The 133,214-nt window shown below is 49.0% G+C and overlaps 3 protein-coding genes and 2 long non-coding RNA genes across 6 annotated transcripts; 3 read left to right on the forward strand and 2 right to left on the reverse strand.

Moving 5' to 3' along the window:
- The first annotated feature begins 7,576 nt into the window (after positions 1–7,576).
- On the forward strand, positions 7,577–41,344 carry LOC135176836 (uncharacterized). Its single transcript, XR_010302853.1, has 3 exons — positions 7,577–7,678; positions 17,614–17,744; positions 40,043–41,344. It is a non-coding gene; the product is annotated as an uncharacterized LOC135176836 (long non-coding RNA).
- Positions 19,941–56,106, reverse strand: ACTR2 (actin related protein 2). The gene is made up of 9 exons (XM_064146218.1): positions 55,941–56,106; positions 45,200–45,310; positions 37,499–37,714; positions 32,886–32,958; positions 30,446–30,582; positions 28,716–28,865; positions 27,421–27,566; positions 26,217–26,349; positions 19,941–23,266 (listed from the first exon to the last, which is right to left on the reverse strand). Exons 1-9 carry the CDS (start codon positions 55,986–55,988, stop codon positions 23,096–23,098), a joined length of 1,185 nt encoding a protein of 394 aa, XP_064002288.1. The 5' UTR covers positions 55,989–56,106; the 3' UTR covers positions 19,941–23,095.
- A 203-nt stretch (positions 56,107–56,309) lies between these two features.
- LOC135176835 (uncharacterized) lies at positions 56,310–85,525 on the forward strand. 2 transcript variants are annotated; one of them, XR_010302851.1, is made up of 5 exons: positions 56,310–56,915; positions 57,376–57,513; positions 63,890–63,987; positions 77,919–77,979; positions 85,426–85,525. It is a non-coding gene; the product is annotated as an uncharacterized LOC135176835 (long non-coding RNA). The 2 variants fall into 2 exon arrangements; XR_010302852.1 differs by lacking the exon at positions 63,890–63,987.
- A 15,518-nt stretch (positions 85,526–101,043) lies between these two features.
- Positions 101,044–116,280, forward strand: RAB1A (RAB1A, member RAS oncogene family). Its single transcript, XM_064146219.1, has 6 exons — positions 101,044–101,279; positions 107,850–107,922; positions 109,958–110,053; positions 112,580–112,675; positions 113,611–113,742; positions 113,974–116,280. Exons 1-6 carry the CDS (start codon positions 101,257–101,259, stop codon positions 114,169–114,171), a joined length of 618 nt encoding a protein of 205 aa, XP_064002289.1. The 5' UTR covers positions 101,044–101,256; the 3' UTR covers positions 114,172–116,280.
- A 444-nt stretch (positions 116,281–116,724) lies between these two features.
- CEP68 (centrosomal protein 68) lies at positions 116,725–129,502 on the reverse strand. The gene is made up of 7 exons (XM_064146221.1): positions 129,474–129,502; positions 124,949–125,353; positions 122,049–123,500; positions 121,067–121,189; positions 120,444–120,540; positions 119,506–119,649; positions 116,725–117,925 (listed from the first exon to the last, which is right to left on the reverse strand). Exons 2-7 carry the CDS (start codon positions 125,306–125,308, stop codon positions 117,894–117,896), a joined length of 2,208 nt encoding a protein of 735 aa, XP_064002291.1. The 5' UTR covers positions 125,309–125,353; positions 129,474–129,502; the 3' UTR covers positions 116,725–117,893.
- Positions 129,503–133,214: the final 3,712 nt, after the last annotated feature.

Here is a 133,214-nt window from a genome sequence, read left to right on the forward strand (position 1 = left end):
GGTAGTAGACCTGCTCAGGCAAAGAAAAGTGGGAGCTCATCCCAAAATAGACAGCAGGAAAACAGTGCCATGAGTGAATGCCCTTTCTTGGATGACCTCTCAGCTGGCAGTCATGCCTTGCTGGCCCCTGAACACCCACCCCACAAGAGCAGCTTTGCCTTCACGCCATAGCTCTGTCGTAAGCGGTGAGCGGTGCTCAGACACATCCTTCGGCAACCAAGCGCCTTTGTTTTCATGGCTTGTGGAATCTTTGCTTTAGCATACACCAGCAATATTCAGGAGGAAAGCAACAGGCTTTTCCAGTCAGGGCAAAGAAATATGTCAGGTAATGCCCTGGTTTATTTCACTCTGGCTCTAGCTGCTAGAGGGTCTGCTCCACAATGTGTTCATTCAGATGAGGATGTTGGCTACATCTTTGAAAGGCTGTAGGTGGTTGTGGTTTGGGTTGTTGTTGTTGTTGTTGTTGCCAGATTGAAGTCTGCTTTCACTCCTTTTTTTTCTCACTTGCTTGTGCAGCCATGAAAATATCTTTCATAGAATCATAGAATAGAATCCATTTATGGAATTAAGTTATGGTAGCTTGAAAGACAATCACAGAAAATCAGAATCTCTTTGATTGGAGGAAACCTTCAAGGTCATCTAGTCCAACCTTCCACTCAAGGTTGCAAAGTCACTACTAAACCATGTCCCTAAGCACCAGGTCATTTAAACACCTTCAGGGATGGTGATAACACCACCACCTTGAGAAGGCTATTTACAAGCTGGAACACAGGAGGCTGCATTTCAACATGAGGAGAAGAACTTTATGAGGGGTTCACAGGTACCATTGAGAAAGAGGCACAGGTTTGAAGCAGCTTTGGCATCTGAAACTCTGTAGTTCTCAACTTGTTCTGTAAGCTGAGGCTGTTCAGCCTGGAGAAAAGAAGGCTGACAGGGCCTCTGATCAGTCTATCAATATCTGAGGGGTGGGTGTCAAGATGAAGGTGTCAGGCTCTGTTGGGTGGTGCCCAGTGATAGGACAAGGCACAACAGGTACAAGCTGGAACACAGGAGGTTCCATCTCAACATGAGGTGACACATCCGTATGGTGAGGGTGCTGGAGCTCTGGGGCAGGCTGCCCAGAGAGGTTATGGAGTCTCCTTCTTTAGAGACTTTCCAAACCTGTATGTGTTCCTGTGTGGCCTGCCCTAGCTGATCCTGCTTTGGCAGGGGGTAGGATTGGATGATCTCTGGAGGTCCCTTCCAATTCCTAACATTCTGTGATTCTGTGATTCCAATGTTTGAGAACCCTTCCAGAGAAGGAATATTTCCTCATCTCCAGCCTAAACCTCCCCTGGCACAGAGGTTTCCTTGGACTTCCACTTGCATGACGGGAGAGATTCCTGGGTTCCAAAAGGCTTAAAATGTCTTGCTAATAATAACAACTCGAAGGGAGCAGTCCAGCTGACTGTATGTAGGCCAGACTTAATCAATTAACACACTGAAATAATGACATACCAGCTTATGGAACCTCCTAAATACAATCATGTGTGAAGACAGCCACCGGCTACGGGAGGTCTGATGGCTTCACAAATAAAAGTGCACAGAACTGCCAGCATTTCGATCTGGGGTTTGTAGAAAGCCACTGAGACAGAGGTGCAGCAGCAGTTTGTGAAGTAACGTGCCTCTTTCCGTGCTAATAGCTAAGCTGAACCATGGCTCAGGGGAGCACTAATCACAGCATCATGGAACAACAGAGGCTGGAAGGGATCTTCCAACCCTCCTGCCAGAGCAGGATCCTCTAGGGAAGTCTGCACAGAAGTGCATCCGGGTAGGTTTTGGAAGTCTTTGGAGAAGGAGACAACCTCTCTGGGCAGAAACAAATGTCTTGCCTCTGTGGTCCTTTACGGCTGGTGGCTGCAAACTGATACCTGTTGGAGTTGCTCAGCCAAAGTCCATGGGAGCACTCCTGCAGGACAGGGTGCAGCGCACAGAAGCACCGCTTGCTTTGGGAGTTTTGGTCGTATGCTCCTCTATATTGTTAGAGCTCCTGTGAGTGGAAATTTGCATAACAGCTCTTTAAAAAGTGGGCCTCAAAATGTCAAAGGGAGCCCCCTTTCATGTAAAAGATGAAAGCCACGTTGTCTTGGCTGAATTCCAGCATCTATCCTTGTGTGCTCAAGCGGATGATGGAGGTTTTCTTGTGATGGCTCCTGAACTGGGTGCCCTTTTACAGCCAATAAAGTTAAGTTGATTTGCCTTGACTTTGCTGTGGGCTAAACCTCATACAAAGGGGTTACAGTAAACTCTTAACTGGTGGCTGCTGGAGTATCTGAGCACTTAGTTCACCCATCTGCATGATGGGGGCAAAAAAGGGGGTCCTTCTTTTTAAGACCTTTTGTCTGATCTAGTTTGCTTGGAGGATATTGCAGGCAGAGAATGTTACCACACCATGATGGGGGCCAAAGAGAGGTCCCTTGCTTTTAGACCCTTTTGTCTAAACTGGTTTGACTAAAAGATCTTGCAGGCAGAGATTGTTACCATGCTGTGATGGGGGCCAAGGAGGGATCCCTTGCTTTTAGACCCTTTTGTCTAATCTGGTTTGATTGGAAGATCTTGCAGGCAGAGATTGTTACCACATGGTTGTATGTTGTCTAGTGGGATGGGGATCCTGGTCCTGGTGGTAAATAACAGCCTTCAACACTTGCTCTCACGTGAATAAAATACAACCAGCAAAGTGATCCAAGTCATCTATCAAATAACCCACATCTCCATACGCGTGCAGCTCCTCCATATGAATCCTGAGCTTAATTAAAAGAACCTAAAGAATGATGGGGTTAGGGTGAATTTGGTTAGGCACTGCAGACTGATGTATCTCACAAGATTCCCATGTGGTTCCTCTGGGCTAGGGGCTTTTCACAGAATTATAGAATGGCTTAGATTAGAAGGGACCTCAGAGATCATTTACTCCAACCTTCCTGTCATGCACAGGGATGCCTTTCAATTAGACGCCAACCTGGCCTCAAACATCTACAAGGAGGAGGCATCCACAACCTCCCTGGGCAGCCTATTCCAGAGTCTCACCACCCTCATACTGAAGAACTTCTTCCTCAGCTCTAGTCTAACCCTGCTCTGCCTCAGCTTCAAACCATTCCCCCCTGGCCTGTCTCTAGACACCCTCAGGAAAAGTCCCTCTGCAGTCTTCCTGTAGGATCCTTTCAGGTATTGGAAGGCAGCTCTAAAGTTCCCCTGAAGTCTTCTATTCTCTAGGCTGACCAACCCCAGCTCCTTCAGCCTATCCTTGTAGCAGAGGTGCTCCAGCTCTTGGATTATCCTTGTGGCCCTCCCCTGGACTCACTTCAACAGCTGTGTCCTTTTTCTGCTGGGGACTTGTTTTTACAAGGTTGCTGGTCAGTCCTCAAAATGCCAGCTAGGTTTCTAGCTGCTCTGTGCAGGCTATGCCAAGCTGCAGGTTTAAATATTCATTGCATTCTTCACATGCCAAATCATCTAAGTTGGAAAGCAGGAGCCCAAGATTTTGCAAAGCTGCTTTTGCACATAAAGACCATTAAAAATTCATTGTGGCAGGGAAAAAAACAACAACATTGCCAGTAGTAGGGAACTTTATGTTGACTTGGCTAATGCTGCATGAGGCTAAGTTAGAGCTAACCCACATTAATCCACTTAAATGGAAGGGTGAGCCTGATCCAGCAAAAGCAATAAATCCTCTTTATAGCTGACCAGACTCCAGTTGCACTAAAGGAGAATGGGGCTGAATGGCAAACAGTTGGCAGGAGGTGACTGGATGGGGCCTGAATTTCCAATGTGCCAGGTAATTTAACCCACAGCATCCCCTTTCCCCCATATGTACAAGCAGGTTCTGGGTAGGACCACATCACAAAGCTCTTGGTGGGGAGGGGGGGGAAACTCCCTGCCAGTCCAGAGCTGGAAAGGTTGAGGGAGCTCTCCATCATTACAGGCAGTGGATACCCAAGATGCCTGTGTTGGCAGCATTATTATCCCAGACGGCTGGAGCAAAAGGGCTGAGATGCAGGGAGCAGAGGTGGGCAGATGAAGACCTGGCCTGGAGCTGGCAAGACTCTGCCTCAACTTGGAGGCAGCCTGCAGGCGTCAGGAGAGAAGGGCCAGCTGCTACCACTTTGCTATGGGTGAGGGACTGCCTGGGTTGCTCTCAGCCTCCTCAGGAAGACATCTGAAGCTGAGCTGGCTGAGGAGCAGCAGACCTGCCTGCCCACAAAGTGGCCCTTACTATCAGAGAGAGATTTTCTCAAGGCTGACCCAAGGCACAAACCTAAATCCAGGCCGGGTGAATATCTCTGTTTCTTTATTCCTCTGAGAAACCCAGCCCGAATTTAAAAGGCTGTTTAACACTGAAGCCACCCACAGTTCTGTCTTTGCCTCCCACACAAGCTCCAAGGAACTGAGTCATTCCCACCGTATTTTCGGCTGCGCGTGGCTCCCGCTCGCAGCGCAGGAGGATCCCTGCTCAGCCAAGCGAGTCGAGTGCACATTGTGACTTGAGCTAGCTGGGCTTGAAAAGGTTTTGCCACACCAACTCACAGCCCACTGTATCTGCAGACATCTGGCCTGCCTTTTAAAGTAGAGCAGCAACCATATTCTTTAGTGAGCTGGGTAATTTATGCCTCGTCTGCTGTTCTCTATTCACGATGCTTCCTTGCGTTGACTGTTAAATAGCTGTCTGTGAAAATAAGTGACATTGTCATCTGCTTTTAAATGAAAAGAGGCCTGCTCTATGAGCAGGCATTCACCTCTCCTCTCCCCTTCTCCGTGGAAAACTCATGTTGCTTCTCTTCCCATGGGGGATGCTGCTTGGAGTTTTGCGGTGCTTTGAAGGGTGTGAGTGATGTGTACAGCTCTTGATGGTTCCTAGCTCAGGAAAATCAATAAGACTTTCTGCAAGGGGAGACTCAGGGGTGTCCCTCGGTCCTCTGCCAATCTGATGAGCTCAAAACCTCTTTCCAGTCTGGGCTACAGCCCTGACATCCCTGGATTTCCAGCTTGCTAATTCTTCCACTGCTGAGGAAAACAACTCACTTCTTGCTGACATCATGCTGTCCTCCCGCTATGCCATATCCACTGAGTCTTTAAAGCTTCATGCTATGTCTGAACAATTACACCCACGTTTTGGCTGGGAAGCAGAGACAAATGAAAGCACTTAGAAAGAGGACATGGGAGCCTTGCCTTTCATTTTCCTGATCACACTGGGCTCATCACTGCCATCTTTCCCCCTGCCCAGCAGCAAATCTCCAGAAGAGACCTGTTGGGTCACCACTCTGTGCCTTGCTCTTCTTCTCTGTGGGAGATATCCCTGGTCTCTTTGGGCTCTGGACCACTTCTGCGTGCCGTGACACCATGGCACATTCTTTACAGATAAACATTTGGTGGGTTTTGAGCTGACTGTATGGTTAGGGAAGAGAGGGGGAGTAAACATCCTTTTCAGTACAAAGGAATTGTCAACAAACTCAGAGACGAAGGGGAGAAATGTCCAAAGGCTTGCTCCAGTTTTGGCTTGTTGCATTTGGTTTCCTTCATGCAATTCACTGAATGTTTGCCTCTCTCTGCAAAAATCTGGGGCAAAGGCTTGGCTCTTGTCTGCACTATTAGCTAACGAAGACAGGAATTTACCTCTGTCACCACCTGGGAATTGAATAATGTAAACCCCATCCTGCTGGCACTGGGCTGAGTTCCATTAGCTCCCGAGGAGCTTTTTGGAGTGCAGAGTCCTGACCTGCTCACAGTGGCTAGTATTAGCTGAGACATGAATAAACAATAAAGGAGATAAAGGAGAGGCTGGGTTGAAAGCAACAGCTGTTTCCTATGGACTCCTGAATAAATTCAGGCTCTGCTTGCTGAGGGGTTGGGCTTTTGTCCTTGTGCAAAGGAACGAGCTGCTCTGGGAGCTGCATTCTGATACAGGAGCAGAATGGGATTTGTTTATCAAATGCAAAGGATCAAATCAAACAGTTTTAAGAAGAGAAAAAAAACAACAACTGTGTGTTTTAAAATGTGTTTATTTCAGGTAGTTACAAAACTTCTGGCTGTGTTATCTTGCTTCAGCTGTGTGGCTCTTGGGAGAAGGGTTACGCCCCAGACATGCACGTGTAGATCCTATATGGCAAAGAGCAAAGTCCTTGGCCCGAGATAGCCTTTTGCTGACTCCAGATGTGCTCTTCTGCCATAAACTCCTTTGGAGGCCCAGTGCTACATTACATAAGCCACTTGGTGTTTTTAACATTGATTTCAACAGAAGGAGCTATCCCTTCTCTGTGTAACTAAGCAAAAGGTTTGGCTTGAGCCTGTTGCTGTAATGAATTTCTGAAGCTAGGCTTGTGGGAGTGACTCCATCAGCAAAGCATGAGCTTCTGCTCTGCTCTGCCCCTAGGAGTGCACAGAAAGTCTCAGAGCTTTAGGCATTTCTTCTCAGTTCCATCAGTGGAGTAGGGAGAAGAGCTTGGGCAGGAGAGGTGGATATGAGTCCAGAGAAAGGGCATCAAAACTGGTAGAGGGTCTGGACAACAGGGTCTGGACTGAGGGAGCTGCAGTTGTGTAGTCTGGAGAAGAGGAGGCTGAGAGAAGACCCTCTTACTTTCTACGACTAACTAAATGGAGGCTGGAGAGAGGTGGGGGTCAGCCTCTTCTCCCTAGTAACAAGTAGTAGAGCAAATGGAAATTATCTCAAGTTGCACCAGGAGATGCCTAGGTTGGAGTATGAGCAGAAGCTTCATCTACCAGCAGTGTTCTCAACCAGTGGAGCAGGCTCCCCCAGGTGAGGTTTAGGTTGGGAATTTCTTCTAATTTCATGACCAAAAGGGTCATTCCCAAACCCTGGAACAGCCTGTCTGGGGAGGTGGTTGAATCCCCATGCCTGGAGGTGTTTCAAAGAGGCACAGATATGGTGCTGAGGGCCATGGTTTAGGCCCAGTCTTGGCAGAGTTAGAGAATGGTTGGACTCTGTGATCATGGTTGTTTCCATCCAAAACAATTCCATGGTTCTATGATTTCCCTGACGCTTCACTTGTGTAAGCCCATTCCATTTGTGTGGAAATCAAGTCTTTTTCTTTTACAATGACACTGAGCCTTCAGTTAGCCCAGCAGTACAGAAAGAGGAAATTCTAACATCACGATCTGCAAAGCCAATGAACGCAGTCAGTCTTAATGCAACAATGTCCTTCTCAGTTACTACTACTAAGTTACTATATCTGAAAATCTATTCGCTCAGGTAATCTCTTCATCTGCTAAGGGCTGCTTTTGTTTACACGTATAAAACCTGTAATCAATTTGGATTCCAGAATAGCCAGTCCCTAGCCTCCCCCTCTGCAAAAGGGTGGCTGCAAACTGCAGCAGTCTGCTTTCAGAAGTGTTGGTGCTGCCACCACGGAGACCTGCAGCTTTTGTAGGTTCCAAAGTGGGTCTCCAGGGTGTATGTACCTTTCCAATACAAAGCAATTGGTTGCAGCTGCAGTGGGAAATCAGGGCAGCTGGGGCTAGTGGGCTGTGCTGGAGGCCAGGGCAGCCACAGATGCAACGAGTTTGTGGTCCTCTAGAGTGGCTTCTGGCAAAGTGTCTGCCTAGTGAGAACAAATCACACCAGCCCCATCTCCCAGTGAATCTGGCAGTGAACGGTGAAGCGGAGCTGTGACTGCATCTGTAACAACTGGTTTGTCTGCATCTTCTTTTCTTTGTTGTTTTGATTACTTTTAGAGGGGAGGGAGGGTAAAATCCGTGGGAAAGTAAAATCTGAGGGGAACTAAGCCTTAAAAACCATTCTGCTGTTTGTATGTTTGAAATGAGTAATACTTTGCCTTAAGACAAGCCTAAATGTATAGCAATACAAGCCTGCTAAATTTCTAATGCTGCTTCAGAAGAGAGCATCTTTGTTTTAAAGTTTAATATTAGCTAGAACTCAGACCCCTTCGGCATTTCCTTTTCTTTCTCTTTCCTATTTTTCACCAAGTCTTGCCCATCTCAACCACTTTCCTGAAGCTCTCTTTTTTGTTGTTTATCCTACACAATTTCCTTCCTTCCTTCAAGTCCAGACCCCCTTGTTCCCCTGGGGCTTCCTATGATAGCTAGGCACTAATCATATACTACTGCCCCAGAAGCACAGATAGAGGTTTCCTCCCCCTGCTTCCAGTCAAAGGAGGATGTAAGGCATAATGGTAATCTTAAACAACACTGCTATTCATTGTTTGGGAGATCTGGGAAATATCCTTTAATTCAGCTTGCTAAATTAGCTGCTTCTTGAGTAACCCACAGCTGCTGCCTATCTGTCCCATTCCCTGCTACAAAAATGCAGCAGTTCTCATTACATGGGATACTCTCTCAGCATACGGACCTTCCATTAGTTCATGTCTCTCTCTAGCTCTCTTACCATGAATGTATACAAAGAAAAAAGTTTCTTTTGTACTTAAAAAAAAACAAAACAAAACAACAAAAAACCAAGCCCAAACAACCCCCAGAACAACAACCCAAACCCAACAATTCTTGAAACGAGATTAAAGAGAGGCAACTGCTGTTGTTCAGATGGAGAGAAGATGTTGGAGTGTCTCAGAAGACAGCCTCTGTCAGAGCAAATACTTAGAGAAAACATTGCTCCTGGCAGCAGAAGTGTAGCTAGCAGTGGTTTTAAGGTTCATCCTGCCCCTTGTGCACAGGAGTATCTACCTGCTTTGAAGTTGGCAGATGTTGCCTTCTGTGTGCAGATACTGAAAGGAGATCTTGGAGTGGCCTTCCAGTATCTAAAGGGGCCTACAGGAAGGCTGGGGAGGGGAGTGACTATTGACAAGGTCCTGTAATGATGGGACAAGGAGGAATGGGTTTAAACTGGCAGAGGGATTTAAACTGCATGTCAGGAAGAAGTTCTTTCCAGTGAGGGTGGTGAGACACTAGCATAGGTTGCCCAGGGAGGTTGTGGCTGCTCCCTCCCTGGAGGTGTTCAAGGCCAGTCTGGATGAGGCCTTGAGAGTCCTGTTTTAGTGAGAGGTGTCCCTGCCTGTGGTGGGGGGGTTGGAACTGGATGAGCTTTGAGATCCCTTCCAACCTAAACCATTCTATGGTTAGAAGCTTCCCCTGGAAAGTAGGAAAGGAGTGTCTGGGGCAATTGGGACAAATTCTTTATGCCTCTGGCCTGTTGGGCACTATGGAGCTCTCCCAACTTGCTGTTACAAAAAGGACCAGAAATCCACTACCTCTATAAGAGGGTCTATAAGAAAGCTGGGGAGGGACTTTTTACAAGGGCCTGTAGTCAAAGGATGAGAGGGAATGGATTGAATCTTGAGGAGGGCAGATTGAGATTGGAGATGAGGAAGAAATTCCTTAGAAAGAGGGTGGTGAGACAATGGCACAGGTTGCCCAGGGACACTGTGGGTGCTCCCTCCTTGGAGGTGTTCAAGGGCAGGTTGGATGATGCCTTGAGCAACCTGTTCTAGTGGGAGGTGTCCCTGCCTGTGGGAGGGGGGTTGGAACTAGATGATTTTGGAGGTCACTTTAACTTAAACCATTCTATGAGTCTAAGTCAGCAGGACCATCAGTGTAAGGTGACATTTAGTCACCCTCTGAGGCTTCTAAGGAGCCAGCAATGTGGTTTTGGGATTTGGTCTTGTGTGTTTACTCCTTTGCTGTGGTTCACAGGGAAATTTGGTTTGAAGGAAGATGGGTTCCTAGTGTTAGTGGAATTACACTCTCTATCCTTTCAATAACTTCTTTGCATGAGCAGGGAACTTGAGCAAACTTTGGGGAGAAAGGTTGCTCTCTCTCTTTCCCCCATCTTGAATGAGCTTCTAGACTTTGCCTCTCACAGTGAAACTGTTTCCTTGAGGAAACCCTGAATTTCCATCCTTGCTGTGCTCCCTCTGAAGTAGCTCATGCCAGCAAGGTGGAATCCTTGATGCATCAGCACTTTAAATAAAACTGCAATGCTAGAATGAGTGAAAATCTTCTTTGGGCCCCCTTGTGCCTTCCTTGAGCTCAACACCTCTCTTATGCCACCCAGGCCTTATTTCATTGACTTTAGTTGGAGTGTGGCCAGGTGTGAGCATTGGGAAAAATGCCACATGTTTGAACATTGACCTTCCCCAAAATGAGGAGAGATAGACCATGGTCCTCTGAAGGGCATCTCAGGTTATGCTTGATTGTATGGGCACCAACAAGGTCAGCAAATCATAGAATCATGGAGTCGTCAGGGTTGGAAGGAACCTCAAGGATTATGAAGTTCCAACCCCCCTGCCATGGGCAGGGACTTTCCACTTAGATCAGGTTGCTCAGAGCTGCATCCAGCCTAGCCTTAAGAACTTCCATGGGTGGGGCTTCCACCACCTCCCTGGGTAACCTGTTCCAGTGTCTCATCACTCTTATGGTGAAGAATTTCTTCTTAAATCTCCCCTCCTCTAGCTTGGATCCATTCCATCTAGTCCTATCACTACCCAATATCCTAAAAAGTCCCTCCCCAGCTGTCTTTTAGCCAACTTCAGACCCTGGAAGGCCACAATAAGGTCTCCTGGGAGCTTTCTCCTCTCCAGTCTGAACAGCCTCAACTCAGCCTGTCCTCATGAGAGAGGAGCTCCAGCCCACTGACCACCCTCACGGCCATTCCCTGGACACATTCCAGCAGACATATGACAGTGGTCTTGACTGTGTAACTGTGGTTAATAATCCAGTGGTATCCATTTCCTTGCCTGCTTGCTTTCCTCCTACCCTCATCTCCTCTATTGTCCCTCTCCCTGCCTCTTTTGTTCTCTTTGGTTTTCTTGAGTTGCATTTCCCTTGTTCCATTTCTGTCTTGCCATGAGCTGATGATTTGCCTCACTTCTGCAACCTAACTAGAAATGAAGGCTGCATTACTCCTGCATCTGAGCCTTCTGCAACCTGCCTATGTCTGGTACCTGCTTAGTGCTCCTGTGCTGCAGGAGGGGCAGAGGATATCCTTTTTCTTCCAAAGATGCTGCAGAGCAGCTGGAGACCTGTATCTTGATGGGGATGTGGCTCTCCTGCAGCCTGGGGCAGCTGCTAGCGTCTCTTTCTGGTGCATGTGGGAGGGCATGCAGTGATCCCCAGGAGTTGATCAGCTGTGTGCAATGGGCTGCCAAAAGCTGCCAAGCAGGAAAGGCTGAGGACACTGCTGTGGCCTCTCAAAGCCATTCAGGTGCCTAACTGTGTGTTATGAGGAGATGTGTCCTCCTTGTCAGGATGTATGGGCAGGAGCTCTTTGCAAGAGAGGCCCCTTCTGTGAAAGAGAGGAAGCAGCTTTGGCTTTCCTTTCAGTGGCCTCTAAATCATTTGTCCAGAGCAGAGAGCTGTCTCTTCCTGGAGGTATTTAGGCCCCTGCCTTTAGAAGTCATCTCTGGTTGTGTTAGTATTTGTGCATAAATGAATATTAATGGCGAATGTGGTCTGACTACTGGGCCCATTTCCTCCCACAGCTGCTTTTGTGTGAGACCTGATCCAAAACCATCTTGCACACACATCTTCCAACCCGGCTCTGCAGGCAGGCTTGATGGGGAAGGCTTTGCTAGTAAAGCTTGTTGTGGTTTAGGCAGGGACACAGTGCATAGCTGCTCGGTGCTGTCAGGGTCTCTGCCTTCGCCTCACAGCAGACATTTAGGTACCCAGGGAACTTGTGTTTTAACTGGAAAAAAGGCTTCTGTGCCAGAGGCCTCCTGTTGTAAGGGAAGTTGCAGCTGAGCAGGGCTTTGGAGGGGCTGGATGCCAGAGTTCCCTGCTCCAGGTGGCAAGGAGGGCCACCCACAGCTTAGGTGGCATTTAGGGCTCCAGATTTCAACCTGAGCAACCAGCAGCTGAAATACCTGCATTATATCACTTCTATTTGGCTACAGTTCTCTGTGTTTCTACATTTAGCTTTCTTTCAGATTTACCCCAAAGAGGTTGCTGGGATTGAGCTTTGGGACTCCTGCAGGAAAAGATGGTCCCAGAGACAGTAGGTTTCGAGAGCAAATACTCCCAGCACTCCATTTTTTAATCATTAAATGAGCATAGCCCTCCAGATTGAGATTTATTTAAGTAGGGAAAGGGATTGTTGTATGACTCACATGTATGAACTAATTGCTACTCTTTTTTTTTTGGATGCAAACCCCCTCACAACCACTTGTGAACAATCTGCAATGGATGTGTGCGCTTGGAAACTCTTGAGCAAGTCATTTTGGACCTGAGAAGGCTGTTTGCAGATGATGTCCACGCCAACCACTTCTGTTGAGAAAGGGCCTAATGTAGAGTGTACAGCAGGCAGCAAAAAGGTTCCCCTTGCCCAAACTTAGTCACATTTCATTTGCCTGGCTCCTGGATTTTAATCACGTGGTCCACTGACAACAATCCCATCAATATGAAATAAATGTTCCCACCTTGGAGTATTTTCTCAGTGTGGAAAGCTGCTCACAACCTCATGCTTTGGCCATTTGTGTGTTGGGTTCCCATGGCAAAAGGTGAAAGGAGACAGAAGAAGGATGGTTGGTGAAACATCTGGCTTGAAACTCCTTCTTCTGGCCCAAAGTGGGAGCAGGGCAGCCCACAGAGATACTGTCACAGATCCAAGCCTGCTGGGGTTAAACGGTTCCCTCAGCTTCTCTCCCTAAATCAATTTGAACAATCTTGGCAAGCTCTGTTACTGTGCATGGTGGGCAGCTGTGATTCAAGCAGGGATTTTATTTTCTCCACCCCCCACCCCCCTTCTACTGTCCCAGTCTTCCTGTCTTGTGCAGATGTGATCCTTTCCCTCTGTCTGCCTAACAGCTAATTATTTTACCAGACGAGCCAATAGTCTGAAGAAAACAGGCCATGCATATTCTTGAAAGCAACAACTGTGTTACAATGTGGAGGGGAGGATGGGAAATGAGGGGGAAAAAAAAGGAGTCACTTCCTTCTGACCCACTCTGCTCCTTAAGAAAACCTCCAAAAATAGCATGGGTTCTGATTTATAAAGGACCAAACTACCTCCCAAGTTGGTTCTCAAACACCACCCCCCCCCCAACCCCACCCTTAACAGCAGAAACTTGCACCATGTAATTGGGGAAAGAGGGGAAAAAGTCAGCTTGCATATAAAAGCAATCCAGCTAACAGCTCTGTAATCAACAGCAACCCAGAAGTATACACACCCTTGTTACTGCAAGAATGTGGACAGGAGCACATCAGCTGCTCCCCAGAAACCACTGCTGCTGTGCTCACAGAGATTTCACTCCCAGTCACAACTGCATCTTTCTGATTCGAGCCTTTGGTCCCTTGGCTGGGAAGGGCACAGACTCCTCTTTCTGCTTTCAGTGGCTATATCTAAGGGGGCTTTTCTGCTGGAGATAGGTTCTTTGCAGTAAAGGTGAGGAGATGCTGGAACAGGTTGCTCAGGGAGCTGGTGGATACTCTCTCCTTGGAGGTCTTCAAGGCCCGGTTGGATGAGGCCTTGAACAATCTGGTTTCATGAAAAATGTCCTTGTCCATGGCAGGGAGAGTGGAACTAGATGATATTTGAGGTCGCTTCCAAGACAAACTGGGCACCAGTGTACTCAGGTGCCATAGAAAGCCAATGGCATCCTGGCTGGGATTAGAAAAGCTGTGTTCAGCAGGAGCAGGGAGGTGATTGTCCCCTTGGACTCTGCTCTGGTGAGGCCACACCTCAAGTGTTGTGTCCAGTTCTGGGCGCCTCATTACAAGAGGGATGTGGAGGTGCTGGAGCCAGTGCAGAGGAGGGCAACAGAGCTGGGGAAGGGCCTGGAGAATAAATCTGACGAAGAGTGACTGAGGCAGGTGGGGATGGTTAGTGTGAAAAAGAGGAGGCTGAAGGCAGACCTCATGGCTGTCTACAGCTACCTGAAAGGAGGTTGTGGAGAGGTTGCTGCTGGGCTCTTCTCACAGGTAAACAGTGACAGAATGAGAGAAAATGTACTCAAGTTATGACTGGGGAGGTTTAGACTGGACATTAGGAGGATTTTTTTCCCATCAAGAGTGGTCAGGTCTTGGAATGAGCTGCCCAGGGGCAATTCCCCTCCAGGGAAGGGTAATGAGGCTGGAGAAGGGCCTGGAGCACCTAGGCTATGAGGAGGGGCTGAGGGACCTGGGGGTGTTCAGTCTGGTGAAGAAGAGGAGGCTGAAGGCAGAGCTCATTGCTCTCCACAGCTCCCTGAAGGGATGTTGGAGCAAGGAGGGGGCTCCTGGATGGCAAGGAACAGGAGCAGAGGAAATGGTTCCAAGCTGCCCCAGGGGAGGTTCAGGCTGGGTGTCAGGAAACACTTCTGTGCTGTAAGGGTTCTCAAACCTTAGAATGTTCTGCTCGGGGCAGTGCTGGAGTCAGCATCCCTAGAGGTGTTCAAACAGTGTGTGGACCTGGTGCCTAAGTACATGGTTTAGTGTTGAGCCTTCAGTGCTGAGTCAAGAGTTGAATTGGATAAGCTTTGAGGTCTCATCCAGTGAGATGTGTTCTGTGGTTCTGGGATCATTGGCAGGTTTGATATTCAGGATAAGAGTTTTGCAGATGTCTACTGCTGCCAGTGCTAAAGCTGCAGGGTCTCTAATCACACAGAGAAATGCCACTGCTGCTGCCTGACAGGCAGCACTTTTCCTAGGTGGCAACAGCATAGAATCACTTAGGATGGAAAAGACTTTCAAGATCATTGTCTCACCATTCTCTAGCTCTACCAAGACTGGTGCTAAACCATGTCACTAAGCACCATGTCTCTGCCTCTTTTAGACATCTCCAGGGATGGGTATTTAACCACCTCACTGGGGAGCCTCTTTCAGTGGTTGAGAACTTTCTGCCAAAAAGTTTCTTCCAATATCCGACCTAAACCTTCCCTGGGCCAACTTGAGACTATTTCCTCCCATCCTACTAGGGAGGAGAGCCTACCTCTTTTCAGGTTGTTGTAGACACCCAGAAGATTTCCTCTCAGTCTCTTTTTCTCCAGACTAAATGACCCCAGATCTCTCAGCTGCTCCTCACCAGATCTGTTCTCCAGACCTGACATGACCCAACATGGGGTAAAAGCAAGGCCTGTCCCCAGCACACTGCATCTGTGCCAAGGGACCACATGTGGCAGATATTACCATTCTGCACAAGCAAATCCTGGAATGTAAAAGGTGAGCCATACCACCCCGGAGGCCAGCATCAGCTGCCTTCCTGGGTAACCTAGGTCAGGGGACCCTCCTTAATTTGGAGATGAAGCTCAAAAGTTGAGTTGCTTTTCAGTAAGCAGATTACTCTCCTAAATGCAAGTTTCATGTCTCAATAACCTCCTACAGCACTGAGGGCATCAGGATAGAGAGAGCTCTGTCCATTCTGGACTGCCTCATGCACCTTTGGAGGCACAGGTGACTTTGCTGACATTACTGGAGCAAGAGCCAAAGGAATGAATATTCCTCATTTCTCTGTTGCCATTCTGACAGTGGGTAACCACCAAAGCAGTTGTTCACCCTCTGGGGCTGTAAGTTCTTACATAACCAGATAATGAGCAATTACCATCCCAGCGTTTTGCTTTCACACCTGCTTCTGTGGCTTCCAGCAGGGACCACGTTTCAAAGGCTCCTGGGGCAGGTTATTAGCCAATAAGACTCAAAGAAGCACTAGGACCTGCTGTGCAAGGCTTTCTTAGAGGGGACAATCCACCACTACTACAGGTGCCCACCTGCTCTTATTCCCCTTGCCCCGTGGTAGTTGAAAGTGGTGTCAATACCCATCACAATGTGAAACTTCTACAAAGGTTCCCAGGAGATGATGTGGTTTGGTGCTTCCCAAAACACTGCCTTTCATGTCCTTAATGCTACCCTTGTCTTTCCTGCTTTGGCAGGGAGAGCCTGCATCAGGGTCACACACAGTGGTTCAGAACAGAAACTCACTGCAGAATATAAAAGTTTAGGTTTGAAGTGGCCCCCAGGAAGAGCTGCTAAGAAAAGCTCCTAATGCAAGTCAAGACTTAGAGAGTGTACTTGTGTTGAGGTCAGCAACTGGCAATTAATTACTTCATTAAAATACCTGGAGAGATTTAAAATGGGCACATGGAGAGAACATGCGTGCGAGGAGGAGGATCTGGAAACCACTTCAGCTTTAGGGCAAACAAAAACCAGATGGGAGATGGGTGTGGTGATGAAAAGGTGTAGGCAAGGGGCCCATATCTGTCATTATTCCTGCAGCTACAATTTAATTACCAATCCCAGGCTTGGGGGAACAGAGAGGGTGTTTTATAAGGTATGGGAAGGAACACAAGTTCTGTGGTTGGAAGATGCCCCTTAGCATCATCTCAAGTCTCTGTGGGAGAGTCTTTCTGTACTTTACTCATCATCCAGAATAGAAACTGTTTCATAGATTCATAGATCAATCTAGATTGGAAGGCACCTCAAAAATAATCCAGTTCCAACCCTCCACCATAGGCAGGGACACCTCCCACTAGAACAGGGCACTCAAGGCCTCATCCAGACTGGCCTTGAACACCTCCAGGGAGGGAGCAGCCATAACCTCCCTGGGCAGCCTGTGCCAGTGTCTCACCACCCTCACTGGAAAGAACCCTTTCCTAAAATCCAGTTGGAATCTCCTCTCTGCCAGTTTAAACTCATTACCCCTTGTCCTGTCATTACAAGACCTTGTCAGTAGTCCCTCCTCAGCCTTTCTGTGGGCCTCCTTCAGATACTGGAAGGCCACTTCAAGATCTCCTTGATGCCTTCTCTTCTCCAGGCTGCAGAGCCCCAACTCTCTGTCTATCCTCATAGCAGAGCTGCTGCAGCCCTCTGAGCATCTTCGTGGTCTCCTCTGGACTCAGTCCAACAGTTCCATGTCCTTCTTGTGCTGGGGGCTCCAGAACTGCACACAGGACTCCAGGTGGGGTTTGAGGAGAGCAGAGCAAAGGGGCAGGATCCCCTCCCCTGCCCTGCTGGCCACACTGCTCTAGCTGCAGCCCAGCACACAGTTGCTGTCTGGGCTGCACTCACACTGATGCCTCATGTTGAGCTTTTCATCACCCCAGGCCCCCAGGTCCTTTTCCTCAGGGCTGCTCTTAGCCACTCCCCATCCAGCCTGGAGCTGTGCTTGGGATTATGCTGACCCAAGGACTTGGCCGTGTTGAATTCCATGAGGTTGGCCTGAGCCAACCTCTCAGCCTGCCCAGGTCCCTCTGGATGGCATCCCTGCCCTCATTGAGTTCCAAGCTCCCTGTCATACACAGGTATACCTCCCACCAGCCCAGGTTGCTTTTCATCCAAGCTAGCCTTGGACACTTCCAGGGAGGGGGCATCCCACAACCTCCCCAGGCAACCTGTGCCAGTGTCTCACCACCCTGTCAAGAATTTCTTCCTAATCCCCAGTCTCAATCTACCTCCTCAAGCTTCGATCCATTGCCCTTTATCCTATTACTACAAGCCCTTGTAAGAAGTCCCTCTCCAGCTTTCTTGTACTCCACGTTAGGTACTAAAGCACTAAGGTCTCCCCAGAGCCTTCTCTTCTCCAGGCTGAAGAGCCCTAGCCCTTGCAGACTATCTCCATAGGGGAGATGCTCCAGCCCCAATCTTCATTGTTAAGGAATTGCTTTCAAAGGGGAACAACAACAAATGAAACTGGGAAGCAAAGCCCCCTGGTTTCCTTCAACCCTGAACTTCTCCTCTTTGTTCCAGCAGCAGCAACAGAGCAGAACTGGGCACAAGGAAGACACTCCAAGCTGTCTGGGTGATCAGCAGCTATGCTCTGCAACCCTTCACTCAGTCCTTAGTTGGGACAATGGCTGCAAGACCAAGTTTCCAGCAAGGTAAGTGACTTACCTGCAGGACATTGCTTAAAGCTCTTCTTACTGTAATGCAGTGAAGGGAAGAAGACAAAATGAGCAGCCTGCTCTGGATGGCAGATTGTTTTTTTAACTTGAGGCCTATAATATGTGCCAGCAGTGGTCACTGGCAGCCCAGAAGTCAATGGTGTCCTGGGCTGCCTCAAGAGAATTGTGACCAGCAGGACAAGCAGGGACTTTTTACAAGGGCTTGTAGTGACAGGACAATTAAGTAGGGCAGGTTAAGAAGATCAGGATGAAATTCTTGAGAGTGAGGGTGGTGAGACACTGGAATAGGTTACCCAGAGAACTTGTGGGTGCCCCCTCTCTAGAGATGGAACAGTATGGAGATATTCAAGGCCAGGCTCAACAGGGTCTTGAAGCAACCTGGTCTAGTGGGAGGTGTCTCTGCCCACAGCAAGCCAGTTGGAACTAGATGATCTTTAAGGTCCCTTCCAACCTAAACCATTCTATGAAGAGCAAACTGGCTTCCACCACCAGGACAACAACCCAACCCCTGGGAGAGGAAGGAGTGTCACATGGCAGAGCTCAAACAAAGCAAAATTTTAGTTGAGGTTTTAATAGGCCAAACCATCATCTTCCTGGTTGCTAAGAATGCAGGAGATATATCTGGATTTTAAAACAACAAAACAACACCCCCTAACCGCTCCCAAACTTGATTTTTCACAGAATTAAGAGAGCTATTTGTGGCAGAGCTGATGTGCCTGCAGGGAGGAATTCACTATTGAAAAGGCTGAGTAGCAAATGGCAACTGAGCCATCTTTAGTCCTTTCCACACAAAAAGCCATGGCAGGCAAAGCAAGCCAAAGGGGAGAGGAGGGGATCATGAAATATTGCTCAGCAGAGGTAAAGCCAGATTTAGATTCAGCCAAAAAAATGCAGTGATGGAATCAAGGATTGGGTTGGGGGCTTATTTTACTATCAAAATCCTCTCTACTTGTACCTGAGCTACTTAGCTGCAGCCAGAGGCAAACTACATATACTGGGTGACTCGAAGAAAACCAAACTATTACACTGATGGGGACAGAGTGTTTGGGGAATGAGCAGGCAGAGCAGCACCTGCAAGGAGCTGGACTGAAAAGGCTGTGTGAGCTTGTTTCAAAAGCCAGATCAATGCATGGAGAGGTGTGGGCCAGCCACCAGTCACAGAATCACAGAATGGTGGGGGTTGGAAGGGACCTCCAGAAATCATCCAGCCCAACTCTGCCTGCCAAAGCAGGAGCACCCAGGGCAGGACGGGCAGGACACACAGGAACACATACAGACGGGCCTGGAAAGTCTCTAAAGCAGGAGACTCCATAATCTCTCTGGGCAGCCAGCTCCAGAGCTCCAGCACTCTCACCATACAAGAAGTGTCTTGTACCTGCAGCTTGTACATGCTGTGCCTTGTCCTATCACTGTGTACCACCCAACAGAGTCTGGCACGCCTCAGATACTGATAGACCTTGATCAGATGTCCTTTCAGCCTTCTCTTCTCCAGGCTGAACAGCCTCAGCTCACAGAACAAGTTGAGAACTACAGAGTTTTGGGTGCCACAACTGCTTCAAACCAGTGCCTCTTTCTCAAGGGTACCTGTGAACCCCTCATACAGTGCTTCTGTCAGTGCAAATGAGAGGTGCAGATGAAGCAGAACACAAAGTTGCAATGCAAAGGAGTATTCCTCAATAGCATCATTCAGCAACTTCTGAGCTTAGCCAGGGATGCTGAAGTCAAAACCAGCTGAGGGCTCCTCCCACTTTCCAGCACTGAATGTAGTGCAGGAACTAGGAATGATTTCTCCAGCCCTGGAGATATTCATGGTGAGGCTTTGGGAGACCTGCCCTAGTTGAGGATATCTCTGCTCAGTGCACGGGGGTTGGACCTTTGGAGGTCCCTTCCAACCTCTGTGATTCTATGGTTTCTGTCCAAGAAGAATATAGAGCTTGTGCTAACAAAGATTTCTGTCCAAGAAAAGGTTTTTAAAGAAACTAGGGTGGAATCAAGTCTTGGCTAGAGAATGGAGCAGAAGTACTTTTCTCATTCTAAGACAGCGATGAGGAGGGAGGGTGTTGTTTTGTCATATTTCCTCAGCATAAGCAACTCAGGCTAGTTTCATGGTGGAAGTTAAGAGAAAAACTGCCAGAGCTGTGATACCCCCAAAAGGACACAAAGCAAACAATCTACTTTGAAAACCAACTCTTGCTTTTATTTTTTTGCATTGAAGAGAGCTGTCCATTTAAAGAGCTGTTTATTTCCATTCCTGGTGACCTCCACCAGTGTGGTGTGGCAACATTATTCAGAACTGTATAAAAAAGTGGTACACTGGTTAACATCCTATGACATTGGAGGGTGGGGAGGCTTAGAAGCAGCTTAACATTAAAAAAAATAGGATGTTCCCCAACAACAAAAAAAACCCAAACACCCTTACAACTGATGTGGCATCTTCTATGCTGATCTGATAGGAGCTGAAGCGTACTGCAAATACAACTCAAGTTATTTGGTCTTCAGGAAAAAATAATCATAATCATCAAAAGGACCAAAAAAGCCCCAAACCTCCAAAACACCCAACACCACTTTAAAACCAGACTGCTTTCACAGCAACATTGAAGAGAACACACACACATATACTCTTCTGTGTGCAGAAAACACAGGTGGAGAACCACAACTGGAACAGCCCATTTGGTGCTTGGATGATGTATGTGGTGCTTCTGGATGCTTGCTAACTGTCATTTCAAATACTCGTTGCCTTTTCCCCCCCACCCCCTAATATATACATGGTTCCCATGGATACCCAAGGTTCTGCACAATCAACTGATGTTTATTACTCGTGGTGCTGTGGAGTTCTTGAGTGTGAAAGGGCCAAACTCCAGCAGCTTTACTCAGATGTGCCCGTACCTACCCGAAGCCGATAAGCAGGAGAGAAGGTGGTTTAGAAAAGGGGGTTGCAAGGTCATGGTGTAGACTTGGAAACCAAGAAGATTGAAAAAAAAAAAAAACCACAAGACAGATTGTCATTAAAAAAAAAGCTTTAAAGTTACTCTTTGGTTTATTTCCATGATTCTCAGCACTGCCTGAAGAGCCCAGAGACAGCCACATGAGGAACCACAGCTCTAAAGCGAGCCCCTCCCAAGCATTTTTAAGTCTTGTCTATTAAATGTTCAAAAGACTACAGGAATTCAGAGCACCCCTTACATTCATGTCCCCAAAAATCTAGTAATTGCTGAAGTGCATGCACTGAGGCATGACCAGCATGCCTGTAAATTTAATATTGTCCAAGTTAAGAGTAAATATAGCTGCAAAAAAACCCCACCAAACCCACCCACCTATAATTAAATGCTCATCACTAGCAGTACTACAGCAAGTGTCTTGTTATTAAAGAAATGCAGACATGGCTTCTGCTCAGCCCAAAGGAAGCTGTCTGCCTGATTTAGAAAGAAAGCACATTTGGAGAGTCCAAAAGGAGTTTAATATTTCCACGCTCCTGGGGTCAATTGTTGATGTAAAAATGCAGACAAATGGCAAGTAGATGAAAAGCATCTCTCATACATTCCAAGGTTTGGAAGTCAAAAGCAGATCTTAACTTCCTTACACTTCAGTCTTAGGGTAGGCTTGGAAAACCAGTAAGAGGTGACAGACTATATTGCCATGAAAAGCAAAGTAAGAGCTAATGCCTAAGTGGCATTTGGATGCAAGCAGCTTTTGCTCTAAGGCAGATTTTATTGCAGAGACAGTCTGCTAGCAGGAAGAAAACACAGGCAACTCCACTCGGAAGAAGATGGCTGAGAATTACTAGTGACAACTTCTCTTTTTCAGAACAACTCTTCTTTAATGTACTTTCTGGAAACAGCATTTTCATCACTGGTTTTCACTTCCTTCCCCATCCCATGTTAAAGTATCCAAAAAAAGAAAAAAAAAACCAAAAACCAACCACACCAAAACCCCAAACAAACCCAAGAGTGGACAAAATGAATTGTGAATATTTACCAACCAACAACATCTCATACCCCCAAGGTTATTTTAAACTGGAACAAATATAGGTCATTCTTTCTAACCTAACTGCCAGGGGTTGTTTATAAATAGCTGCTTGCTGGAATAAACACTGCTCATTGAAATATTCATTTGCAGGAACTACTTGGCACTAGGTTAACATACTTCTAAAAGTTTAATGGAAGTGCTTCTGATGGACATACAAGCACTTAAATCATGGAACTTCTTAAAACTTAAGGTGGTTGTTTTTTTCCTGGAGGGGGTGGGGTGATATCTACAGTTAGAGTTTTCACAAACATTTCTTCAAAGTATTAAATCTCTTCAGGAGTTTAGAGGCTCCTGTCTTAGCCACTGTGGTTCTTTTTTTCCCCCCCCAACAATTAACAGAAGGATTTATTTAACATTCTTGCTTCTCTAAGCTGAAACAACACAGTACCAAAATTTAGCTATGAAAAAAGAGGCATTTTTGATCAGACTGACACACCCCAACCCCCACCAGCCTGTCCCTTCACAGAAAAGCAACATAGCTCAAACCTGTCTCCTCTAGAAGACAACACACCTAAGGCAAAAAATTGCCACTAGCCAGCAATGGCATTTCACCCTCTGTGGCAATTGTGAATATGCCCACTTCAGAGAAAGACAGTATGAAAGCCCCACCACCACCTTGCAGATCTTCCACCCCAGAGGCCAGTTTAGGCAGCAGTGCATTTGGAACCACATTACATCAAAACAGTGTGTCAAAGCCATTCCAGCTAGTTAAAACTAAGTTCTAACAATGTTTAATCAAAGTGTCTGATTTCAAGAAAGAAAACAAACAAAATCTTAACTGTTGAGAGGCAGTTAAAAAAACCCCAACCAAACAACCCAAAAGATGCAAAGATAACCACTGCAGTGATCCAATAGCAAACCCTCCCTGTTTCAAGGTTTTCTTATGCTAAAAAAGGCACACAACCCCTTGTGAACTAGAGACAAAAAGCTAGCAGCACTACAGCAATAAACCTAGAAGGGAAAAAAAAAAGCCTCCCAGAATTACCCAGTTGCCTACTGGGCAGGAACAATGAAGTAGACAGGCTGCTCTTGCTCGGTTTTGTTTGCAGGGAAGTGGTCAAATTTAATAGTCAAATTGAGCCACATTAAGAAACGTTTAACAAAAGCTACCCCGAGAAACCAGAACAAAACCTGCCCTTCGGGTCAGAAGGCCACAGCCAGGCCCTTTCCATAGCATGTAGCTGAGTGAGTTCAGAGATTGGCAATGAAAGGAAAACAAAACAAAACAAAACAAACCCCAAACCAAACCAACCCAACCAACCAGAAAGCTTTAGCCACGTGATGGGAACGAGCTGTGGGCTTTATCGAACAGTCACACCCAGCTTCTCCAGCACACGCACTCCCTTCTCTTGGTATTCTTGTCGGGTCATCCAGAAGTTGTCTTTGTCTTTCATGATGTCTGCCAGGACTGCACCCCCCAAAAACACCATGTGCTTTCGGCGGGGGGGATCTTCGATCCGGATCTTAAATTTCTAAGGAAAGGCAAGAAATGGTCAGCAGGGATCTCAAAACAAAGCCTGGCAAAAGAAAACTCTTTTAGTCTCTTGAGCTTGGGGAGGACCTCATGAATGTTTATACATATGTAAAGGACGAGTGCTAGGAGGCCAGAACCAGGCCCAGGGGCAGTGGGGGGAAGCTGAGGCATAGGAAGTTTCACAGAAACACGAGGATCAATTTTTTCCCCTGTGAGGGTGACAGAGCACTGGAACAAGGTTGTGGAGTCTCCCTCTCTGGAGATATTAAAAATCCACCTGATGGCATTTCGGTGTGATCTGCTGTAGGTGATCCTGCTCTGGCAGGGCGGGGTCAGACTGGATGAGCTTTGGAGGTCTCTTCCAACCCCTAACATTCTGTAAAATCTCAGCTTGCCACCAGAAATAATGAAATGGAAACAATTTAGTGAGAGAAAATACAACCGAAAAAATGAAATGTCAAGCAGAGGGCAACTCTGTGTGAGCTCCCAACTTGTGCAACTGAAGAACTACTTTGCACTGGACATTAGAGACAGCTGTTGATGCTTTCCCCAAAATTATACTTCCAGTGTACTTGAAAATAACTCAAGAGTCAGAATAGGAAATTAAAAGAGGGCAGTTCTGCATTTCATGAACATGGTAAAGAGTGAAATACGTCCTAAGCGTCCATGGCTAAAATTGTCAGCAGTTACCAGATCACCAAACCATAGAATGTTTATCATAAGGGTGCCTAGGACAAAGAGGCTTGACACTGAGGGAGGTTTTGGCTGGATTTTAGGAAGAAGTTCTTCAGTATAAGGGTGCTGAGGCTCTGGAATGGGGTGCCCAGAAAGGGGTTGTGGATACCCCCTCCTGGATGTGTTTAAAGCTAGATTGGATGAGGCCTTGGGCAACCAAATCTAGTTCAGTCACCCCTGCCTGTGGCAAGTGGGTTGGAATAGCTGATCTCTGAGGTCTCTTCCAGCCTAAGCCATTCTAGGACACGATTATATCAAGTTTTATAAGGCCAAGTGGAACAGATTTATATTACACAACCTAGACCATCCTAATTAAAATTGCCTTGGACTGGAGTTTAGAAAGAAAATCTTGACAGTGAGGGTGGGGAAACACTGGCACAGGTTGCCCAGGGAGGCTGTGGCTGTCTCCTGCCTAGTGTGTTCAAGGGCAGGTTGGATGAAGCCTTGAGCAACCTGTTCCAGTGGGAGATGCCCCTGCCCGTGGCAGGGAGGCTGGAACTGGATCATCTTTAAGGTCCCTTCCAGCCCAAAGCATTCTATGATTCTAAATTCTTTTATGTTAAAGCTCTGAGTTCAAGAGCAATGATGAGTGCAGCTAAAGCTGTGTGTGAAATACTTCAACTTAAAATGTTCTGTACAGTTGAGTCATTCTAGAGACTGAAAAAGATCTTCAGAGAACACTGCATCAAGAAGCAGGGAAGTTCAGTTCAGTTCAGCATTAGAAACTCCACTGAAAGGAACTTTCTCTATAAATACCTCCTCTGTGAAAAGCAGACAGCTCTACAATGCAGTCTTACCTCTGCAGCCTGTGTGTATTTCTTGGTTGCTTATCACAGCAACCAGTGAAGATGGCAAATTGATTCCACTTGAAAGTATGTAAGAAGTCCACCCTCTTATCCTGGAGTGTTTCATAGAATCATAGAATTGTTTTGATTGGAAAAGTCCTTTAAGATCATTCCCTAACTCCATCAAGGCTGGTGCTAAGCCATGGCCCTCAACACCACATCTCTGCCTCTTTAAAACACCTCCAGGGATGGGGATTCAACCACCCACCCTGGGCAGTCTATTCCACTGTAGAAGCCTTTACACTGAAAAAGTTTCATTTAACATTTAACCTAAATCTCCCCTGGTCCAACTTGAAGCCATTTCCTCTCACTTCCAGCACAAACCAAAACTTTCACAGCTCAGAACAAATAATTTTGTTCAATGATGACTTTAAGGCTAAGACCTGAAGTAGTGTCCTAGCATTTATCAGCCCATTTTCCATTCAAACTAGCCCAGGACTTCAGCAAAACCTTGGTACTGGCACAAACCAGAAGGCTGCTTTACTGCCAGTATATACACACAAGCCATGCCCAGCCAAGGCAGGGCTGTGGGGAAGCAGCAGCACATCATGGCCACAACAACCTCATACAGTGCTACCCCATGCTGGGGACAGAGTGGCTGGAGAGCAGCCAGGCAGAAAGAGACCTGGCGGTATTGGTTCACATTCAACTGAACATGAGCCAGCAGTGTGCCTGGGTGGCCAAGAAGGCCAGTGGCATCCTGGCCTGTATCAGGAATAGTGTGGCCAGCAAGACTAGGGCAGTCCTTCTGCCTCTGGTACTCAGCACTGGTTAGGCCACACCCTGAGTGCTGTGTCCAGTTCTGGGCCTCTCAGCTTAAGAAAGATGTTGAGATGCTGGAAGGTGTCCAGAGAAGGGCAGCAAGGCTGGTGAGGGGGCTGGAGTACAGCCCTGTGAGGAGAGGCTGAGTGAGCTGGGGAAAGAGGAGGCTCAGGGGAGACCTTATTACTCTCTACAACTACCTGAACGAAGTCTGTAGCCAGGTGGGGTTGGTCTCTTCTCCCGGGCAACCAGTGACAGAACAAGAGGACACAGCCTCAAACCATGCCAGGGCAGGTTTAGGCTGGATGTTAGGAAGAAGTTCTTCTCAGCAAGAATGATTGGCATTGGAAGGGACAGCTTGGGGAGGTGGTGGAGTCCACATCCCTGAAGATGTTTAAAAGGAGACTGGATGAGGCACTTGGTGCTACGGTTAAGTTAATGAGAAGGTGCTGGGTGATACGCTGGATTCGATGATCTCTTTTCCGACCGGGTTAATCGTGTGATTGTGGCCAGCCGCAGATCCTCTCATTTCTGACTGCTTGGCTCCCTCTAGTGGAGATCCAGAATAGGCACAGACCTAGAGAAGGCAGCGATTCTGAGACCTACCGAGAGCTTTTCAACATCTCCTTTCAGGACCCGTTCCAGGTAAAGCTGTTTCAGTTCTCGCTCCAGTCGAGAAGGCAGCCCTGGGTACATGGTGGACCCTCCAGACAGCACAATGTGCTTGTAGAATTCAGACCTGACCAAAACGGAAAAAAAAAAGTCTTTCTAGTGTTCTCTGCAGTGCAAGGAGGTGCCAGTACATGCCTGGGAGGCCAACAGCAATCCAAAGTAGCAGGTAAATTTTAAAATAAAGATAATCTTGTGCTTGCAAGATTTTACACCTGCTCATTCACACCAAAACAAACAGCATTCCAGGCAGGCTAAGCTCCAAGAGCCATTGGAGAGCAGCTCTGGGGAAAGGACCTGGGAGTGCTGGTAGACAACAGGGTGACCGCAGAGCCAGGGATGTGCCCTTGTGGCCAAGAAGGCCAAGTGTGTCTTGGGGTGCATCAGGAGGAGCAGATCAAAAAGGTTCTCCTGCCCTGGTGAGGCCACATCTGGAGGACTGGGTCAAGTTCTGGACTCCCCAGTTCAAGAGGGACAGGGACTTGCTGCAGAGGGTACAGCAAAGGGCTACTAAGATGATGAGGTGACCAACATCTCTCATATGAGGAAAGCCTGAGAGAATTGGGGCTGTTTAGCCTGCAAAAGAGAGGACTAGGGCAGGGCAGGGATATCATCAATGCATGTCAATACTTAAAGGGCAGGTGTCAGGAGGATGGGACCAGGATTTTTTCAGTGGCAGGCAGACAGGAGGTAACAGGCACAAATTTGAAGGATGAGACTTACAAGTCTCTGGAGGCTGTCTAGATGTGTTCCTCTGACCTGAGCTAGACTGTATGGTCCTGCTTTGGCAGGGAGGTTGGGCTCAATGATCTCTTTGGGTCCTTTCCAATCTCTTTCCATCCTTTAAAGGTGTTGGAGACTTTCAAAACCTGCCTGAACATGTTTCTGTGTGACCTTCTCTAGACAAACCTGACATGGCAGGAGGGCTGGACCTGATAATCTCCAGAGGTCCCTTCCAATCCTCTTCAATTCTTACCAAACTGCACAACATTCATGTCAGCCTAATCTCTTCTCCCATCACACCCACTCCACAGCAGCACACATGTTAGTGTCTAGAGCACAAGATGCTCTTTTGTTTGAATGTGGTTCTCTGCACCCAAACCTGCACCCTGACAGAGACTTTGAAGTGCTCCACTCTTACCTGGTATCAATGTCAGCAGCCTGGATGGTGTTAAACAGCAACTCAGCCACACCAACCCCCTCTACATTGATTAAGTGAGGCTGGAAGAGGGCCTCAGGTGCCTCGAACCGTTCTCCACCAACTTTGATAATCCTGCCATCTGGGAGCTGGTTAAGAAAAAAAAAACATCCAGGCTTCAGAAGAATACTTTGAGCCACTGAGCAAATCAAGAGGAAATGATCCTGCATTGTTCCCTAATGTTCTCAAACAGGAAATTGTTGATAATTCTCACCACAACAAGAAGTCATTCAGTATTACTGACAGGAGAGACAAATTCTTCCCCCCATTATGTACTTCAGTGAAGAAACATCAGGGGCCAGATGAATTGATCACAGAATCATAAACTCCTCTAGGTTAGGAAAAACCTTTAGGATCAAGTCCAACTATTAGAGAGAGTTGATACTGACGTGCCAAACATTTCCAGCTCTCAGCTGCTGGAAGTTCCTTCTGTGTGTGATCACAGGAACTTTCCACCAGAAGCAAGTTCACCACTCTTGTCACCAGGATCAGTCTCAGCTGTGTCACTGCTGGATGGAGGAAGCTGAAACAATCTGACAGGCTACAGTAAGGCCTCTTTCTCTACAGCTTCCTCTGCTGTAAATTCTAATGTCAAGGATCTACAATGACAAAAATGAATACAAGGGATGCTGAAGGGAATGGAGCATCTCTCTATTATGAGGAAAGGCTGAGAAACGTGGGGCTGTTTAGTATGGCAAAGAGAAGGCTGAGAGGGGACCTTATCAATTTCTAGAAATATCTTCAGGATGGCTGTCAGGAGGATGGAGTCAGAGTCTTTCCAGTGATAGGACAAGGAGCAACGGACATAAATTCAGCCATAGGAAAATCCATCTCAACAGGAGAAGAAACTTCTTTACTGTAAGGGTGCTGGAGCCACCTGCCCAGAGAGGTTGTGGAATCTCTTTCTCTGGAGATCTTCACAAAGCCATCTTGACATGTTCCTGTGTGACCTGCCCTAAGTGGTCCTGGTTTGGCAGGGGAGTTGTACTCAGTCTTTGGAGGTCCCTTCCAACCCCTAGCATTCTATCACTCTAAGATCAGAAAAGAAATAAACCCAGCTTTTAACCATGTTCCTAGAACCAAGAAATCTGATTCTACAGGCTCTCTCATCTGGGAAGTGAGGTACTGCCAAGGAAAACCAAGAAAAGAATCCAAGCTAAATCCTGCCTGAATTTAAACCTACAAAGTTCAGGCCAGAAAAAAAACTTAGACTAAAACTGCTGCCTCCAAAGACTTACCGTGTAGGATTCAACTAGTACTGTGGTCTCTAATGCCAGCTTCTGCTCCTGCTCAATGTTGTACCCCACGTAACACAGCTTCTCCTTGATCATGCGAACAGTCTCGAAGTCAGCAGAGTGGTTGAAAGCGTAGCCTCGGAGTAAGAGCAGCTAGAGGGGACACACCAAGATTGCAGTGAACTAGAGGCTGAAAGCAAGGAAACTGGTAATTACCTGTACTGGATGCTGAAGGGCCTGGAGCACTGCCTGATGAGGAAAGGCTGAGAGCCCTGGGGCTGCTTAGCCTGGAAAGGAGAGGGGATCTGAGCAATGTCTATCAATAGCTGAGAGCTGGAGATCAGGAAGGAAGGGACAGGGACAGCCTCTGCTCACCTGTACCCTAGGATAGGACAAGGGGTAATGGATGGAAACTATAGCACAGGAAGTTCCACCTCAACATGAGGAAGAACTTCATGACTGTAAGGGTTGCAGAGCCCTGGCACAGGCTGCCCAGGGAGGTTGTGGAGTCTCCTTTTCTGGAGTCTTTCCAGCCCTGTCTGGTTGTGTGTCTGTGTGACCTGTGCTAGATTCTCTGGTCCTGCTCTGGCAGGGGAGTTGGCCTGGAAGCTCTCCAGAGGTCACTTCCAACCCCTAACATCCTGTGAGCCTGTGATTTTGTCATCTTGCATCTTTTGATTTGAGCTGGTGCAGTCAGGATTTACTTGCATGAACGACACAGAGGAGCTTGTGCCTACAAAATGCATTTCTCTTGTTACTGCCAGAGAGGCAATTCCAGGTTGGTTGAGAATCACCAATGTTTCTTAAATATTTTTAGCCTGCTTTATCAGAATGAACTGCTCATGTTTCAGTATCAGCAGCAAGCAGAGCATTCACAGCATTCAGCAACATTGATATTTCGAAGTATAGACAAAGATATGGACAACTAACTCTCAAGAAGAGAGGCATTTGTAGATGCCTCATTTCTGGAAGTGTTTAAAACCAAGCTGGATGAGATCTTCAGCAACCTGGTCTAGTGAAAGGTATTCCTGCTCATGGCAGAGGGTTGGAACTTTAAGGTCCAACTTGATGATGATCTTTAAGGTCTCTTCCAAACCAATCTATAGGTCTATGATGCCCTCATAGTAACAGCAGCTGGAGGGAACATCGCAGGTTAGCAGTGCATTAGAGAAACAGTCCAGTTCTCTTTGTCAGTAGGTAGGTACAGTCAGACACCAAGCTGTGTGGTGCAGCTGACACGCTGAGTGAAACCTAACCAAAATAATCCTTATATGTAGGAGCTCACATCAGAACAAGCCAACAGTCCAGTTTAACCATAATATTTGCCAATGCAACCAAAGAAATAATCTATAAAACATCCTGTCTTATTGAATAACCAAGGAAGGACCACTACATTGCCCTCTCCTCCACACCCTAAGACAAAGTCTTTCAGAAAATAGATGAGAATTGAGAGAAACCAATTTTATTTTCACTTTCTGTAGCAAGACAGACAGACAGTTTCATGAGTTGAACAAAATCCTTTGCTACAAGACTGCCACTAAGAAAATGTGAAGTCTCTGAAGAGCATCAATAGTGTGACTTAGGTGAAGAGACATAGTAAGGATAGACAGGGAATATAGGAGCTCTTTATCTAATTAATATACAAATAAAGGGGAATCATTCTTGCTGTCAGGGGATTTGAACTTGAACAAAATGTACTACAGCTTCAGCCTTAGAACTCCTCCAGGGCTTACCTTGATGAGATACCTTGTGATATCCCTCCCGGCAATATCTAACCGTCTGGTGAGGTGAGGGAGAGAGAAACCCTCATAAACCGGGCAGATGTGAGTTACACCATCTCCAGAGTCCACAACAACACCAGTCAACAAACCTAAGAGAATGGGAGAGGGACAAAAAACAACACAAGGAAATATGTCACACTTACTAGCACCTCCACAAACCAAACAGAACAGCAGCAACTTGAAGATCGTTTTCTTTTTCCATTGTAATCTTAACACAACCTCTGCTCCTCCTGTCATCATTGTGGGAAAAGCTGTCACAACTTAAAATTTCCTTACTGCCATCCAGCTGGTTTTTAAGCTTAGTTTTCAGAGCAATAAATGCTTTTATAGATGTTTTTATAAGCATCTGGATAGCGCTTTACAACTCCACCATTCACAACTCTGACATCTTCAACTGCGCTCTAATTAAAGAGAAGAGCTCAGATCATTACATGCTTTTGGGGGGCAAAAGTTCCTCCTCAGATTCAACTGGATATTAACAGCCTTATAGCAATTTCTCAAACATGAAGAAACCTAGAGGTGTTCAGGTCACAATTATCCTCTGCTTGCAATTCTTAGGACTTGATTCTGACTGGTATTCAGAAAACAGAATAATGCTTTTCATAAGGCAGAGAATATTTGGGCTACACAGCACACATCTCGAGTTCAGAGGAGGCCACAAAGATGATCTAAGGGCTGGAGTACCTCTGCTATGAGGATAGGCTGAGAACTTGGGGTGTTCAGCCTGGAGAAGACTCCAGGAGGACCTTAGAGCTGCTTTCCAGTACCTGAAGGGATCCTACAGGAAGGCCGCAGAGGGAATTTTCCTGAGGATGTCTAGAGACAGGCTGAGGGGGAATGGTTTGAAGCTGAGGGAGAATAGGGTTAGACTGCATCTTAAGAAGAAGTTCTTCAGTATGAGGGCGTGGGACTCTGGAACAGGCTGCCCAGGGAGGTTGTGGATGCCTGATCCCTCAGGTTGTTCAAGGTTATAGCTGGATGAGTTCATGAGCAATCTGCCCATGATGGGGGAGTTTAAGTAGCTGATCTCTGAGGTCTCTTCCAACATAAGCCATTCTATGATTAATTAGATACCTACACCCTTTGGCCTTTAAAAGGCACCCAGAATGCCAGGGAATAGCAGCAGTTCCTCTTACAGTTTGAACAGCAGCACTGAAGTGCTGTGTGCTGAAAAGAGTCTATGCAGTTTGAGCTACCACTTTCATCTTTAATGTGGTACCAATAAGCAGGGTGTTTTAAAGGGCTTATTTCATTTACAGGAGCAAATGTTCTATTTATGTGCCACCTGGGTTTTTTTTAATACTTTGGAAGATCTTCCAATTTCGTGTTATAGAAACACTATGGACTGTTCTAATGGTTTTACATTTTGTTATTTACAAATCAACTCAGCACTAGAGCAGAAAATACAGGGACAACTCCAGCAGAGTTTAAGACTGTATATACTTATAGGGAAGCAAATCAAAGAAATTAAAAAAGAAACCAAAACCCAAGTCAAAATGAAACAGAAAAAAAGAAAGTAATATCACAGCAAATGAAATTCATATCCACCTCTGCTCCTGGACACAGCAAATACTGTGGTATCATTACATGGTAGTGGACAAGTATATTTGTGATGGCCATATACAGCTAGACCCTGCTACACTGATGTGAAGAGCCATGTTATCAGAACTGATGTGCTTCAAGGACTTGAATGTGCTGGTGGGTGAGAAGCTGGGCTTGAGGCAGCAATGGGCACTGGCAGCCCAGAAGGCAAATGGCAGCCTGAGCAGCATCCAAAGCAGTGTGGTCAGAGATGGAGAGAGGGGATCCTGCCCCTCTGCTCTGCTGAGACCTCACCTGCAGGGCTGTGTCCAGCTAAGGGGCTCTCAACACAAGAGAGACATGGAGCTGCTGGAGAGGGTCCAGAGGAGGGCCAGAAAGATGATCAGAGGGCTGGAGAACCTCTGCTGTGGGGACAGGCTAAAAGAATTTTGTCTGTTCAGCCTGGAGGAGGCAAACCCAACAAAACCAAACAACCAAAAATACTTTACCTTCTTAAATCTGAAAGTAGCATCAAAGCTCCTGGCCCTCTTCCTGCCTTTTACTCCTGGTCACACTTTTTGTCCTTTACCAGAAAACCCAGAGCACATCCTTAAGACTTGCTGCCAAAGGCTAAATGCCCACACCCTGAAGTTTTGCTGGAGCAGGTTATTGCATTTTCAAGCACATTTTCCACAGTTGCTTCATGAAAATAACAGCAAGAGTGGTACCTAGCAAGAGCTCCAACCAAAAGCAAGCTCTTAAATCAGAGCTGAGCTTATGGCAGCGTTGGCTCGCCCATTCACATCACCTTAGTCCTTTGGCTCAGCAACACACTCACAAATGAAAGAGATTTTAAGTTATCTTTGCCTACCTTGAGCATACAAAGTAAGAACAGCCTGGATGGCAACATACACCCCAGAAAACTGGTATGTCTCAAACATAACCTGCAAGGTGAAGGCAAAAGGATTAATGTCCAAAACAGGCCAAATACTTAGGAAACTTTAAATACATAGGAATTGTGATTATTTCTCTTTGCTAATCAAAAAACACCTTCCAAGATATGCCATCACCCATATTCTACATGCACATCAGCAACCTACTTTACTGCAGCAGGACGTTCAATTCTAGACCTTCCCTGATGATATGAGCAGCCATACAAAATATTCCACATCCCTTCAGCACCCGCAGTGAAGGCTCACAACAAACTCACACAGCAGCTCCTGCAGCTTTGTGAAGGGCAGGCAGTACTTCAGATCAGCCAAATACTCCCCTGCTCAAGTGTGATATAGGAATGAAGTATCTTCTAAAGGTGTATACTCTGCTGGAGTGGGTGCAGGGGAGGGCCACAAAGATGATCAGAGGGCTGGAGAACCCCTGCTATAGGCACAGGCTGTTCAGCCTGGAAAAGAGGAGGCTCCAAGGAGATCCTAGAGCTACATTTCAATATCTGAAGGGGGTCTACAGGAAGGCTGGGGAGGAACTGCTATAAGAGAGCTTGGAGTTATAGGGTGAGGGGTGATGGTCTGAAAGTGGAGTAGGGCAGTTAGGTTGAACATCAGGAGGAAGTTGTGCACAAGCAGAGTGGTGAGACACTGGCACAGGCTGCTCAGGACTGTAGTTGAGGGCACATCCCTGGAGACATTCAAGGCCTGACTTGATGTGTCCCTGGGCAACCTGATCTAGTCAGAGATGTCCCTGCTGAGTGCAGGGAGGTTGGCCAAGATGCCCTTTGAGGGTCCTTTCCAACCAAGTGAACTCTGTGAGTTTATGAACTTCAAACCTAATGAAGTTCAGGTGATTTTTGTTCTTATTCTTTCTATGAGGCCCTTACAGACTGTAAAACTGAAGTCTGTGTTGCAGGGAAGACTGCAGACATTCAAGATCAAACTTAACATGGCTCTGGGTAGCCTGATATAGCTAGAGATGTCCACCCCTCCTGCCTTCAGCAGGGACAAGATGACCTTTGAGGGTCCCTTCCAACATGATGCATTCTGTGATTCTGTGTTCTAAAGACCAAAGATTCCTCACACATATGGGTCTAGAGTAAGTTCAGTGTCACAGATTGTTCTCTGCATCTGGACTACCATCCTTAAAGCACAAGTGGCAAGTAAAAAAATCCACTACAAGTGACACTACAGAGAGGATAAGTTCTGTCACTACCTATCAGAACCCACAGGTTTGCAAAACTCTTACTGAAACATGCAAAGTAGCTGCCTGTGGTGTAGACAAGGTTCCCACAACCACTAACTAGTTTCAGTGAAGAAACAGCCTAAAATTGAAGGCTGAGGAGTTTATAGGGTCACAGAATGTTAGGGGTTGGAAGGGGCCTCAGAAGATCATACAGTCCAACCCTCCTGCCAGAAGGCAGGTCACACAGGAACACATCCAGATGGGTTTTGAAAGTCTCCAGAGGAGGAGACTCCACAACCTCTGTGGGCAGCCTGCTCCAGGGCTCTGTCACAATGAGGAAGTGAAAAACCTTTCCCTTCTGTTCCTGTGCCACCTCCTCTACTCCAACTTACCCCTTGCCCTGCCCGGGGCTAGCCCTGAGCAGAGCACACTGCCCTGCACATCTTTAGCACAGCACTGAGGGCAGCCCTCGGGCTCCTCTGCTCCAGGCTCCCAGCCCCAGCTCCCTCAGCCTGGCCTCACAGGAGATGCTCACTGCCTGCAGCAGCTTGGTGCTCTGGGCTGGACTCTCTCAAGCAGTTCCCTGAGGTCCTTCTTGAACTGAGGCCCCCAGAACTGGACACAATCTTCTAGATGTGGCCTCACCAGGGCAGAGTAGAGGGTGAAGAGAACTCTCTTGACCTACCTGTCACCTTCATAAGCACAAAAAAGTCCAAGTCAAACAAGTTATACCGTAGAGCAGTTTCCCTCCCCCAGATAAATGACCTCTGACTATTCCAGCACACAGAGAAGTTTTGCTGTTTGCTACTGTGCAGCCTTCTGAGCACTTCTGCAATTTCCAGGACTAAACTCATTAAACTCTGAGTACTCCCACAGCTCAAGTAAAAGAGAACTAAATATTTGCAAGGAGAAAAGAGCTGAGGCCTGACAATTCTAGCATTCTGAACTAGAAGACCTCCTCTCATAGGACAACCTCATTTTAAAAGGCTGCCCTGAATCAACCCTCTGATCCTTCAAGTCAAGCTCATTATTTCACAGCTGTATCGAGCACACCACAAAACCCTTGGGAAGTCTGATGCTACCTTTCTTGGGAAGCTCAGTGACAAGTGGAGCTCCTCTGGGGTCTGCACTGGGTCTAGTGCTGTTTAACAGCTTTGTCAGCAACACAGTGACACCGAGGGCAGCCTCGGCAAGTTTGTTGATGACACCACTGGACTCATTTAAGGGAAGGGATCCATACAGAAGGATCTTGACAGTCTTGAGAAATCAGCCACTGACAACTACTTTAAGCTTCATCAAGTCAAAGTGCAAGAATTAACCAGGTTGGAAAAGAACTCTAGGATCATCAAGTCCAATCTATCACCTCATCCTTCTAATTAACTAACCCATGGCACTAAGTGCCTTATTCAGTCTCCTTTTAAACACCTCCAGGGATGGGGACTCCACCACCTCCCCAAGCAGCCCATTCCAATGCCAATCACTCTTTCTGTGAAGAATTACTTCCTAATGTCCAGCTTCAAACTGCCCTGGCACAGTTTGAGACTGTGTCCTCTTGGGTCAGGCCAACTCAAAGCACAAATCCAGGATGGGTGCAGAACAGGTTGAGAACAGCCCTAGAAAAACACACCTGGGGGTGTTAGTTGCTGAGCAGCTCCCCAGGATGCAGCAGTGCCCTCACACTGCTGCAGCCAGGAGTGTGGGCAGCAGGGCAAGAGAGGGGATTCTGCCCCTTGGCTCTGCTGAGACCCTACCTCCAATGACTGTGTCCAGTGCTGGTGTCCCTAGCAGGACACAGAGCTGGAGTGAGTCCAGAGGAGAGACACAAGGATGACTGCACGGCTGGAGTGCCTCTGCTACAAGAACAGGCTGAGGGAGCTGAGGGTGTTCAGCCTGGAGAAGAAAAAGCTCTGAGAAGACCTAACAGCAGCCTGCCAGTACTTGAAGGAGGCTACAAGAAGGCTGCAGTGGGAGCGTTTCCAACAGCCTGCAGTGGCAGGATGAGACAATGGTTTGAAATGAGAAAAAAGCACACTTAGATCCTGTGTTAGGAACAAGTTCTGCACCGTGAGGGTGGTGGAATACTGGCACAGGTTGCTCAGGGAGGTGGTTGAGGCCCCACCCCTGCAGATATTTAAGGTCAGGTTCAACAAGGCTCTGAGCAACCTGATCTAGTGGAGGACATCCCTGCTGACTGCAGGGGGGGTGGACTGGATGCTCTCTGGAGGTCCCTTCCAACTCCTAACATTCTGTGATTCTAATTACACTTTGTTAGACTGAATATGACATTAACTGATTGAGAAAAGAAGCAGGGAAACTAAAACATTTTATTCTGGTGAAACATTATTGCACTTCAAAATCAGGTCTTTGTCAGATGGTGCTGGAGCTGAACACTGTACATCTGATGATCTACATTGATGAAAGGTTCAGACAGAGTTTAGGTCACCCAGGGCAGCACTGTGAGACCCAGGATCTGAGAACCAGGCTTTCCTTCTTAGAGAGCTTTCACTGATAATCCCTAGCCTTAATCAAACATTAATGACTTGGCTGACATCACACCTTTGTCTCTGCTACCTCTAGCAATGCTGCTCCCTCTGGTAAGCATCATCTTGTTCAAGCCTCAATCTCCTGTGAAGCATTACTGGCTTAGAGGAGTCCAAATCATTTACAGTAAGTAACAATGATCTCACACTTAGTAATCAACAGATCTTAAATACACAGAGATAAGCAGGGACTTTCAGTGCTGGATCTTACTGCTGCCAGGGCTTCAGACAGGAAGCCTGCTTACAGCTTTTGAATGAAGTTGGCTTAGAATCATAGAATTGTTCTGGTTGGAGAAGCCCTTTTAAGATCACCCAACCCAACCATTCTCCAACTCTGACAAGGCTGCTGCTAAACCATGGCCCTCAGCACATCTCTGCCTCTTTGAAACACCTCCAGGGATGGGCATTCGACCACCTCCCTGGGCAGCTTGTTCCAATGTCTGAGAACTCTTCTAGTCAAGAGGCTTCTTATCTCCAACCTAACCTTCCCAGCATAACCTGAGGCCATTGCCTCTCCTCCTATCACTTGTTTCTAGGGAGAAGAGATCAACTCCCACCTCACTACAGCCTCCATTCAGAGAGATGTAGAGTGAGGCAGTCTACCCTCAGCCTTCTTTTCTCCAGACTAATTCCCCCAGCTCCTTCAGCTGCTTGGTTGAATTTAACCACAGCAGTCTTCATGACTATGACTGAGGACAAGTTTTGGTCCCAAACCAGAACTGCTTTGCTTCAGTTCCCAAGCGTTCCAAGAAGTTAAGAAGCCCGAGCAGTGCTTCCACGACAGTACAGACCAGTTTCGACAGGGCAGACATACCTCCACAATCTTCTCCCTGTTTTTAGTTGGATTCATGGGAGGTTCTGTGAGCAGAATTTTACAATTTTTTGTGTCAATGTTAAGTTTCTCTGGTCCAAAGGTGTAATCCCAGAGGTGCTTCATATCGTCCCAGTTCCGGACGATGCCGTTCTCCATGGGATAATTCACTTCCAGCATCGAGCGCAGTTCACTTGCTTCATCACCAACCATCAGATCCTGGAAAATTTTCAACACAGAAACCTGTCAGTGCTTGCAAACTCTGCCAAACACCCCAGGCCTCAGGAGGGAGAGCGAGCTGCTCCAGCCTGTGTCCAGCTGTGCACTTAAAGCCCACACTTTGGACTCGTTCTCAGAACAAAAGAGTAACATCACTTCGTTTAGTAGTGCAGTGTAGTGGGAACCCATCCTACAGTATCACAGTATCATCAGGGTTGGAAGAGACCTCCCTTCCAAAACCAAGTCTGTTAATTCCATTCTCCAATTAACCTTAGAGCCTGGTACACTTGCACACCACAAAGACCTTTTAAAGTGCAGGTGTTTCTCCACTGACAACTCCCAATTTCTTCTAGCAAATGCTGATTTTGAAAGGCTGAGATGCAAACAAGGACAGTAAGTGGGATTGGCAGAGAGTTTTTCCATGCATGTTGCAAACACCAAAAGAAGAGTAATGAGTGGTGAATAAGCACACTCAACAGGAGCAAGAGCAAATCAGAGGCTGTAAGCTCCACTTTAGACATTAACAGAAACAATGGTTTATGTATTGTCTCTATTTACAGAGTGTGCAGAGATATACAACTATAAAATACACCCTCGGCAGTTCCATGCCCCAAATCCCAAGCCAAAAAGCCCAGCACCACATTCTTACACACATCCTACCACCCAATGCATAGTTTGCACAGCCATTTCACACTGATTAGGCAATTGGTTTATTGAAGTTAGTTATGCAAACATTGCACATTCAAATTAGCAGCATCAGATCTTCTTCTTTCCCACGTATTTCCCAGAGCAGATGTGCACAGCAGCACCTAGTTCTGGTGCCTCCAGCATGGAACTCCTGCTGGAGTTCAGAGGAGGCCATGAAGATGATCAGAGGGCTGGAGCACCTTCTCTATAGGCCACAGGCTGAGAGAGTTGGGGTTGTTCAGCCTGGAAATAAGAAGGCTCCAGGAAGATCTTAGAGCAGCCTTCCAGTATCCAAAGGGGACCTACCAGAAAGACAGGAAGGGACTTGTCCCTTCAGCCTGACCCTTGTGAAACTTTCCAAAACATCAGGTTGCCCAAGGTCTCATCCAAGCTGGCTTTAAACACTTCCAGTAGGGGGCATTCATAATCTCCCTAGGCAAACTGTGCCAATGTCTCCCCACCCTCACTGGCAAGAATTTCTTCATAATCTCCAGTCTAAATCTGCCCTTGCCAAAATTCAACCCATTGCCCTATGACCCCTTGTGAAATGTTTCTTCCTGCCTTTCATTTAGACCTACTTCAGGTACTGGAAGGCTGCTCTAAGGTCTCCCCAGAGCTTTCTCCAGGCTGAACAACTCTTGCCAGCCTGTCCCCACAGCAGAGGTCTAACAGCCCTTGGATCATCTCTGTGGCCTCCTCTAGTCCCAATCCAGTAGCTCCATGTCCCTCTTATGCTGGGGGCACTAGAATTGGATGCAGTGCACCAGACTCACTGTAGAGAAGACAGAAGTGTCTCCAACAGATTAAAATCAAACATACTGCAGCGAAACCATGCTGTGTAAACTCCACCACACAGCCATGTTACTCCTGAGAATGCAAGACTGCAGAAACTCCACCAGCTAGAAGAATCAAAAGCTTTGTGGATGGCATTCTTTGAAGCTGTGTGCTGCTGAACAGGACCCAGCCCAGGAAAAACCACTATTCAAACGTGCTGTGAGATATTCAAGGCCAGGTTGGACAAGGCTTTGAGCAACCTGGTCTAGTGGAAGGCTGGGGGGGGTTGGAACTGGATGAGCTTTAATGCTTCTTGCAACTCAAACCATTCTATGATGACTCTGTGAAGCTTGCACCAACCTTTTCACTTCCATTTGAAATGAAGTCAAAGGGCAGAACAGTTTCTCTCAAGATTAAGTAGCAGGCATGTACTGTTAGGTGGTGAAGAGGAAGAAGCATAGTTGAATTTGCAGAGAGGAACCCACTATCATGACACTCTGTTTCCAGCACCTGGATACTTGGCAATTTGTGTCCAACTCAAGTTTCTGCAAGTTGTTTCAAGCTTTTGGTTCATAAAATGTTAAACAGAGCAATCTCTAGTATCAAAGATGCTGAGCTCATGCTGATCTTCAACATTTATTCTGACATCTTGCAAAAATACAGCTTAGGTAGCATTTAGAAGCAAGAGATAAGTCTCATGAATTAGCTGCTAGTAAACCAAAGCCATGAACAACATCCAAAATAAGTAAGGATTAAAAAGACAAAACAATGAACAGCATCAAAACAGCTTCTGGACCAAGCATAAAGGGGAAAGGAACAGCACGGGGGCACCTCACTTACCATCTTTTTGTTATTCTACTTCAACAGGTCAAGAAAGGTGAAGAAAGAAGGTAGAAGCAAGAAAGTCAGAAAAGGCCTAAATGAAATTCTCAAATTACTGTAAGCAGACAGTAGAAATAGGCTGAAAAGAAATGCAAGTACAAGAGGAAACCACCTGAGTTAGTGTAGTTAGGGCCGAACTAACATTTTTCATCTGAGAGCCTGAGAAAGTCTCTTAAAAGAAGCTGTTGCTACAAGGTTGGACCTCATTGTTTCAAGGACCTTTTCCTACCTGAATGATTCTGTGTCAGTGGCATGCAAAGTTACAAGCAAAAATCAGTGTATCCACCTGTGTCTCATACAGAAATATTCTTTAACACTAGGTTTTCACTCTGGGGAAGACATTTATCTGGAACAGACAAGACCCTACCCAAAGCAGTTGACCACAACTAGTTCGGACAAAAGGTCCATTCAAATCTGGGGTTAAAAATCCTGCTTTAAATAGCCAGGATCAGAAAACTGTAACAAAAGCATTCACCTCTAGGCAGGGTAATCTGTCCATGGATCATGGCAAATAGCTCCAAAACAAAGCAAATCAGAGAGACAGTTACTTACAGCATGGCATCTGTCTCAGAAAAGAAAGCAGCAATCATGAAATGCAGTAACAAGAGCAGTGCCTCAAAAGTATTTCCCTACAGCAAGCTATGGAGGGAGCAAGATGAGGTAATTAAAGCAGCCAGGAAGTACTAAGAGATATTTGAAGCATGTGAGGCACAACCATTGTCCAAAATTATACTAAAGCCATTTCCATGATTACTGAGACTTTTCCTCCTTCAATTAAATTCACTTGGAATCACCTGAACCGTCAAAAGCCATAGGATAACTATCAGCAGCACTATCAGGGCAAAGTGTGCCCAAGGAAATCTCTGACGGGGGCCCCAGGCAGGTTGGGGAGGGACTGTTCAGAAGGGCTTGGAGTGACAGGACAAGGGTGATGGTTTGAAAGTGGAGCAGGGCAGATTTAGGTTGGACCTCAGGAGGAAGTTGTGCACAAGGAGAGTGGTGAGACACTGGCACAGGCTGCCCAGGGCTGTGCTTGAGGCCCTGTCCCTGCAGACATTGAAGCTCAGGCTTGCTGTGTCCCTGTGCAGCCTGCTCTAGCTGGAAGTGTCCCTGCTGAGTGCAGGGGGCTTGGAGAGATGCCCTTGGAGGGTCCCTTCCAACCCAATGCAATCTGTCAACTGTAGAAGCTTTCCTTTAGGCCAGCGAAGGTCAGTTAGAACCACACAAGGACAGGCTTTCAATTCAAGGTTAGGTAGAAGCACACAGGTACAGGCTTTCAATTCTGTTTTCCCTGTTGATTCTGAGCAGCAGTTTAGTAAAACCAAAGCAAAACCAAAAAAGTCTGCCCAGTCTTGTTCTTCATTCTCAGAACCTGTGGGCTACAAGGAGAACTTCAGCTACCTGATTTCCAAGCACCCCAATGAGATCTGTGAAAAGGAGGTCATCTCTGGCAGCTGCCTTTACACAGGCAGTACCCAAAGAGGCTGGTCAGAGGGTGGCCTTCCTTCTCCTCACTTCAGATCCAGAAAATTATCTTCTCCAGCTTACCTTTGGTAGTAACTGAGCAGAACTGTAGAACTACAGCTCAGCAAGTCTGAACTGCCCAAACCTGCTGCAAAGCATAGGAAGCCTGTAAAAGCTCAGAACAGCATCTCTGCTGTTAAAGGTTGCACCTTTAAGCAAAATAATCCCAGTAATAACTGAACTTTTGTGTTTATGTCCTGAGCTGGTGATCATGAGTAAGGCAAAAAAGCTACATCTCTGCTGCTGGCTAAAACAGGAAATCTGGCAGAAAAACACAGCCAAAGCAACTTGAAAGTGGTAACTGCAGAGATGATAACCACTGTTTGATCAGCTTCCAGACTCTGCCCTGAGAGCTTCTGTGGCTCCCATTTGACAGGAAGGACAGCTTTTCTGAAGAGTTTTGGAAAGCCTTCTTGCCAGCTTCCGTTACTCAGTTTTTAGCTTATCCCACAAGAACTCAGGGTGAATGGCTGGAATGGAGCTTTGGCACAAACCTCATCTGCTAAAATACTTCTCTTTTTTGAGGGAAGCTGCGAGAATGTCACAAAGAAAGCAGCACTCACACTTCATGAGTCTTCCTACTGCTTTATCCTACTGGGACACCCAAAGTATCTGCGGCAGGGATTTCTTCTCTGGATGCACTGTTTCCTTAAGGAAAAAATGACAAGCAGTTGTAGGCAGACAACCTGTACTCAACACTGGTCAGGCCACACCTTGAGTACTGTGTCCAGTTCTGGGGCCCTCAAGTCAAGAGAGATGTTGAGGTGCTGGAATGTGTCCAGAGGAGGGCAACAAAGCTGGCGAGGGGCCTGGAGCACAGCCCTGTGAGGAGAGGCTGAGGGAGCTGGGGGTGTGCAGAGGAGGCTCAGGGCAGACCTCATTGCTCTCTACAACTATCTAAAGGGAGGCTGTAGCCAGGTGGGGTTGGTCTCTTCTCCCAGGCAACCAGCAGCAGAACAAGGGGACACAGTCTCAAGTTGTGCTGGGAGAGATATAGCCTGGATGTTAGGAGGAAGTTCTTTGCAGAGAAAGTGATTGGCATTGGAATGGGCTGCCCAGGGAGGTGGTGGAGTCCCCATCCCTGGAGGTGTTCAAGAAAAGCCTGCATGAGTCACTTAGTGCCATGGTCTAGTTGATTGCGCAGGGCTGGGTGCTAGGTTGGACTGGATGATCTTGGAGGTCTCTTCTAACCTGGTTGATTCTATGATTCTATACGTGGAAGAGACTGGAGCATCTCTCTTGTAAGTAAAGACTGAAAGCCCTGGGGCTGTTTAGTCTGGAGGAGAGAAGGCTGAGAGGGGATCTGACCAAAGGCTACAAATACTTGCAGAGGATGTCTGCCAGGAAGATGGAGCCAGGATCTGCTCAGTGATACCCAGTGACAGGATGAGGGGCAGTGGAAGATAATCACAGAAATTTCCACCTCAATATGAGGAGAAACTTTTTATTTTGAGGGTGTGGAGCCCTGGAGCAGGCTGCCCAGAGGTGTCATAGATTCTCCTTCTCTAGAGATCTTCAAAACCCACCTGGATGTGTTCCTGTGTGATTTGCCCTAAGTGGTTGTGCTCTGCAGGGGAGCTGGACTCTATGACCTCTGGAGGTCCCTTCCATCCCCTAGCATTCCATGATTCTACTTCTACCAAGAATCCAGACACAGCTCAGTCTCTAAAACACTCTACTTCAGCAGAAGATGAGGAATGCATACACAATTATAGCTGGCTGATTCATTCATCCTGATCTCACAGCAACTACCCACTTTGACCTCTTCTCCACTTTATCAGGACCTCCTCAAATAATCCATCATGTCAAGTTCAAGAAGCAACATCTATCCCCAAGTCTTACAAAAAAAAAAAAGGAGGATATTTTCCCTCTCATTACAAAATCTCCTACCTACCATGAAAAAAAAAGGAAATATCTCCATCCTTTCAAGCAAACTGCTGCAGCTGACACACAGTAAGAGGCACTGGAATATTGAAAAAGAGAAGCAAAAAAAGAACAGGAAAAGCCCATTTTGGAAAGGTCTGATGGCTTTCATTCTCTTGAGTTCTTACTATGGCCTTCTGACAACACCACTAACTTTTGAGAGGCCACAGCACAAATCAGGTAGCTGAAGTTCCCCTTGCTGCCCACAGGCTCTGAAAATAAAGAACAAGACTGGGTAGACTTTTCTTTTATTTCTTCCTTTTTACTAAACTGCTGCTCAGAATCAACAGGGAAAACAGAACTGAAAGCCTGTACCTGTGTGCTTCTACCTAACCTTTGCTGACCTACACAAAAGCTTCTACAGTTGACAGATTGCACTGGGTTGGAAGAGACCCTCCAAGGGCATCTTCTCCAAGCCCCCCACGCTCAGCTAGAGCAGGCTGCACAGGGACACAGCAAGGCTGAGCTTGAATGTCTGCAGGGACAGGGCTTCACGCACAGCCCTGGGCAGCCTGTGCCAGTGTCTCACCACTCCCCTTGTGCACAACTTCCTCCTGAGGTCCAACCTAAATCTGCCCTGCTCTGCTTTCAAACCATTCTCCCTTGTCCTGTTACTCCAAGCCCTTCTGAACAGTGCCTCCCCAGCCTGCCTGTAGGTTCTCCTTCAGATACTGGAATGTAGCTCTAAGATCTCCCTGAAGCCTTCTCATGTCCAGGCTGAGCAGCCCAAATTCTTTCAGCCCATCCCCACAGGAAAGGTTCACCTACTTCTCCCTCAAGTTTCTCCTTCTGCCTTGTTCTCAGACTGGAGCTGACACAACTGTCCAGTGAGGCAGTCAGAACTTCACCAGACCAAAAAAAAAATGACTCCTCCTTAGCTGGAGCAGCTCACTGAAGTGGCTCACTCCACGACTTCCACAAGCAGCAGAACCAGCACAAGGTCAGGATGTGTGGCTACAGGCAAGAAGGCAGGACGTGACCACAGTAGGGCTAAGACATCTCCTGAAGCCTGCACTGCAGAAGCAACTACTGACATTTGAAGTGCTATTCTATAATTACAAAATCAAGTGGGAAATTCTGGCTCCCTAGACTTCAGAAGAACAATTCTCAAACAGCTGTTCACTCCCCATTCCAAGCTTGGAATAATGTCCCAAGATGAAGTAGCCTGAATACAGCTCTCCATCTCTAGCTGGTGTGGAGTACCTTCATCTGACAACACCAAAAACAAAAGAAAAAACAATAGGGACACCGAAAAGCAAACACAATCAAAGTTAAACTCTAAGTAGAAAGCAAGAAGTATAGAAAGACCTGGAAGCCACAGCAGCTCAGAACCACCTCAGAACCCAACAGTACACTTTGGTGACAGACATCAACTGCTTCTGCTTGATTTCTGCCCTTCTAATCTTGACATCATTCACATAGTGGCATCTGAAGCCCCTTTTCGCCCACAACCACTCAAGCCCTACTTGCTCAAGTTGCCATCTCAGCTGCACTATCTGAAGACCTCCAGTGCTTTAGATCACTCTCTTAATAATGTAAGTTGTTAGCAGGCTAAAACCCAACACAGAAATGAACCAAGAGACACTGAAACAGCATAAAGGGGAACTAAGGGGGGAAAATATCAGACATTGTAAGTCAAAAGCTGCCCTAAACACTTTTATCTGTCAGAAAGGAATAATAACAAGAAAAATTTACCTTGATTTCAATGTTTCCCACTTTAGCAGTTGATCTTATGATGGGTCTGCCAACCAAGGCTGGAAAAATGTGCTCTGGGAAGTTTGAGCCTGCATAGCCACATTTGACAAACTGGAAAGGAAGAAAGAATTGTATTAGAACAGTCATGACTTCAGCTTACCAACAGAGACCTGCTCTGGGCTGAAATAAGAAGAAAACATCAACATTTAAAAGCCTGCAACCTGCTGGATATTGATTGGATTTACACTTCCAAGTCAATTTCACACATTTCAGATGAGGCATGGATCTCCAGATGGGAAATGTAGTATTCTCCTGAATGCCTAAATGGCTAAGTAAGTGGAGAAGTGTGAAAAGAGTCCATTGTTTGAATCTGGAATTCCTGCCACTCTATTAAAAAACACAGTGGTGGGTGGGAGGGTGCCCATTGCTGGGACAGGAGCCAGCAATGGGCACTGGCAGCCCAGAAGGCAAATGGCAGCCTGGGCTGCATCCAAAGCAGCATGGCAAGAGATAGAAGATCCTGGCCCTCTGCTCTGCTGAGACCTCACCTACGGGGCTGGGGCCAACTCTGGGGCCCCTAACACAAGAGAGAGCTGGAGCTGCTGGAGAGGGTCCAGAGGAGGGCCAGAAAGATGCTCAGGGGGCTGGAGAACCTCTTCTATGAGGACAGGCTGGGAGAGTTGGGGCAGTTCAGTCTGGAGATGAGAAGGCTCTGGGGAGACCTCAGAGCTGCATTTCAGTATCTGAAGGAGACCTACAGGCAGGCTGGGGAGGGACTGTTTAGAAGGGCTTGGAGTGATAGGATGAGAGCAATAGTTTGAAAGTGGAGCAGGACAGAGTTAGGCTAAACATCAGGAGGAAGTTCTTCATAATGAGGATAGTGAAATCCTGTAAGACATTGCCCAGGGCTGTGGTTGAGGCCCTGTCCCTGCAGACATCCAAGATCAGATTTGACGTGCCCCTGAGCAATGTGATCTAGTTAGAGCTGTCCCGGTTGAGTGCAGGGGGGTTGGACTCAATAACCTTTGGAGGCCCCTTCCAACCAAAACCTTTCTATGATTCCATGTCACCAGTGACTGTAGGTGACCTTTGAGGGTCCCTTCCAACACAGTACATGCTATGATTCTATGCAAAGTTCTGTAGCAACCTGAAGCCCAGCATTTTTCCACCTTATGATGAGCACCCAGAGGGTCCAAAGTAAATTGTCTCTCCAATTAGAGCACAGAGGAACATAAATCACACACCAGAAAAAAACAACAAACCAAACCTCCTGAAGCCAGGTGTTGTGCTGTTCCAGAATGGCTTTCACAGTCACCTAGCAGACAGTTTGTGCAACTCACATGGGTTTTTCTGAGCTTCAGCAGTTTCAGCCTTTAAGATTAAAGATAGATGCTTGTAGCAAGCACTTCTGAAGCCAACAGCACAACCAAAACCTCAACTGATGACAATTCACACCAAACAGGATACTCTGAAAAGTGTTTGCCACCCAAATATGGGCCCCAGGAATAGTCCATACCCTAAAGAGGATTAACAAATTAACCCTAAGAGGCATAACAAATATATTTATATAGCCACTAGAGGAAGGTCAGCTGTAAAACAAGAACCTCAAACCTGCCAGTTAGAAGTTACAGTTATTGCTAATGGGTAGAAGCAGAGGATTGTTTTGGTTGGGAAAGATCTCCAGGATCAAGTCCAACCATCACCCCAACACCATCACAGACATTAAACCACATCCCCAGGTGTCACATCCACAGGTTTCTTGAACACCTCCAGGGACGGTGACTCCACCACCTCCCTAGGCAGCCTGTTCCAATCCCTGACCACTCTTGCAGGAAAGGAATTTTTCCTAATCTCCAACCTAAGCCTCCCTCATCAGTTTCAGCCCATCTCCTCTCATTCTATCACCTGATACTAGTGATACTAGTAAGAGAAGAGCCCAACCTCCACCTGGCTGCAACATCCTTTCAGGCAGTTGCAGAGAGCAAGGAGATTTCTCCTCAGCCTCTTCTCCAGACTATGTAACCCCAGTTCCCTCAGATGCTCTTCACCAGCCCTGTTCTGCAGGCCTTTCATCAGCTCAATGTCCTTCTTGGAGTGAGGGGCCCAAAACTGACCTTGGTATTTGAGATGCAGCCTCGGGGATGGGGAACCGATGGCTCTTCAGCTCTCATTTTGTTCATCTATTACACTCTGACGATCTGCCTGCAGTTCATTCATAGCAGGTTTCTCCTCTACTGATGCACACTTTGTGTACTGCATGGCAGGAGCACCGCAGGACAAAATCCTGCAGTCCCAAACTCCACACCACACGTTTTCATTTGCATTGACTCTGTTGTTCAGGTACCACAGCAGTAACACAGCATCACTGCACTGTTCAGGTAGAAGGGAACCCCAGGAAATGCCCTGTCCAACCTTGGGCTCAAAGTGGTCAGCAGTAAATTCAGACCAGGTCGGTTATTAGGACGTCTACAGCATGGAGATGTGGCACTTCAGGGTATGGTTTAGTGCAGGGGTCCTCAATCTGTCCCGTCGCTATTTACAGAACCCCCCCGGCCCCCTCCGCCCCCAGGGCTGGGGGAAGCCAAGCAGCTGCTCCCTGCCACTTCAGCTGCTCGCCGGCTGGGGCTGGGCTGGAACCAAACCACAGTCCCACCCCTGGCAGTGCCTGAGGGACAGCGACCGGCCCCCTGCTTAAAAAGTTTGAGGACCCCTGGTTCAGTGGTTCTGGTAGTTGGGTTATGGGTGGCCTTGATGATCTTAAAGTCTTTTCCAGCCCTAGGGATTCTGTGACTTCGATCTGTTAGAATCACAGAATCAACCAGGTTGGAAGAGACCTCCAAGATCATCCAGTCCAACCTAGCACCCAGCCCTACCCAGTCAACTAGACCATGGCACTAAGTGCCTCATCCAGGCTTTGCTTCAACACCTCCAGGGATGGTGCCTCCACCACCTCCCTGGGCAGCCCATTCCAATGCCAATCACTCTCTCTGCCAACAACTTCCTCCTAACATCCAGCCTAGACCTACCCCAGCACAACTTGAGACTGTGTCCCCTTGTTCTATTGCTGGTTGCCTGGGAGAAGAGACCAACTCCACCTGGCTACAATGTCCCTTCAGGTAGTTGTAGGCAGCAATGAGGTCTGCCCTGAGCCTCCTCTTCTCCAGGCTAAACAACCCCAGCTCCCTCAGCCTCTCCTCATAGGGTTTGTGTTCCAGACCCCTCACCAGCTTTGTTGCCCTTCTCTGGACACCTTCCAGCACCTCAACATCTCTCTTGAATTGAGGGGCCCAGAACTGGACACAGTACTCAAGGAAGACTCGAAGATGTTGGTGGTGGAAGACTCTAAGAAAAGGTAATTCAGAGTCTCCCTGTCCCAGAGCTGCATTATCTGCTGCAGATTGTGTTAAAAGCCATCTGGAAGGCTTTCTTAAAATGTCTGTTGAGTTCTCTACAGTGAGCTCTGGAGATTGCCACTGCAGCAACTGTCCCAGCAAAGAGGACAGCCAATTGCAACGGAGGGGAACTCTGGTACCATCCAATGTCACTTTCTGTTGCTCTTCATCATTGGCCTTACTGCAGTAAAAAATTATTCTGATTTGGAAGGAATGTATGAAAGCCAAGTGTGGAAGGAGCCATGAGATTCTTTAATTGAAGTTAAGCTAAGAGAGAGGAAAGGAATATATATTTTTTTCTTTTTTTTTTTTGCTTTGTGCAACCCTATTTTCTCTCACACCACTCAGTGCTTGCTGCCTCCAAAGGCAGAGATGTTTGGAAATCCAAAGAATTTCACTGTGTAAACAACTCCTTTCACTCATTCTACACCACAGAATATTAAGGGTTGGAAGGGACCTCCAGAGATCACCCAGTCCAACCCCCTGTCAGAGCAGGGTCACCCAGGGCAGGGCACACAGGAACACATTCAGGTGGGTTTGGAATGTCTCCAGAGGAGACTCCACCACCTCTCTGAGCAGCCTGCTCCAGGCCTCCAGAACCCTCACAGGAAAAAAGTTTCCCCTCCTGTTCCCATGGCACCTCTTTTGCTCCATCTTGCCCTCAGTGCCCCTTGTGCTGCCCTTGGCCATCCCTGAGCAGAGCCTGGCTGTGTCCTCCTGACACTGCCCTGCACATCTTTACTGGCAGCAATGAGGGCAGCCCTCAGGCTCCTCTGGTCCAAGCTCCTGGCCCCAGCTCCCTCAGCCTGGCCTCACAGGGAGATGCTCCCCTGCAGCAGCTTGGTGGCTCTGTGCTGGACTCTTACAAGCAGCTACCTGAGGTCCTTCTTGAGCTGGACACAATATTACAGATGTGGCCTCACCAGGGCAAAGGGCTAGGAGACCTTTATGGACCTACTAACCACTCCCTTCTAATCCACCCTGGGCTGCCATTGGCCTTTTTGGCCTCAAGAGCATATTGCTGGCTCATGGTCATCCTGCTGTCCACTAGGCCCCTACACTGCTCTCCAACAGGTCAGCCCCCAGCCTGTACTGGCCCATGGGGTGGTTCCTTCCCAAGTGCAAGACTCTACTCTTGCCCTTGCTGTATTTCAACCCAAGCTCTCCAACAAGGCACATACTTACTAACTCCTGTGCCTCTATAAAGGCCAGCAGTGACCTAGAGTCAGAGAGATCTTCTCGGTGTATCCAAAAATGCAGCACTGCTAGGAGAAAGCCAAGGGGAGCCACAAGCATTTCCTGACCACGCTACCTAACTACAGCAGAAGACTTTCCCAGAAGGTTTATATCACAGGAAACACAAGGAGACAATCTGAAGGAATGAGCCAAGTCCAGATAACAGTGCTCGAATCATGCTTCTTCTGTAAAATAAGCTCCCCTGTAGGACTTTGCAAGTTCCTGCATTCAAGGCACTCACAATTTCTGCTGCTATCAACTTCAATGGGCAGTATCTGTGCAAGCTGGAAGGAAGTTTCATGACAGCCCATAATATCCCATCCTCCCGTTTAGGATGTCCTGAATTGTCCTCAGTACAACCACGAGCACTCCAGGTGGCCCCTGCCCCTTTACACCCATAGACTTGCCTGCAGCTTCTGCTCCTCTCCCTTCTCCCAGCACGAAGCACTTCCCTAGCAGTCATCACAGATCTGGGGCTAATCTGTTGGAGAGTACCTGTGGGGAAACGGACCTGGGAGTGCTGGTGGACAACAGGGTGACCATGAACCATCCATGTGTCCCTGTGGCCAAGAAGGCCAATGGCATCCTCAGATGCATCAACAAAAACGTGGTCAGCAGGTTGAGGGAGGTTCTCCTCCCTCTCTACTCTGCCCTGGTGAGGCCACATCTGGAGTATTGTGTCCAGCTGTGGGGTCCCCAGTTCAGGAAGGACAGGGATTTGCTTGAGAGGGTACAACAAAGGGCTACAAAGATGAGAGGATCAGAACATCTCCCTTATGAGGAAAGAGTGAGAGGGCAGAGTCTTTTTAGACTGGAGAAAACTGAGGGGAGGTTTCATTCATGTTGATAAAGATGTGCAGGGCAGTGTTGGGAGGACACAGCCAGGCTCTGCTCAGGGATGGCCAAGGCCAAGACAAGGGGCAGTGGGGGCAAGCTGGAGCAGAAGCAGTGCCACAGGAACATAAGGAAAAACTTTTTGACAGTGAGGGTTCACTCCAGAGCCCTGGAGCAGGTTGCCCAGAGAGGCTGTGAGACATTCTGGAGACATTCCAAACCCACCTGGATGCATTCCTGTGTGACCTGCCCTAGTGATCCTGCTCTGGCAGGAGGTTTAGACCAGATATCTTTTGAGGTTCCTTCCAAACCCTAACATTCATTGATGAGGAAGTTTGTTCCAATCACAGATAGCCTCCTCACCATAGTATTCCCCATGACATGGCATAGGATATTCTGCAGGTTCAGTAGGTTCATGATGAGCAAAACACTGGAAATTACAGCTGAAGAATTAGACTTGGTACAACTACCAACAGGTAAATGCATCTAAGAAACACCAATGAGTCCACAGAACAGATCCTAACAACTTTAGACTGCCAAAGGAATACAAGAAACCTAAGGGACTTCTCTCTTCACAGAAGATCCTCCGCAACGTTCAATTCAGCATCATGAACTGCAGCAATTTGGAAGATAATCAGCTCCTCGTTTGCAGTGCCAGACAAGTAATACACACTGTTCTTTCCACTCTCAGCTTGAAAGCTTCTAATACAATTTAAATATAGCACCCTTTTATCTCCACCTCTTCACGGGCACACTCCTTGGAACACTGCTCCAGTAATTTCAGTACAACGCTCGGTACACGCATCCTGAATCACTGCAGATGGAAAAGGGCTTTAAGATCATTAAGTCCAACCATGCTTGTAAGGACAAATATTCAGCCCCCTGACAGGTCATCCACAGACTCTGAAAGCACTTTATTCAATTTGGCATCCAAATCAGTTTGAAATAAGGCTACCAATATATAGGTGAAGTGTCACAGAAAAACTTTGGTTGCAAAGGGCCAAAAGGGAAGGATCATTAAGCCCAATCATTCTCTGACTCTGCCAAGGCTGGGGCTCAACCATGTGTATCTTAAATGCACAGAGATAAGCAGGTACTTCCAGTGCTGGGTCTTACTGCTACCAGGGCTTCAGACAGGAAGTCTCCTTGCAGCTTTTGCATGAGGTTGGCTTAGAATCATAGAATTATTTTGGTTGGAAAAGCACTTTAGGATCATGGAGTCCAACCATCCTTTGACTTTACCAAGGCTGAGGCTGAACCATGGCCCTCAGCACCACATCTCTGACTCTTTGGAATAGCTTCAGGGATGGACACAGCCATGTCCCTGGGGAGCCTGTTCCAGAGCTTGAGAACCCTTTCAGTGAAGAATTTTCTTCTAATACCCAACCTAAAGCCCTCCTGGTACAATATGAGGCCACTTCCTCTCCTGTCACTTGTTACTGGGGAGACCAACGCCCACCTCACTACAGCCTCCTTTCAGGTTAACAGAAACACTCAGTGAATTTATGCATCTTCGTAAGCAAGTCAAGAGTTCATTCACAGATTCACAGATTGCAATGAGGTAGAAAGAACCCTCAAAGGCCATCTTGTCCAACCCCCTGCAGTCAGCAGGGACACCTCCAATAGAGCAGGCTGCACATGGACACAGCAAGGCTGAGCTTGAATGTCACCAGGAACAGGGCCTCAAACACATCCCTGAGTGACCTCTCCCACTATTTTACCACTACCATCATCCTTCACTTTTGCAAGCAGTTGATAGACATTGAGAATGCTTTGACAGCAACTACCCAGCTTGCCTCTGGGCACGGCCACCTATGTAAGAAGCTTTACCAAATATAGCTGCTTTTCTGTTCTGCTGCGGTTCACACCAACTCTTTCACTTCCTATTGAGTCACCAAACAGAAAGAACTTGCATGTGTAAGTCTCCTCTCAAACAATGAGGAAGCTCTAACACAGCTCCCGTGACAAGGTTTAAAATGAAGACTGATATTCTGGTCAGGTCCCTCTGCTTGCTTCTTTCCATTGATGCAACTCTGAAACAACAAAACCCTAAACACAGTCAGAACAATTTCACAGGCAAACTACACCACCAAGAACATCCACCACTAAGACTCTGGGGTGCCACCGTCTGCTTCTCCTCTCAGCACATGTTGCAAGAGCTTCCTTCAAGTCACCTCTTCCTCAAAGATTCATTGCAACCAGACATATCAGAAGTCCCTGTTGCAGTGCAAAGAGAACAGCAGACTTCAAAAACAAGCCTACAGCTAAAATCACGTCTCATTTTTCTAGTATTTTGTGTAATGTTTCTGGCACCTTGCAAGAGATTTAAATTCAGTCATGGCTTTCAGTATGACACACCACAGTGTATCAGAAATCACTCTGACAAGGCACCTCTCCTTGGTCAGACAGGAAAAAGCTTTGTATTAAAAAGCTTGACAATGTAGGACAACTTGAGAATCTCAATATGCAGCCAAGGCTCCCAAGATTTACTGAACTGAATTTTCTCCCAGTTTAATCACCCCAATTCTGATTTAATTATTCCAATTCATAGAATGGCTCAATTTGGAAGGGACTCAGGGATCATCTACTCCGACCCCCCTGCCATGGACAGAGACAACTCTCAACTACACTTGGCTGCCCAAGGCCTCATCCAACCCAGCCTTAAACACCTCCAGAGAAGAGGCATCCACAACCCCTCCGGGCAACCTGTTCCAGAGTTCCACCAACCTCATATCGAAAAGCTTCTTCCTAAGATCCAGTCTTAACCCTACCCTCCCTCAGCTCCAAACCATTCCCTCTTTTCCTGTCTCTAGACACCCTTAGGAAAAGACACTCTCCAGCATTCCTGTAGGATCTAAATGCCTCAAGAAAAGACTGGATGAGGCATTTATTACCATGGTCTAGATGACTGCATATGGCTGGGTGCTAGGTTGGACTGGATGAGCTTGGAGTTCTCTTCAACCTAGTTGATTCTATGATCCCTTTAGGTATTGGGATGCATCTCTGAGGTTCCCCCAGAGTCTTCTCCAGGAGGAAAAAACACAGTTCCCTCAGTTTATCCTCATAGCAGAGGTGCTCCAGCCCTTTAGTCTTCCTTGTAGCATCCTGTTTTGCACTCTCTCCATCAGCTCTGTGTCGTCCTTCTGCTGGAGACAGCAGAGCTAGAGACAGGATTGAAGCTGAGGTCTGAGCAGAGCCAAGGGGCAGAATCCCTCTCTTGCTCTGCTGCCCACGCTCCCGGCTGCAGCCCAGCACACAGCTGCCTTCTGGGCTGTATGAATACAACCTAAGCTTCAGTTTACTGAATTAACAATTGTTTCTTGATGTTCTGCTCTCCCACAGCAAGCTCTGTAATTCCACATAGAGGCTACTTCTGCCTGAAGGCCAAACCCAAGCTGAAGTGGCAGAGAGCTCCTTTCAGCGCTGCAATAGCACAATAAAGGCACCTTCCACTGTTCCAGTTATTTATATCCTACTGGTACAGCTCACAGAGGAACGGGGAAAAAAGGTATAATTGCAGGATGTCTTCTGATTTAAACGCAGGCACAGAACTGTTACCCTGCACACAATCCCTGCTGCAAACCCAGCTTGGCCAATTGAGCAGAAAGAGCAGCTGCTGCTCCAGGCCTCACACCTTATTGGGACCAGCCAAAGCACAGCACTGCTGGCCAATTAAACATCTGATAATTCAATGATGTGTTGCTATATGAAGGACCACACTGCAGGAGCAAGTTCTGCTTTTTGCTTTCGTAATACGGCCAGGTTTGATGAGGCCTCGAGTAACCTCAGCTAGTGGGAAGTGTTCCTGCCCATAGCAGCAGGGGGTTGGAACTGGATGATCTTTAAGGTCCCTCCCAATCTAAACCATTCTGTGATTCTCTGAGTAATAAACAAAGCAAAAAAAAAATAGCCCTAACCCAACACAAAAGCTTCCACATCCCTTTTGTAAGGAGAAAATGGAAAATGCTGCCTTCTTTCGCTACATCACTGTGTCAAAAGTACCCACAGGGTCCAGACCCAGCCCTCTTAAAGACCGCTTTTGCTACAGGAGGGAAAAGCAGAAGGTATCACAACTGTCAAACCCCAGAACTACCAAATACAACACACATCCTTCTGACCACTTTCAGCTGCTAACTGGAAAACCCTCTAATTCAGGACGCTGAATCTCTCACAGTGCCATCCTTTGTCCCAACTACTCCATGAGCCTGGAAAAATAAATTTCTTCTTTATATTAACTATAAAAGAAATTAGGAAAAAGAAAAAAAAAAATCATTTCCTTCTCTTTTTTTTGCCACTCAAGAGATCAGTTGTGTTAACTCTCCAGACGTTCCCTTGCTGAAGGATCGCCAAACAAAACCACCTCAAGGAAATTTATCTCTTCTGCTTTAAAATGGTATCTTTGCAACTTCCTCCCGAGCTGACTCTAAGCCTGCACACCGCTGACAAAAGGATGAGTTTCAAGCGGGTGCCACCACGCTGAATGAAGGCAGTGTAAGGTCTTTTCCAACCGAAGCGATTCTGTGATAGCGTGGAGGAAGAAAACCTTTGGGAAATCTTTTAATTAAGAAAAAAAAAAAAAGCCAATTTGGAGTATGTTACAGATCAGGAAAAGACTAACAAAAAGACGCTGCTCCATTTTAACCTGTGGCTGAAAAAAAAAACCCAACCAAACACACCCAAAACTCAAACAAAACCCCATTCCCCTAAAACTAATAGGCCTGCATAGAGAGGCCACGTCCCTGATTGCTCAACGGAACGTGCTCATTCAGAACGTCGCTGGAAATCGGTGTTTTCGGTTGCACGCTGCTTGCTGCGGAGAAGGCAGACATTGACGGCAAGCAGCAAAATGCCGGGGGGAAGGGGAAGGACGTGGGGGCGTAACGCCATCTCCCTGCCCCAGACACAGCACCTCTCGACGGTAAAATGGGCTCAGGCAGTTTCGAAAGAAGCGAACAGCCAGCACACCGCCCAGATCGGAGCTCCTTCCGTGCTGGGCTCCCCCGCCCATTCATTCCGCAAGGCCCTCGCCGCTGCGCTGCGGGTCGCTGCCGGTGGAAAGCGACGAGGCCCTCACTGGCCCCGGGTAGCGCCTTGCAGCAGTGTGAAACGCGGCTGGGCGCAGTGGCGGCGACGGCGGCAGCACCAACAGGCCGGGCGCGGCCCGCGGGCGTGCCGGCAGGAAGCCGGGCCGGGTCCGGAGGGGGGAGTCGCCCTGCTTCCCCCTTCCCCCCGCCTTCTTCTCCAGCGGCAGGGCGGTTCCCGGTGCCGAAGCGACTCACCCCGGTGCCATTGTCGCACACCACCACCTTCCTGCCCAGCGTGTCCATCCCGGCGCGCCGCCGCCCTGCACCGACACAGACCCGAGCTCGGCTGCTGCTGCCACCTGCGCCGCCGCCGCCCCAGCTTCAGCCTCCGCCACCGGCCCCCCCGGCCCGCGCGCTCTGCCTCCCGCCGCGCGCGCACGCCGGAAGCCGTCAGCGCCCGCCGCCGCCCAATCAGCGCCGCGACAGCGCCGCCGCCGCCGCCCAATCAGCGCCGCGACAGCGCCGCCGCCGACCAATCAGCGCCGCGACAGCGCCGCCACCGCCCAATCAGCGCCGCGACAGCGCCGCCGCCGCCGCCTCTTCCCCTCCGGCGCCGTTGCCATGGCGGCGGCTCCGCGCCCCGCGCGCTTCCCTGTCACCGCAGGCCGCGGAGCAGCCTGCAAAGGGAGCGAAGTGAAGGGGTTCGTGGTTTGCTCTCGCTTTGCACCGAGCCCGAGATGCGGGACGTGGTGCTTCGATGTGGGGCTCGGGGGGGAAGGTGGAGGGTGGCCAGCGAGCTCCCCTCGGCTGCGCTGTCGTGACAGACAGACAGACAGACAGACAGACAGACACACTTACGTCCTCTGTCGCCACGGGAGCGCGTACTCGAGGTGCCCGGGACAGCCGGGGCCGGCAGCGGGGCTGGGGCAGCGCCCTCCGCCTCCCGAGGAGTGCAGGCCGCACGCCCTGGGGTTGCGTGCCAGTCAGTCCCCGGGCTGAGGAGCCTGCCCGCCTGCCCGCCTGCCCTCCTGCCTGCCTGCCCGCCCGCCTACTTGCTCCCCTCGCACCTCCGCCTCCCCAGCAACCTGCGCAGCAGCGGCTTTGTCTGCCAGCTCGCCTTGCACCGAGCGAAATTAGGGAGCTGTTAATGAACTCTCGTTAACACTGTGGTATTTGACGGCTCAACGTCCCAGAAGAACTCGGACTCTCCCCCAAGAGATTTTTGCCCAGGTCTGTTTAGCAATAACTTTGCATTTGTCTGTGGGAGTGTCAATGAAGGAAAGAATAAGGATGATCTGGCTTGCCTCTGACAGCTCGGGCTTTTGTTCTTGGCAAAACAACACTGACTTCCACGAGTCTAGGAAGTGCAGGAACAATCCACTCCCCTCCTCGCCTCTGTGTCATGAGCTGTGTCAATCCACTGGGAACAACCTCTTACAATCTGGCAGAGCAGAAACAACATAAAGACGAGGAGGGTTGTACAGCTACGTTTATACGAGTTATTATTATTATAAATATATAAATATTAGATGTAAAATACATACATATATATTATTACCAATAGTGGGGGTTGGTTGTAAATTTTTTTCTGCCTTCAATTTCACAGACCAGTGGGAACAATCAGAAATATAAAAAAATACTGGAATATAGGCTCTAACATCTGAATTTTTACCTTTTTTTCCATTTTAAGCACATACAGATACTGAGAATGAGGAGAAGGCAGTTTATTACCTGCTGAGATGAAGGGGCTCTGCAAACACAGACTAATCCAGTGCTATACAGCTGTAATGGAAGGATACCCTGGTCACTCTGTAGCAGCTTTACCTGGGTATGAGTTGCTTTCTCATATTGATATGTTTAACATTCATATTTTAATCTGTTTTTCATGACATGAGTGAAGCCAGGTGTGTAAAGCAGTTGCCTTAAAGGCCTGCTCTTTGTCCAGAGAAAAACTGTTAGAGAGCAAACTGCCTTCACTAACCTGTCTGAGATATTTTCTACAGCCTTTTAAACATTTTACATTTTACTCCATTAATATACAGCCCATGTAATTTTTGTCACATGAGCATTTTTCCTGCAAGGGATTTAGAGTATTAGTTAAAACACTGCAAGACTGTCTACATTTAGCCTGTAACCAGAGCTAAACTACAGCAGTTGCTCTGCCACCTGATGAACCCTCCACAGCAGAGAAGGGGGATTGGGCAAAGGTGAGGAGAACCGTGGGCTGAAATGGAAACAGAACTAACAAACCAGCATAATTGACCCCAATGCCAGTGTAAAGTATATGAATTTATCCTCAGCCCAGCAAAGGTACTGAGGCCAAACTAAACAGGAAAGGCATGTTACTGAACATTTCTTTCTCCAGAGGGGTTTGGAGAACAGGTCTTGTGAAGACTGACCAAGAGAACAGGGGTTGTTTAGCCTGGAGAATAAGAGGGTCAGGTGAGACCTTTTTGCCCTCTGCAGCTCCCTGAAAGGAGGTTGTAGTGAGATGAGTGGTGTTCTCTTTTCCCTAGTAACCAGATGAGAGCCAATGGGCTCAGGTTGTACCAGGGGAGGTTTAGGTTGGATCTGAGAAGAAACTTCTTCCTGGAAGGATTTTCAACCACTGGAACAGTCTCCCAAGGGAGATGGCTGAATCTCTACCCCTGGAGGTGTTTCAAAGAGGCAGAGATGTGGTGCTAAAGGACATGCTTTAGCCCCAGCCTTGCACAGCGAGAGAATGCTTGGAATCAATGATCTTAAAAGACTTGAGAGCGGTCTGGAGGAGAAGGCCTTGGAGATGTCAGTTGGTCCAGTCTAAACCTGCCCAGTGGCAACTTGAAGCCATTCCCTCTTTTTCTTTCACTAATTACCTGTGAGAAGAGGCCAGCAGCAGCCTCTCCACAACATCATTTGAGATAGCTGTAGACAGCCATGAGGTCTCCTCTCAGCCTCTGTTTCACACTAACCATCCCCAGCTTCTTCAGTTGCTCCTCATCAGGAGCCCTTTCCAGGCCCTTCCCCAGCTCTGTTGCCCTCCTCTGCACTGGTTCCAGCACCTCCACATCCCTCTTGTAATGAGTTGCCCAAAACTGAACACAATACTCGAGGTGTGAGCTGAGTCCAAGGGGACAGTCACCTCCCTGCTCCTGCTGGACACAGCATTTCTAATCCCAACCAGGATGCCATTGGCTTTCTGTGGCACCTGGGCACACTGCTGGCTCGTACTGAGTTGCTTGTCCATTACAATCCCCAGGGCTCTTTCTTCTAGGTAGCTTTCCAGCCACACTGCCCTAAGCCTGTACCACTGCTTGGGGTTGCTGTGACCCAAGTGCAACTTTCTGTGTTCCAGTTTGCGTCCATTGCTGTTTGTCTTGTCACTGAGATGAGTCTCTTCCAAGAAGTTATTGTTCACTCACAGCCTCTCATAAAGTCTTGGAGAGAGCTGCCTGCAGTTTCCTAGTAGAAGAGGGTGTGGTGACTTGCTGTGGCTTTTGGGAGAGAGCAAGCCTTCCTGATAGAAGATAATAAAAGTACAATGACTGAGCAGAGGGCTGAAGCTTATCAAAGTACCACAATTATCATGTACTGAATTTAATGGATCTTTACAAACTTGCCAGGGAAGTGCTTCATGCTTCATGTGCCAGAGGCAGGAAATACCCAGAATAGAAAGAGAAAATGAACTCCTGGGACAGCTGTCATAGATTCATAGAATGGTTTAGGTTGGAAAAGACCTTAAAGACTATGTAGTTCCAGCCTTTCTGCCATGGGCAGGGCCACCTTCCGCTAGCCCAGGTTGCTCAAGGCCTCATCCAACCTGACTTTGAACACCTCCAGGCAGGGGCATCCACAGCTCTGCTAAGTATAGCAGAAAAAGGAGAGTCTAGGAGGAAGAGATGGCACCTCACACACAGCACAGCTGAAAGGGTGTTTCTTAGTCCCACTTTCACTGTGCAGCCCTCTCTGCTAGTGCAGGCACACAAGATTTCGCACATGCCACCTTTGTGCTGACCGGGGAAACTGAGGCCAGCTCCTGTGTTGATGAAGCTAGTTCCAATGTTGTTTTGGCAGAGCAGGGAAAAGGCATTCTACCTTTTATCTACCTCTTTTATCTTCATTGGTCTGTTTGGGTTCTTGTTGAGGCACTGTCACCTTTGTCTCAGAATCATTGCATTACTTTGTCAAAGCCAGAAGATTAGAAATATTCCCAGAAAGTATCCCTTAGACTTGGTTAAACACTGGATATGGCTCGCTGCATTTCTTAAACAGTGGGTGCTGTAAGTTCAAACCAGAGAGTCTGAGTTCTTCTGAACAGCTCATGGTTTAAAGGGCAAGGTTAGCCCTTAAATAACACGCCTCCAACACTGTGTGGCTACCTCACTAGCATTAAGGGACTCTGACCTTTCCCAAGTCTGGAATATCTAACTTTTCCTGGTTATCCAAACCAGCCTCACTCAGGTGCCAGAGCAGTGTGCAGGGCAGTCTGTGCAGGGTCGTTTCTCTGCTCAGAAATGACAACTCTGGTGTCTTGGACCCCTGAGCAGGCCTGGATTTCTGTGAAGGACAAAAGAATCTGGATTCTCCTCCCTCTAAGCACCACCCGTTCTGAGTCATCTGAGCAGGAAGTACAGGCGTAATTGCAAAACGTCTTGTCACAGATGGTATGATCCAGTGCAGGTTACATGAGGCTCCCTGAGTGAGCTATGATTTGGCTGTTTAATTACAGTATGATGAGGACAGGGTTTTACTGCTGGGGAACTGGCTGGAGGGCCGAGCCCAAAGAGTGGTGGTGAATGGTGCCACATCCAGCTGGCGGCTGTCACTAGTGGTGTCCCTCAGGGACCAGTGCTGGGCCCCATCCTCTTTAACATCTTCATAGATGATCTGGATGAGGGCATGGAGTCAGTCATCAGCAAGTTTGCAGATGACACCAAGCTGGGGGCAGATGTGACTGGGTTGGAGGACAGAAGGGCTCTGCAGCGGGACCTGGACCACCTGGGCAGATGGGCAGAGTCCAATGGGATGGCATTCAATAGCTCCAAGTGCAGGGTGCTGCACTTTGGCCACAACAGCCCCATGCAGAGATACAGGCTGGGGTCGGAGTGGCTGGAGAGCAGCCAGACAGAGAGGGATCTGGGGGTGCTGATTGATACCCACATGAACATGAGCCAGCAGTGTGCCCAGGTGGCCAAGACAGCCAATGGCATCCTGGCCTGCATCAGGAATGGTGTGGTCAGCAGGAGCAGGGAGGTCATTCTGCCCTTGTACTCTGCACTGGTTAGACCTCACCTTGAGTACTGTGTTCAGTTCTGGGCCCTCAGTTTAGGAAGGACATTGAGATGCTTGAGTGTGTCCAGAGAAGGGCGACGAGGCTGGTGAGAGGCCTTGAGCACAGCCCTACGAGGAGAGGCTGAGGGAGCTGGGATTGTTTAGCCTGGAGAAGAGGAGGCTCAGGGGAGACCTTATTGCTGTCTACAACTACCTGAGGGGTGGTTGTGGCCAGGAGGAGGTTGCTCTCTTCTCTCAGGTGGCCAGTGCCAGAACAAGAGGACACAGCCTCAGGCTGTGCCAGGGGAGATTTAGGCTGGAGGTGAGGAGAAAGTTCTTCACTGAGAGAGTCATTGGACACTGGAATGGGCTGCCCAGGGAGGTGGTGGAGTCGCCATCCCTGGGGCTGTTCAAGGCAGGATTGGACGTGGCACTTGGTGCCATGGTCTAGCCTTGAGCTCTGTGGTAAAGGGTTGGACTTGATGATCTGTGAGGTCTCTTCCAACCCTGATGATACTGTGATACTGTGAATTTTCAATAGCTTCTTCACCAGGTGGAGAAAAATATCTGTCCCCTTCTGTGTCACAGGGTTACAGAGTATCTGCTTTTATTTCTGTTCACTCATTACCAGTTAAACGTGAGAATGCGCTGTAAAGGTCACGATTGGTTTGGAATTCAAATCAAATTCGGTTCCTTCTAGCATCTACAGAGGGAGCTGCACAGGCTGCATCCATGGGCTGAGGCCAGTTGTATGAGATTCAACAAGGCCAAGGGCTGGGTCCTGCACCTGGGGCACAACAACCTCATGAACGCTCCAGGCTTGGGGCAGAGTGGCTGGAAAGTGCCCAGCAGGGGAAGATCTGGGAGTGCTGGTTGACAGCTGGGTGAACATGAGCCAGGGTGTGCCCAGGTGACCACAAGAATACTGGCCTGGATCAGCAATAACCAGCAGGACCGGGACAGGGATTGTCTCCCCGGATTCAGCACTGGAGAGGCCACACCTTCAGATCTGGAGTCAGTTTTGAGGCACTCACTCCAAGAAGGACGTTATGGGGCTGGAACAGATCCAGAGAAGGGCAACAAAGCTGGTGAAGGGTCTGGAGAACAGGGCTGGTGAGGAGTGGCTGAGGGCCAGGGAGGACACTTCCTTGCTCTCTCCAGCTCCCCAAAAGAAGGTTGTAACAAGACAGGGATTGGCCTCTACTCACTGTGAACAAGAGATAGGACAAGAGGAAATGGCTTCAAGTTGCACCAGGAGAGGGTTAGGTTAGATAGAAGAAGAAACTTCTCCCCTGAAAAGGAAAGCCCAGGTTGATACCCATCCCTGGACACGTTTCAGAGAGGCTGAGGGACATGGCTTAGCCCCAGCCTCGGCAAAATTAGAGAATGGTTGGACTCCATGATCCTAAAGGGCTTTCCAGCAAAAAACATTCTATTATTCTGTGATTCCTTCAATGGATATTCATAGTTTGTCTTGAGCACCTCAGGGAACTGCCTGAAAGAGTCCAGCACACAGCCACCAAACTGCTGCAGGCAGTGAACATCTCCTGTGAGGCCAGGCTGAGGGAGCTGGGGCTTGGGGCTTGAGGCTTGGAGTGGAGGAGCCTGAGGGCTGCCCTCATTGCTATGCTAAAGATGTGCAGGGTAGTGTTTGGAGAACGCAGCCAGGCTCTGCTCAGGGATGGCCAAGGGCAGCACAAGGGGCACTGGGGGCAAGCTGGAGCAAAGGAGGTGTCAAGTGAACAGGAGGGAGAACTTTTTCCCTGTGAAGGGTGCTGGAGGCCTGGAGGAGGCTGCCCAGAGAGATTGTGGAGTCTCCTTCTCTAGAGACTTTCCAATCTCACCTGGATGTGTTCCTGTGTGACCTGCCCTGGATGACCCTGTTCTGGCAGGGGGTTGGACTGGATGATCTCTGGAGGTCCCTTCCAAGCCCTAACATTCCGTGATTCTGTGAGCATCATATGCACCCCAACGAGGTTACTCTCAGCCAGCAAGGCACCAGGGATTTAAGACAGGAGGTGGCAGCCTTGAGTAGCAACTCACTGCTGTGTCTGCTGAGTTAAGCCTGCACAGCTGGGAAGGAGTCAACTCAGCATCTGAGCTCTTCTCCTTGAATATCGCCCCGACAAGCAGCTCAGAGATTGAAGATGGCAACAACCAACTTTGTCTTTTATGCCTGATAAATGAAAACGTCCCTAAGTTATTTCATCATTTTAACATGGACTTGTATGAGATTTTTACAAATATTTGGCTCAGGAGCTGTAGAGGGAAAGGTTGCAGCACAGTGGAGTTTGAGCTGTCTCGTTCTCATCTGGGTTTGTTTCTTCTAACGAAGAAAAATCATGTTGCCAGTGAAAATAAACTCCCAATAAAATACCGTGGTTTCTATTAAGATAAGAATTGTGTCTAATCCTGGTCCTCCTTTGAAGTATCCTGGAAAGCTGGGTGAGCCTTCATCCTCTGGCTGTGGTCTGCAAGCAGATCACGAGTGACTTCTGTCTTCCTCGTGAGCTAATGGCAAGAGAACCTCATTTTCTTTTAGTAATATCAACGATTGGCATTTGCTGGTCAACAAAGCAGCACAAAGCCTTGCAATTTCCCAGTTGCAGCAGAGAGCCAAACTTGGTGACATCATTCTTTTTTTTCCCCTGTGAAAATGCTGAGCTGGGAAAAGACAGAAAAAAAAGATGAGATGAATCACAGCAACATCCCACTTCTGCTCTGCCTGAAGAACATGCACAGCAACAACCAAATGTAGCCAAGGGGGTTCTGCAATGTTTCCTGCTTCCTGATGGGTGTTCAGAGTAAAAACTGGGCTGGGAAATGTGATTGGAAATTTTGTGCATCTAGTGATTGGTTTCCCCTACAGCCCCACATTTTAAAAATACCCATTTGGGACCCAATCTCAATTCACCTGTTTTTGTTTGGTTGTTGTTTTTTTTTCTCTCATTCAGATGTACATGGACTGAGTGCAAGGTTGAGATGACACCAAGCTGTGTGGCCTGATTGTCACACTGGAGAGAAAGGATGCCATGCAAAGGGACCTGGACAGGTTGGAGAGGTGTGCCCAAGCTAACATCATAAAGTTCAACAAGGCCAAGTGCAAGGTCCTGCAGCTGGGTCAGGGCAATGCCAAGCACAAATCCAGGCTGGGTGAGCAGTGGCTGCAGAGCAGCCTGGAGGAGAAGGCCTTGAGAGTGTCACTTGGTGCCAAAGTGTCCAGGAGCCAGCACTGGTTGCTGGCAGCCCAGAGCCAGCTGTGTGCTGGCCGCAGCCAGAGCAGGGAAAACAGCAGCACAGGGAGGGGATTCTGCCCCTCTGCTCTGCTGAGACCACACCTGCAGCACTGCTTCCAGTTCTGGGGCCCCCAGTGTAAGAGGGACATGGATCTGCTGGAGTGGGTCCAGAGGAGACCACAAAGATGCTCAGAGGCTGGAGAACCTCTCTTATGGGGACAGGCTGCAAGAATTGGGGCTGTTCATCCTGGAGAGAAGAAGGCTTCCAGAACATGAAGGGGGCTACAGGAGAGCTGGGGAGGGACTTCTCATGAGGGCTTGTAGTGATAGGATGAGAGGGAATGGATTGAAGCTCGAGGAGGGCAGATTTAGACTGGAGATTAGGAAGAAATTCTTTAGAGTGAGGGTGGGGAGACACTGGAACAGGTTGCTCAGGGATGTTGTGGCTGCCCCTTCCCTGAAGGTGTCCAAGGCCAGGATGGAGGAGGCCTTGAGCAACCTGGGCTAGTATGGGAGGTGTCCCTGCCCATGGCAGGGACTTGGACCTGGGTGATCTTTAAGGTCCCTTCTAACCTAAACCATTCTGTGAATCTTTGAAAACTCTTCCTTTAAAAGATGGCAAAGCAACAAATCCTTCAAACAGACTAAGCTGCAACCCTGCTCTGCCTAGAAGGTAAACATGCACATAAGCTTTGGTCCACAGCAGAACACCATTTCTAAGCTTCTTTTTCTACATCCTGTAGACAAAAAGTGCAAGATGCTATTTTTTCCCTATGGCTTGATTCCTTCACTTAACCTCTGCAGAGAAGGGCAAGGAAGCTGCTGAAGGGTCTGGAGAACAGGGCTAGTGAGGAGCAGTTGAGGGAACTGAGTTTGCTTAGCCTGGAGAAAGGGAGGCTGAAGAGAGAGCTGGCTCTCTATAGGTCCCTGAAAGAAGGTTGGAGCCAAGTGGGGACTGATTTCTTCTGCTTAGTAACAAGTGATAGGATGACAGGAAATGGTCTCAAGTTACATCAGGGGAGGTTAGAAGAAACTTCTTCACTGGAAGTGCTCTCAAAGGCTGCCCATCGAGGTGGCTGAATCCCCCTCCCTGGAGGAGTTTCAAAGCTGCAGAGATGTAGTGCTGAGGGACATGATTTAGCCCCAGCCTTGGCAGAGTTAGAGAACAGTTGGACTGGAGTATTTTAGAGGTTGGACTCAATGATCTTAAAGGCCTTTCCCAGCTGAAAAGATTCCACAATCCTAAGCACAAATCTGCCTGCACAAATGCACAGGGACACAACAGGTTAGGAGGAAGGACCTGCGTGCAAGATCAGGTTTGCTGTAGGAGTGCAGTCCTGTTAAGACACAGCAGACATTGCCACGAAGGCTTTTGTTTAATCTATTTATTAAACAAACATTCCCCTGCCTTTGCATAAGCAGGCGGCCAGCTGCGGCTTCCACTTTAATAACCAACAGGGTGTGGTGAGTCCACTTCCTCAGGAGCCTTTCTGCCCTCCTACTGCTTTAGAGTCATTTATTCCTCAGTTAACATCCTTGCTTGCTGGCCTTGTTCTTCCCCTCTGTCTGTCAGAGAGAGATGAGTGAGCTGCACTCTCTTTTTAGTGCAAAAAGGGGGTGGGGGTGGTTCTTTGAGCCTGGTTCCCTAAAGAAGTAGGGTTTCTGTAATCACACTGTTCACACATTCAGCACCAATGGCATGCAGCCCTCTTGGCTGTTTCATGGGGAAGACAGACAGACTTCCAGTCTTCCAGCTTCCTAGCAATGGTATGGAAATGGCTGTCTGGAAGGAGGGCAGAGATCCTGCTGCTACCTTCCACGAAGTGAAAGCTTGCAGTGTGAAATAATCTCTTATTTGATGTGAGTTAGGAACTTGCCCCCCCCTACTATTTGACATTTACCAGACCAGCTCAGACACCTTGGCAGTAGGATGAAACTCTGTTTTCAGCATGGCAAAATGTACAAGCACATATAGACAATATTTACAAGCATTTTACAACTATATACAGATTAGACCTAATACAGAGACCCAAACTCCCTCCCAGAGAAACTACCCAGAAGGGCTCACAGATGCCCTCTGTTGTTCCCTTTCTGTCTCATACAGGCAAACCATTACAACAGCAAACAAAGCTTAAAAGCCAGCAAAGCTTAAGTGTTAGGTTGTTAGTCAAGATCAGAGAAGAGATATTAGAGCAGATCCAAGGAGAAGTGAAAGGGATCAGTGTCACAGACCAGACTGCCCAGAAAGGTGGTGGAGTTGCTGTCCCTGGAGGTGTTCAAGCAAAGCCTTGATGAGGCATTTGGTGCCATGGTCTATTTGACTGGTTAGGGCTGAGTGCTAGGTTAGTCTGGATGAGCTTGGAGGTTTCTTCCAACCTGCTTGATTCTATGATCCAGCAACACAGCCAGACAAAGTGAGCTAGACTGTTTCTGCTTTGACTTTATCAGCAAACTAATGAATGATGCACACATCATCATTATTTTCTTTTCACAATTAATGATCTGATTTCTCTCATTAAAACATTCAAATTAGCCTCAAACCAGTACATTATTAGACAACTCAAAATTCATTCCAGCTCTCCTTTGAAGCACTGATGTCAGAGAAGCTGATCTTCACCAGCTGCATTGCTGAGAATGTATTCACGTGGGGGTAGCTCTCACTTGGATGGCCACCAGTGAAACCAGGCACAGGCAGTATTTGCACTTTAGGTTTATGGAAGCTCTACAGTGAGACAGGACAAGGAGCAATGGTTTGAAACTGGAGCAGAGTAGATTTAAGCTGGACATCAGGAGGAAGTTCTTCACAAGGAGAGTAATAAGATACTGGAACAGGTTACTCAGGGCTGTGCTTGAGGCCCTGTCCCTGCAGACATTCAAGCTCAGCCTTGCTGTGTCCCTGTGCAGCCTGCTCTAGCTGGAGGTGTCTCTGCTGGGTGCAGAGGGATGAACAAGATGTCCTTGGAGGGTCCCTTCCAACCCAGTGCAATCTGTGTGAAGCTGTGAAGCTGTGGAATGACAGCTGCCACAATGTGCCTCCCCTCTGAAGTGCATGTGAGGCTGCACCTCTTACATGTAGATGGCATACCTGGGTGTAGTTGTCGTGGTGCTCTTTCAGATAATGCTGCCTTAAAACATTCCTCTATCCTTCTGAAGGTAGAATGTTCTCCCCTGAGTGCTGAAGAGATGTGAAACATGTTTGGTGAGTGGCTGCCACAGACCAAGTTATTAGAAGATACACACTGAGGTTCAAATATAAAAACCACAATTAAGATTCATTTAGGGTCAGGGTGAGCACTTCTCTTTCTCTGTGTCTTTTTTTTAATAAGGCTACTGAAACTGTGAAATAATCATAGAATCAACCAGGTTGGAAGAGACCTCCAAGCTCATCCAGTCCAACCTAGCACCCAGCCCTAGCCAGTCAACTAGACCATGGCACCAAATGCCTCATCCAGTCTTTGCTTGAACACCTCCAGGGATGATGACTCCACCACCTCCCTGGGCAGCCCATTCCAGTGCCAATCACTCTCTCAAGAAAGAACTTTCTCCTAACATTCAGCCTCTATCTCCCCTGGCACAACTTGAGACTGTGTATGTGCAAAGTGTGCTTCACACAACTGATCAGCACTGAACAGGGCCTTTGGGCCTTAACAGTTATTCAGAGCTCACCTGGAGTACTGTGTCCAGCTCTGGGGCCCTCAAGACAGGAAGGACATGGACCTCATGGAGGAGGTCCAGAGGAAAGGTGTGAAGATGATCAGGGGGCTGGAGAACCTCTGCTACAAGGACTGGCTGAGGGAGCTGGGAGTGTTCAGCCTGGAGAAGACAAAGGAGACTAAACAGCAACCTTCCAGTACCTGAAGATAGCCTACAAGAAGGCTGCAGAGGGACTGTTTGCAAAGGCCTGCAGTGGAAGGAGGGGCAGTGGTTTGAAATGAGAGATTTAGATTGGATGTTAGGAACAAGTTCTGCACCATGAAGTGCTAGAACACTGCAACAGGTTGCACAGGGAGGTAGTTGAGGCCTCAGCCCTGGAGATATTCAAAGTCAGGATCAACAAGGCTCTGAGAAACCTGATCTAATGGAGGATGTCCCTGCTGACTGCAGGGGAATTGGACTGAATGACCTTTGGAGGTCCATTCCAACCCGAACCATTCTGTGATTCTATGTATTAGTTTAAGCTTCTCTCCTTCACAGTCATGTGTATGAGATTGCAGAATGTGCCAAAAGATATTTTTTGCTCTATGGAAAAGTGCAGAAACCACCTGGGCCTTCACATGTCCGTGGTGCTGCAGAAAGGTGGTTTCCTTTTCTAAGAAGGGGAGTTTGGAGTCTTAAAGAAATTATTTCTGTTTCTTGGTTTTCCTAAGATGGCAGTAGCTGCAGCCTTGGCTGGTTTAGAACATGGCCAGATGTTTTGTTCTAGATTCAGATGTGCATAGACTCACAGAGTAGACTCTTTCACGTTGGAAAAGATCATCAAGTCCAACTAGTATCTAACTCTAGCAAGTCTGTGCTAAACTAAGTCCTCCAGCACCAGATTTCTGCATCTTTAAAAACACCTCCAGGTTGGGCATTCAACCACTCAGGGAGCCTATTCTCTTCAGGGGAGAAGTTTCTTCTGATCTCCAACCTAAACCTCCCCTGCGGCAACTTGAGGCCACATCCTCTCATCCTGTCACTTGTTATTAGAGGGAAGAGACCTATTCCAAACTTGCTCCAATCTCTTTTCCCCACCTGGCTCCAGCCTCCTTTCCAGGAGTTGCAGAGAGTGAGGTCTCCCTCTAGCCTCCTTTTCTCCAGAAAGAGGAACGTGGATAGAGATCTGCCATCCATGGCCACATGGGTCCTTCTAGCTGCCACACACTGAGCTGTCACAGAGCAGCTTTTGTGACTTCTTCCTAATTCATATTCAGCACAATTAGGTAGATTAGTTTAGGCAGTTAAAAATTCTGGTCTGAGATATGGCACCTGCCTTTGCCTCACCTATGTCAGCAGTACTCCTACAAACTCTTTCTGTTAGCACATCTGAAGAGTGGTGAGGAACTTCTACCACTGTTAATCCTCTCCATTGGCATTGCAGGGTGAATAAGAAATCATCTGTGTAGAACCTGCAAGCCTTGCTCACAATGCACAAGTATATGGCACAGACAGTGGCACAGGTTGCCCAGGGAGGTCGTGGATGCCCCCTCCCTGGAGCTGTTCAAGGCCAGGCTGGATAAGGCCTTCAGCAACCTGGTCCAGTGGGAGATATCCCTACCCATGGCAGCAGGGTTGGAAGTGGATGATCTGTGGTGTCCCTTCCAACCCAACCCATTCTGTGCTTCTGTCATGGGCAAGACTTCTGCTTGCACAAAAGATAAATGAATACCACTTAAGGAGTTGAATAGCTAAGCTCAGCAAACAGAAAGTAAGCTCAAACACTTATGCCAGCAAACAGAATCACATTTTAAATAAGGCCACACATGAAAACGTTCTCTTACACTGAGAGGAATTGTAGCTAGGTGCAAGTATGGTATTTGAAGAACTCTGAGGCACTGAGGAGATCTATTCTGAAGGAGGGAAAAAAGTCCTCATGAAATATCCATCAGAGGTTTTTTAAGGAGAAGATGCAGTCGAAGTATAATTTGGACTGCAAAGGGCATGAGCAGATGTTTAGGGAACCCTGTCCCTCTGATAGGAAAGTCTAAGAGATGTGAGCAAGTGGGTCCATGAGCAATGGAAGCAATGAAGCCTGCTTTCCAGTGAATTTGTGTCTCATGCAAGTTTTCCCTTTGGCCTTAATGGCCTTTTGCATCTGGCCTGGATAGATTTGGGCTCTTGCAATGTCCTTTCCTGTGGCTGGAGGCAGTGTCTGGATCTCCATCCTAGCTGGCTGCTTGCTTCAATTAAAATGGTGACAACTTTGTATCTTGAAAGCTGGGATTCACTTTCAAGTGCAGTTGGAAAACAGACACTGGTCTCAGAAGTTCCTGAAAGAGGAAGTGAAGACAGCGCAAGAGGCACTTAGACACTAAGTATGATGACAAAGGCCTTTTTTCCCTAAGAAACTGGAACAGTTGGAGGAGGCACTTCCTCCAGACCTGGTGATTTCCAGCACTCGCAGTCTGAAACTGGGGCACAGAAAGGGCAAATGGAAGCAGCACTCAAACCTGCTTTCAAGTTTGCATCTCTTAACACTGTTTTGTAGAGAGCTGGGGTCCAGGTTTACAATATTGTACCTCTTGTGCTGCGTTTGTTGGCTTATATTTGGAGCTTGCTTATTTAGTAGGTGAAAATATCTATGGTCAGAATGCCAGGAGGTGCTCTAAATCTATACCTAGCTTGCTTTTCTTTGTTTTACTCTCTGTTAGGCAAATGTTACTGATGTGGTTAATTTTGCTTCCCAAATTAATTCATCTTTTCCTTTTCCTTTTTTCTCTTTTCCCTTTTCTTTTCCCTTTTCTTTTTCTTTTTCTTATTTTTCTTTTCCTTTTTCTTCTTTTCCTTTTCCTTTTCTTTTTTTCTCCTTTTCTTTTTCTTTTCCTTTTCCTTTTCCTTTTCATTTTCCTTTTTCTTATTTTTATCTCTCCTTTCCTTTTTCTTCTTTTTCTTTTCCTTTTTATTTTCCTTTTTCTTTTCCTTTTCCTTTTCCTTTTCCTTTTTCTCTTTTTATTTTTCTTTTTCTTTACCTTTTTTTCTTTTCTTTACCTTTTTTTCTTTTCTTTTACCTTTTTCTTCCTTTCTTTTTCTTTTGTTTTCCCTAGGTGGGAGTTGCTGTGGGCATGAACAAGAAAACAAAATCCAGTGACAGATGTGTAAAACAATCTACCCAAACAGATCAATTTTAAGAGGCACATCTTGCGAAGCAGAACAATTTTCTGCAGTTCTTATCAACATTTTTATCACATCTTCTCCCCAGCAGGCCAGAACTCCCATTGTTTTCCTAATGCTTTGTTTGCCTTGAGAAATAGCCCTCCTTTGAGTACCTGAGAACCTGTAGCTGAAATCTGTGGCAGGGGCAGGCCTATACCTTTCTCCTAGGGAAAAAAAAAAAAAGAAATCTTAACTGGAAAATGAAAGAGGAAATTATCTGAGGAACTATTGTGAATACACAGCTCTGTGTTTTTCCCCTCTGGCTCTGAAAACTTCATTTAGCTGCAGGCATGGGCTGGAATAAGCTGCTTCGTGTTTGCTAAAACCAGTTCAGACATTTACTGTGCTCAGAGTAAAGTACTGCCTTGTGTCAGACTAAGAGAACAGTAGGTTTCATGTAGATTCATACAATCACAGAATGCTTTTGCTTGGAAGGAACCATAAAGATCATCCAGTTCCACCTTTGCTGCCATGGGCAGGGACACCTCCCACCAGCCCAGGTTGTTCAAGGTTTCACCCAGCCTGGCCATGAACAGCTCCAGGCAGAGAGCATCCACAACCTCCCTGAGCAACCTATGCCAGTGTCTCACCACCCTCACTGGAAAGAATTTCTTCCTAATTTCCAGTCTAAATCTCCCCTCCTCAAGCTTCTTCAAGGTTATGTCATTGCATACAAACATCACATATCTTGACTGCACAATCCAAAATGCTTTATCTAGCTGCTTGCCCAAGTGCAAAAGCACCAAAAGCAGGTATTTTGACCAAATACCTTCTGAGGTAACTAGGATGGGAAATCTGTGTACAGAAGTGTCATAAAAAGACTTACTTGCCTCAAGGATATTCTCAGTAAGAATGCACTGACCACTACAGCTTGTAACAGAGCAATATTTCAGCTAAGCAAACTGCAACTTCTGCTTCTGCACATCAACATAAGGGAAAATATTTTTACTGTGAGAATGCTGGAGGCCTGGAGCAGGCTGTCCAGAGAGGTTATGGAGTCTCCTTCTCTGCAGACTTTCCAACCCCACCTGGATGTGTTCCTGTGTGCCCTGCCCTGGGTGACCCTGCTCTGGCAGGGGTTTGGACTGGATGATCTCTGGAGGTCCCTTCCAAGCCCTAACATTCTGTGATTCTGTAAGCAGGCTGAATTATTGACGCAATAAATGTGGAGCCCCACGATGGTATTGTACACAGCTTTGCTTTTCCTACTGAAGAGAGCTCAGGAGTAATTGAAAACGTTCAATGAATTGCATCCTGAATGCCAGGCAGCTTCTCTCAGCAAATGGTCAGTGGTCAATAGATTGGCAGTGCAGAAAATTATTTCTTTCCTTGTTCTTTGAAGCCCATTTCAAAACTTGTCCCTCAGAAAGAGGAAGGGAAACTGTCTGAGAGAAGAGGAGGCTGAGGGGAGACTTCATTGCTTTCTACAACTCTCTGAATGGAGGCTGGAGCCAGGTGGGTGTCAGTCTCTTCAGGTGATAGAATGAGAGGAAATGGTCTGAAATTGTGCCAGAGGAGGTTTAGGTTGGAGATGATGAAAAACAGTCAAGGACTGGAATAGGCTGCCCAGGGAGTCCCCATCCCTGGAGGTGTGCAAGACACCTGTGGGCGTAGCGCTTTGAGATATGGTTTAATAGCTACTGTGGTCTTGTGTTGAAGGTTGAGCTTGATGATCTTAGAGGTCTTTTCCAGCTGAAACAATTCTGTGGTTCTATGTGCAGCTCTTCTTGCTGAAGATTCTAAATGGGCTCCACATCAATTAGCCTCTCCACCCTGACTTTGTCACTGGAAGAACCAGAAACTGTGTGACCTGCCCTACTCTAGTGGCAGGGAAGTTGGACTAGATGACCTTTGAAGGTCCGTTCCAACCCTTAGCATGATTCTGTGCTTCTGTAAGAGAAATGACAATGCAGTCAGTATCTGCAAACATCAAGTTCTGCAGAAAGATGTCATTGTGCTGTACTGTTTCCAGAGCAGCAGAGAAGAGTTTTGAATGCATTCACAAAGTGCTGATGTGGCTACAGGCTTCTTGGAACCTGTCTTTGTTCAGCTATTTCCTGTTACTTCCTCAGGCTGTGCATATCAGAAGTGAATGGGGACCTGCTCAGAATCTCCTCACGTTTGTAGGGGTGTGAAAAGATTCCTTGGACAGCTGTAGATGGGTGATATTTGCCAGTAAAAATGGAATAGAAAGCGAAAGCACAGCAGAAAGTTTTGTTTCATTTGAGGGTTTGATGCCTCTTGCCACAACACACCACAGCTAACAGCCTTCCCCCAGGCTGACCTTGCTCGACATCTCACCAGAGGCTGTATCTTACATCTCACCCTCTGAAACCGTCAGCACTCTGCATGCTTGCTGCTCCTTTCATCCTGAGACAGGCTCTCCAAGCTTTGTGCTCGCCTTTGCAGTGCCGTGCACACAGCTCTGCTGCAGTAGCTGCAGTCTGACACTGTGAGGTTGTCTGCGGGCCAGACAGTGCTGCAGGAGGGTTTTGAACGTTCCTGCCTGCATTAATAGATGATAAAATTAAGGACAAGACATTTCCACTGTCTTTCTTTGACTGATTGTGATGCTTCAGTGTATTTTTACTGTTTGTTGGCATCTGTAGGTTTGTTTGTGTGTGCTGGGAGAGGGCAGCAGGGCACTGCAGTGAATTGGGACTGTGCCAAGAGCTGGGTACTGCACTTGGCTAACATCAGCCCCATGAACACTCCAAGCTCAGGGCAGAGTGGCTGGAAATCTGCCCAGTAGAGAAAGACCAGAGTGTGCTGGTTGACTGAAAATGAGACAGGGTGTGCCCAGGTGGGCAAGAAGGCCACCAGCATCCTGGCCTGGATCAGCAATGGTGTAACCAGCGAGACCAGGGAATGGTGTGACCAGCAGGACCAGGGCAGTGATTGTGCTTCTGTACTCAGCACTAGGGAGGCCACACCTTGAGTGCTGGTTTCCATTTTGGGACCCACACTACAAGGCATTGAGGGGCTGCAGCAGGTCCAGAGAAGGGCAGGGAAGCTGCTGAAGGATCTGGAGAACAGGGCTGGTTAGGAGCAGCTAAGGGATCTGAGGGTGTTCAGAATGGAGAAGAGGAGGCTGAGAAGTGACCTTCTGGCTCTCTACAACTTCCTGAAAGGAGGCTGAAGCCATATGGGGGTTGGTCTCTCCTCCTTAGTAACAAGTGATAGTAGGAGAGGAAATGGCCTCAAGGTGCCTCAGGAGAAGCTTAGGTTGGAGAATAGAAGAAAACTATTGTCTGGAAGGGTCTGGAGCCTGGAATAGGCTCCTTGAGGAGGTGGTTGAATGCTCATCCCTGAAGGAGTTCCAAAGAAGCAGAGCTGTGGTGCTGAGGGACATGGTTTAGCCCAGCCTAGGTAGAGTTAGACAATGCTCAGACTTGATGATCATTTTGTTTTGGCCCTTTCCAACCAAAATGATTCTGTAGTTCTATGACACCTCACCTCTGTTGGTGGCCTTATTTCAAACATTCTTTGGTGCCCAATTGAATAAAGTGCTTTCAGAAGCTGTGGATGACCTGGCAGAGACTGAATTGTCCTTAAAACCATTTATGCTTTCAGGTTTGTGACCTTGATAGATGAGTGATGGGGAAAGTTGTCCCCATGCCATCTGCACCTGGTAGCTTTGCCATGCAGCAGTAGGTCATATAGTTTCCAAACATGACTGGCTTCTGATAGCAGTGGGAAATTGGCAGCTTGTACATGAAAGCAGTTAGATTCCAGTTTCCTCTTTGGGATTTTCACTGAAGTAGAAAAAAAATTGTTATTGCTGGAGTCTCTGTGCTGTATGTCAGAGCTTCTCTTTTGTAGCCATTCAAAATCACAGAATGTTAGGGTTTGGTAGGGACCTCCAGAGATCATCCAGTCCAAACCTCCTGCCAGAGCAGGGTCACCCAGGGCAGGTCACACAGGAACACATCCAGGCGGGGTTGGAAAGTCTCCAGAGAAGGAGACTCCACAACCTCTCTGGGCAGCCTGCTCCAGGCCTCCAGCATCCTCACCATAAAAAAGTTTCTCCTCATGTTAAGGTGGAATCTGCTGCGTTCCAGCTTGGACCTGTTGTAGCTTGTCCTGTCACTGGGCATCACCAAACAGAGCCTGGCACCTTTATCCTGACCCCCACCCCTCAGGTATTTGTACACATTGATCAGATTCTCTCTAATAGAGTCATAATCATAGAATCAAGCAGGTTGGAAGAGACATCCAAGATCATCCAGTCCAACCTATCCCCCAGCCCTATCCAGTCAACTAGACCATGGCACTAAGTGCCTCATCCAGGCTTTCTGGATTGGAAGAGACCTCATAGATCATCAAGTCCAACCCTTTACCACAGAGCTCAAGGCTAGACCATGGCACCAAGTGCCACATCCAGTCTTGCCTTGAACAGCTCCAGGGACGGCGACTCCACCACCTCCCCGGGCAGCCCATTCCAGTGTCCAATGACTCTCTCAGTGAAGAACTTTCTCCTCACCTCCAGCCTAAATCTCCCCTGGCACAGCCTGAGGCTGTGTCCTCTCGTTCTGGTGCTGGCCACCTGAGAGAAGAGAGCAACCTCCTCCTGGCCACAACCACCCCTCAGGTAGTTGTAGACAGCAATTAGGTCACCCTTGAGCCTCCTCTTCTCCAGGCTAACCAATCCCAGCTCCCTCAGCCTCTCCTCATAGGGCTGTGCTCAAGGCCTCTCCCCAGCCTCGTCGCCCTTCTCTGGACACGCTCAAGCATCTCAATGTCCCTCCTAAACTGGGGGGCCCAGAACTGAACACAGTACTCAAGGTGTGGTCTAACCAGTGCAGAGTACAGGGGCAGAATGACCTCCCTGCTCCTGCTGACCACACCATTCCTGATGCAGGCCAGGATGCCACTGGCTCTCTTGGCCACCTGGGCACACTGCTGGCAGGCCTCAAGAAACAACAGAGTGGAATCAAAGTATACTTTTCTCCCTCTTTCTTTGTCATTGCAAACATAATGGGGTGCAGTGGTGTTCAGTGTTCTTTCAGTTCTCTTCTCCAGAAATGCTGCAAAGCTGCAGCAGAGAGGCTGAGAGCCCTGGAGCCAGTTCAGTCTAGAGAAGAGAAGGCTGAGAGGGGACCTGATCAATGTCTATAAATATCTGAGGGGTGGGTGTCAAGTGGAGGGGGCCAAGCTCTTTTCAGCAATGCACAGCAATAAGACAAGGAACAATGGATACAAACTGGAACAGAGAAGGTTTCACCTCAACATGAAGACAAACTTCTTTACAGTGAGGGTCATGGAGCACTGCAGCAGGCTGTCCAGAGAGGCTGTGGAGTCTCCTTCCCCGGAGACTTTCAAAACCCTCCTGGATGTGTTCCTGTGCAGACTACTTTAGGGGATCCTGCTTTTGGCTGGGGGGTTGAACTCAATCTCTGGAGGTTCCCTACAAGCTCTAATATTCTATGATTCTGTTGTGATGACTTCTTCACAAGGGAAGTTTAAATCAGCTCAGCAGGTAGGGAGCCAGTGGTGCTGGGTAGGATGCAGGCAGTTGCCTCATCTTCAGCTCTGCAGAGAACCACCAAGGATCTGCGTTGCTGACAGCCAGCTGGTGAAGTTTTTTTTTCCTGCTCTCCCCAGCACAAAGCAGCTGCTTTGGCTCTGCAAGTGATTAAAAAAGCTGCTGTCCCTGGAAGGCAGGGAGAGTTGTTTGTTACAGCCTGTGTGTGTTTTTATACATCTGCCCTGGCTTTGGGTTTTTTTTTCCCCCATCACTTACTGAAGATGCAGGTGCAACCATGTGGCTTAGTCTGTCATTAATCACACAGGAGATAGAACAGTGTGGTTTTCTCTGTCATTAATCACACAGGTAATTCTATTTGTCTTAAAATCAAGGCAAATATCTCTTGTGTTCTGTCCATCTGTTCCAGACACCACCAGGAAGCTCATCACCATGGTGCTGGAACAGGCTGGTGCACAAACAGCAATCAGCAGTTATTAACTTAATAGTATTCCTCAGTCCATAAAGCTAATATTGGCAGAGATAATCCACATCACACTCTGTAAGAGAGATTCCCAACTGATACACTTCATTCTGCAAGTACAAGAGGATGGATCAAAATCAGGAGAGGATTCATTTCACAGGAACACAGGATGTTAGGGATTGGACAGGACCTCCAGAGATCATCGAGTCCAACCCCTCTGCCAGAGCAGGACCAGAGCAACTAGATCAGGTCACACAGGAATGCATCCCGATGGGTATTGAAAGTCTCCAGATAAGGAGACTCCACAGCCTCTCTGGGCAGCCTGTGCCAGTGCTCTGGGACCCTTACAGTAAAGAAGTTCTTCCTTATGTTGAGGTGGAACCTCCTGTGTCTATACCCATTACCCCTTGTCCTATCACAGGGTGCAACTGAGCAGTCTGTCCCTTCCTTCCTGACCCCCATCCCTCAGGTATCTATAAGCATTGATCAGATCCCCTAAGTCTTCTCTTCACCAGACCAAACAGCCCCAGGTCCCTCAGCCTCTCCTCACAGGGCAGTGCTCCAGCCCCTTCATCACCTTCGCAGTCCTCCCTTGGACTCTCTCCAGCAGATCTCTGTCCCTCCTGAACTGGGGAGCCCAAAACTGAATAGATTATTCCCGGTGAGGTCTCAGCAGGGCAGTGTAGAGGGGGAGGAGAAGGAGAACCTCCCTGGATCTGCTGTACACAATGGTATTTGTTACAAGGAGTAACATTTGTTACTCTCTCATGCAAGCAGCATAAATCATGAGTAAAACGTATACAAATACTGTTCTTCATATCCAGTCATCTACACTCCAGTGGCTGTCTGGTGTAGAACAACATTCTTGAGAAAGCCAAGGCCTGTGCTTTTTTCATGCATTAAATCAAAGCACTGAAAGTTCTCCTTTTCTCTCCCTTTTCCTCCAGCTGTTCATATGAACCAAGGCAGGAGTGGTGGCAGAAGGACATTTATCTCAAACCAAGTGAGGTGAGTTTTATCCAGCATCTGATCTCCTTTGGTGGTGGATGGTTGCAGCCTGTCAGGAAGCTGTAAGTCACTCTCTGCACTTACTCTTTTGAGCAGAATAAAACTCATCCTCTGCTTTTCTGTGCTCTGGAAAGAACATGAACCTTCCAGAACAGCTTTCTTTTCAGGAAGCAGAAGACTGCAATCCTCTAAAAGATCCTGAACAGCATTTGGAGGCTCCCAGCCTATCCTTACTCCCCATCCTCATTTACATGTGTTCAGTAGAAAAGGACTTGGGGGTGCTGGTGCATGAGGAGCTGGGCAGGAGCCAGCTATGGGCATTGGCAGCCCAGAAGGCAAATGGCAGCCTGGGCTGCATCCAAAGCAACATGGACAGAGTTGGAAACAGAGGATCCTGCCCTCTGCTCTGCTGTGATCTCACCTGGAGTACTTTATCCAGCTCTTGGGCTCCCAACACAAGGGATCCATGGATATGCTGGAGCAGGTTCAGAAGAGGCTACAAAGATGCTCAGAGGGCTGGAGAACCTCTGCTGTGGGGACAGGCTGGGAGAACTGAGGATGTTCAGCCTGGAGAAGAGAAGGCTCTGGGGAGCGCTTAGAGCTGCATTTCAGTATCTGAAGGGGACCTACAGGCAGGCTGGGGAGGGACTGTCCAGAAGGGCTTGAAATGATAGGACAAGGGCAATGGTATGAGAGTGGAGCAGGGCAGAGTTAGGTTGGACCTAAGGAGGAAGTTGTGCAGAAGGAGAGTGGTGAGACACTGGCACAGGCTGCCCAGGGCTGTGCTTGAGGCCCTGTCCCTGCAGACCTTCAAGCTCAGCCTTGCTGTGTTCCTGTGCAGCCTGCACTAGCTGGAGGTGTCCCTGCTGAGTGCAGAGGGCTTGTGTAAAGTGACCTATTAAGAGTCCCTTCCAGCCCAGTGCAAAGTGTGACTGTGTGAGGGTCTGCTGTTTGTTTGGTCACTTTTCCGGTGGCAGAGTGCTGATGGTTTCAGAGTCACCCTCTGGCGTTTCAGCTGCTGGCTCAAGTGAGCAGATTCCTCACAAGTGGCATCTTTGTGTGGATCTGGTGAAATAAGAGCCCACCCGTGTATCATTTTCCTTCCTTTTGTAGTGGGAAGCCCAATCCTTCCACTTTTTCTAGAGAGACTTCTAGACAGAGGCAAGATGGAGCTTTTTCAGGGGGCAGCTTTGTAGTTGTGGTGCTGTCACTGAGAAACGAAAGTGAAACCAAGGCATTGCAGGGCCTCGTTTTTATATGCAGTGACTTGGGCCTGCTCTAAGATGTCAAACTGCTGCTAACAACCTAACACTTCTGTAAGCATTACAGAGGTCACACAAGTGCTGCTCTGATGAGAGGGAAGGACTTTATCTGAGCTGACTGTGATTCTATCAGCAGGCACAAGCAGTTTGTGTAAGCTAGGGTTAGTCATTCAGTGAGCATGAATCTTACAATCATAGACTCACTGAATGGTTTGGATTGGAAGAGACCTTAAGATCATCCAGTTCCAAGCCCCTGCCATGGGCAGGGACACCTCCCACCAGCACAGGTGGCTTAGGGCCTCATCCAATCTGGCCTTGGACACCTTCAGGGAGGGGCAGCCATAACATCCCCGAGCAGCCTGTTCCAGTGTCTCCTCACCCTCACTCTAAATCCTAATCAGTCTAGATCTGCTCTCCTCAAGCTTCAATCCATTCCCTCTCATCCTATCACTACTAGCCCTCGTAAAAAGTCCCTCCTCAGGTTTCCTGTAGCCCCTTCAAGTACTGGAAGGCTGGTCTGAGGTATCCCTGATCCCTTCTCCTCTCCAGGCTGAGAGGAGGTTCTCCAGCCCTTAGATCATCTTTGTGGCCTCTGGACCCACTCCAGCAGCTCCATGTCCCTCTTACACCGGGGGCCCCAGAACTGGAGGCAATGCTGCAAGTGTGGTCTCAGCAGAGCTGAGCAGAGCAGAGGGGCAGAATCCCCTCCCTGTGCTGCTGCTCTCTCTGCTCTGGCTGCTGCCAGCACACAGTTGGCTCTGGGCTGCCAGCAATCAGTGCTGGCTCCTGGGCACTTTGGCACCAGCTGAAACCCCCAAGGCCTTCTCCTGCAGGCTGCTCTGCAGTCACTGCTCACCCAGCCTGGATTTGTGCTTGGCATTGCCCTGACCCAGCTGCAGGATCTTGCACTTGGCCTTGTTTAACATTATGATGTTAGCTTGGGCACACCTCTGCAGCCTATCCAGGTCCTTGTGGATAGATCCCTTCCCTCCAGCATGTGAACTGCACCATACAGCTTGGTGTCATCAGTAAAGTTGTTCAGAGTGTCGCAGTCCCTTCGTCCATGTTGCTGACAGAGATGTTAAACAGCACTGGCCCCAGTACTGACCCCTGAGGGGCACCACTTGTCTCCATTTGGACACTGAGCTATTGACCACTCTCTGAGTGTGACCATCCCAGCCATTTCACTGTCCAGCAAGTGGTCCTCCCCTCAAGTCCATGCTTTTTCCATTTGGTGACTAGAATGTCACCAAATTGGAAAATCTCACTGGTGGTGGTATTGGTTTAGTCTCTGCTTAATCTGTGCAATAAACTAATGAAAAATGTAAGCAGTTGTTGAGAAAACTGTTGCCAAATGGGCTGAAATGGCTGGAAAGGCCAACAGGAATCTTGAAAAACAGCATCATTCTCTACAGCTCTGCTCTACCTTGAACACTTCTCTCCTGGCTCAGCTGTGGAAAGGAGTCTAAAGTACTGGGTGACTTTCACACATGAGGGGCAAAGTGCAGCATTTTTATCCTGTCATTCCCTTTTATCAGTCTCAGTCATTAAGCAAGTGGTGGATATTACGATCAATATTGCCTTAAACATTTAATAGTACAGTCCTGGTCTCCCCAGCAGAAGAGGGACACAAAGCTCGTGGAGCAAGTCCAGAGGAGGACCACAAAGATGGTCCAAGGGCTGGAGAGGCTCTGCTGTGAGGACAGACTGAAGGAGCTTGGGGTGTTCAGCGTGGAGAAGAGAAGACTCTGGGAGGACCTTAGAGCTGCCATCCAGTACCTGAACGGATCCTATAGGAAGGCTGCAGAGAGACTTTTGCTGAGGGTGTCTAGAGACAGGACAAGGGGGAATGGTTTGAAGCTGAAGGAGGGCAGGGTTACACTGGAGCTAAGGAAGAAGTTCTTCAGTATGAGGGTGGTGAGACTCTGGAACAGGTTGCACAGGGAGGTTGTGGATGCCCCTTCCCTGGAGGTTTTTAAGGTTGGATGAGGCCTTGGGCAACCAAGTCTAGCTGAGTGGCATCCCTGCCAATGGAGGGGGGTTGGAGTAGATGATCTCTGATGTCCCTTCCAACCTAAGCTATTCCATGATTCTCTGATTTCTTCTTAGACAAACTATATGCATCCCATTGCATTTCTTTCACAGCCTTCTCTTCTCCAGGCTGAACAGCCAAAATTCTTTCAGCCTGTCTGCACAGCAGAGGTTCTCCATCTTTGTGGTCCTCCTCTGCTCTCGATCCAGTGAGTCCCCCAGGTGAGGCCTCACCAGAGCAGAGCAGAAGCTGTCACCCTGTTCCTATGCGTGTTTCATCTCTTCCACAGGGATCTCTTGTGGATACCAAGCAGGAACACAAATGTAGTCATCCTGATTATTTTTTTTTTCTTCAAGTGCTATCTCTCATAATAATCCTCTGTGGCTTTCTGCTCCACCCCACTTTTGGATGTTCTTAATTTAGATAAGATATTCCTCTATCTTTTAGCAGATTCTGTATTGGGATGTAAACCCCCAGCTATGAAATAGATATTCCACGGGGCAATATTGTTAACAGGGGCAATTACTGATAACAGCCAGACTTGAATAGTTAATCTCATGTGTTCCAAATGTGACCTTTTTGTTGCATGCTACAAGAAGCATCTCATTAGTTAATGAATACAGACAATGAACACAGTGGGGAGGGAGGGATTGCACTGAACTGTCAATGACTTCAGCTTTAAATAGCTGCTTTTTTTTCTCTCTCTCAAGGCAAAAGGAGCAGATAATTTCAGTCCCCTATCTTGAATAACATTCTTTGTAATTAGTCAATGGAGTGTTAATGTTCTTACTGGTGAATTCATAGAATGGTTTAGGTTGGAAGGGACCCCAAAGATCATCTAGTTCCAATTCCACTGCCACAGGCAGGGACACCGTCCACTAGTCCAGGTCACTCAAGGCCTCATCCAACGTGGCCTTGAACACCTCCAGGCAGGGTGCGTTCATGACCTCCCCAATTAGATACCTGTTCTCTCTCCTTTTGTTTGCTTTTGGGGAGAAAACGAAGCTGCAATTGCTATGTGGTGGTTGGTCTCAGGAAAAGGAATGAGTGGAACAACCTTCCCAACCATGGAAGGGTACATCTCACAAAGAAACCTGTAAAGACAAATATGCCAGACTGGCCATGCCTCACTCACTGTGCTAAGCAGTCATAGAATCATTTTGGTTGGAAAGGACCTCTAAGAGCATCAAGTCCAACCAATTCTGCCACTAAGCCATGTCCCTCAGCACAGCATCTCTGCTCCTTTTAAATACCTCCAGGAATGGGCATTCAACCACCTCCCTGGGCAGCCTGTGCCAGGCTTTGAGAACCCTTTCAGGGGAGATGTTTCCTCTAATCTGCAGCCTAAACCTCCCTTAGGGCAACCTGAGGCCATTTCCTCTCATCCTATCACTTGTTATTAGGCAGAAGAGCCCAACCCCCACCTCACTTCAGCCTCCCTTCAGGCAGTTGTTGAGAGCAAAGAGGTCTCCCCTCAGCCTCCTCTTCAGACTAAACACTTCCAGTTCCTTCAGCTGCTCCTTCCCAGCCCTGTTCTCCACACTCTTCACTAGCGTTGTGGCTCTTCTCTGGAGCTGCTGCAGCACCACAATGTCCTTGCAGTGAGGGCCCCAAAACTGACCCCAGCACTCAAAGCATGGCGATCCCAGTGCCAAGTATGTGGAGGGATTCTTTTGAGGCCTAAGAGAAATGTTTTGACACACCTAGAAAGCAGTCCAGATCTAAATTAGATTAAATGAAATGAAGCATCAAAGTGCAGAATCTGGAGGTCAACAGGATGTGCCTTATGGAAAGGAACAAACAAGAAAGGAAAATGAATTCCCACTGTGGATACTTTAGCCCTGGATTATGCTTTTCTATCCCATTTCTGCCATGTGTCCTGTATGTTAATATCTTTGCTTTCATGTTTGTTTGTCTTGTAAGTTTGTCAGTCATTACACATTGTCATTTAGAATCAGCTTAGCACCCAACCACTGTGCTGAGCAGCTCCACTGGATAATGACTGCAGGATTAGCCTGCTACTAATTAAATGTTGCTGCCTCTGAGCTTGAAAATGAAACACCTCAATGGAATTTAAGAATTATTGCTTTATTTAGGTTGTGTGTCTAAATAGTATGCAGAGGTGTAGCAGGTCAGTGCAGACACAGAGCAACCTTAAAAAGAATCAAATTAAAACAAGCAAAAGGAAAAGAGAAAGAGAGAGAGGGAGGGAGAAGAGAGCAAGAAAGTGAGAGAAAAAAAATGCACAAAAACTTCACACACAAATTCATTAAAGCAGGAAGATTTTTTTCTACACTCAGCTGAATCCTGAGGGTAATTTCCTCATTTTGCCTTTGTCCAACCCATAATAATGGGTTTCTGTCTGTCCTCTTTGTCACTCACAGATGGGTCTCCAAAATGTGCACGTGATAAAATAGGACACGTTGCCTGTTTGTTGAAGCCTAGAGGTGCACCTATTTCAGTGAAGCAGCAGCTGGGCTCCCTACTGCTTGGCCACTACAGACCTGCTGTTTGAGGGACCTGTTACAAGGGCTCGTAGGGACAAGGCAGGAGGGAATGGACTGAAGCTTGAGGAGGGCAGATTGAGACTGGAGATGAGGAAGAAATTCTTGAGAGTGAGGGTGGTGAGACACTGGCACAGGTTTCCCAGGGAGGTTGTAGCTGCCCCCTCCCTGGAGGTGTTCAAGGCCAGGCTGGATGAGGCCTTGAGCAAGCTGGGCTGGTGAGAGGTGTCCCTGCCCGTGGCAGGGGAGTTGGAACAGGATGATCTTTGAGGTCCCTTCCATTCTGTGATGATTAAATAACTGACTGAACGCTTGTCTCTCACACTGCTTTAGCTGCTCTGCAGTTTTACCACTTGAATTCCCTGGTGAGTGTTTTAGGCTGAGTGAAGCCTTCCTTCGTTTGATCTTTTGGAACTCAGCTACCAAACCTCACAGTGTTCCACCATTCAGAGACAGCTCTTTGTTTATTTCAAAGATTTTATTAAACTGACCTGTTCCATCCTCCTCAGGTCTCCAAGGCCTAGAGCAGCTGAGTATGATGGAGAAGTGTTCCTACCCATGGTGGGCTGGTTTGAGCAGATGATGTCTGAGGTCCCTCCCAAGCTGAGCCATACTGAGATTCACAGAATCACAGAACTGTCAGGGCTAGAACAGACATCAAGGATCATCCAGTTCCAAACCCCCTGCCATGGGCAGGGACACCTCACACTAGGTCAGGTTGCCAAGAGCTACATCCAGCCTGGCCTTGAACACCTCCAGGGATGAAGCTTCCACCACCTTCCTGGGCAACCTGTTCCAGTCTCTCACCACCCTCATGGTCAAGAACTTTTTCCTATCATCTAACCTAAATCTATCCTCCTCTAGCTTGGATCCATTTCTCCCAGTCCTATCACTACCTAACACCCTAAAAAGTCCCTCACCAGGTTTCTTTCAGCCCCTTCAGATACTGGTAGGCCACAATAAGGTCACCTCAGAGCCTTCTCTAAACTGAACTACCTCAACTCTCTCAGCCTGTCCTCATAGGATAGGAGCTCCAGCCCTCTAATCATCCTTGTGGCACTTCCCTGGACACCTTGCAGCAGTCTGTGACTGCAGTGGTGTGCCCTCGTGTGACACAAATTATAGAAATGCTGAGCTTTTGTCTGAAGTAGCAGGGATGATTGCTAATCCTGACCTGCCAGCTGAAGGATCTTAAATCATAGTATCCATGAGAGGTCTGCAAAAGCCTCAGCTACTTCTATCTGTCCTGTGTTAGCATGGAGGTGGAGTCATTTGACTCTCCCAACAGATGCAGAGCCTGAGCTTTCCACCTTGAACTTTTATCACATTTAAGGATTCCTGCTGAATAACAATAATAAAAGATGAATCCCATCTGCTTTTCTGTTGCTTGTTAGCTCAGTGCACAACTGCCCAAAGTTTAGTCTGCCAGCCAAGGCAGGCAGGGACTTATCAACATGACTGATAGGATAAAACCAGTGTAACTTATTTTCACACCTCCCCAGATCCCAGAACAGTTAGGAAAGGAAAGCCCCAGAGTTGAAAGGCAACTGTTTGTGGGAAGATACAGCATCAAACAAAGGTTTCATTGAGAGCTTTGGGTGGACTAAGTGATATTGTTGACTGATTCTTTGCCCATTGCCACTCCTAGGCAGGAAGTGCAGCAGGAAACAGAAAATAAAGTGTGGAGAAGAAAAACATGGAAAGGCTGCCAGGAAGACTTGTGTGCTTAGCAAGCTGTGGAGGCCCAAGCACTGAAAAGGTCAGTAGGTGCTGTGTTTGGGGGCTCTCCTTAGTGCTGCATCTTTGAACTGCAACAGGATTGCTCCAACCGTTGCCTCGGCAGGACTCTAGGTTAATCCTGAGTGGGAGAGGAAAGCGCCCATGGGGCTTGGCAATAATTGCTTGTTCTTTCCTCATGAAGACATGCTTTTGTTCCTAGCTAGTGTGGAAGGTGGCTTCTCCTTTCTCTCTGCATCTGTAGCCACTCTGAAAAACAGATCATTTTAGAAGACACTCCAACCTGCAATTGCAGAACCAAATGTCACTGCGGAGATCTGAGGCTCTCTCTCCTGACACATAGCTAAATTCTATATGCATGTGCAAGCAGTTCCACAAGCCTGCTAATCAGTGCCCCAAAGCAAGTTAGATGGAGCTTAGAAGGAATGAATAAGAGAAGAGAAAAATGCCAGGGGTAAAGAAAGGTAAAAAAACACAGAGAACAAGAAGAAAGAAAATCACTGAAAGTGTAAACTGGTATCATTGATGGCAGGCCAAGCAACAAGGCAGGCATTCTGCTGTTGAGTCACATTGCAGGCCCCTGTTAAGAGTGCAACACACAAAGCATGGAAGATGCTGTGCAAGAGAGGTGTGTATAAAGGATGAGCAAACAGAGGAGGATCACAAACAATGAAAAAGTGAGCAGAAAGGTTTTGAGGCAAGGTCAGAAAACAGAATAATGGTGTGAAAACTGATATGGAAGGGAAAGGGTGAGACAGTAGAAGGGAAGATGAAAGTGTAGCCACTGACATTTGCTAGGTGTTATTAGAAATGTGTCCTTTTGCCACTTTGGGATGCCATACACATTGAATCATAGAGTGGCTTGGGTTGGAAGGGACCTCCAATGTCCAGTCCAATCCTCTTGCACTCAGCAGGGACATCCTTAGGTTGCTCAAAGTCTTGTTGGGCCTGACCTTCAATATCGGCAGGGCTGGGGCCTCAACTACCTCCCTCTGCAACTTGTTGCAGTGTTCTAGCACATTCATGGTGCAGAACTTGTTCCTAACATCCAATCTAAATTTGCTCTTTTCTCATTTCAAACCATTGCCCCTTGACCTATTACTGCAGACCTTTGGGAGCAATCCATCTGCAGCCTTCTTGTAGACCCTCAGGTACTGGCAGGCTGCTATTAGGTCTTCCTGGAGACTTCTCTTCTCCAGGCTGAACACCTCCAGCTCCCTCAGCCTGTCCTCGTAGCAGAGGTGCTCCAGCCCCCTGATTATCTTCATGGCCTCCTCTGGACCTGCTCCATCACATATGTAGGATGTTATACACATGGGTAAGAAGATTCAAGCTTTTCAGCTTAACAGGCTGAAACTCCCTTCTAGAGTCCCAGCATCAAAATCACCAGGCAAACCCAATAAAGCAACCTGCAGTAAGAAATGGGTGCCAGTGTTAAATAACACCCTGTGTGCCAAGCAGGCAGCTGCCAGCCCAGCTGGATGAATACATGGCAGAGCAGTTAGATGATAACTGCTATGATGAATCGAATTCCTAAGCACACAGATACCTAGGCAAGGAGCAGAGTGACCAAATTCCACCGTGCACTACCCTGCTATCTCCACTGGCTTGCATGAATCAGAGGTAGAAGATAGGTCTTGGCACTGTCTGTGCAGAGTACTATGAACCCCACTTGAGCAAACCCCTGGGTTCTTACTTCCTGAAGTTCCTGGGCCCTTTTCAAGGGTGATTTCTAGTAGTACTCTGCCCCAGTGTCTATGTGGCAGTCAACACAACAGGACAGACGCATTTACTAGAAGGAAATGTGTGCTGCAAGCAGGTGCTCAGGAGGCAGTAACCTCAGAATCCAACCTCTTATTGCATAGTTGTGGACCACAGTCTGAGCTGCCATTACAAAAACAACAAACAAGCCGAGATAGATCCTCAGCTGGCACAGAGCCACAGAAGCTCAGCATTGTAGAATCATGGAATCATAGAATGGTCTGGGTTGGATGAGACTTCCAAAGATCATCCAGTCTGACCCTCTCTGTAGTCAGCAGTGACATCCTCAACTAGATCAGGTTACCCAGAGCCCCGTCAAGCCTCACCTTGAATATCTGCAGGGATGGATATATTGAGCTGTGTCTTCCTTAGCTCTCGAGCCACTGAAAATGATAATGAAAACAACAACAACAAAAAAAGATGCCTGCACTGCTTCATTTATTCTTAAAACGTTACCACTGAGATTTCCTTGGGGTTTGGGGGTTTTTTCCCTCTCTCGTGGGTGCCTGTGGGAACAGTGCAATTGGCACTGCTGGACGTTTTCAAGACTGACACTACTGGGGTTGAAATAGAGGCAAGGGAAGCAGAGGAGCAGATTAGATCATCTCTTGGTGTCTCCTCCAACAGGATGCTTTTTTTTGCCTCTCTGCTTTTAGCAAATGCATTCCCTACCTGTCCTAGGCCTGCAGTCTTACACTGCTCCTGCTGGGCTTGTGTAACAGAAGCCCAAACTACCAAACTCTTCTGCTTCCTCCGTGGCTACTCCTGTGACACAAACTGTGCTGCTGTCAGTTCTGCGGAGGGTTGGGAAATCGAGATCTGAACCATGGCAACAGTGTACAGTGAAAAGTGAAGATCTCATAGTTAATAGGTAGCCAGCTTACTGCAGGCTTTCGTGTTCTGCTCAAAATAGTGTTCTCCTTCAAATTTGGGCTGACAGTTGCCACAAAAACTCCCATCTGCTCACAACAGGGCTGAAGTAAACTGGGCCTAGACTCTGAAGAAAGGAACCAGAACAAGGTACTGAAACTCCTTCTGTGACTTTACAAAAAGAGATTTAGCTCACTGGAGTTGGGCCACAAAAAGTGCTCAGGGGGCTGCAGCACCTCTGCTATGAGGACAGGCTGAGGGAGCTGGGTGTGTTCAGCCTGGAGGAGACTCCAGGAAAACCTAATGGCAGCCTGCCAGTACCTGAAGGGACTACAAGAAGGCTGCAGAGGGACTGTTTGCAAAGGCCTGCAGTGATAGAACAAGGAGTTTGAAATGAGAGAAGAAGAGGGTGACGAAGCTGGTGAGGGGCCTGGAGCACAGCCCTGTGAGGAGAGGCTGAGGGAGCTGGGGGTGTGCAGCCTGCAGAAGAGGAGGCTCAGGGGTGACCTCATTGCTCTCACAACCTGAAGAGAGGTGGTAGCCTGGTGGGGTTGGTCTCTGTTCCCAGGCAACAGAACAAAGGGACACAGTCTCAAGTTGTGCCAGGGGAGGTCTAGGCTGGATGTTAGGAGGAGGTTCTTGCCAGAGAGAGTGATTGGCATTGGAATGGGCTGCCCAGGGAGGTGGTGGAATCGCCATCCCTGGAGGTGTTCAAGAAAAGACTGGATGAGACACTTAGTGCCATGGTCTAGTTAATTGGCTAGGGCTGGGTGCTAGGTTGGACTGGATGATCTTGGAGGTCTCTTCCAACCTGCTTGATTCTATGATTCTATGAAGAGCAGACTTAGGTTGGATGTTAGGAACATGTTCTGCACCATGAGGGTGGTTGAGCACTGCAGCAGGTTGCCCAGGGAGGTGGTTGAGGCCCCACCTCTGGAGCTCCTCAGAGTGAGGCTTGATGAGGCTCTGAGTTCTAGTTGAGGATGTCCCTGCTGACTGCCGGGGAGCTGGACCTTTAGAGGTCCCTTCCAACCCCAGGTGAATCTGTGATTCTATGATCTGCTCTCCAAGCAACCTGCTATGCCTTTGTTTTCACCAAGTGCTCCTGCAGCAGCTTCACCCTGCCTGTACCAGGTTGGCTTTTGCCTGTGACTGGAACCAAGTGAAACGTCTGGCTCTGTTCCCCTCACTGTAGGATGTGAAAGTATAGGTTGTATAAAGGCAAAACTGAGAGGCAGAGCTGCTTCCTGCTGATCTACAGACAAGTAAGATCCATTACACCATCAGGTTGCCTCCCTCCTTCAAGAAGGAGTATGTGACAATGGACCAGCTCCTTTAAATGGTTCCAGTATACCATTTTCCTCTCCATTTCTGTTTCTCTGACACCAGACTACACCTCAGGAGGAGCCCATTTGTTCTGTCCCTCTCAGTGGTACCACAGGTCCACCAGCAGCTTACTTCTCCTCTGTCCTTTACTTCCTAAATTGAGAATTGATAGAGGAGAATTTACTAGCACCAGTTGAGGTGCCCTGCCAGCACAGGAGAAATGGACTGGTTACACTGTCAGAAACCCAGCTGGGAGCTGCCAAGTCCTGCAGAGATTACCCACATGGGAGGCCTGGGAGCAACAGGAGGCAGACAGGCTGCTATTGATAAGCTAAAATCAGTGTTTGTGTCCCAGCACTCCCCACTATCAAAACAGCAGTTGCAACATCTTGCCGGTGTGCATTCCTGGCACCTGACCTTCTCAGCCTGCTTGTTGTGCAGCCTGCCAGCTTCCCACTACATGGACCAGACACTGGGAAGGGGGAATGGAAAGAAAGAGCAGAGGAGGGCAGAAGGAGAAATAAAGGCCTAAATGGCTTGGATTTTCCTGACTTTATATGTGGTCTAGGGAAGAGGACATTGGAAAGAGCCAAATATCTGAACACTGCCACGCTAACAGCTTTATCAGGAGGCAGAACTAGGTTAAAAACCTGATTGCACTCACCTATGGTTCAAGAACTGTTGCATGGAGGAAAGAGAGACATTTTCAGGGTAAAAAAGCTTAGTAGAGTCGTAGAGAGCAAACCTGAAACTTGCCTTTGCCCTGTGATGTGTGCTGTTGCCACTGGTTTTTAGCTATGTAACCACACCACCCAGCCATGGGGCAAAGAAAGGTTTCAGGGCTGCTCCTTACTGTTCAACTACAGTTTTTAACCTGAAACTGTCTGTCTTTCCCCTGTATGACACACAGCTAGAAAGTGCTGAGCATTTCATATACAATATGGGCAGAAGAGGAAGGCAGAACAAATCCTGTCCAGCTCACTGCTTCCTGCAGGCTGCAATCCACACAGATTCTACCCTTGCAGGCCCACTGACAGCCCCACGGCAAAGCAGGCTTGTGGGTTCCACACTGCAATGTAAAACCCGAGCTCGCACAGCTGTGACATTCCTCCTGCACCATCGTGCTGTCCTTCCCCCTTCCTCTCTACTCTTACACCTACCTACAGCCACTGCAGCTTGCTTTCTTCCTCCCTCCCTCTCATCCCATGTCCTTCTGTCCCCTCATTTCCCAGAGCCTCTTCTGGCATGTGTCTTTCGTGGCCTAGGGAGAAGAGAAGCAGGAGCAGGGGATGGCAGGTCACCTGAGTGGAACCTCAAAACCACAAGCTAGTGCAAGCATCAGGATACTGCCCCAGGATGGAAAGGACCATGGAAGGTGACACCAGTTCAAGGTAATGGGTGGTCATGGTTCTTGCTAGGGTGCTCGGGCAGAGTGCTGTAGCCCAAGCCAAAGGAGAGTCTGCAGCTGATTTCACTAACAGGATAAAATCAGCCTCTGTTGGCACAGGCATAATTCAGCCCTGAAGGCACATGATCAATGTTTCCCTAACTGGCATCTGATACTGCTCCTCTTAGCAAGAGACAAGCAAGGCCTCTCTGACCAGTGCAGTGGTGCATGGTGCTCAAGACAAGCTATGAATATCCACTTCAGGAAGCACAGATTCATGGAATCTTTCTGGTTTAAGCTCATTCAGTCCAACCATTCTCTAACTGCCAATTGGAAAAGATCTTTCAGATCATCCAGTCCTACCATTCTCTAACTCTACCAAGGCTGGGACTAAGCCATGGCCCTCAGCACCATGGCTCTGCCTATTTGAAACACCTCCAGGGATGGGCATTCAACCACCTCCTCAGGCAACCTATGCCAGTCTTTGGGAACCCCTTCAGTCAGTAAGTTTCTTCTAATCTCCAACCTAAACCTCCCCTGGTACAACTTGAGGCCATTTCCTCTTGTCCTAGCACTTGTTACGAGGAGAAAGAGACTGAACCACACCTGGGTGCAACCTCCTTTCAGGGAGTTGTAGAGATCCAGATCCAGAAGGTCTCCCCTCAGCCTCCTCTTCTCCAGATTAAACACCCCCAGTTTCCCCAGCCACTCCTCAGACCTTTCTCCAGACCAGCTGTAGGAAGGAGGAGGAGCAGGACAGGATGTGATACACAGGTTCTAAATCATCACTCTGATCCCAGCTAGAAAGCAGGCAGGGGTCCTGAGCCTGTCCATCCGGTTAAGCAGGTACATGTGCAGACACTTGGCTGCAGGTGACATCACAGCAGCAGATGACCTCGGCCTGCAGCATGGGCAGAGGCATGCCCTGCCTGCACCTTCCTGCTGAGCTGAGGGAGTCCCACTTTTCACACTGCCCTCACACCCAGCCTGGAGCCATGGGTTGCTCTGCCTGCTCTTCTCAGACACGGGAGCTGTTATTTCTCTAGATGAAACAGCATCCCACACTCTTATTAACCTGTGCCCTACTTCAGAGGGAAATCTGATTTGTGCCTTTCATCCTGAGCTAGTGCTGGTGCTGCTTTGTCCTCGTGTCTGCTCTGACTTTGCTGGGTACACTTACGCACAGAATCACAGAATGCCAGGGGCTGGAAGGGACCTCCAAAGCTCATCCAGCCCAGTCCTGCTGCCAGAGCAGAATCACCTAGAGCAGACCACACAGGAACACATCCAGGCAGGTTTTGAATATCTCCAGAAAGGGAGACTCCACAGCCACCCTGGGCAGCCTTCTCCAGGGTTCTGTCACCCTTACAGGGAAAAAAATTCCTCCTCATGTTTCCATGGAACTATGCCTTAGCTTCCACACATTGCCCCCTGTCATTGAGCATCACTCAGCAGAGCCTGGCTTCAGCCTCCTGGCACTCACCTTTACATCTTTATAAACACTGATGAGGTCACCTCTCAGTCTCCTCCTCTCCAAGCTCCAAGCCCCAGGTCCCTCAGTCTCTCCTCATAAGAGAGCTGTTTCATTCCCTTCAGCATCTTTGTGGCTCTGCACTGAACTCGCTCAAGCAACTCCATGTCCCATGCTGCACCAAATGTGGCAGAGACCTATTTGCTGTGGCCTGCAAGCAGGGTTCCTCAAAGCAGAATGAAGGAGTGGTAGTGGTCAGAGCTTTTTGTTTCATTGGGGAAGAGAAAAGTAAAAGCACATGTAGAAAATGTCCCTGCAACAACAAGTTTTGCATTCAGCAGAGAATAACCTGCTATCTGCTGAAGGAAGTGTGGCATCTCAGATGCTCCTGCACATAGAATCACAGAATGGTTTAGGTTGGAAGGCATCTCAAAGCTCATCCAGTTCCAACCCCCTGCCATAGGCAGGGACACCTCCCACTAGAACAGGTTGCTCAAGGCCTCATCCAACCTGGCCTTGAACACCTCCAGGGAGACAGCAGCCACAACCTCCCTGGGCAACCTGTGCCAGTGTCTCACCACCCTCACTGGAAAGAACTTCTTCCTAACATCCAGTTTAAATCTGCCCTCTTCCAGTTTAAATCTATTCCTCCTCATCCTGTTATTACAAGACCTTGTCAATAGTTCCTCCCCAGCCTTCTTGTAGCTGTCTTCATATACTGGAAGGCCACTCCAAGGTCTCCTGGAAGCCTTCTCTTCTCCAGGCTGCAGAGCCCCAGCTCTCGTAGCCTGTCCTCTCATAGCAGAGCTGCTGCAGCCCTCTGAACATCTTTGTGGCCTCCTCTAGACTCACTCTAACAGTTCCATGTCCTTCCTGGTCACCTTCCATGGAGAGGTCTCAAGAATCATGCTGTACCAGACAGGAGAGGGAGTTTCAAATTTCCTGGACTGGCGATGGCAAACTTCAAACCAAAAGGGTGTGGTTTTGCAAACACACCAAGGAATGGGGAAAGGGAAGAAGAATCTTAGAATCACAGAATGGCTTGGGATGGACCACTCAGTTCCAACCCCCTGCCTCTGGCAGGGACACCTCTCACTAGATCAGGTTGCTCAAGGCCTCATCCAGCCTGGTCTTAAACACCTCCACAGCCTCCCTGGGCAACCTGTGCCAGTGTCTCACCACCCTTGCTGTCAAGAATTTCTTCCTAATCTCCAGTCTAAATCTGCCCTCCTCAAGCTTCAGTCCATTCCCTCTTGTCCTGTCGCTACAAGCCTATGTAAAAAGTCTCTCCCCAGCTTTCTTGCAGCCCCCTTCAGATCCTGGCAGGCTGCTCTAAGGTCTCCCTGGAGCCTTCTCTTCTCTAGGCTGAACAGCCCCAGCTCTCTCAGCCTGTCCTCAGAGCAGAGGATCTCCAGCCCTCTGATCATCTTTATGATCTTCTCTGCACCCACTCCAGCAGCATCATGTCCTTCTTCTGTTGAACCACCAGTGAGGACCACCACAGAAGCTGTACCTACAGTGGTTTATGTGGTAGATTCATCTGGAGATGATTGCTAACAAACAATGCAAGAGAATAAAGGCAATCCCAAACCTGTTTGTAAGCAATGCTCAATATTTCCAGCTGCAGCTGGCACAGTTTATTACCTCCAAGGAATCAAACAGAACTGTATTAAACCCATGAAGATGTGTGGAGTATAAGCTGACTTCTTGTGATCTTACTGGGGGTGGGGGGGAAACAGAGGATACTGAGCAATTTCAGTTCCTCTGGGGCTTCAGCTCTCTTCTGTTGCTGTCCCATGGCAAGACTTCCATTCACATTGGTTATTGCAGTGGTCCCTTGGTGGTGGTGACTGGATATGTGTCTGGTGACTTGCGGGGTGCTGGAAGTCACATCAACACCTCAGTGGCTGCAGCAACACTTCCCAGCTTGCCAGATGAAGAACAAAGTCCTACACACACAGCTCTGCACAGGATGTTTTAGTGACCTCGTTAGCAGATTGTTCCTGCTGTCCTTTGAACTGCTTGGAAGATAAAATTTGGTCAATGTTTTAGAGCATGCCCTTTGTAATGAAATAACATTAAATACTAGGGATCTAGTGGGGAGCAGCTGGGGGAACTGGGGGTGTTTAGTCTGGGGGAAAGGAGGCTGAGAGGTGACCTTCTGGCTCTCTACAACTCCCTGAAAGGAGGCTGGAGCCAGGTGGGGGTTGGTTTCTTCTCTCTAGTAACAAGTGATAGGATGAGAGGAGATGGCCTCAAGTTGCACCAGGTGAGGATTAGCTTGGCTATTAGAAGAAACTTCTTGACTGAAAGGGTTCTCAAAGCCTGGCACAGGCTGCCCAGGGAGGTGGTCAAATGCCCATTGCCAGAGGTGTTTCAAAGAGGTAGAGATGTGATGCTGAGGGCCATGGCTTAGCCCCAGCCTTTAAGCAGAGTTAGAGAATGGTTGGACTGCATGATCTTAAAGGTCTCTTCCAATCAAAATTATGCTATTCAATTCGGGGATTCACTTGAGGGAAGAGATGTCATCCAGAAGGATACTGACAGGCCAGTGCCAACGGCATGAGGTTCAGAAAGTCAAAGTGCAAGGTCCTGCTGCCTTCCAGTACCTGAAAGGAACCTGCAGGAAGGCTGCAGAGGAACTTCTCATGAGAGTGTCCAGAGACAGGACAAGAGGGAGTGGTTTGAAGCTGAGTGAGAGCAGGGTTAGACTGGATCTTAGGAAGAAGTTCTTCAGCACAAGGGTGGTGAGACTCTGGAGCAGGTTGCCCAGAGTGGCTGTGGCTGCCTCCTCCCTGGGGGTGTTTAAGGCCAGGTTGGATGAGGCCTTAGGCAACCAAGTGTAGTTGAGAGGATCCCTGCCCATGGCAGGGGGTTGGAGTAGATGATCTCTGAAGTCCAACCTGAGCCATTCTAAGATTCTATGATCCAAATTCCTGAGCTGATTACAAGCAGCAGTTAGGACTCTGGTACGGTTTAGCAGAGCTCCATGTACCAGTGTGGAATCATGCACAGCACTCCTGCAACCTGCTTGTTCTGGTGATGTTGTAAATGCCAGGACCCTGTGAGGAATAAACCTGAAAGCATAAACTGAAGCTGCCAGGACACAACTTGATGTTCAGTAAGAAATTATTTAGTGTGGTTGACCAGAGATCTGCATCCTGAGTTCTTCCAGTCTTAAGGAGTTTGTGCTGAGATCCTCAACGTGTGACAATCTGCCCTGCCTGTTTCCCAGAAGTAAATGAACATACTAATGTTCACTGGAATGTGACTAATTCATGTTTGTAAAATGCTTCTGATAAGAGACACCCTGGCAGTGCAAAAAGGGATTGTCACTTATTGATGCATGTGGAGAAAAAGTAGTGTGACTCCTCCAGGTGCCCTGTTCTTCTCCAGATGCCAGAATCATAGAAGCATTTTGGTTGGAAAAGCCCTGTAAGATCATCCTGTCCAACTGTTCTCTAACTCTGCCAAGTCTGATGCTAAGCCATGGCCCTCAGCACCACATCTCTGCCTCTGTGAAACACCTCCAGGGATGGACATTCAACCACCTCCCCAGGCAGCCAGTCCCAGGCTTTGAGAATCCTTTTTTAGGGGAGAAGTTTCTTCTAATATCCAAGCTAAACCTCACGTGGTGCAACCTGAGGCCACTTCCTCTCCTATCATTTGACCTCCACTGCACTCCAGTCTCCCTTCAGGGAGTTGTAGAGAGCCAGAAGGTCTCCCTTCAGCCTGTTCTCCAGACTGAACACTCCCAGTTCCCTCAGCTGCTCCTCACTATCTTTGTTCTCCAGACCTTTCACCAGCTTTCATAGAATCATAGAGTCAAGCAGGTTGGAAGAGACCTCCAAGTTCATCCAGCCCAACGTAGCACCCAGCCCTATCCAGTCAACTAGACCATGGCACTAAGTGCCCCATCCAGTCTGTCTTTGAACACCTCCAGGGACGGTGCCTCCACCACTTCCCTTGGGCAGCCCATTCCAATGCCAATCACTCTCTCTGGGAAGAACTTCCTCCTAACATCCAGCCTAGACCTCCCCTGGCACAACTTGAGACTGTGTCCCCTTGTTCTATTGCTGGTTGCCTGGGAGCAGAGACCAACCCCTACCTGGCTACAGCCTCCCTTCAGGTAGTTGTAGACAGCAATGAGGTCACCCCTGAGCCTCCTCTTCTCCAGGCTAAACAACCCCAGCTCTCTCAGCCTCTCCTCATAGGGTTTGTGTTCCAGGCCCTTCACCAGCTTTGTCACTCTTCTCTGGACATGTTCCAGCACATCAACATCTCTCTTGAATTGAGGGGCCCAGAACTGGACATTACTCAAGGTGTGGCCTGACCAGTGCTGAGTACAGGGGAAGAATAACCTCCCTTGTCCTCTGCAGTCAGGGGAAGACAGTGGAGGTGGGATCAGGGTACTGGCGAGATGACTCAGTCTGAGTTAGCCGCAAGCAGTACCCTTCACTGAGGCAATACAGCAGATTATCATAGTAGTATCATAGTATCACAGTATCATCAGGGTTGGAAGAGACCTCACAGATCATCGAGTCCAACCCTTTACCACAGAGCTCAAGGCTAGACCATGGCACCAAGTGCCACGTCCAACCTTGCCTTAAAGTGCCCCAGGGACGACGACTCCACCACCTCCCCGGGCAGCCCATTCCAGTGTCCAATGACTCTCTCAGTGAAGAACTTTCTCCTCACCTCCAGCCTAAATCTCCCCTGGCGCAGCCTGAGGCTGTGTCCTCTCGTTCTGGCGCTGGCCACCTGAGAGAAGAGAGCAACCTCCCCCTGGCCACAACCTCCCCTCAGGTAGTTGTAGACAACAATAAGGTCACCCCTGAGCCTCCTCTTCTCCAGGCTAAACAATCCCAGCTCCCTCAGCCTCTCCTCGTAGGGCTGTGCTCAAGGCCTCTCACCAGCCTCATTGCCCTTCTCTGGACACGCTCAAGCATCTCAATGTCCCTTTTAAACTGGGGAGCCCAGAACTGAACACAGTACTCAAGGTGTGGTCTAACCAGTGCAGAGTACAGGGGCAGAATGACCTCCCTGCTCCTGCTGACCACACCATTCCTGATGCAGGCCAGGATGCCACTGGCTCTCTTGGCCACCTGGGCACACTGCTGGCTCATGTTCAGGCGGGTATCAATCAGTACCCCCAGATCCCTCTCTGTCTGGCTGCTCTCCAGCCACTCTGACCCTAGCCTGTATCTCTCCATGGGGTTGTTGTAGCCAAAGTGCAGCACCCTGCACTTGGAGCTATTGAACCCCATCCCATTGGACTCTGCCCATCTGTACAGGCGGTCAAGGTCCCGCTGCAGAGCCCTTCTGCCTTCCAACTCAGTCACATCTGCCCCCAGCTTTGTGTCATCTGCAAACTTGCTGATGACTGACTCGATGCCCTCATCCAGATCATCTATGAAGATGTTAAAGAGGATGGGGCCCAGCACAGATCCCTGAGGGACACCACTAGTGACTGGCCACCAGCTGGATGTGGCACCATTCACCACCACTCTCTGGGTCCGGCCCTCCAGCCAGTTCCTAATCCAGCACAAGGTGTTGCCATCCAAGCCATGGGCTGATAGCTTAGCCAGGAGTTTGCTGTGGGGGACAGTGTCAAAGGCCTTGCTGAAGTCCAGATAGACTATATGCTACTTGGAAGAGGTGTGCGTAACTTACTTAGTTTGAGACTGGTACGTGTGGAAATTACAGATTGGTCCAGGGTTATGTGTATGGTACAGATAGGTCAATCTATAACAACAACCTGTAGAGTCAGCCCCCTGCAGCTGGCTGGCTCTGCCTCCTGCAGCTGCATGTGGGGGGGTGCCACCCACTGCCTGGTTTCCTGCCTCCGGGATGGACTCAAGGACACTTTGCAGCACAGGTTGCTAAATCTTATCAGTTCATGTCCTGTTAGCAAGAAATCTGTTCACAGTCCTACTGGCCACACTGTTCCTGATGCAAGCCAGGATGCCATTGTCTCTCTTGGCCACCTGAGCACACTGCTGGCTCATCTTCAGCTTACTATCTATCAGTACCCCCAGGTCCCTTTCCTCCTGGCTGCTCTCCAGCCACTCTGTCCCCAGCCTGTAGCGCTGCTTGGGGTTGTTGTGGCCAAAGGGCAGAACCCTGTATTTGGCCTTGTTAAATCTCATCCCATTGGCCTCTGCCCACCCATCCAGCCTGGCAAGGTCCCTCTGCAGGGTTCTCCTACCCTCCAACAGCTCCACACCTGCTTCTAGCTTGGTGTCATCTGCAAACTTACTGATGCTGGACTCAATCCCCTCGTCCAGATCATCAGTAAAGATGTTGAACAGGACTGGGCACAGCACTGATCCTTGGGGAACACCACCAGTGACAGCTGCCAACTGGATGTGGCACCATTCACCACCACTCTCTGGACCTGGCCTTCCAGCCAGTTCTTGACCCAGCACAGAGTGAATCTGTCCAAGCCAGAAGCTGCCAGCTATGCCAGGAGCTTGTTGTGGAGGATGGTGTCAAGGGCTTTGCTGAAGTCCAGGTAGACTACATCCACAGCCTGCCCCACATTCACCAGGCAGGTAACCTGATCATAAAAGGAGATCAGATTGGTGAGGCAGGACCTGCCCTTCCTAAACCCATGCTGGCTGGGCCTGATCCCTTGGCCACCCTGTAGGTGCTTTGTGATGGCACTCAAGATGACCTGTTCCATGACCTTGCCTGGCACTGAGGTCAGGCTGACAGGTCTGTAGTTTTCTGGCTCCTCCTTACGACCCTTCTTGTGGATGGGTATCACATTGGCAGCTTCCAGTCTTCAGAGACCTCTCCAGTGAGCCAGGACTGCACATAAATGATGGAGAGTGGCTTGGCCAGCTCAGCTGCCAGCTCTCTCAGCACCCTAGGGTGGATCCCATCCGGTCCCATGGACTTGTGTGGACCCAAGTGGCTCAGCAGGTCCCTTACTTCTTCCTTGTGGATTAGAGGGGGACTACACTGGTCCCTGACTGCATCTGCCAGGCCAGTTGTCCTGGAGACAACCTGTCCCACTATTGAAGATTGAAGCAAAGAAGGTGTTAAGCACCTCTGCCTCTTCCTCAGCCTTTGTCACTATGTTCCCCTCTCTATCTAATAAGGACTGGAGGTTGTCCTTGCTCCTTCTCTTGCCATTCATATACTTACAGAAACATTTTTCATTCTCCTCAACAGCAGTGGCAGCCTAAGCTCTAAATGGGCTTTTGCCTCTATTTTTTTTCCTACGAGACTTAGCAACATCCTTGAACTCTTCCTGAGATATCTCCCCTTTTTTTCCAAAGGTCATACACCTCCTTATTTATCTTTAATTCCTTCAGCAGCTCCCTGCCCATCCAGTCTGGCTGCCTCCCTCGTCGGCTCATCTTCCGGCTCAATGGCACAGCTGCTCCTGTGCCTGCAGGAGGCCTTTCTTGAAGTAGGTCCAACCTTCCTGGACCCCTTTGTTTTCAAGGGATGTTTCCCAAGGAACTTTCCGAGTTAGTTCCTTAAATAGGCCGAAGTCTGCCCCTGGGAAGTCCAGTGTGGAGGCTCGGTTGATGCCCCTCCTGGTTTCACCATATACTGAAAGCTCTGCAATAATTTCATGGTCACTGGACCCCAGGCAGCCTCTTTTCTTGCCCTTCTCTGGACCTGCTGCATGTCTTTCCTGAAGGCCCAAAACGGCACCCAGTACCGCAGGTGTGACCTCGGCAGTGCTGTGTACAGGGGGTCAGTCACTTGACAGCCATCCTGGCCCCTGCCAGCCACCCCTCTTGTCGCTGTTGCGTGAGAACCCCTCTACGGTCCCTCCACATGCATGGGAGTGGTACCACGGGCAGCAGAGGGCTTTCTCCTGCTCCATCTCCCCTTCCCAGCCTCCAGTCCACTACAGGGCTGTTCTCGCTTTCAAGATGGAATGCTTACAACCCTCTCCAGCTCGGATCTGCCTCGCTTGTCCCTCCTCACCGCCCCCCTCGCCCCAAGGCCCGTGCGGAATGCGTTACGCAGCGCTCGGTACGCGGATGCCGGTCACCAGCAGACTCAAGGCGGGGCTCGCCATCTCCTCGCCGCCCGAGTTTACAGCGGAGAAATGGGGGAAAATAAAAGCTGTGGCACGGCCACACTGCGGGGTGGGAGATCGATGGCAGGCGGGAGGGGTGCGGCGGAGGCCCCGCCGCCAAAACCCAGCCTGAGGTTTGTCGGTCGGGGATGCTGCTGTCAGGGCCTCCTCCACACTGCGACCCTTCCCAGGGCACCTAGCTTTGCCTTGCCTTGCCTTGCTTTGCTTCGCTTCGCCTTGCCTTGCCCTGCCTGCCCTGCCTTGCCTTGCCTTGCCTTGCCTTGCCTCGCCTTGCCCTGCCTGCCCTGCCCCGCCTGCCCTGCCCCGGCGGCCCCGCCCCGCCCCTCTCCTGCCCGCGCCGTGACTCGTCCGAGCTGCCACGTCTGCCCGCTGACGTCACCGGGAGCCGGCCCCTGCCCAGCCAATCGGCAGCGCCAGCCGCCGCGCCGAGCCGCCGGGGCCCGGGGAAGAAAGGGCGGGCCGTGCGCATGCGCCTGCGCTGCCGCGGGGGCCGACGGGAACGCGAGTCCTTCCGCCTGGGGACCTGCCGCCCAGAGGCACGCGTGGCGGCGGCGGCGCGGACTCGCTTTCCCGGCAGGCGCTGCGGCCGCCCCCCGGCCATGTAAGCGCTGCTCGGCGAGAGGCCGCCCCGTTTCCTGGTTGGGCTCCGGCAGCCATTTTGGGCTGAGGAGAGCGAGCGCGGAGGCCGCAGAGCGGGCAGGGCGCCGGCGGAGGGGCAGGCCGAGCCGAGCGCCGGGCGAAGGCGGCAGCTGCTGGACGCTTGCATCTGCGGAGCGCCCGCATCAGCGGCAGGAAGAGCCAGGCCGCGACCGCCCCCCCTCAGAGCTCACTCATCGTCCCTCGGGCCGCGGGCCCCACGGACATGTCCAGCATGAATCCCGAATAGTGAGTGCGGGCAGGGGGAGGGCCTGGACGCGGGGTCGGGCCCGACCGTACCTCGCCGAGGGGTCGTGATAGGGCAGGCCGCGGGCGGGGCTCGGGGGGTGGGGGGGCAGGTGGCTGCCGCCACCGGGTCTGACGCGAGGGGGGTGGCTTGGATGGGTGGGCCGAGCGATTGGGCCTGTGTGCCTCTAGCGACCCATCGCCTAGGCCCGGCTGCTGAGGGAGCCATCTCCCGGGGGCCGTGTGGCTGCGGAGGGCAGACGCAAGGCCTGCTGTTGCCGTCCCCGGAGGGTTGAGTTACGAGCACCACGGCTGGGGAGGGCGGAGGTCAGCCGCACGGCAGGCCGTGGAGAGTTAATGATGTCCCTGCTGTAAGCCGGCCCTGTGAACCGGATGGCTTCTGCATCCCGGATCCCTCCTCCGGGAACGTCGTCGACGATGAAATAAGTACGGGCGCAGCCAACGGCGATTTTTCCGGACCTCGAAAATGCGCATCGGAGACCGAGCTCCAACAAGTGAAGGGGGAGCGGCGGAAAACCAGCTCTTTGTGAAAGCCGATCTTCCTGGCTGCTTGCTGCTGGCAGCTTAATAGTCAGAGGTCCACCCTTCACTTTAGCTGCAAGTCATGTGTGTGTCACATGGCTCTTGCAAAACACTTCTTGCCTATGTAGATTTTGCAACGCTGTGACTTGATAATGAAATGCTCTTGGGGCTGTCGTGAGCTGAAATAGCACTTGTCTAGCAAACCTGATGATGGCACAGCGGGTTTTTGGATGGTCATGTTATTTCCTCGGATGACTACGGCCTTTTTCTCTGCTTGGCCTGCTCAGGAGCGAGGAGGTCTGAGCTCACTGGTCAGTAGTTGTCTGTATCCTGGCCACTCTAAGAGCAGTGATTTACCCATCAGGGTGCCTGGGGCAGTAAACCTCATTTCGCTTATGGCTGCTTTTTTGCGTGAATAAGGAGAGGAACTTGGGATTAGCTTCAAAAATGCTTTAAGAAACAGCTGCTACCCTCTCAGTGCTTTGGTGTTGAGTGTTTGTTGGAGTCTTTCACTGACACTGGTTTTAGTGCTCCAGTTTGGGATGATAGAGCCACTAAAGTGGTTGTGGTATTGAAATGCACATGTGGTGTGGATTTACTATCCTAGATACCATTGTCTGTGTCCATAGGCGGCTCTACGAACTGTTGGACCTCAGACCATGCTTTTCCACACCATTAAGGCATCTGACTAATGTGGTTGTAGGTTTTTGTGTTCTCTGCTTATGGTGGCACAGCTGCGAGAGCTTCAAACCTGTTAAAATCACCCAAAGAGCAGAGAGAGGCATTGAGGGTAACGCAGTCATGAGCTAGTGTGAGGGAGCAGGTGAAAACTAAGAGTACAGCCAGGAACTCAGGTTACATCTTGGCAGGATATAACTTAACAAAGCTTGTTTATGTGGCTTTGGAAAACACCAGAGGAGTAGCTGGAGTTAGTCAGTGGGTGAAAGGCCAACAAATTGTTGGTACTTCTGTGGTGTGAGTGACTATCGGAGTGGAATTTACCTTGCAGAATGCATTTTGTAGTGAAATGCTGCCTTCAAAGCATTAGGCCACAAACACTGGAGTTTTGGATTGAGAGTGGTTTTTCTCATGACTTCTTGGCCATTCCTGAAGCCTCTCAGTTTTCTAGGCTCTGATGCAGAGCTGGTTGCCTGCAGTGAGATACTGAAACTGCTTTGAAGGTGGAGAAAACGTTTTGAGGGAGACCTCTTAGTGAAGAGCAGTGGTGAGGACAGCTGATTTCTTGAAAGTAAGACCAAGAGAAAAAGCTGTAGTTCAGGATGAATGTATAGTGTTTAATTGTCACCTCCTGACAAGGTTGTGCCTGTGGGACAAAGATGGGAGATGGGAAGGGTGTGGTGAGAGGGACAGGAAATATCTGTCACTGTAACGTGTGTCCTTAGATCAGTGTTAAACCAGCAATAAGATTTATGGGATTATGACATTATTCCTTCTGGTTACCTGAAACAAATGCAGGTGGAGATGTCTGTTTATCCTTTTAGAATTGCCTTGAAGAGTGCATTCTCACTTCCTGTCACAGCTTCACATCTGGCTATAGCTCCCGTTTCTCTCTGGCAGGCATGCCCGAACCCTTGTCAGAGGTCAGTCAGATAGCTAGATAAAAAGATGTGCTGCCTTCAATTTGCCTGTTGAAGCTAGAGAACTAGAAGCTGCTGGTGCAAGGGTTTGAAGTGCTTCTGAGAGCTTCCTTGACACTTTGGGATTGCGGGTCAACTAGGAAACTAGTTAGTGGGAATGATGTTGAAAGGGGATGGGTGAGATATTAATGCTAGCATTTGGAAGCTAAGTTCTTAAAACACCTGCCCACTAAGCACCAGAATATATTACTTCTGTATTTCTCCTCCAACCCCTTATGGTGCTTAAGTGAGCAAAATGTCAGCGTTGCCTGTTGTGGCTAAGTCTTTTCAAGTTCAGCGTTTCCTGCCCCTTCTGCAGGTTGACTGGTGGGCAAGCAACTATCCAACAGCCAAGTGGTACCAGAAATTAATCCTGACCAATGTTCTGTGGTGTCTGAATCATCTTCAAGGGATGATGAGGAAGTCAGGTGCTTCTTAGAGGAAATCTGGTTTGGTGGTTGGCTGGTTTTGGGGTTTGTTTGGTTACTTCTGGGTTGGTTGTTTTGGCTTTTTTGGTTGTTTGATTTGTTTCTGGGTGGGTTTTTTTTTCATTCTTCAGAATGAGTACCTGTTGGGGAGCTTAAGTTCAGCAGGTGACTGCTGAGTGACAGCTTCTCCGTTGCTGGAACTGTCTGAAGTAGTTTCTGCCCCAACCTTGCCAAACAGCTATGCAAAGTGGTATTATGTCTTCTGGGTTCTGTTACTTTCACCAGTGGTGTGTGATCAGTGGCAGTCATGCTCTTCAAAATTTCTTGGGTTGTAGAACAAGGACTTGAGGATGTTCCGAGTGCCTGTTTAAGCCAGCAGCTGACACCAGTAATTGAAGCTGATTCCGGCAGTTCCTTGCTTGAGACTTATGGCTACTTTGTCTTGTCTGTGTTGGCATAAACCCCAGAATTCAAAAATCCCCAGGTGCCTACCTGTACAAACAGTGTCTTAAAGCTCCACAGGTCTCTTGTTCCACACAGCTTGTCCTCTACTTGACTTCCTGGTCTCCACCTGAACCATTGTGTGGCAGATGGATGTAGCAGGATGCAGCTCTGCTCAGAAATTGCAGGGTGGTTTTGGAGGTGCCGTTTTTTTGCAAGAGGCAGTTAAACTTAGCACATCTATCCTTTGTTTCTTTAGCAAGTTACCATGTCCTCTTCCTGATGGAGAGGATTGGAAGCCTTGCTCTTACTGACATTGCCTACCTGCCTTGCTGCATGCGTTCTTCCAGTGTGCTCTCAAGTGCCAGGTGTGACTTGTTTGTATCAGTGGTAAGAAATACCTGAATGGTACATCTAAGTTTATACTCCCTGCAAGGCTGTGCTGCATAGCTCAGTGTGCTTTCGGAAGGCTCCCAAAACTGGAAATGCTGGTAAGTCTTCAGGTTTAAAGAGCAAAAATTGTCTGGCTTCAAGAATGGTTTGCCTTTCAGGAGCAAATTCCCAAGTTAACCTGCAGGCTTGGGCACATTGCCACAGTTGAATCTGTGAACACAAATATTAGGGTGGCTTGGTCTAGAAATAGATTCCTGCAAGTTTTTGTAGCTTGTTTTCATTTCTTTGTGGTGCTTGAGACAGCTCTCAGGCAGCAATGTATGACAGGTTGCTCATTTGGTCCTCAAGGCCCTTCTGTAGGCACTTGCTGCACTACTAAAGGTCGTAAAGCAACTGTGGCTAGAAAGGGAGGTAGAGTATCAGTGGAATATGGAATTATTCTATCTTTTTGAAACCCCAGTAGTAAAGTTCTACTGAAATCATTTTGTTGATGCAAGTCTACAGTGTCAGTTTTGTTTATCTGGCAAAACTAGGTTTTGGAGACATAGCATCCATTTCTAAGGTCAGAGACTGCTAACTGAGTGAAGACAAATTAGAACCATGCTGCAGCTTGACTGGCCTTGGTTTTGGTGGGGATGAAGCAGGTGACTCAAGTCACCCTATGAACCTGTGATTTTTACTTTTGGAAATAAAGTGCAAAGTGAGAGAAGGTCTTAATGGCAAAGATCTCAAACCTTGTGTTTAAGGCTTGTGGGTTCTTGTTAACTTACTTAACAGTAGGGCCATGTATTAACCATTATTGCTTCTGCACAGTAAAAGATTTAATAGCAGGGTAGATCTGGTTGGGAGCTACTCTTAGCATTGAGAGGAAGACAGGTTCCTTGATGTTTGGGGGCTGCAGAGCCCCAAATTCCCTTTGGAAGCAAGAGGAGGCTGAAGCGAGTCTTTCACACTCTTAGCTGAAGCCTTACCTACACCAGGAAGGATTTTTTTCCCCATTAATTTCAGTGAAGACAAAGTAGTGGTAACATTCATGTGCTACTATGCTTAAGGGGATTATAACATGCTGCAAGCTCTAATACTTTCAAGTGTATTAATGCTTACTGAGTAGTAATTTAACTTCAGGATTGCTGAAGATTCTAGTTTTGCAGAGAACTGAACAGCCAGAACTTCCTACTGAAGCAGGAAGGCAGTTGCAGTTTCAGTTTATGCATAATCCTGGGGAAGAACATACAGGTTTAACAGTGGAGTAGTTTCAGGGCTGTGATACCTTATTAGTGAGGGTTAAGAAGTTCTAAAGTCACTGGCTACATTTGCTACTGGGTAGCTCCTTAGTCTCTCTTCTTCAGTGGTGCTGGTTGAAAGGCAGCAGACCTGGGTTAACTGTACAGCTGATCTTTGGGCTGCAAACACCTTTATCTGTGGTAAAGCAACTGGCCTGCCAGTGTGGCTGGGGTGGTGTTTCTGCAAGTGGAGCTACAGGAAACAGCAATCCTTTGGAGCACGCAAGGGAGGCAGTGCTCAGTACTCTTGGTTGTGAGGTAGCATTTTGGTGTCACTTTAGGAGATTGCTGAGCTTCAAGAACTGTGGATTTCATCTGTGTTCAGCAGTGTAGGAGTACAAATGGTTATGGTCAGTAATAACAGCTTCAAGATAGCTGAAGTACTAGATGTGAGCTGTGATGTAAGGGGACTTGTCTGCCCTGGGTAGTTTGGGTTTAAAAACTGTCACACTATTGATGTCCTCTTGTGTTAGTATGTGACTTGAGAGGTGGAGTGGTGAGTTCTGTGACTGTAAACTGCCAGGTATCCTTTGAGTTCAGGTATGGATTGTTGGGATTTGGTTGTTGGGTTTGGGGTTTGTTTCCAAAAGCCTTTTAAGGATCAGGTTTTAGTTGCTATGTTTACCACTGCCGACTTCTAGCCTTGAGAGCAGTGCTGCAGAAACTGGTGCTGGCCTTAGTTGTGTTCTTGCAGCCTGGGGCCAGCCAAGATGAGATTTGGGCATTTCAGTAAAGGAGTGGTTAACTGAGCAGTTAACCATCTGTGGGGCTGTTATCAGCTGGGGATGGATGCAGTTTCCTGGCTGGATCCCTGCCAATCCGAGCCAATGACGTTGTTAGTAGGAATAATAGGTGGAGACAGTTCAAGCATTCCCATAAATTTTATCTTCACAGTCTGGTTAAGTGGGCATAGAAGTACATCTGCTGTAAACTCCGGTGCTTAACAGAACAAGTCTTAATCCTGGACGCTGCAGGACTGAGGAGCTGTAAAGCTCAAATGGGTTACTCTAGAACTTAGAGCACAAAAAGTAGTGGAAGTGGTGATTGATGCATTCTTCTCTGCCACTTTATTCCTAAACTGCCTCCATTAGTGATAACACAAAGCACGTTTTGCTAACAGTGAGGTATTCACTGATCTTTGAAGTGTAGGACTGGGTTGGTCACTAATGGTACTGTGCTTGTTCCCTCGGTGTTGAGAGAACTCAACGTGAAGCAAAATAGTGTCACCCCTTCCAATGTGACCTGAATTCCCGATATCTTAGCTGTTCATAGCCCGCTGTGGAAGGTGGATGTTGATTTTGCTGCAGTCAATGGTTTGTGTATTGGATTCTGTTGCAACTGAATTTGGGGTGAATCAAGGAAAGAATTGCTTACTTTTGGCCAGCTGCATAGCATTGATGAAGCTGAGCAGTGTAATCAAGCCTTTAGCTTCAAAGAAGAGGTGAAGATAATGGCTGTGCTAGACAGTGGGCTGTCTACTTTTATCTCTGTGCTGTTTGAGTCGTTCAGCCAAACAAGGAGGCTTGCACTTAATTTGAAAACATGACTTTAATCTGAGCTAGACATTGGAGGGGTGGGGAATGGGGAATAGGGAATAGGACTGTTTTAGTCCCTAGAGGAGTTTGCTAAGAGAGCACAGTGCTATACAAATGCTGTTTGGAGCATCTGCCTCACTTCTTAGAGGTAAACAGTAAATTGTGAGACTGTCTAAACTGGACAAAAGCTTGGAGTTGTAGGGCACTTCTCTACTAGTGAATTAATGTACCTTGCTCAGGGTTCACAATACACTGGCTGTAAGGAACTTGGCTTTGCATTAAGTGACTTATGTGTTTTTTTTTCTTCTTACAGTGACTATTTATTCAAGCTACTTCTGATTGGAGACTCTGGTGTTGGGAAATCTTGCCTTCTACTTAGGTTTGCAGTAAGTGATCATGTTTGAAAACTTAAGTACCTGGTGGCTTTGACACATCAAGAACTTACCTGAAAGGGCTGATGTCTCTCAGCTCTAGGATACCAAGGAATGAGTGAGATCTTGCAGACCCCTCCTGTCTTCTGCATTTGTTCCTAGCTGATCCATTTGGGTATTGTGGAAAGAAAACATATCAGGAGTATGTCCAGTAAAGTTCAATTCTCATTTTCCTGACACTTGACAAAAAGATAACTCAGCCTCCATCAGTACACTAGTTGTTGAACACTGAAAATGGAAGAACAGATTTGAGTTCTTGGCAGTGTGCCTTGAGGCATGAAGAATACAAATGTGTCAGGGCAAGACCTTGATCACTTACTACTTGATGTGAAGTTTGATATCTCCATTGCAAGAGCCTCCCAGTTGTTTAGCTGAGGGAGAGGTAATTTATAGAACAGCCTAGGAATGGTAAGGCCTTGGGCTTCCTGCAGTGGTTTGGTATATGATAAATGTTAATGTTGCTGCTGGAGTACTGTGGCTGGAATTTGATGCAAGCAGCTCTGCTTTTCCTGTCAACAGAAACAATTAAAATGAATTTGACATCTCTTGAGTAGAAAAAGCAGGAGTCCAATGAACTCCTTACCTATTTCTTTGCCAAAGTACAGCTTTACTGTGGGAGGAGAGAGGGAGGAAGGGACAATGTAAGGCATCACTACAGCAACTGGAATTTTTTACTACTGCAAGATGAGGACAGTGGTTTTGCAGCCTAAACAATTGTTCTTTGCACCTGTGGGAAGAGCCTGGTTTGTGTTATCCATATGAAAAGGTGATCTGGTATGCACAAGAAGCATCACCTGGGTTAAAGCTGTTACAAGGAGACACTAATCCCATGGTGAGCTCTAGAAAGGTGTAACCTGCTCTACTCGCAGAACTTCAGGCAGTGAATTGGAAGTGATACAAGGGCTGGAGCAGTACTCCCAGACTGATCTAGCCTGCGTCTCTTGGAGAGACCTCTGAATTAATTATGCAGCTTTTGGGGGTTTGATAGCCGCTGTTTTTTGGTGCTGTTTCTTCCAGCAGCGTTTTGCCTTTAGAAATTTGACTTGAAGCTTTCTTTAACCTAATGTAAGGAATCACTGCAACATTTGCTGACCTCGCCCTGATGTTGGTTAAATGACATTAGGCTTTTCAGATGTAACCTTTGGAGTGTTGAAATGTTAGGGAAATAAGTGCCACATCATTCCAAGAGGCTGAATGTTTTATTCTTGCTTGCATGTGTTCCCTCAGGCACACCTATTACTTAAGGTGTTTTCCTGTTCATAACCCAAAGCAGTCCCTTGCTTTTGTGACAGCTGTTGGTTGCATAAAGCCTTCTGTGGTGTATTTTGCCTGAAGTTTTGTCCTGATGGTACTTTGGGAAGAGAAACTTCCTTCCTGCTGGCAAGCTAAGTCTAGAAGGTAGCAGAGACTGAACCAGTACTTTGTGTGCCTGGAGGCCTGGTGGACACTGCACTTGTGTCTGTGCAAGCTGCTAAAGCAGTGCTGAGCTTTCCTCTTTGTGTTGACACAGACTGCAGAGCAGGGAACTTAACAGAGGTGCCCAAGCTGTAACTAAGCTGCCCTAGCAACCAGATGTGGCTGCAGAGGATCTGATGTTCAGATGTTGCACAGCCTCTCACTTGTTGGTAGTTGTGTAGTACAATCAAAAAACCATCAAAGGAAAGTAAGTCTGAGGCATTTCAATAACTGTAGTGGCTCTTCAGTTTGCCAACAAGACCAAAGACATGTTATAAACTGCAGTTGAAAAGGACTTAAGAGGACAGGATTTCCAGGAAAGAGGCTTTTTGACTGGTTTGGGGGACACAAAAATACACTTTGCAGAATTTTTGACAAGCAGACAGTGCTTAGCTACCTACAGGACCATGCCAGGAAGAGTCAGACTGTTTTTTATGGGGTAATTGAGTACCTTGGTCTGCTTGGTGCCTGCCTAGTGAAATAAATGGCTGCAAGAGAAGTGGAGCTGGTTTGACTTCTGTTCACTTTCTCCTAGGATGACACGTACACAGAAAGTTACATCAGCACGATTGGTGTGGACTTCAAAATCAGAACTATAGAACTAGATGGGAAAACAATCAAGCTTCAGATAGTAAGTAGTATTTCTTAACTCTTGGGTTATGTGTCAAAGCACAGAGCTGCACTCCTGACCATCAGTACTTACCTTTGTACTTTAACCATTCCATTAGAAGCAATCACTTCCCTGTTAGAGGAGGCTGGGCAGGATGCACAAGATCACAAGGCTTCCCACGACCTACCCTTAGAGAAGCATCCCTACTAAGGTTGTCTGCCTGGAGGAAATCAGCTGTCCTGGGAAGAAACAGCTGCAATGTGTAGAAGGCAGTGTGGGCTGTGAGCTGAAGAAAGGGTAGAACTCTGTGGTGAAGGCTCCTACCAAAACTGCTGCAGTTCTGCAGTGCTTAGCAAGGGTTTCTGAAAGTGCAAGAACTTAGTGACACTAAAGCTTAGGGGGGTTCTGCTGGAGGGTAAGAGGACTCAACAGAGGGATCTGGACAGGCTGGGGCCAGAGGGATGAGATTCAACAAAGCTAACTGCCAGGTCCTGCATTTGGGTCACAACTCTTCTGTGTGCTCCAGGCTTGGGGCAGAGTCTGGAAGCTGCCCTTCAGAAAGACCTGGGGGTGTTGGTTGATAGCCAGCTGAAGATGAGCCAGGGTGTGACCAAGGTGGCCACCATCATCCTGTCCTGGATCAGCAATAATGTGATGAGAAGGACCAGGGCAGTGATTGTTTCCCTGTACTCAGCACTGAGGAGGCCACAGCTTGAGTCCTGCTTTCAGTTTTGGGGCCCTCACTACAAGAAGGACATTGGTCCTTGTAACAGGTTCAGGGACAGGCAGTCAAGCTGGAAATGGCCTCAGGCTGCGCCAGCGGAGGCATGGACTGGATATTGAAAGAAAATTCTTGCATGGAAGGGTTCTCAAAGCCTGGTACAGGCTGCCCACTGAGATGGCTCAATCACAATCCCTGGAGGTGTTTCAGAGAGACAGAGTTGTGGTGCTGAGGGACATGGTTTTGCCCCAGCGTTTAAGTAGAGTTAGAGAATGGTTGGACTCAGTCTTAAAGGTCTCTTCCAGCTGAAACAATTGTGTGGTCCCACAGCTGTCCAAGGTAGCTGGTAGCAGCAGGCTGCATGGTCTAATGTTAGAGGCTCTGCTGCTGTTGAGTGGGACAAACTGGCACAAGTGCTTGTCACTGACCTGCCTGCCTTGGCTCTGGGCAGTGTTTGCTGCTTGTGCTTGGCATGAGCAGGGGAAGAGACTTGGCAGTTCTTCCCTCTAATCTTAAAGCACTCTGAAAGGGTGACCGCTGTAGTGAAATCTAGTATCTGTGCAAGGTCACACTACCCTTGTCAGCCACTGCTTCTAGCTCAGGCACTTCCCACCACTTGGAGGCAAAGACATGGGCTTTCCAGACTCCTGTAGAGCAGGAGTCCAGTTTACAGTCAGGGGACTGAACCTCCATACTTGAATGTAGGTGTCATAGAATCATAGAATGGTTTGGTTTGGAAGGGACCTCAAAAGATCATCCAGTTGGAACCCCCCACCATGAACAGGGACACCTCCCATGAGAACAGGTTGCTGAAGGCTTAATCCATCCTGGCCTTGAACACCTCCAGGGAGGGAGCAGCCACAGCCTCCCTGGGCAGCCTGTGCCAGTGTCTCACCACCCTCACTGGAAAGAACTTCTTCCTAACATCCAGTTTAAAACTCCCTGCTGCCAGTTTAAACCCATTCCTCCTCCTGTCGTTACGAGACCTTGTCCATAGTCTCTTCCCAGCCTTCTTGTAGGCCCCCTTCAGATACTGGAAGACTATTACAAGGTCTCCTGGAAGCCTTCTCTTCTCTAGGCTGCAGAGCCCCAACTCGCATAGCCTGTCCTCATAGCAGAACTGCTGCAGCCCTCTGAACATCTCTGTGGGCTCTGGACTGAGTCCAGAGCAGCCCAGTAGGAAAGCTCTCACTGCTGAAATCTGTCAGGCAGCTAGTCCTGTTCTTCAGGGTTCCAGAGAGCTGTCCGCATGAGGGCTGTGCTTAGGTCAGACACCTAATGTGCACCCTCAACTCCCAGTAGAAGGGGACTAGGTTTGGTTTGCAGTGTTGCACTTGTTGCTTTTAATGCTTTTGCTGTAGCTCCTGTGCTAAAGGAGCTGAAGAAAGTGATGATGGTAGGGATTCACATCTGTCTGACCTTAACTCCTGCCAGGTGTTCAAGCCTTGGTTTCTGTTTGTTGTTCTGATCACTGAACCATGGCTGCTGCTTGGGTCAAAACTACCTAATGTTGTCCTCAGTGAGACCTCTGCACTCTGCTTGTCAAAACCCAAACTGCTGAGCACTCCTGGAAGTGCACCTCCCAGAGTGACTCTCTCCTTGTTGTGGAACACTGGGATCTTCTCAATCTGTCTTTGGTGCATGCTGGTGTAGAGCCATCTCTGGCTGCGAGTTGGATACATTTGCAGTTGGATGGCTGATGAGCTGAGCTGTGTTTCTGGCAGCTCCTGGGTGGCACTGGCTTGGCCAGGCTGCAGCAGCAGCAGTGGGTGGGTGGCACTGGTGTGGCCAGACTGCGGCAGCTGACCCTGTTGTTTGTCTTGCAGTGGGACACGGCAGGGCAGGAGAGGTTTCGAACCATCACTTCCAGTTACTATAGAGGTGCTCATGGCATCATCGTTGTGTATGATGTTACAGATCAGGTAAGTGTTGAGCCTGTGCCTGGAGAGCTGCTCCAGCTGGAGTGCACCAGGCTGCTGAGTAAACCAAACTGGGAGTTTAACAACTTGGCACTGCTGGAAGGAGACAGGGACTGTGTTCTCCAGGCTGCACCCAGGTTTTTCAAGCCAAATGTATGCATGTATTCTCTGGTTTGGGGCTAATCCCAGATATACAAGGAGTGGTGGGGTCTGTGGCTCTAAAGCAGTTGTACCTTAGGCTTAACCTCAGACTTGGTGGGGCAGGGAACCATGTGCTCTGTGAGAGTACTTCTCGCCTTTGGTTGCAGGGAGTCAGAGTTAGTGATGGAAGTTGTTGAAAGGTTCATGAATGTACGGCATTTGAAACTAAAAGCTGTCTGTGTGCAGGGCACAAGTGAGCAGTGTTTTGTGTGAAAGCAGCTCTAGGCTGCTGCGCCTGTCCTGGCTAAAGGGTTCTTGGGCGGTGTATAGTTTCATGACCAGAACAACAATTGGCTTCTATCACTGATGTGAGATCACTTCATTGTAGCAGCTCTACACTTCTACAGGCCAAGGCTGTTTCAGCGGCAATACGGTGGTGTGGTTTGCACCTGGTCCTGGTGCCTTCTTAATGCCTGAGGTTCTGGGTGCAGCTGTGCCAGGGCTTATCTCTGCTGCAGGAGGAGGAGGAAGAGTCTCAGATGATAGAAGTTGTTGACTGTTGAAGCTATGGAGCAGGGGAGAATGAGTGGGAATACAGCAAGGGAGGAAGGGCTGATAGGGTAGAGCCTGGAGCAAGGACTGAAGAGCTTTGTAGACCTGATGTTGACACTCCTGTCCTGAGGCAACCAGGGTCATGAAGCACAGCAAGTACAAATCGCACAGCTTCGTGTGCTTTGCTACTGGAGGCAGTTTCCTCCCGGCTGGGGCTCTTGCTCATGCTTCTCTTGCCTCCTTAGGAGTCTTTCAATAACGTCAAACAGTGGCTGCAGGAGATTGACCGCTATGCCAGCGAGAACGTCAACAAGTTATTGGTGGGGAACAAATGTGATTTGACCACAAAGAAAGTAGTAGACTATACAACAGCAAAGGTATGTTGGGCAAGCACCTCATCTGCCCTTGAGTAAGTGCTGGAGTGGGAAAGTGGCTTGGTGGTACGCAGGTGCCAAGAGTGCAAGGAGCCTGCTGACCCCCTTGCAGTACAAGTCGTCAGCCTGCAGTTTGGGGGCGGGGTGGTGGCCTGGGACCTCCCCAGCTGTGCACCAGGAGCTGAGGCCAGAGGTGTCGCTGTGTGCTCACTCCACTTGTTTCTCGATTTGCAGGAATTTGCAGATTCTCTTGGAATTCCGTTTTTGGAAACCAGTGCAAAGAACGCTACAAACGTAGAACAGTCTTTCATGACCATGGCTGCTGAGATCAAAAAGCGAATGGGCCCGGGAGCGACGGCTGGTGGTGCCGAGAAGTCCAATGTTAAAATCCAGAGCACTCCAGTCAAGCAGTCTAGTGGAGGTTGCTGCTAAAACTTGCCTCCCTTCCCGGCCCCAGCCCTGTCCTCTCCCCCTTTTGTCTCACAACAATGAATTTGCAATCTGAACCCAAGTGAAAAACAAAAACAAAACAAAAAATTGCCTGAATTGTACTGTATGTAGCTGCACTACAACAGATTCTTAACCGTCTCCACAAAGGTCAGAGATTGTCCATGGTCAATACTGACTTGTTTGGGTTGGTGTTTTTTTATTATTATTATTCTTCCCTTGACTCAAGACAGCTTAACTTCATTTTCAGAACTGTTTTAAACCTGGTTTGTGTCTCTTTTTGTTTGTTTCTGTGCGTGCTGGTTTATCCAAACGTGTAACCCTTGTTGCTTTTCCTGATAACCAGACTGTTCCCTGTGGTTGGGTTTAGGATGTGTTTCTCTCTTTTGTTTCGATGTTTTCGGGCATGTTTAGCTGTGTTGGGGGTTTAGTCCTTCTGAAGATGAAGTTTAGCCATTTTGTATCCAAACAGCACAAAGGGTGTCTGTCACTTTTTTTCCATGCATAAAATTTAGTAAGATGTCTGTTAAGATCTTGATTATTTTTTTTTCATGGGGGGGAGCTAGTTCCTTCTTGTAGAATTTATCAGTGGGAAAAGATCACACTTCTCTTGATCAATAGTTTTTTTTTTTCCTCTTCATCCTCTGCATATAATTTGTGGCTGCAGAAATATTGTAATTTGTTGCACAAAAATATGTAATGGAGAAAAAAAGGCAAAAACAAAAAAAGGAAGAAAATGTTTAATAAATATTGTACTTATTGGAAGTAATATCAAACTGTATGGTGATAAATAGTGTCTTAATTTGTATGGCTAAAGGGGGAAAATCAGGCTTGCAGTGTGCACAAAACATATCTGTGTGCAGCCATGGCTCTCAGACCCTTTCGAGTAGACCCCAGAGACCATCCCTGCAACTCAAAATAGTGATTATGGCCCCCCAGAAAAACCCAAATCTGAGCTGTCCCAGTGCTTAAGGCATGTCTGCTGCCCCGGAGCAGCCAGCTGATGCTGCTGGAGGCAGAGCATGCTCGGAATGTACAACTGCTCTCCACCTTAGGCTTGGGACTTTGAATTCCTCCAGGAGTCTGCGCGGGGAATTCCTGCCTGTGTTGTAGGGGGGAGAAAAGCATTTCCCCAGTGAGCGGCTCCACCCTCACCTCCAGGTGTGGTTTAACTTCCTGCCAGTATATTGTCTCTTTTCTATATACTGTTAATTCCATCCTCTCTCGATCAGTACTCTTCTGACTTAGTGCAACAGCTTAGCTTCCGTTCTGTGCTGCAGAGGCAGCAGAAGGATGAGCGGGGGCCCGGCACAGGCCCCGTGCCAGCCTGTTGCTCGAAGCAGGCGAGATCTCCACCAGTTGGGAACTAACCAGCAGCCAGGAGGGTTTTGGACAGTGTGAGTCTTTGTACAGAGCTAATCAAATCATTAGTGCCTGACGTCTAGCTGAAAGCCACAGGAAAAAGCTAGCCTATAACACTTCCTAGACATGTAAAGTTGTTCAGCTTTATCTAAACTCCGACCTTCAGCCTACTCTGTAAATAGTCTCATGTTTGAAAGACCATGTAACATTCCCCCAGTAGTAAATACACCCTGTGGTAGTCAAAACTATAGCCTAGGTATGTTGTGAGGTATAAATGAAAACTGGTGCAAATATCCTCTTTTTTTTCTTTGGGTTGTTTTTTTTTTTGGTTGAGGGGGGAGGGTGTGGGGTGGGAGGAAGGGGATGACTTTGGCTAACAGCTTTCTTCAACATAGTTGCGTAAATCAACAGGCAATTGTAATACATCCGAGTATTGTCATGGTTAAGTTGAACTCTTCCACTGGAGACCTTCACAATAAAGTGATGTGCTTTCTATTAGAGATGTGCTTGTTGGTATAATTCATTAATGGAATGTGAGAGTGGGGGCAGGAGGGAGCTGTGAGCGCTGCTGCGGTCAGGAAGCTGAGCAGGAGGTGGTGGCTGGTGGTGTAGTGAGGGTGAAACATCTTTCCCTTCAGAGAAGTGCACAAATGAACTTAAATGTCGAGATGCCTGCTACATACTATCCAAACCAATGTTAATATATACAGTAATAAAAGCATTGCAAAACCACCTTGGGCTACACCACTTCTTTGGTGCTTATTTCATTTTATTTCTACACCTGAACACCCCCCTAGGTCACTGCTGTGTCACTGGGCTGTTGCGTGCCAGAGCCTCTGGTCCTCAGGCTGGAGGGGGTGTGGCAGAGGGCAGAGCAGGCCCTACAGTCATGGATTTGTGAATGGTTTGGGTTGGAAGGGGCCCTAAGTATCAGCTGCTTCCAATCCCCCTACCGTGGGTGGGGATGCCTCTCACTAGTCCAGGCTGCTCAAGCCCTCATCTAGCTTGGCTTTGAACACCTCCAGGGAAGGGGCAGCTGCAGCCTCCCTGGGCAACCTGTGCCAGTGTTTTTCCCATGCTCACTCTCCATTATTTCTTCCTCAGCTCTAGGCTGGCTGCTGTAGTAGCAAATGCCTTTGATGAAAGGGGTCAGGTTTCAGGTGTTTGCTAACAGGCAGCAGTGGCCTTCCCCTGCCTGTACCTCTTGTCTTGCCCTCTTAGAGGCTTTGTTCAAGCATCACCCAGAGTGCCTATAGGACCTGGTGGCAACACAGCCAATGAGATCAGTCTCACCTGAACCATTTGCTTGATCCTTTTTCTTGAACTTCTGCTGATCCCCTGCAACTTGGCAAGAGAACAATCAAAACTGCCCTTCAGACTGAGGTGGAAGAGGAGAATACCAACCAACCCCAGCGAGTTAACTTGTCCTGCCTAACTGCTTCAGTTTAACTTCACTTTGTTCTGTTCCCAAGAATGGAAGGAAATGATGTATGCTGCACAAGAACAGGATGATCACCAATTAGCTGAAAGGTTAAAGCCAAGCGGCAACAGTCTGCAGTTGGCTCTTTTCCTTCTTAGCTTGTTCTGCTGCTTCAGAGATGCCCTTTTCTGTTGCAGCAAAGGGTTTGCCAAGCCTTTAAAAACCTTTTGTGAGCAGCCATGACCTGCACTAAGCTGTTGAGAGGAGAAAGGTGCAGCTGCTTACCCAGGGAATCTAACAGAACTCTTGCAGGTAATGCTTGGGAGCAGTTTATAGCTCACCTGATGCCCCTCTGAGCCTGCTCAGCTGTTTGTTCAGGTTCACACAGATATTGGCTTGTGGTGGTTATGCGCGAGAGAAGTGACAGTTACCTTGGCTCTGCTTCAGCAGGGGAAGGGCAATTACAAACAAGAGGTCAGTTTGCACCCAAGAACCAGGAGGAGCTGCTGCTTCTTGGCTCCCAGCAGCTCTTGTTGAAGAGTATAAACACCAGATGAGGACAGGACTCCACAGCCCTTTACTGAGGAGGGATTTGCATGGCACACACTGGAGCACACAGTTAAAAACCAGCCTGTCCCTGACGTTTTGCTAACACAGGGAACAGGCCTCTCCAATATAAAACAAAAAGAAGCTACATTAAAAAAACACCAAACCAAAAGATAAAGGCCAGCTGCAGCCCCACCAAACTCCCCAACATACTCGGCTCCTTTAACCTGATGTTGCAGCAGGCAGGGAACTGCTGTACAGCTGGCCAGTGAAAACCGCCCTGCAACCAGCCTGGGCTGGCTGGCTCCAAACAGTGGCCACAGGCATTTGGCCTCTGTGGAAGAGGTGCTCTGGAATTTTCAGCCATCCCAGGACAGGCTTAACCAAGCCCAGGTCTGACAGAGGCAGCACCTGAAAGACAACAAATTAGAACTGCTGCTATGCTTTGGCTGCAACTCAATATAGATTCCCCACCCCACTCTGTACTGAAATCACCTCCACCTTAGCTCACCTCTGTGCATGCTGGACACTGCACAGGACACAGCTACATATACTTAGCAATTAAAAAGAGACCAAACTAATTATCCCATTAGTGACAGACTCTCAGAATTGCTTTGCTTGGACCTTTAAGCTCATCCAGTCCAACCAGTCTCTAACTCTACCAAGGCTGGGGCCAAGCCACGTCCCTCAGCACATCTCTGCCTCCCTGAAACACTTCCAGTGATGGGCATTCAACCACCTCTCTGGGCAGCCTCTGCCAGGCTTTGAGAACCCCTTCAGTCAAGAAGTTTCTTCTCATATCCAACCTAAACCTCCCCTGGAGGCCATTTCCCCTCCTCCTATCACCTGTTACTAGGCAGAAGAGATCAGCCCCTATCTGGCTCCAACCTCCTTTCAGGCAGTTCTAGAGAGCAATGAGGTCTTCCTCAGCCTCCTCCAGACTAAACAATCCCATTTCCCTCAGCTGCTCCTCACCAGCCCTGTTCTCCATACCCTTCACTGTCCTTCTCTGGATCTGCTCCAGCACTTCAGTGTCCTTCTTAAAGTGTAACTCCAAAAGAGACTCCAGTGCTCAAGGTGTGGCTTTGAGTCTCCTCTGAAGTGCCAGAAATGATGCCTCCCTTTCACATCTCCACACGGTTTAGGATGTGCTGTGGAGTGAGCCATGGGAGACTTCAACAGTCTGGGCTCACAGGGGTAGGAGGGTGGTGGGAGGCAGGCCCAAGGTTACCCTGCAGTTCCTAAACTTGGTGTTCAGAAGCCAAGAGCCTTCTAGGAGCTCTGGACCGAGCACCCTGTGACCTCTTATTCCTTCTGTGCAGATCTGGATCTGAGCCCCAGCCACAGCCTGAGTGTCTGAGGAGTGTGCAGCTGATCCTGGTCGTGCTGCCCACAAACACCTTGTGTCCCTTCACCCTCCTGCCCTGCCCTCCTGAAACACTTCCATCTCTGCGGCTTTAGCTGAACCAAGAGTTTCAGGAAGCAAGCAGCTGAGTTCTCCTAGCCTGTATTTCACACCTGCATTCACCTGCTTCCCTTTCCCACCATGAGGTGTCAGGCAGAACTTTTTCAGGGGGAAAAAAGAAACAAAAAGGAGAGTGGGAAGGAACCCACAAAACCCAACCCACTCAAACCCAGCCCCTTCCATCCTTCCTCCGTGCCTTTGGCAGAGCAGCTGTCTGTGCTGGATTGATGATGTGCTGGCTGACAGTGACCTCCCTGGGTGTCTCTGAGGAGCTGCCATGGCTCTCATCACACTCTTGGGTTTCATCAGCTGCTTCACTACCAACCTGCTCTCCCCTGACACACTTGAAGATGCTGGGGCAGTCAGTTTGCCACCACCTTTGCTTTCTGCTGCTTTTAGGCTTTCCAGACATCAGATGAAGTGAAATAATAATAAATGCATATGTGCAGTGCTTGCTAATTTATCTTCCTACCCTGCCCTCCCTTTTCCCCTTGATGCAGAAAGGTCGGTTTGCCCCCATGCTTACCTACTGAGCAGCTTTCTGCTGTGCCCTCCTTGTCCTCTACCCTGTTCTTGCCTGCAGCAGCTAGGACAGACTCATACAAGTGCTCTGCGTGGGTCTCCAGCTCCTCTGACTGTTTCACAATCAAACCCAGCGTGTCCTTCAGAGCTAGGAGAGAATAGGGATGAGGAAGGTAGTAGTAAGGTGACAACTCAGGGTCTGTAAGCGCAACACAAGAGGCTCAGGCACATTTCTGAAGGAAATGAAGTAACAGAAATAATGGGGTGGACTTCATCCCATAATAGGCTGATCTTCATCTCATCCAAGCTGTAAGGCAGAGGTTAGACAGGGTGGAGAAATGATCTGGAAGGCTTCAGATACAGGCAGAGGGGCTCCCAAAGGAGGCCTTTGTGAGTGTGTAAGGAAGCCAATCCACACTACAGCACTCAGCCACCCTTTGGTACTGCAGACACAGCCCACCCTTCAGAAATCCCTTCTGCAGGACTCACCAAACCTGCCCCACACAAGTCCCACCCTGAGCCAGCCTCAGCTGTCTCCCCAGACTGCCTGAGATGAACTGAGTGTAAGCAGGATGTGAACATCACTTCCTCCAGCACCGGCCAGAAGCATCTCCTCCCAGCTGAAGGTTGACAGCATCCCATGGTTAAGAGAGAAAAATAGCCTCAGGAAGCAGAAACATCCATCACCCACCATGGGTGGGCATGGCGTGAGGCTGCAGCACAGCTGCAAGCGCTCAGAAAGAATTCCTTCAAGCCTCCAAGGCACCTCACCTCCAAGGCACCTTACCTCCAGGTCTCCAGACAGCAAAGTTGCTCTAAGTCCCTCTTCATTCCCACATAGCTGCTGAATGGCCAACTCTGCCCACTGCTTCTCCATCCCCAAACACAGGTGGGACCAGGGATGCTGAGGGGCAGTTGCTCCACTCAAGTGCTCCTCCTCACCTGGAGAGCTCACAGCCATGCAGTCGAGGAGAGCTTCTCCCCTCTCCAGCACACTCTTGGTCAGGCTCCGGTGGCTGGCCACATCTTTCCTGAACTCCTGGGAAGGGAAGGAGCACTGCTTAGGTGGGGTTTTGCAATAATGAGGCTCTAGTTCTAGTTGAAAAACTCTTTTCAGATCATCCAGTCCAACCATGTTCTAACTCTGCCAAGGATGATGCTAAACCATGGCCCTTGGCATCACATCTCTGCCTCTTTGAAACACCTCCAGGAATGGGCATTCAACCACCTCCCCAGGGAACATATTCCAGAGACCCCCTTGAGTCAGGAAGTTTCTTCTAATCTCCAACCTAAACCTCCCTTGCTTCAATTTGAGGATGTTTTTTTCTTGTCCTATCACCTGTTACCAGGGAGAAGACACCAACCCTTATCTGGCTCCCTGCTCCCTTGTTGAAGTACACCTGTGGCAGGCTGTCCCCCAAGCAGGTTCCTGGAGCTCCCAGATGTGCTGGATGTTGGATGCACCCTGCATCACCCACCTGCAGCATGCCAGCAGCCTTCTGCTTCATGCTGCTTGCTGTCCACAGCATGCCAGAGGGGGAAGAGAAGGCAGTGCAAACACCTACCAGGTAGCGGTTCAGCAAGGCCTTCGTGCCCTCGGTGCCAGAGGAGACTGGGTGCCAGCTGCCAGCTGTGTCCACCACGTTGTACAGCCAATGGATCAGCTCCTCCAGCTGGCAGCAGAACATCTACTTAACAAAGGAAACCAAAACAAAAGGGGTCACTGAGTCATGTCTGCAGCAAAGACAGAGCAGGGACACCAACAGGTATGGGCTGGAGAGTGCCTGCTGCCTGCTCCCAGCCCTGAGCTGGGGAACACAAAGGTCAACAGGAAACAGAGCTCAAAGCCCTCAACAGTGTGACCAGCAGGACCAGGCAAGTGATTGTAAGCAGCACTGCTGAGGCCACACCTTCAGTACTGAGGTCAGTTTTGGGTCCCTCACTCCAAGGACACTGAGGTGCTGCAGCAAGTCCAGAGAAGGGCAAGAAAACTGGGGAGGGTCTGGAGAACATGGCTGAGGAGGAGCAGCTGAGGGAAATGGGGTTGTTTAGTGAGGACTAAGCTAGGGGGAAACCTTCTGGCTCTCTACAGCTCCCTGAAAGGAGGCTGGAGTCAGGTCGAGGTTGGGCTCTTCTCCCCAGTAGCAGGTGACAGATTGAGCAGAAATGGTCTGAAATTGTGCCAGGGGATGGTTAGGCTGGAGAGTAGGAAAAACAGTCAAGGACTGGATCAGGCTGCCCAGGGAGGTGGTGGAGTCCCCATCCCTGGAGGTGTTCAAGAAACCCGTGGCCATGGCACCTGGGGACACAGTTTAATGGCCACAGAGGTATTGGGTTGATGGTTGGACCTGATGATTTTAGAGGGCTTTTCCAGCTGAAACAATTCTATGATTCTATGCTGCTAAGCCCCAGGAGAAGAGAAATGGGCTGTTGCTTGACCAGAAGGAACTCCCTGCTCTGCTGAGCCCCCTGCATAAATCACTGCCAGGCACCAAACACAACTTGAGCTCTCCCCATAATGAACTTCATTCCTCACACCAGCCTTACCTTAACGCACTGGGCAAGGGACTCACCCTCGTGCCTCTTCTTTGGGTGCCCCTTGACCCAGGGTTCATTCAGGTATGTATCATCCAACGCGTCCCTCAGACCAGCTGCCAGATGAAGTCCCTGCAGAGGATCCCTATGGATCCGGCCACACAACTCACTGTTGTCCCAGCTGGGCTTGTGAGGGCTGCAAGGGTGCCCCAGCCCCCCACAATGGCCAGCATTCCCTCTTCTGTCCCTGCCACAGGCTTCTCCACCCGGAGCTGCCCTGGATGCAGGGGGCTGCCTGCTGTCATGGTGGTGTGGGAGGTTCTGATGGCTCTGCACAGGCATCCTCACAGTCAAGGAAAGACTGGACAAAAACTGAGCCAGCCCATCCAGCTCCAGCAGTCTCGGAGGCAGGGAGAGAAACTCCTCATCAGCATCCCACTCCTTCCTCAGGGGGAGCACTGCTGTTGTAGGCAAAAACCTATGGGTGCTTTTCACCTGCCCTTTGTGGCTCAGGAAGGAGCTCCCTCTGGCATGCCAGCTTCTGCCATCCGCAGCAGGGTGGCCAGATGAGCCCAGCCCGGCTGACTCTGCTGTTGGGTCCTTAGCAGAACTTCTAGAAGAGTGGGAGGAAGTCCTCCTTGGGCAGGAAAACTCTTCTGCAACAGGTAAGGGTTCACAGCACAAACGAGCTCCTGAGCAGCCTCTTCTTCCAGGCCCTGGGGTGGAGCACCTCTCTGCAGAGGCCACCAACCTATGATGCCCATTTCCTCCCCCTCCCTGCGCCTGCCCGCCTCGCCCGTAGATGCTGGCAGACCTCGAGGTGCCCTCCAGGGAAGCAGAGAAGCTGTCCAGGCCTATTCCTGAGTCGTGGAGGAAAGGGTCAGGCAGCTTCCCCAGCTTGTACCTTGGCCTCAGTGGGTAAGCATAATCCAGCAAGTCCTCGTACTCCTTGTTGGGGTTCCAGTGGGGCGAGTGGCGGTCCGGAGAGGGCGGCAGGGTCTCTGGTATGGCACAGGCCCAGTAGTTGGCTTGGTAGGAGGACATCTCCCGGATGCACTCCGTGGTCCTGTGGCCATCGACCAAGGGGCTGAAGGACCTGCACATCCGCAGTGCCCTGCCTTCTGCTGCTGCCCAGCGACAGCACAGCCCCCCGGGGCAGGGGGCTGCAGGGGAAGGCAGGTCTGTGCTGGTCAGCAGGCTCCCAGAGGGCTCCTCGGAGGCACCTTCTTCTGAAGACAGTGCAGAGAAGCATGACGCCGAGCGGCGCCGCAGGGCTCCCCCGGGGCTGGGGGGGCTTTGGGGACACAGCAGCTCTGGGGTGGAGGGACACAGGGATTGATCTCCCCATCTTCTGCCCAGGCTGGTACGGTTATCATGGCAGCTGCCAGCAAGGATGCTCTCCTCTGCAGAACTGTGCTGGCTGGGCGGGCTGGACACTGGCTCCCAGCAGCCTGATGCCTTCACCTGATGCAGGGTGGGAGAAAAAGAGAGACATGCAATGAAGCACAGCACCCAGACACAACATCTCTTCCTGCTGAGGTGTGGAGATCACAGGGTCACAGGGTGTTAGGGGCTGGAAGGGGCCTCTGGAGACCTTCCAGTCCAACCCCATGCCACAGCAGGACCAGAGAATCCAGTGCAAGTTGCACAGGAACACATCCAGACAGGGCTGGAAAGGCTCCAGAGAAGGAGACTCCACAACCTCTCTGGGCAGCCTGTGCCAGGGCTCTGCGACCCTTACAGTTAAGAAGTTCTTCCTCATGTTGAGGTGGAACTTCCTATGCTGTAGCTTCCCTTCATTGCCCCTTGTGCTGTCACAGGGCAGAGGTGAGCAGAGGCTGTCTCTGTCCCTTCGTTCCTGACCCCCAGCCCTCAGCTATTTATAGACATTGACCAGATCTCCTTTCAGCCTTCTCCTCTGCAGACTAAAGCCCAGCCCTGGAGCTGCTACAAGGAGGGGCTGGAAGGGAGCTCTGTTACGTCCGTGGGATGGCAGACAGCTGCCTGGAGCCTGGACTGGGGCTGGTTTTTAAGGAAAGGCATCCCAAGGGCTTGGAAGGCTGTGTCAGGCACCTGGCGGCAAGAGGCTCTTATTTAAGGAGCCCCACCCCAAACTACTTTCAAGCTCTTCAGTGGCACAAGAAAACTGGGAAGGACTTTTTACAAAGGCTTGTAGTGATAGCTGGTGAGGGACTCTTCAGAGTGTCAGGCAGAGATAAGACTGGGAGGAATGGATCCAAGCTAGAGGAGGTGAGATTTAGATTAGATGTTAGGAAGCAGTTCTTTATCATGGGAGTGGTGAGAGACTGGAATATTTGCCCAGGGAGATGGTGGGAGCCTCCCTGGGTGACCTCCTTGGACGCTTTTAAAGGTCAGGCTGGATGTGGCTCTGGGCAACCTGATCTAGTGTGAGGTGCTCCTGCCCGCAGCAGGGGACTTGAGACTGGATGATCCCTCCCAGCCCTGACAATTCTGTGACAGAATGAGAGGGAATGGATTGAGGGCAGATTTGGACTGCAGGTTAGGAAGAAACTCTTGACACTGAGGGTGGTGAGACACAGAAACAGGTTGCCCAGGGAGGCTGTGGCTGCCTCCTCCCTGGAGGTGTTCAAGGCCAGGCTGGATGAGTCCTCGAGCAACCTGGGCTAGTGGGAGGCAGCCATGGCAGGGGGCTTGGAACTAGATGATCCTGAAGGTCTCTTCCAACCCAAACCATCCTACGAATCTAAGAACAGGTGCAACGCCTTGGATGCTGGAGCACAAAGCCCTTCCCTACCACACAGCTTATCCCAGGGCTGAGGTGAGCAGCCTCTGGCTGGGGGAGATGGAAAGCCTTTGCCAGGACAAACAAGTCCCAGTCTCGCCGGGGACCTCCTGGTGATGCAGGGACAGCTGTAGGTAAACCTGCTCACCTGCTGCTCTTCTGAGGAGAGGAACCAGTGGCTACCACGAGGAGGCACATCGGCACCACCGGTGGCTCTGTGCTGCGAAGTCTGTGTCTGTAGGAGGCTTGCCCTTGCTCTGGGAAGTCTGGGTGCAGATGCTGAAGACTCCTCCTCGGGGTAGCTCGAACCTCCTTGCCTAACACACACGGCCACAGCCTCTGTGCCCTGCGGGCAGGATGTGGCCTCCTCTGGCCCCAGGAGCTGGTGCAGGCTGTCTGCTAGCTCAGGGTAGTCCATATCCACCCCTGAGCAGTCCCATTTACCATCGCCCTCGGCGTCCCCACTCAGGGAGGCTTCAGAAGGTGATTTCCCCACATCTACAGCCATCAGGACACAAGTTCCCCGGCAGGACGACGCTGAGCCTTGGGCTGCCTGCAATACACAACACATGCTGGAGACAGCTCAGCTCCTCACCCCTGACTCCTCATCTCCGTGCCAAGTGAAGACACCAGAGACGTCTAACAGCCAAGAGCCCGAGCACGTTCTCACTCAGATCCCCAAAATCACACAGCACATCAAAATGGACAGAGGAAAAAGCAAAACTTTGTGTCTCAGCAGCACTGTCTTGGTTTGAGGTCACCACACGCAGGGAATAAATACCCAGTTAAAGCTGTGGCCACAGGGAGAACAAAGCTGTGCTTTACACCTTGCTGCCGTGGTGCAGCTGCCCCTCGAAGCAGCCAAATGGGCATCAACAATCCTATGAGATCCAAGGAGGTCAAGGGCTGGGTCCTGCACTTTGGTTGTAACAACCCCAAGAACACTCCAGGCTTGGGGCAGGGTGGTCGGAAACTGCCCAGCAGAGGAAGACCTGGAGATGCTGGCTGACAGCCAGCTGAACGTGAGCCAGTGTGCCTAGGTGGCCACCAGCATCCTGGCCTGGATCAGCAGCAGTGTGGCCAGAAGGATCCAGGGAAGTGACTGTGCTCTGGCACTGGGCAATTGTGAGGCTACAACTTGAGTACTGAGTTCAGTTTTGGGGTCCTCGCCCCAAGAAACATAACAAGGTGCTGCAGCAGGTCCAGAGAAAGGACAACAAGCTGGGGAAGTGTCTGGAGAAGAGGGCTGGCGAGGAACAGCTGAGGGGGCTGGCGGTGTTTAGTGTGGAGAAGGCAGAGGTCAGACCTTACTGCACTTGGACTCCCCGAAAGGAGGCTGCAGCGAGGTGGAGGTTGGTCTCTCCCACCTAGTAACCAGTGATGGGGGAGGCAATGGCTCCAGCTGCACCAGGGGAGCTTCATGTTGGAGATCAGAAGAAACTTCTTGACTGAAATGGTTCTCAAAGCCTGGCACAGGCTGCTCAAGGAGGTGGTCGAATGCCCATCCCTCACCCCTGGAGGGGTTTCAAAGAGACAGAGATGTGGTGCTGCGGCCATGGTTGAGACCCAGCCTTGGTAGAGGCAGAGAACGGTGGGACTGGACCACCTGAAAGGGCTTTCCCGGGGGGAACCACTCTGGGACGTTATGAGCTCACAATTCAGAAGGGATTTTCTAAAGTTAGAAAGAAGAAAGTGCTCCCAAGCAGTACTTGGAAGCAGGACGCAAGCTGACACTCTCACGCCCTCCGTCGGCCCTTTTGTCGCGATCTCCCTTCCCGCCCCCGCCCTCCAGCGCCGGGGCCGTTCCCAGGGCAGGCCCCTGCGGGCCAGCAGAGCACCGCGCCGGACCCCAGGGCAGGCGCACCCCGGCCCGGCCGCGGCCGCCGCGCAGCGACCTGCTCCCGCCCCCGCAGCCCCGACTCGGCTACCCAGCGCGGCCGCAGCCGGCGGAGGGCGAGCAGGGCCTGGGCTCCGCCGGCCGGCGCCCAGCGCACACTCTGCCGCCTGCCCGCCTCTGCACTCACCCGCTCCGCGACTGCCCTCGCTACCGAACGCCAAACAAAGGAGGCTCCACAGCGTCTCCGGGCAGCCTGCCCCAGCGCTCCGCCGCCCTCTCAGCAAGGACGCTTCTCCGAGCGTCCAAGCGAAACTTGCTGTGCTCTACTTCGTGCCCACCATTCTTTGCTCTGTTACAGGGCACACTGGAAAGATTGGCCGGATTCTTTTGACCTGCACCCTTCAATTTATAAGTCTTGAGAAGATCCCCTCTCAGCCTGCTTCTCTCCAGGCTAAATCATCTGAGAGACGTTTCCAGTCCCCTCAGCATTTTCATGACCCCTCCACCAGACTCTCTCCAGTAGCTCCCTGTCTCTCTTGAACTGGGGAGTCCAGAGCTGGGCAGAGCAGTTCGGGTGTAGCCTCACCAGGGCAGAGTAGAGGAGGAGGAGAACCTCTCTTAACCTGCTGACCACACTCTTCTTAATGCACCCCAGAAGTTGCCTTCTTGCCCAAGAGGGCACATTGCTGGCTCACGGTAAACTTGTCTACCAGCACTGCTGCGTCCTTTCCCTCCGTGCTGCTCTCCAGCAGGTCAGCCTGTCCTGCAGAGAGCTGTTCCTCCCCAGGTGCAGAATCCTGCACATGCTGAACTCCCATGAGGTTCCCTTCGCCCAGCTCTGCAGCCTGGGCAGCTCTGGCTGAATGGCAGCACAGCCTGAGGGCTGTCAGTCACCGCTCCTAGTTCTGTGTCATCAACAAACTGGCTGAGGGTCCACTCTGTCCCTTCAGCCAGGTCACTGATGAAGATGCTGAACAAAACTGGACCTCATACTGACCACTGGGGAACACTACTAGCCACAGGCCTCCAGCCAGGCCCTGCACCTTTGACCACAACCTTCTGTGCTGCGTCATTCAGCCAGCATTCAACCTACTCACTGAACTGTAGCAGCCTTCCAGTAGCTGGAGGGAGCCAACAAGAAGGCTGGGGAGGGGCTACTGACAAGGTCTTGTAATGACTGGGCAAGAAGGAATGGGTTTCAACGGGCAGAGGGCAGATTTAAACTGGATGTTAGGAAGAAGTTCTTTCCAGTGAGGGTGGTGAGACACTGGCACAGGCTGCCCAGGGAGGTTGTGGCTGCTCCCTCCCTGGAGGTGTCCAAGGCCAGGTTAGATGAGGCCTTGAGCAACCTTTTCTAGTAGGAGGTGCCCCTGTCTATGGCAGGGAGTTGGACCTGGATGCTCTTTGAGATCCCTTCCAACCTAAACCGTTCTGTGATTCTATGAACTCCCAAGACTATTTGTTGATCTTCAGGACGCAGCAGGCAGTGCCACACGTTGCTGTGGTGCCACCCATCTCCATCAAAAGAGCAAGTGCTGTTTCACAAGGTCACACCATCTCCAGAAGCTACCTGGAAGCTAGAGGAGAAACCCTGGTAACACACAGTAAGAGCCAATCTGCATGTCCCAGCATTTATAAGGATGTTCGAAGGGGACAGCTCAGATTTCACAGTGTTTTCCAAAGTCTCTCATTGAGACAGCTCATTTCAACTAATTCCAGGGGGAGCCGGACACCCAAAAGCAGCTGGATAGAGATGGAGCAATCCACACATCCTGTACACAGACCTTTAAATACAGAGCGAAAACGCTAATGCCACTAAGCACAAAGCTACAAGAGGATCTAGGAAGCAAATGAGGTTTCTTACCATTTTCCCCACCAAAATCCAGAGGTCAGGCTGCCAGCGGTGGCAATGCTTCAAGATTAACCCTCACAATGGGAAGAAGCAAGCCCAAATCTTCGGGCAGGACTGGCAGGCACAGCCTTCAAGAGGGGTGTATGCCCACAGCTTGAGGCATGGTGGAGATTCTCCACCGTCCTTCAACCCCCAGGCAAAGGGGCAGAAATCCCAGCTACGCCCCCGCCCTCCCCTGTCTCACCAGCGACGGTGCGGCGCACAGACCTGAGAGTGGCTTTTTCAGATGATGGCTGTTTCATTCATCCCAGCTGGGAGAGGTCCACGGGGACCTCTCAAGAAATGTGATCTCTGAACTTTCAGACGTCATCCAAAGGATGCTGCCTGCCAAGAGCTGCACAAAAACCCAGCAGACAACAGCAGCCCTGTTCCAGTGAGTGAGGTCCCATGCAAGTGGGTACCACTCGACTGGCAACTCCAACAAGAGCCGTGGGCAGTAACAGGAGTTTCCATCTCCCACAGCTCTGGTTTTACTGGGGACAGGCGAGGTGATGTTTTCAGGAGCAAACACACGGCTCTTGCCTTACAGGCCTGCGGCATCAGTTTTAGGAGGTTTTTTGTTTGTTGGTCCCGTTCCCCCCCCCCCCCCCCCCCCGTGATTTTTGTCCCCACACTTTTCTGCAAGAAAACCCTTTCCTCAGCCACAACTTAAACAGCAGATAAACAAAGAAAACTCCGAAATAGCGGCAGCATAGCCAAGGAGGCTCCGCAACTTGGCGATGATGCCCGGAGTTGCTGGAGACACTGCTGCCACACGCCACGAGTAACGGGGACGGACTTCCAAAGGGAAATCCTCCCGCTTCCCTCCACCTCGTTCCCTTCTGCACCTCGAGAGCCCATGACAAGCCCCGGAGCCGCCCCTCCGTCCCCTCCGCGTCTCCCGGGGCCACCGCCCCGCCGCAGCCCCGCTCGGCCCGCACTTACCGAGCGGCAGCCGCCACTGCCCCCGGCCCTGCGTCGCAGCCAATGGGAGCGGCGGATGCTACGTCACACGGGCGCCCCTGCAGCCCGGCAGCCAATGGGAGCGGAGAGTGGTGCTGGGGCCCGCGGGGCCGCGCAGACCTGCCCGGGGCTCGGCAGCGCTGAGGCGCCCCGGGCCGGCCCCACGCCTGCGCCGGCCCCCAGCCGCGGCCTGCCGCCTCTGGCTTCGCTCCCGGCGCTGCCTTCAGCCGTGGCTGCTGCTCTTGGCCCCGCGCCCGGCCCGGCCCCTAGCCTTGTCCTCGCTGCTCACGGTCCTTCGACGAGCAGTGCGGGGTTTAAGTTAGCTGCCTGCCGCCGGGGAGTTGCGGAGCCCTGTTCAGGTAGGCCTGTGCGCTGCTGGAGCAGCGTCGTCTCCGCTCTCCTTGAGCTTGCTGCGGCATGAGGCTGCTCTCAGGGTCACAGGGTGGCAGGGGCTGGAACACACCTCTGAACATCATTTCGCCCAACTGCCCCGCTAGAGCAGGATCACCCAGAGTAAACAGCTCAGGAAATTTCCAGGCAGGTTTGGAATGCCTCCAGACAGAGGCTCCACAGCCTCTAGGAGGACATTGTGAAGCAAGACCTCCCCGTATAGCAGAGTGGGGTCTAGTTTGAGGCCAGGCTGTGAGTATGTCCGTGGGTTGGATAGTGGATGCTGGTCGTGCTGTGCCCTTTGGGCAGCTTTCTGAGCATACGACAGAGTCATAGAATCATAGAATCATCTTGGTAGGAAAAGCCCTTTAAGGTCACCCAGTGCAACCATGCTCTAACTTGACCAAGGCTGGTGCTAAGCCATGGCCCTTACCACTGCATCTCTGCCTCTTTGAAACACCTCCAGAGATGGGCATTCAACCACCTCCCTGGGCAGCCTCTGCCAATCTTTGAGGATCCTTTCAATGAAGGATCTTTGAGGATCCTTTCAATTAGTTTCTTCTAATGTCTAATGTAAACCTCTGGGTCAACTTGAGGCCATTTCCTCTCCTCCTATCAGTTGTTACTAAGATGAAGAGACCAACTCCCACCTCACTGCAATGGATCCTCACTACACAGATGTCATGCCATGCTTTGAAGCAGTCTGCTCTGGGGTTCCTATCAGGCCAGAGTCTTCCTGGCTGTGTCCTGTAGAAAATACAAACCTTCTTGCTTGTTTTTATCTATACAGGTTGATTATTTTTGTCTGCATCATCTGCCTCTGAAGCTTATTTTAGATAATACTGAGATTTCCTACAGGTCAGTTAGCATGGATTGCATTGCTGCCAGTTTCAGGCCACAAGGTAGCAAAAAAACATCCCAGGCTTGCTCAGCAGGCTTGACAGTGTCACTGAAATCAGGAATCCAACTCCTTACTGCTGGGTTTCCCGCTAACAAGCAGGCATTTCTTCATTGCAGAGCTGTGCAAGTTTGGCTGCCAGAGGCATTCCCACCAGCTGAAATTTGTAGTGGGCATTCATGTAGTGAAATGTAGACACTGCACCTCATGCCAACACCTACTGACCATCCATTGACCAGTTTCTTACTCTCCTCACATTAAAGGTCCAGCTTCTTTTAAATTCATTGCATGTGCTCAGAGGGTGAGGTGTTTATTTTGGGCAGGGGCCTCCCAGCTAGGAGATGTGGTCCCCAGCATCTCTGGTGGTCTTTTAAGCCTGAACTCTGTTTGAACTTTTGAATTCCTTTTCCTTATATGGTCACAAGTTAGATCATCACCTAGTTTGCCAGCTCCTAGACCTTATTAATTGGGTTTTTTTGCCCTTTTTGAAGGACACTTTGGTAGTTACGGAAAGATCAACATGGAGGCTTCAGTGTCAAGGATGCAAAGACTCTTTGTTAGTTACAGGCACTAAGGATATGGTTAAATTGCTGAGATGGCATCAGCTGCCCAAGCTAATTAAAATTGGTAAACACTTTCCAACAGCAGCAGGGTGAGGAGCACAACTCAGGTATCCCACCCAAGTCCCTGGCTAGTGCTGAAGTCCTCAGCTCTGAAGTGTGCTCCTGCTCTTTCATTCTATGTGTTCTGGTCCAGACTCTCAGCTGCTATGAGCCTGGTTTTGTTCTAGTGACCTCAGTGGAACTGGCTCCCAGAGAATCTTGGGGTTTTTTTCCTCTACAGAGGAGCAAACTGGGAGTATCTTGGTCAGGGCTACCTCAAAAAGCAGAGCTGTGACACTGGGTAGGGCTGAGTGATAGGTTGGACTGGATGATCTTGGAGGTCTCTTCCAACCTGGTTGATTCTATGATTCTATGATTCAAGGCACAGAGCTCTCAGAAGAACTCATGGCCAAGAAAAAGCCCCCATCATCTCTGTTCCTGTGCAAAATGTCTATATTTGGGGGTTACAGGAGGGCTACACATCCCTTCTGCCTTGGATGCATGCTTGGAGAGTCGGCCTAAGGCTGGGATTCACACAGGAAAAGCCCATCTGGAAGAGAAGTCCTTCTAAAATGTTGTTTATTGCATGTTCTCCAGGGAGGCAGTTGCCTGCCAGTGGAGGCTGTGCAGATTTCAGGCAAGTCAAAAGGCTGAAGCAAACACGGATGGGCCATGATTCATCTCCAGGCTGGGCTGTTTTTAGCTGGTTTAAATTACTCACAAGCTGCCAGACATTGTTCTCAGAGCTGAATAGCACTTGGCTGTGGTCTGAGCCCCGGCAGGAAAGGTTCATGTCCTGCTCTGCCTTCCATCAAACGAGTGCCAGGATGTCTACAAGAACAGACAGAGCATGGAGAAAATCTGTCCTCTCTGCTTGGGCTCATGCTGAGAGGGTGTCAATAAACAAGATGGGGGAATAAACCAGTGATGTAAAGGAGAGATTGCTCTCAAAGATCAGGGAAACAACACCAATGTTCTTCTGCTGTCCCCTGTACTCAGCACTGGTCAGGCCACACCTTGAGTAGTGTCCAGTTCTGGGCCCCTCAATTCAAGAAAGATGTTGAGGTGCTGGAACATGTCCAGAGAAGGGCAACAAAGCTGGTGAGGGGCCTGGAACACAAATCCTATGAGGAGAGGCTGAGGGAGCTGGGCCTGTTTAGCCTGGAGAAGAGGAGGCTCAGGGGTGATCTTATTACTGTCTACAACTACCTGAAGGGGCATTGTAGCCAGATGGGGGGTGGCCTCTTCTCCCAGGCAACCAGCAATAGAACAAGGGGACACAGTCTCAAGTTGTGCCAGGGTAGGTATAGGCTGGATATTAGGAAGAAGTTCTTCACAGAGAGAGTGATTTCCCATTGGAATGGGCTGCCCAGGGAGGTGGTGGAGGCACCGTCCCTGGGGGTGTTCAAGAAAAGACTGGATGAGGCACTTAGTGCCATGGTCTGGTTGATTGGATAGGGCTGGGGGATAGGTTGGACTGGATGATCTTGGAGTTCTCTTCCAACCTGGTTGATTCTATGATTCTAACAGTAGAGTTGAAATGAGCTGACCCAGCACCCTGTCGAGCTGACTCTTAAAACTGCCCACTGTAAGGGAATCCACTACTTCCCATAGGAGATTATTCCAATGTCTAACTGCTTTCATGGGCAACAGTTTTCTTCTGGAGACCAACTGGATTCTCCCCAGCAGTAACTTGCACCCACTGCCCCTTGTCTTTTCCATGTGACTCCTTGTAAAAAGGGAACCTCCATCCTCCTGGTAGCCACCCTTTATGTTCTGATCCATAGTAGTAGTAACTTGACAGCAATCCTCAGACCAATGACATGAAGCAGA

This window comes from Pogoniulus pusillus, chromosome 7 (assembly GCF_015220805.1).
Source record: "Pogoniulus pusillus isolate bPogPus1 chromosome 7, bPogPus1.pri, whole genome shotgun sequence".
In the NCBI taxonomy this organism is placed as follows: domain Eukaryota; kingdom Metazoa; phylum Chordata; class Aves; order Piciformes; family Lybiidae; genus Pogoniulus; species Pogoniulus pusillus.

What these genes read in the sequence shown, in the direction of transcription:
- ACTR2 (XM_064146218.1), bottom strand. Translation starts at nt 55,988, where the DNA reads ATGGACACGCTGGGCAGGAAGGTGGTGGTGTGCGACAATGGCACCGGG. An exon ending in ACAGGGAGAAGATTGTGGAG is followed by an intron (nt 32,959 to 37,498) that starts GTATGTCTGCCC and finishes TTCACCTTGCAG; the next exon opens with GTTATGTTTGAGACATACCA. An exon ending in TCACAAGGTATCTCATCAAG is followed by an intron (nt 28,866 to 30,445) that starts GTAAGCCCTGGA and finishes TGTCCCCTCTAG; the next exon opens with CTGCTCTTACTCCGAGGCTA.
- RAB1A (XM_064146219.1), top strand. Translation starts at nt 101,257, where the DNA reads ATGTCCAGCATGAATCCCGAATA. An exon ending in AAACAATCAAGCTTCAGATA is followed by an intron (nt 110,054 to 112,579) that starts GTAAGTAGTATT and finishes TTTGTCTTGCAG; the next exon opens with TGGGACACGGCAGGGCAGGA. An exon ending in TGTATGATGTTACAGATCAG is followed by an intron (nt 112,676 to 113,610) that starts GTAAGTGTTGAG and finishes TTGCCTCCTTAG; the next exon opens with GAGTCTTTCAATAACGTCAA.
- CEP68 (XM_064146221.1), bottom strand. Translation starts at nt 125,308, where the DNA reads ATGGCTGTAGATGTGGGGAAATCACCTTCTGAAGCCTCCCTGAGTGGG. An exon ending in CCTTGCTGAACCGCTACCTG is followed by an intron (nt 120,541 to 121,066) that starts GTAGGTGTTTGC and finishes TTCCCTTCCCAG; the next exon opens with GAGTTCAGGAAAGATGTGGC. An exon ending in AGCAGAAAGCTGCTCAGTAG is followed by an intron (nt 117,926 to 119,505) that starts GTAAGCATGGGG and finishes GTTGTCTTTCAG; the next exon opens with GTGCTGCCTCTGTCAGACCT.